At 41.4% G+C, this 141004-nt stretch overlaps 2 protein-coding genes, 2 long non-coding RNA genes, 1 other non-coding gene and 1 pseudogene across 13 annotated transcripts, besides 22 other annotated features; 2 read left to right on the top strand and 4 right to left on the bottom strand.

Moving 5' to 3' along the window:
- Nucleotides 11286-11575: an enhancer, noted in NCBI's record as "active region_18357". NCBI's record gives its function as "activates an Ori minimal core promoter by ATAC-STARR-seq in GM12878 lymphoblastoid cells {active_cell/tissue: GM12878}" and the evidence as "EXISTENCE:reporter gene assay evidence [ECO:0000049][PMID:35858748]".
- Nucleotides 29981-30573: an enhancer, noted in NCBI's record as "OCT4-NANOG hESC enhancer chr21:33126139-33126731 (GRCh37/hg19 assembly coordinates)". NCBI's record gives its function as "activates a minimal SCP1, AML or CMV promoter by ChIP-STARR-seq in naive H9 embryonic stem cells {active_cell/tissue: H9 hESC(naive)}" and the evidence as "EXISTENCE:reporter gene assay evidence [ECO:0000049][PMID:30033119]".
- Nucleotides 37198-37449: a silencer, noted in NCBI's record as "fragment chr21:33119263-33119514 (GRCh37/hg19 assembly coordinates)". NCBI's record gives its function as "represses an EF-1alpha promoter that drives an FKBP-Casp9 reporter gene in an ReSE screen in K562 erythroleukemia cells {active_cell/tissue: K562}" and the evidence as "EXISTENCE:reporter gene assay evidence [ECO:0000049][PMID:32094911]".
- Nucleotides 38611-52128, bottom strand: LOC124905008 (uncharacterized). Its single transcript, XR_007067842.1, has 2 exons — nt 51316-52128; nt 38611-38922 (listed from the first exon to the last, which is right to left on the bottom strand). It is a non-coding gene; the product is annotated as an uncharacterized LOC124905008 (long non-coding RNA).
- Nucleotides 49638-49813: a silencer, noted in NCBI's record as "fragment chr21:33106899-33107074 (GRCh37/hg19 assembly coordinates)". NCBI's record gives its function as "represses an EF-1alpha promoter that drives an FKBP-Casp9 reporter gene in an ReSE screen in K562 erythroleukemia cells {active_cell/tissue: K562}" and the evidence as "EXISTENCE:reporter gene assay evidence [ECO:0000049][PMID:32094911]".
- Nucleotides 51296-51935: an enhancer, noted in NCBI's record as "H3K27ac hESC enhancer chr21:33104777-33105416 (GRCh37/hg19 assembly coordinates)". NCBI's record gives its function as "activates a minimal SCP1, AML or CMV promoter by ChIP-STARR-seq in naive and primed H9 embryonic stem cells {active_cell/tissue: H9 hESC(naive and primed)}" and the evidence as "EXISTENCE:reporter gene assay evidence [ECO:0000049][PMID:30033119]".
- Nucleotides 51728-51787: an enhancer, noted in NCBI's record as "active region_18356". NCBI's record gives its function as "activates an Ori minimal core promoter by ATAC-STARR-seq in GM12878 lymphoblastoid cells {active_cell/tissue: GM12878}" and the evidence as "EXISTENCE:reporter gene assay evidence [ECO:0000049][PMID:35858748]".
- Nucleotides 51928-52567: a silencer, noted in NCBI's record as "silent region_13244". NCBI's record gives its function as "represses an Ori minimal core promoter by ATAC-STARR-seq in GM12878 lymphoblastoid cells {active_cell/tissue: GM12878}" and the evidence as "EXISTENCE:reporter gene assay evidence [ECO:0000049][PMID:35858748]".
- Nucleotides 51928-52577: a biological region, named in NCBI's record as "H3K27ac hESC enhancer GRCh37_chr21:33104135-33104776".
- Nucleotides 51936-52577: an enhancer, noted in NCBI's record as "H3K27ac hESC enhancer chr21:33104135-33104776 (GRCh37/hg19 assembly coordinates)". NCBI's record gives its function as "activates a minimal SCP1, AML or CMV promoter by ChIP-STARR-seq in naive and primed H9 embryonic stem cells {active_cell/tissue: H9 hESC(naive and primed)}" and the evidence as "EXISTENCE:reporter gene assay evidence [ECO:0000049][PMID:30033119]".
- SCAF4 (SR-related CTD associated factor 4) lies at nt 52281-113399 on the top strand. Of its 9 annotated transcripts, none has more exons than XM_006724036.4 (20): nt 52281-52736; nt 78042-78125; nt 78932-78976; nt 80473-80634; nt 82020-82155; nt 82481-82623; nt 83228-83404; nt 87649-87830; nt 88178-88286; nt 89419-89586; nt 90110-90183; nt 90915-91105; nt 91950-92050; nt 92469-92582; nt 93446-93602; nt 95935-96092; nt 98666-98831; nt 98915-99001; nt 99225-99350; nt 112045-113399. In XM_006724036.4, the coding sequence occupies exons 1-20, from the start codon at nt 52707-52709 to the stop codon at nt 112998-113000; spliced, it is 3366 nt and encodes a 1121-aa protein (XP_006724099.1). In that variant the 5' UTR covers nt 52281-52706; the 3' UTR covers nt 113001-113399. The 9 variants fall into 9 exon arrangements, with proteins under 9 accessions (XP_006724099.1, XP_006724098.1, NP_001138917.1 ...); XM_006724035.4 differs by having other exon boundaries at nt 99159-99350; NM_001145445.1 differs by having other exon boundaries at nt 90110-90195.
- Nucleotides 52578-53037: a silencer, noted in NCBI's record as "silent region_13243". NCBI's record gives its function as "represses an Ori minimal core promoter by ATAC-STARR-seq in GM12878 lymphoblastoid cells {active_cell/tissue: GM12878}" and the evidence as "EXISTENCE:reporter gene assay evidence [ECO:0000049][PMID:35858748]".
- Nucleotides 53219-53860: an enhancer, noted in NCBI's record as "OCT4-NANOG-H3K27ac hESC enhancer chr21:33102852-33103493 (GRCh37/hg19 assembly coordinates)". NCBI's record gives its function as "activates a minimal SCP1, AML or CMV promoter by ChIP-STARR-seq in primed H9 embryonic stem cells {active_cell/tissue: H9 hESC(primed)}" and the evidence as "EXISTENCE:reporter gene assay evidence [ECO:0000049][PMID:30033119]".
- Nucleotides 58120-58620: an enhancer, noted in NCBI's record as "H3K4me1 hESC enhancer chr21:33098092-33098592 (GRCh37/hg19 assembly coordinates)". NCBI's record gives its function as "activates a minimal SCP1, AML or CMV promoter by ChIP-STARR-seq in naive H9 embryonic stem cells {active_cell/tissue: H9 hESC(naive)}" and the evidence as "EXISTENCE:reporter gene assay evidence [ECO:0000049][PMID:30033119]".
- Nucleotides 58626-58755: an enhancer, noted in NCBI's record as "active region_18355". NCBI's record gives its function as "activates an Ori minimal core promoter by ATAC-STARR-seq in GM12878 lymphoblastoid cells {active_cell/tissue: GM12878}" and the evidence as "EXISTENCE:reporter gene assay evidence [ECO:0000049][PMID:35858748]".
- HMGN1P2 (high mobility group nucleosome binding domain 1 pseudogene 2) lies at nt 77218-77922 on the bottom strand (annotated as a pseudogene).
- Nucleotides 77842-78343: an enhancer, noted in NCBI's record as "H3K4me1 hESC enhancer chr21:33078369-33078870 (GRCh37/hg19 assembly coordinates)". NCBI's record gives its function as "activates a minimal SCP1, AML or CMV promoter by ChIP-STARR-seq in naive H9 embryonic stem cells {active_cell/tissue: H9 hESC(naive)}" and the evidence as "EXISTENCE:reporter gene assay evidence [ECO:0000049][PMID:30033119]".
- Nucleotides 111748-112306: an enhancer, noted in NCBI's record as "H3K27ac-H3K4me1 hESC enhancer chr21:33044406-33044964 (GRCh37/hg19 assembly coordinates)". NCBI's record gives its function as "activates a minimal SCP1, AML or CMV promoter by ChIP-STARR-seq in naive H9 embryonic stem cells {active_cell/tissue: H9 hESC(naive)}" and the evidence as "EXISTENCE:reporter gene assay evidence [ECO:0000049][PMID:30033119]".
- Nucleotides 115468-124706, bottom strand: SOD1 (superoxide dismutase 1). Its single transcript, NM_000454.5, has 5 exons — nt 124558-124706; nt 120513-120609; nt 117881-117950; nt 117024-117141; nt 115468-115928 (listed from the first exon to the last, which is right to left on the bottom strand). Exons 1-5 carry the CDS (start codon nt 124627-124629, stop codon nt 115821-115823), a joined length of 465 nt encoding a protein of 154 aa, NP_000445.1. The 5' UTR covers nt 124630-124706; the 3' UTR covers nt 115468-115820.
- LOC124900469 (small nucleolar RNA SNORA81) lies at nt 119917-120093 on the bottom strand. The gene has a single exon (XR_007067939.1). It is a non-coding gene; the product is annotated as a small nucleolar RNA SNORA81 (small nucleolar RNA).
- Nucleotides 122346-122854: an enhancer, noted in NCBI's record as "H3K4me1 hESC enhancer chr21:33033858-33034366 (GRCh37/hg19 assembly coordinates)". NCBI's record gives its function as "activates a minimal SCP1, AML or CMV promoter by ChIP-STARR-seq in primed H9 embryonic stem cells {active_cell/tissue: H9 hESC(primed)}" and the evidence as "EXISTENCE:reporter gene assay evidence [ECO:0000049][PMID:30033119]".
- Nucleotides 122855-123364: an enhancer, noted in NCBI's record as "H3K4me1 hESC enhancer chr21:33033348-33033857 (GRCh37/hg19 assembly coordinates)". NCBI's record gives its function as "activates a minimal SCP1, AML or CMV promoter by ChIP-STARR-seq in primed H9 embryonic stem cells {active_cell/tissue: H9 hESC(primed)}" and the evidence as "EXISTENCE:reporter gene assay evidence [ECO:0000049][PMID:30033119]".
- Nucleotides 123864-124063: an enhancer, noted in NCBI's record as "active region_18354". NCBI's record gives its function as "activates an Ori minimal core promoter by ATAC-STARR-seq in GM12878 lymphoblastoid cells {active_cell/tissue: GM12878}" and the evidence as "EXISTENCE:reporter gene assay evidence [ECO:0000049][PMID:35858748]".
- Nucleotides 124224-124503: a silencer, noted in NCBI's record as "silent region_13242". NCBI's record gives its function as "represses an Ori minimal core promoter by ATAC-STARR-seq in GM12878 lymphoblastoid cells {active_cell/tissue: GM12878}" and the evidence as "EXISTENCE:reporter gene assay evidence [ECO:0000049][PMID:35858748]".
- On the top strand, nt 124375-130812 carry SOD1-DT (SOD1 divergent transcript). The gene is given in 3 exon segments (NR_187558.1): nt 124375-125002; nt 126304-126465; nt 128972-130812. It is a non-coding gene; the product is annotated as an SOD1 divergent transcript (long non-coding RNA).
- Nucleotides 124774-125093: a silencer, noted in NCBI's record as "silent region_13241". NCBI's record gives its function as "represses an Ori minimal core promoter by ATAC-STARR-seq in GM12878 lymphoblastoid cells {active_cell/tissue: GM12878}" and the evidence as "EXISTENCE:reporter gene assay evidence [ECO:0000049][PMID:35858748]".
- Nucleotides 129457-130005: an enhancer, noted in NCBI's record as "H3K27ac-H3K4me1 hESC enhancer chr21:33026707-33027255 (GRCh37/hg19 assembly coordinates)". NCBI's record gives its function as "activates a minimal SCP1, AML or CMV promoter by ChIP-STARR-seq in naive H9 embryonic stem cells {active_cell/tissue: H9 hESC(naive)}" and the evidence as "EXISTENCE:reporter gene assay evidence [ECO:0000049][PMID:30033119]".
- Nucleotides 130006-130556: an enhancer, noted in NCBI's record as "H3K27ac-H3K4me1 hESC enhancer chr21:33026156-33026706 (GRCh37/hg19 assembly coordinates)". NCBI's record gives its function as "activates a minimal SCP1, AML or CMV promoter by ChIP-STARR-seq in naive H9 embryonic stem cells {active_cell/tissue: H9 hESC(naive)}" and the evidence as "EXISTENCE:reporter gene assay evidence [ECO:0000049][PMID:30033119]".
- Nucleotides 130813-141004: the final 10192 nt, after the last annotated feature.

The following is a 141004-nucleotide window of genomic DNA, read 5'->3' as shown; positions in this document are numbered from 1 at the left end:
GGTGGTGGTGGTGGTGATTAAATAGCTGCTAATGATGGTGATGGTGGTGGTGGTGGTGATGGTGATAATGGTGATGATGGTGATGATGGTGGTGGTGATGACGGTGGTGATGGTGGTGGCGGTGATGGTGGTGATGGTGATGGTGGTGATGGTGGTGGTGGTGGTGGTGATGATGATGGTGGTGGTGGCTGTGATTATGATGATGATGGTGATGGTGGTGGCGGTGATGGTGGTGATGGTGATGGTGGTGATGGTGGTGGTGGTGGTGGTGATGATGATGGTGGTGGTGGCTGTGATTATGATGATGATGGTGATGGTGGTGGCGGTGATGGTGGTGATGGTGATGGTGGTGGTGGTGGTGGTGATGATGGTGGTGGTGGCTGTGATTATGATGATGATGGTGATGGTGGTGGTGGTGGTGGTGATGGTGGTGGTGGCAGTGGCAGTAATAGCTAATATATATGTAGCATTTCTCTGTGCCGAGCTCTATTCTAAGTGCTTTACATACATTAATTTAATCCTGACAGCAATCTTATGAGTTTTACAATCCCCATTTACACGTAAGAAAATGAAGCACAGAGAGGTTATGTCACTTGCCCAAGGTAATACGGCTCATAAAGAGAGGCTCCCAATACCTTGCTCTAAAATATTTTGCTAATAGCTTTTTCCGAATTAGAGTTTCGTTAAAGTTCTCTTTCAAAGAAAAAGTATAACCTGGTGAGTTAAGACTATCAGTCATTCACACATGTGTATAAATGACCTTAATCAAACATTACTGCAAATACATAGGAGTTTTCATTGAAGATGGAAAGGGAGACATGGCACTGGAGGAGAAGCCTCTGAAGAAGGATAGTTTCGGGGGTGGGGGTGGAGGGGATTTTACAGTTGGAGGGGCTTACCAGAAGGCAGACACATCTGGGTCAGGAAGAGGATGTCTGAAGGTGAGCGGGTCCCAAACATGTGGGTTATTTGCCTTGCAGATTTTCCAAGAGACTGCCATTGGCATGTACAGACTTGGTTAATTTTTCCAAGACTACAGTGGATTCACTTTTTAAAAGGTGAATATAGCACTTCCCCAAGACCATGTATTAGTTAAAATAGTCATTTCAAATCATTATCATAATTGATTCAACTGCCTAGTAATTGCTGCTGCCTCCCCCAAATAAGCAAAACATGCATTTAGGAACAGGCTTAGAACATTCTATGTATTCACAAATTATGTTTTCACACAAGGAAGAGGGGAGTGATGGAGAGGGGAGAAAAAAAGGTTCAGGGGAAGTGGTCCTAGTGGGCTGCTGTTATTTCTCATGATTTCCTCTGCATTTGGTAGAGTAGATGCTCGATAAATATTTGATGATAACTGGAGGGAAGAGCACACAAAATAAGTCAGGGATATTCCTAAAGTAAGAAGTCTGATTCGACACTGGTGATGTTGATGGATAACTCATTTGTAGTCATATTTTGCGTGGATTTTTTCCCCAATATTCTTTTTTTTTTTTTTTTGAGACAGAGTTTCACTCTTGTTGTCCAGGCTAGAGTGCAATGACACAATCTCTGCTCACTGTAACCTCCGCCTCCCAGGTTCAAGTGATTCTCCTGCCTCAGCCTCCCGAGTAGCTGAGATTACAAGTACCCACTGCCATGCTGGCTAATTTTTTGTATTTTTGGTAGAGACAGGGTTTCACCATGTTGGCCAGGCTGGTCTCGAACTCCTGACCTCGGGTGATCTGCCTGCCTTGGCCTCCCAAAGTGCTGGGATTACAGACGTGAGCTACCGCACCTGGCCTTTTTCCCCAACATTCTAAAGTCACTGATTCTCTGAGTGGAGGGGGAACACTAACAGGTTGTGGCTATTTCTATTACAACCCATGTCATTGCTTATTTTTTAAAGCATTTTCTGTATTCATTTCTTGTATTCTGTAATCCCAAAGAGGTATGGTACACCAGCTCAATGATCTCATTAATGAAATTATGTCACTAGATGAAATATGAAAGTAAATGGTTTATTAAGGACATAATGTGGTTGGTGTGTAATACCAACTACTGGGAAATGTTTCATAGAGAGTCCAGGTAGGGTGAATGAAGAAAGAGAGAATGGGTCACTGCTTTAGACTGGTGGGTGAGGGAGAACCTATCTGAGGAGGTGATATTTAAGCCAAGAATGGGATGCATCAAAGAAATCAGCCACGAAAAGATGAGGAATCCATGCCTGCTGTGTCCACAGCATGGACAGAGGGGCTGGAGTGGGGTAGAGGACAGAGCATGGTGGGAGATGAGTCTGCAAATGTAGGAAGGGTCTTGACCAGGTGGGACCTTCTCAGCCAAGGAAAGGATGGTGGTTTTAATTTTAAGTGCAATGGAGAAGACTTGGGAGGGTTTTAAGCAAGGGAGTGGCATGATGTGATTTGTTTTGGAAGAACACCCTGCTGCGTTTGAGGAATGGATTGGAGGAGGAAGAGAGAACCATTAGTAGGCTCTTGGCAGGAGTCCAGATGAGCAACTGTGGGGCCTCGTGCTAGCTGGAAGCACAGAGGACGGAGAGGGAGGGCAGAGTTGAGATGTGCCTCAGAATGAGAGTGGGCAAGACCTACTCTGGATTCAGCAAAATGAGAAAAACAGCAGAATTAAAAATTTGATGTGTGTCCTGAGCAGCTGGGTGCCATTGACAGAGATGGGGAAGACTGGGGATGGACTAATTGATTTTTTTTTTCTTTTTGAAGTGGGGTAGGGAGTGGATCAAGAGTTCAGCTTCAGCTCCATTAATTTTGAGATGCCTATTAGGCATTAAGAAGGGATTCCAAGCAGAACATTATAGATGCAGCTCTGGAATTCTAGAGAGAGCCCAGGCCTGGAAACACAGAGCTGAGAGCCCCTTGCAAGCAGGCAACAAACAACAAGCATTTGTACCAGGTGTGGTGGCACGTGCCTGTGGTTCCAGCTACTTGGGAGGCTGAGGTGGGAAAATCACTCGAGCCCAAGAGTTTGAGGCTGCAGTTAAAAAAATAATAAAATAAATAAGCATTTGTGCAGCAGCTTACAGCTTACAGACACCTCTGTGTGCCTTAGCTCATTCATCTTACAGCAATCTTGTGAAATTATTACTTCTGTAGTTTTACTGATTAATAATAATATTTCCCATTTGCATCTCGGTTTAAAGTTGCTACAATACTTTCCCACAGGCTGTCTCATTTTGCTCTTTCTAACAACACTGGGAAATAGAAAGGTATGAGTGATGGTGGCCGTGAGCAGTCATTACACCTGTTGACACTCGTACCTGTAGAGGCACACAGATGAGAACATATGATTCACACACCTGTGCTGATGCTCTTTAAAAGCAGTCAGATTTTTTTGTGTACATAAGAGCCCTCTGCTGTTCAGAGTGGATTTATCTATTACTCGAGATTTTCCAGCTCAACAGTATGAAAGATTGAATCAGACTTCTCTTTAACTTTTGTAAAATGCTCTTGGGGTAGATATCTTACATAATGAGCAACAATTTTAAAAATAGTTTAACTTGTCATAATTAAAAATACCTCCAGCATGGTGGCTCATGCCTATAATCCCAACACTTCGGGAGGCCAGGGTAGAAGGATTACTTGAGCCCAGGAGTTCGAGACCAGCCAAGGCAACATAGCAAGACCCCCATCTCAACAAAAATAAAAAATTAGCAGGGCATGGTGGCACATACTGTAGTCCCGGCTACTCGGGAGGCTGAGGTGGGAGGATCAATTCAGCCCGGGCAGTCGAGGCTGCAGTGAGCTATGATCACAGCACTACACTTCAGCCTGGGTGACAGACCAAGTGAGACTCTGTCTCAAAAAAAAAAAAAAAAAAAAAAAACAGAAAAAAATACCACCTTCATATTAGAAAACTCAATATTTTATTTTTGAAGAAAACAACATTGAGAGAGAGAAACCAAGCGGTTTCATGTTTAAGACTTACTTTTTTCCACCACTAACTACCCAAATCTAGATATGGTCCTTGCATCAACATGGATGCCATTTCATGGCTAAAAGAAGGTGAGAAGCATCTAAACCTTTATAATGTCTGTTCATAGGAACACCACATAAAATCAGTAATTTAATACTTTTTAAAAAGTTTTGAGGCCAGGTGCAGTGGCTCATGCCTGGAATCCAAGCATTTTGGGAGGCTGAGAAGGGCAGATCACAAGGTCAGGAGATAAGACCATCCTGGTCAACATGGTGAAACCCCATCTCTACTAAAAATACAAAAAAAAATTAGCCAGGTGTGGTGGCGCACGCCTGTAGTCCCAGCTACTTGGGAGGCTGAGGCAGGAGAATTGCTTGAACCTGGGAGGTGGAGGCTGCAGTGAGCCGAGATCGTGCCACTGCACTCCAGCCTGGCAACGCAGTGAGACTCTGTCTCAAAAAAAAAAAAAAAAATTGAGAAGCCTTATCATATCTATTAGTGTGCTTTACTGTTCATGGATAGGGTGGCATTTGAATCAGTCCTTAAAAGATGGAGATGCATAAAGGGAAAGATGGGGTAGGTCGTTGATGATGTAGAGGTTGTGGAAGCAAATGGCCAAGGGTGTGCCAGGGGGAATGAAGACCTTGAAACCAAAAGAATCGTAGATTCTAGAGCTGGGACATAAAGCTGGAAGACCACCCAGCAAGACCGGCTAAGGGTCTTCAGTGCCAGCCAAGTTTGGCCTTCACTGGGCTGGCAGTAGGGACCCCAAAAGACTCATTAACTGGGCAACAATGATCAGATCTGAGCTTGAAAGAATGTTCCAGAAGGCAAAGGGAGAGCAGCTGATGCAACGAAGGGACAGGATAAAGAATAGTCATTTACGGACCTCTTACAACCATCCACAGACACAACAAGGGTAGGGTAGTCAACAGCTAGGGTAGTCAGCATGGAAAAGAAAAAATAATAACATTGCAAGTAGGAAGGGAAAAAAGGAAGATGGCTGAGAGAATGGAGGAGCCAGGGCATAAATTACTACAAAAAGCCTTGAAAAATAAGTTCCATTGTATCAACAACAAAACAACAACAGCGTCTCTCGTACTTATGAGGCCTACCTCTATATACACATCTGCTCACTCCTAGGGCTGGCGGGTTATTCCCCAGGCTCATAGCTGCCCCTAGTCCTGGGATCCATTCCAACCTTAGGCTGGTCATATTTCAGTATCACCTGGGAGCAAATTACCACCCCCTAAGGGGACATTTGAAAATGTCTTAGAGCACTATCCCAAAATGATTGATAAAATGACTTAGGGTGGCTACCAGCATTTGGTGGGTGGGAACCAGGGATACCAAACCTCCTGCAATATTCAGGAAATAGCCACACAATGCAGAATTGAACTATCTGTAACCCAGCAGACCCACCATTGGGGAACACTGCCACAATCCCCCCTGGATCCCAGTTTGATAAACGGGCTGCTGCTGTGTTCTCTGTGCCCGAGTTCGTGTCTCAGCCAAGGGCCTTATAGCAACATCCCTGTAGGTCTTGGGTGCTATCTTGGTTTACTCCCCTTTGTCTTAAGGACCAGAGTCCTTCTCCACAGGCTTCCCTGTGGCCTGCTGCCTGACTGCCCACCTGCTGGGTACTCGGTGCTCCCAGTGGCCATCCTCTTCACGCCCATCAGATACGCCAATCCCCGTATCATACTCCATGACTCATCTGCTGGCATTGACCACAGACTACCCTGCCCTATCCTTTAGCATTCTGGCCAGCCCCAAATACAGGCCCTTCCTTAGCATCCACCAGGGAACTGCCTCTGCCCAGACACTTTCGGTCTGCCCCACTCAGTAACAGTTAACTAAGCAAATTTCCTACTTAACAAGTTAACAATACAAATTTCCAAGCAACACAAATACTTTGAAAGTACAGACCAACATTTCTGCTAAAAGAACAAACCCTCCCATACTTAATGAGACATCCACAAACCAAGACAAGAAGAACACGGCTCCTCCAAAATTCTCCTTTCCAACTGTATTAGTCTGTTCTCACGCTGCTAATAAGGACATACCCGAGACTGGGTAATTTATAAAGGAAAGAGATTTAATGGACTCACAGTTCCACATGGCTGGGGAGGCCTCGCAATCATGGCAGAAGGCAGAGGGGAAGCAAAGGCACATCTTACGTGGCAGCAGGCAAGAAGGTGTGTGCAGGGGAATTGCCCTTTTATAAAACCATCAGATCTCATGAGACTTATTCACCATCATGAGAACAGCATGGGAAAGACCCACGCCCATGATTCAATTACCTCCCACCAGGTCCCTCCCATGACACGTAGGGATTGTTACAATTCAGGGTGAGATCTGGGTGGGAACACAGAGCCAAACCAGATCACCGACACTCCCCATGGATTTCCTTGGACTTAGGACTTTCAGAGTCTCATAGTGAGCTTGAGGAACACAGCTGACTCTGCACCGAATTATGTTCCCTGGTCACACAATGACTTCTGCTCACTCCTCAAAGTCTTCCTGAAAGTTGGGGCACTGTGGTAAGCAGACTAATGGCTCCAAAAATACGGATGCCCTAATCCTCAGAGCCTGTGAATATTTTCCCTTACACTGCAAATGGGATTTTGCAGACGTGATTAAGTGAAGGATGTTAAGATGGGGAGATTATCCCAGATTATCCAGGTGGCCCAAGCTAATCCCATGAGTTTTTAAAGAAAGATGGCAGCATCAGGAATTGACTGGTCATTGCTGGCTTTGAAACCAGAGAAACGGGCCAGGAGCCAAGGTCCCCAGGAGGCCTCCAGACACTGGAAAAAGCAAAGAAGCAGAGCCTCTCCTGGAACCTCCTGGAAGGAACACAGGCCAGCCGACCCTTTGATTTTAGCCCCTGGAGGCCTGTGTCAGACTTCTGGCCTCCAGAATTGTCAGATAATAAATTGGTATTGTTTTAAGCCACGACATTTGTGGTAATTTGTTACAGTGGCAATAGAAGATGAATACAAGGAATAAGAACAGAGGAATGAATTATATTTTTGCACTGAGCATAAATTTGGTAGACATAGGAAAATCTTAGAGGGTATAAAGAAATGAAGTTGAAGAAGTGTATTAGTCAGGGTTCTCAAGAGGGACAGAACTAATAGGTTAAATGTATATATAAAAGGGGAGTTTATTCAGGAGCATTGACTCACTTGATCACAAGATGAGGCCCCACAATAGGCTGCCTGCAAGCTAAAGAGCAAGAAAGCCAGTCCTAGTCCCAAAACTGAAGCACCTGGAGTCTGATGTTTGAGGGCAGGAAGCATCCAGCATGGGAGAAAGATGGAGGCCAGAAGACTCAGCAAGCCTAGTCTCCCCACATTCTTCTGCCTGCTTTTATTCCAGCCATGCTGGCAGCTGAGTAGATTGTGCCCACCCAGATTAAGAGTGGGTCTGCCTTTCCCAGTCCACTGACTCAAATGTTGATCTCCTTTGACAACACCCTCACAGACACACCCAGGAATAATACTTTCCATCCTTCAATCCAGTCAAGTTGACATTCAATATTAACCATCACGAGAAGGAAGATTTTTTCCCCTCACATTAGAAATCCAAGGAGGGGGGAGAGCAAATAGAGCACAATATTCAATATTTCACCAATCCAAAATCTTTTCCGCACATATACTGTGTGTGTGTGTGTGTGTGTGTGTGTGTGTGTGTGTGTGTGTGTGTATTCTGCATGCCTTTTTCTTTTGTTTTGTTTTTTTGTTTGTTTTCTGAAACAGGATCTCACTCTGTCACCCAAGCTGGAGTACAGTGGTGCAATCATAGCTTATTGCAGCCTCTAACTCCTAGGCTCAAGTGATTCTTAGAACATCTTAGAAGATCTAATCGCTGATGACCATTGTAATTTTCTGAGAGTGGGTTTTACTTTTCAATGTTTGCTCCATTTATCTGACTGTGGCACTCCCATTTTTTAAACGGAGGATCTTGTGGTTGTGATGTTTTGTGGCATATACTTGAGAAAGACCATTCTGATCAAAGAGAACCAGGCACGTGCGAGTATGGGTGGGAAAGGTGGGAATGTGCATGAAATAGTAAGAGGAAAGGCAAAGCCAGAGAGGAAGGGAAAGCTAGAGGGAAAAAAATCAGCAATATTCCTACTCTTCCATCAGGCCATATAGGTTCCAATACTCTCTCTGCCATGAACTAACCACGTTAACTCGGATTGGTGACTTCACCTCTCTGGGCCTCAGCTTCCTCATGTATAAAATGTGGATAATAATAATGCCTGTCTTGTAGAGTTGTTAGGACTGAATATGGCAATACGACATAGAGCACGTAAGACAGTTCCTGGCACAATGTAATACTAGCATTGGCTGATGTTACAAGGCCAGAGCTGCCAGACTGGGAAGGGTCTTCCAGTTAGACAGAGGTGCTATGGGAAAAGGCAAGTTTTCCTAGAGGTGGTTTATTTGTGTATTTTTTCATTACAAAATATGTCATGCAAAGTAAAGAATACTTATGTATGCAGGTGTTTGTGTGTAGTCAGATGCAAGATTTGCAGGATAATAATAAAATGAATCCTTAGGGACCTATTACCCAGCTTAGGCAACTGAACATCACCAAAGAAGTAAACCCTTGCAGTCCCCTCCCTGGTCTCTGTCCCTCCCATCCCCTCAAAGGAAACCACTCAGTCTGATTTAGACACTCATCATTCTCTTGTTTATTTTGATAGTTTAACTGCATTTGTCTGTTCCCCACAGACACTGTTTAGTTCACCTATTTCCAAACCTTATATAAATAGGATCTTACTGTGCATATTTTTCCATGACTTTCCTTCTTCATTCAACTTTGTGTTCTAGAGATTCACCCACAGTGAGGTGTTGGCTCTGGTTCATTCATCTCCATTGTTCTCTAGCACCACTAGAGAACATATCATCTCCATTGTTCTCTAGCACCACTAGAGAACATATCTCATACTTTTTCATCTGATTAACGAAACTTTGGATTGATTTCCATATTTCTGCTCTAATAAAAATGCTGCCAGGATGTTCTTATGTGTGTTGTCTGTTGAGAACGTGCAAGGGCTTCTGGATGGCAGGGCGCCTCCAGCTTTCCTAGGTTCTCTGAAATTGTTTTCTGAAATGATCTAATGGACTCACTGTCCCCCTAGTTGTGTACACATGTTCCCTTTATTCATATTTCTTACTCTGGAAACTTCCAAAGGACTGACCAGATAAAAGCTAGGTTTAGGGAAGATCCATTAGGTGAGGGGAGGGGGGGTTAGAGGGGAGAAGCCCCTTACCAGGTAAGATGGACAAGAGGCCAGAGGACATCAACAGGTGCATCCCTACAGAGACCCGAGGGCCTAGCAAGACACGGCCTCCTTTTTGGGCAGAATTCCTACAGTTTCTCTTTTGTGTATGAGTTGGTATCCACCAATAGAATCCACAATCTTTGGAATGCACCCAACAGGATGCATGGCTTGCAAAAAAGCAAAGAGTTACATACTTGAAAATTCTAATGTATTTCCCTGTGTCTGGTAAAAGGATCTGGCCCCAGGAAAAGTACTGTGCATCTTCAAATCTAACCCTCTTTGTCTGTAAATTGGACATCATTATCTGCCTCCACAGAACTGTTGTGTGGCTTGGCAGATCATTAATGGTAATGGGTCCTTGGTCCCTGTAAAACCAGATGTAAATGCTGAGTGCTGCTTATAGTAGGAACAGGTTACGCATATAGTAGGGTGGAAGCACAATCCAACAGGACTAGCCTAAATGTTACTTTTCAGAGACAACTTGAATCTCACTAAATTTTAAACAGGTTAGTTTCGTATCAACAGGACTTTTCCCAAGCCATCAGTTTCCTTTGCCTCCTACACAACCAAGCAGGACTGCCCCAGGGGAGGAAGGCAGAAATCATGGACAAGTTTCCTGAGAGGCCACATCCGCCTGTTCAGGCCTTGCCACCTCACTGCATGAAGGGACACGGCCTCATGTGCATCAGCTGTCATATCTTGGGTTTCTTGGTATTCAAGAAATGCTTTCTTTTCTTTTCTTTCATTTTATTTATTGATTAATTGATTGATACAGTGTCTCTCTCTGTCACCCAGGCTGGAGTGTAGTGGCGCAATCTCAGCTCACTGTAGCCACTACCTTCCAGGATGAAGCCATCCTCCCACCCCAGCCTCCCAAGTAGCTGGGACTACAGACCCATGACATCACTCCTGGCTAATTCATAGAGATGGGGTGTCCTATATTGCCCAAGCTGGTCTTGAACTCCTGGGCTCAAGCAATCTGCCTACTTCAGCCTCCCAAAATGTTGGGATTAAAGATGTGAGCCACCATGCCTGGTGTAAGAAATGGATCTACCAAGTTCAGGCTATTTTGTAATAATTTTCATTGTGTATGTGTGGTTTTTGGTTTTGCTTTTTGCTTTTTGGGTTTGTTTTTTTTTTTTTTTGAGTCAGAGTCTTGCTCTGTTGCCCAGGCTGGAGTCCAGTGACACAATCATAACTCACTGCAACCTCAAACTCCTGGGCTCAAGCAATTCTCCCACCTCAGCCTCCCAAGTAGCTAGGACTACAAGTGTGCACCACCATGCCCAGCTAATTTTTAAATTTTTTTGTAGAAGTTGAGGGGTGGGGGGTTGGGGGGGGGCTCTCACTGTGTTGCTCAGGCTCGTCTTGAACTTCTGGCCTCAAGCAATCCTCCTGCCTTAGCCTCCTGAAGCCCTGAGATAACAAGCATGAGCCACCACACCTGGCTAATTTTTAGTTGTTTAGACTGTCTTGTCCTCAAGGCAACAATCTATTGCAGCTGATTCACGAGGCTCACACCTTTGTAAGTTTTGTGATAATAACTGAGGGCCAGGTTGCAGCCTGAGGCTTCTTGGGTCTGGCTTCCTGTCCTTTCCACAGGTCCTAGGTGCCTCTCCCACCATGCACAAGGCCCTGATCCAGTCCTAGGACAGTTGGCTAAAGAGCCTGTCAGCTAATGCTCAGCCTTTTCCAGCTGTTTACCCCATTTTTCTCATGTGTTGACTAACACTTCCTGCCCCCAAAACCTGTCAGCTCCAAGATGTACTCCACAATCGTTCTGTCTCCCATCTGTCCATCTGGGGCCCAGGGGACACAGCAAGAGTCTCAAAAGGCCCATTTGCATCTCACCCACATCAGTAGAGCAAAAAGGGGGCATTGCTGTAATAAAGAAATAATTGAAGGTAGAAAGTGCTAAAGCAAAAGGGGAAAGGAAGATTATCCAAATGCAACTAAATATAGATTCTACTGTGGGTCATGTTGCTGAGGTGCAGACATTTACAGCAGGTGTTCAGTTTTGCTTAACGCAAGACTCTTTGCAATCATTTTTAAGTAGTACAGTGAAAGGGCCCTTAGGGAAAGAGCTCCCCTTGTTCTCACTTTGCAGATGTAGAGGCCTGAGAAGCAGGGAGGTGAAGTAGTTCACCCACGATCCCACAGCTGCTAAGTGCCAGGGCTAGGACTCCATCCCAGGGCTTGGGACAGTCAAACAGGGCCTCTTTCAACAAGCCCGTATTGTCTCTCAGCAAAGATCTATAAAAAGCTGGATGATAATAAAATAAGCTTATGCAACACTTTTGCCTAATGCAAATTAAGAAATTGATTTCAGGAACAGAAACTTGGGTAGGGTTTGCCCACATACAAACAACACTAAAGAGAAAGTTGACTACTTAAAATAGAAGACACTGTTCTCTCATGTGACTGAAAGGATTATTTCTATTCTGAAAAACTGAGAGGTTGCCTGTCATAAAGTCGTGTCCTCAAATTCAGAAACTTTAAAGTTTAATGCGGCCCAACGCATTGACTCACACCTGTAATTCCAACACTGGGAGTCCAAGGTGGGAGCTTGAGCCCAGAAGTTCGAGACCAGCCTAGGCAACATGGCAAGACACCGTCTCTACAAAAAAAATTTTTTTTAATTAGCTAGGCGTGGTGGCACATGCCTGTAGCCCAAGCTACTTGGGAGGCTAAGGCAGGAGGACCCCTTGAGCCCAAAAAGTCAAGGTTGCAGTAAGCCATGATCACACCACTGCAACCCAGCATGGGTGACAGAGTGAGACCCTGTCTCAAAAATTAAAGTTTAAAAATAAAGTTTTTTAAATAAAAAAAAAAAGTCTGGCCAGGAGCGGTGGCTCACACGTATAATCCTAGCACTTTGCGAGGCCGTGGTGGATGGATCACTTGAGCTTAGGAGTTCAAGACTAGCCTGAGTAACATGGCGAGACCCCATCTCTACAAAAAAATACAAAAAAAATTAGCCAGGCATGGTGGCACACACCTGTAGTCCCAGCTACTCAGGAGGCTGAGTTGGGAGGATCTGACCTCTTGAGTCCTGGAGGTCTAGGCTGCAGTGAGCCAAGATTGCACCACTGCAGTCCAGCCTGGGTGACAAAGTGAGACCCTGTATCAAAAAATATATATACATATATATATAAATGTTTAAAAGCCTAATGTAAGTGTCTCCAGTATACTGTAAGTAAAGTGACTTGTGTTTGTGAATTTAATCACTTGCAAAACACATAGTCATTCTCTCACTTGTCTTTACAATAACTCTGTGAGGAGCTGAGCATCAATCAGTGTCATCATTATCTCCATTCCACAAATAAGGAGATGGCGGCTCAGAGAAACTAAATGAATTCTCAATATCATGCAGCTGAACCTTGAACCTCAGGCTGCTGAATTCTTTTTATAAGGTATGGTAGAAGGGAATTCAAGCTCGAAGTCAGGAAGACGGATATGAGTCCTGACTTGGCCACTTACTTGGTCTCTGTCATTGAACAACTTATTTACCGCACAGAGCCTCAGCTGATGCATCTGTAAAATAGGGAGAATCACACCTGTGTGGTAGCTTTTATGAGTATTCAATGAAGCAATGTATGAAAAGCATCAAGGTCAGTGCCTGGCACAAACCAGGTTCTCAGACAAGTAATCCTTGCTATTGCTGATATATACAGCTTCTATTATACTATTTTGCAGCTTTTCCAGCTAGTCACGGCACAATACATGACTTAAAGACACAAAAGGGAGACTTCCTTTCCTCTGATCTCACTCCCTGATTCACTGGCCTGGCTTCTTATAAAGAAAGGTCTTGGCCTGGTTTAAGCAGAAATTCATTTACCAAAAGAATTAGTTGATGAAGGCCAGGCGCGGTGGTTCACGCCTGTAATCCCAGCACTTTGTGAGGCCGAGGCAGGCAGATCATGAGGTCAGGAGATCGAGACCATCCTGGCTAACATGGTGAAACCCCGTCTCTACTAAAAATACAAAAAATTAGCTGGGCGTGGTGGCGGGCGCCTGTAGTCCCAGCTACTTCGGAGGCTGAGGCAGGAGAATGGCGTGAACCTGGGAGGCGGAGCTTGCAGTGAGCCGACGTGCGCCACTATACTCCAGCCTAGGTGACAGAGCGAGACTCCGTCTCAAAAAAAAAAAAAAAAAAAGAATTAGTTGATGAGGTCACCAGTAAATGTAAAGCATTTCATTTATTCACACAATAAATGTTAATAAAGAGTGTACTATAACCCAAGCTTTAGGGAGACCATGTAGCACTTGGTAGGCACAGTCCCAGGCCTCAGGGAGCTGAAGTGATGGGGAAGGCAAACATCAAGCAAGTCACTGGCACCACCAACGTGATTCAGACACGTCTGATCACCCCCGATCACCTGGCATTTTCAGGGCTTAGAATCAGTAAACAAATAGAAACTCCTTAGTTCCCTGCTTTCTCCACTTCTCTGCAAATCATCACCAATTAAGTGCGCATTCAATAAAAGCAGAGAAAAACATTAAGTCCTTAGTGATTCCCATCACTGCTGCCCACATTTCATTGCTGAGAACTAATCACATGACCATAACTGGGCATGAAGAGGGTTGAGAAAATAGCCCTTGACTGGGCTGTCACTTTCCATGCTAGGAAAGGGAGGATGCATTTTTGGTAGCCAAATGGCATATACTTGGGAAAGACCATTGTGACTTTTCTGCCACAGCCAGAAAGAAGGCCAAACATATCAGCAATCCTAACACCTAATGAAAAGAACACAGGAAAGATGGAAAAGACATCGAAAAAGGCATGCTAGGCCGGGCGCAGTGGCTCACACCTATAATCCCAGAACTTTGGGAGGCTGAGGCAGGTGGATGACCTGAGGTCAAGGGTTCGAGACCAGCCTGACCAACACGGCGAAACCCCATCTCTATTAAAAATACAAAAATTATGTAATCTCAGCTACTCGGGAGGCTGAGGCAGGACAATCGCTTGAACCTGGGAGACGGAGGTTGCAATGAGCTGAGATCGCACCATTGCACTCCAGCCCAGGTGACAGTGTGAGACTCCGTCTCAAAAAAAAAAAAAAAAAAAACACAAAAATTAGGCCAGACACGGTAGCTCACGCCTGTAATCCCAGCACTTTGGAAGGCCGGGGCGGGCGGATCACCTGAGGTAGGGAGTTCGAGACCAGCTTGACCAACGTGGAGAAACCCTGTCACTACTAAAAATACAAAATTAGCTGGGTGTGGTGGTGCATGCCTGTAATCTCAGCTACTTGGGAGGCTGAGGTAGGAGAATCGCTTGAACCCAGGAGGCAGAGGTTGCAGTGAGCCAAGATCATGCCATTGCACTCCAGCCTGGGCAACAAGAGCAAAGCTCTGTTTCAAAAAATAAATAAATAAATACAAAAATACAAAAATCAGTCAGGCATGCTGGTGCAGGCCTGTGGTCGCAGCTACTCAGGAGGCTGAGGTGGAAGGACCACTTGGGCCTGGGAGGCAGGGAGGTTGCAGTTAACCAAGATTGTGCCACTGCACTCCAGCCTGGATGACAGACAGGCTGCACTCCAGCCTGGATGACACTGCACTCCAGCCTGGATGACAAAAAAAGAAAATAAAAGAAAAAGGCATGCCAGGTATATATTAATAGTAGTCATCTCACACAAAATAAAATTCAAAATGAAAAGCATTAAAAGAATATATCATAATTATAACATTATAATCCACAAAAATATGAATCATAAACATTTATGTACCTACAACCTTGGCCTCAAAATCTGTAAGTAAGACAAGCCCTGATAGAAATGCAAGGAATCACTGGTAAGTCCCCATCATGGGTGGCTTTAAATACATTTCTCAAAAACAGGCTGATCAACTACTACCCAAATGAATATGTCTTAAGAAGTCCTGGCTGACAAAACTAACATTTATAACTTCATAGGCATATGGAGAGAAACAAGTTTTTATCCAACAGACATTACACATTTTTTTCCAACTCTCATGAGACATTCTCTGAATGTATTAAACCACAAAGAAAATCACAACAAATCCCCAATAGTAAAACTGTGACAGCATACATTCATGAACTATAATGGAATAAAATTAGAAAATAATAAAAGATGGATAACAAACAAAAATCTATCCTCTTGGATATTTTAAAACATTCCACTAAATAAGTCTTAGGTTTGACAGGAAATAAGCACAGAAATTACAAGCCATTTAGAACTGAATCACAGTAAGAGCTGTCCATGGATATCAAGGCCCTTGGGACACGCTAAGACAGCACTCACAGGGAAAATACATAGCCTTATGTGCATGTGACAGAAAATAAGAAATGTTGAAAATAAATGAATCAACCAAGATTTCAACTCAAGAAGCTTGGCAGGGGATGGAGAGAGACAAAATAAACCTGAAGAAAGTTGAAGGAATGAATTAAGAAAGATAAGAGTAGAAATTAATAAAAATAGAAAATAAAGAGGTGATAGCATGTGGTGACTGGTTTTTCAGATGCTGGCAAGGTTGCAGAGAAAAGGAAACACTTATACACTGTTGGTGGGAGTGTAAATTAGTTCAACCATTGTGGAAAACAGTGTGGCGATTTCTCAAAGACCTAAAAGCAGAAATACCAATTGACCCAGCAATCCCATTACTGGGTATATGCCCAAAGGAATATAAATTGTTCTATTATAAAGACACATGCATGTGTATGTTCATTGCAGCACTATTCACAATAGCAAAGGCACGGTATCAACCTAAATGCCCATCAATGATACACTGGAAAAAGAAAATGTGGTACATATACACATGGAATACTATGCAGCCATAAAAAAAGAATGAGATCATATTTTTTGCAGGAACATGGATGGAGCTAGAGGCCAATATCCTTAGCAAACTAACACAGAAACAGAAAACCAAAACCGCATGTTTTCGTTTTTAAGTGAGAGCTAAATGATGAGAACACATGGACACATAGAGGGGAACAATACACACGGGGTCCTATCAGGGGCTGGAGATGAGGATCAGGAAAAATAACTAATAGGTACTAGGCTTAATACCTGGGTGATGAAATAATCTGTACAACAAACCCCCATGACACAAGTTTACCTATATAACAAACCTGCATATGTACCCCTGAACTTAAAATAAAAGTTAAAAAATAAAAATTAACTTGTTTTTTGAGAGAAGTAATAGAAAGGCAAAACTTTGGCTTATCTTTCAAGAAAAAATCACAAGTCAAAAACTAAGAATGTTTATCTTCATGGCAAGCATTTTGAAAAGTACTGGATGAAGAGACTAATATCCTAGAAAAATATTAATTACAAAGATTCATTCAAGGAAAATTAGGAATGTTAAATAGAATCATTACTATCAAGGAACTTAAAGAGATACTCAAAGATCTATCCCTAAAACAGACACTGAGTCCAGAGGGCTTTTCAGGTAGATTCTGACAAAGCTTTAAGGAAGAGATAATTCTATATAAACTGCCTCTGATCCTAGGAAAACATGGGAAGCTTACCTAACACATTTTCTCATTTTAGAGGTTCAGTATACCATTGATACCTGGCCAGGCATGGTGGCTCACATCTGTAATCCCAGCGCTTTAGGAGGCCGAAGCAGGAGGATCATTTGAGGCTAGGAGTTTGAGACCAGCCTGGGCAACAAAGCGAGGCCCTATCTCTACAAAAATTAAAAAACAAATAGCCAGGAATGTGTGTTGCATGCCTGTAGTCCTAGCTACTCAGGAGGCTGAGGTGGGAGGATGATTTGAGCTTAGGAATTCAAGGTTGCAGTGAGCTATGATTATGCCATCATGCCACTGCACTCCAGCCTTGCTGATAAGAGTGAGATTCTGTCTCTGAAAAGAAAGAAACACTGATATCTTTGTATTAGTCCATTCTCATCCTGCTATAAGGACATACCTGCAGGGCTGGGGAGGCCTCAGGAAACTTACAATCAAAATGGAAGGGGAAGCAAACACATCCTTCTTCATATGGTGGCAGGAAGAAGAAGTGCTGAGAAAAGGAGTGGGGAAAGCCCCTTATACAACCATCAGATCTCGTGAGAACTCACTGTCATGAGAAGAGCATGGAGGTAACCGCCCCCATGATGCAATTTTCCCACCGAGTCCCTCTCACCACATGTGAGAATTATGGGAACTACAGTTTAAGATGAGATATGAGTGGGGACACACAGCAAAATCATATAATTCCACCTCTGGCCCCTCCCAAATCTCATGTCCTCACATTTCAAAAACACAATCATTCCCTTCCAACAGTCCCCTAAAGTCTTAAGTCATTCCAGCATTAACTCAAAAGTCCAAGTCCAAAGTCTCATCTGAGACAAGGCCTAAGAGCCTGTAAAATCAAAAACAAGTTAGTTACTTCCTAGATACAATGGGGCTACAGGCATTGGGTAAATACACCCATTCCAAATGGGAGAAATTGGCCGAAACAAAGGAGGTACAGGCCCCATGCAAGTCCAAAGTCCAATAGGACAGTCATTAAACCTTAAAGTTCCAAAATGATATCCTTTGACTCCATGTCTCACATCCAGGTCATGCTGATGCAAGAGGTGGGTTCCTACACCCTTGGGCAGTCTGCTCTTGTGGCTTTTCAGGGTAAAATCCCCCTCCAGTCTGCTTTCACAGCTGGCGTTGAGTGCCTGCGCCTTTTCCAGGTGCACCATGCAAGCTGTTGGTGGATATACCATTCTGGTGCCTGGAGGTTGGTGGCCCTCTTCTCACAGCTACACTAGGCAGTGCCCCAGCGGAGACTCGGTGTGAGGCTCCAACCCCACATTTCCCTTCTGCACTCCCCAAGCAGAGGTTCTCCATGAGGGCCCTGGCTCTGCAGCAAACTTCTGCCTGGACATCCAGGCATTTCCATACATCCTCTGAAATCTAGGTGGAGGTTCCCAAACCTCAATTATTGACTTATGTGCACCCCCAGGCTCAATACCACATGGAAGCTGCCAAGGACCAGGGCTTGCACCCCCTGAAGCCATGTCCCGAGCTGTACCTTGGCCCCTTTTAGCCACGGCTGGAGTGGTTAGGACACAGGGCACCAAGTCACTTGGCTGCACACAGCACGGGGGCCCTGGACCTGGCCCACAAAACCATTTTTTCCTCTCAGGTCTCCGGGATGCCATGAAGGTCTCTGACATGCCCCGGAGACATGTTCCCCGTTGTCTTGGTGATTAACATTCAGCTCCTCCTTACTTATGCAAATTTCTGCAGCTGGCTTGAATCTCTCCCCAGAAAATGGGATTTTCTTTTCTATTGCATTGTCAGGTTGCAAATTTTTCAAACTTTTATGCTCTGCTTTCTCTTGAACACTTTGCCCCTTAGAAATTTCTTCTACCAGATACCCTAAATCATCTCTCTCAAGTTCAAAGTTCCACAAATCTCTAAGGCAGAAGCAAAATGCCACCAGTCTCTTTGCATAGGAAGAGTGACCTTTATTCCAGTTCCCAACAAGTTCTTCATATCCATTTGAGGCCACCTCAGCCTGGGCTTTATTGTCCATATCACTATCAGCTTTTTGGTCAAAGCCATTCAACAAGTCTCTAAGAAGTTCCAAACTTTCCCACATTTTCCTATCTTCTTCTGAGCCCTCCAAACTGTTCCAACCTCTGCCTGTTACCCACTTCCAAAGTTGCTTCCACGTTTTCAGGTATCTTTACAGCAGCACCCACTACCTGGTACCAACTTATTGTATTAGTCCATTCTCATGCTGCTATAAGGACATATCCAAGCCTGGGTAATTTATAAAGAAAACAAGTTTAATTGACTCACAGTTCCACAGGGCTGGGAAGGCCTCAGGAAACTTACAATTATGGCAGAAGGGGACACAAACATGTCCTTCTTCACATGGTAGCAGCAAGAAGTCCAGAATGAAGAGGGGAAAAGCTCCTTATAAAACTGTCAAATCTCATGAGAACTCACTCAATATCATGAGAACAGCATGGACGAAACTGCCCCACCAGGTCCCTCCCACCACACATGGGGATTATGGGAACTACAGTTCAAGATAAGATTTGGGTGGGGACACAACCAAACCATATCAACCTTATATCTATCTGTATCTATCAATCAGCACACACACACACACATACATACACACAATATATATGGTGTACATATGTGTGTATACAAATATATATATTTACATATCAGTAAAAACAAAGATACAAAATTTCATATCCAGCTGTGTATTAAAGGTACAAAGGATCATTCTGGGAATGTTAAGATGTTTCCATATTAACAGTCTATTAAAAATTTCAAGGTAGAGGCTGGGCATGGCGGCTCACACCTATAATCCCAGCACTTTGGAAGGCCAAAGCGGGTGGATCACTTGAGGTCATGAGTTCAAGACCAGCCTGGCCAACATGGTGAAACCCTGCCTCTGCTAATAATACAAAAATTAGCCAGGCCTGGTGGTGCACACCTATACTCTCAGCTACTGGGGAGGCTAAGGCAGGAGAATCGCTTGAACTTGGGAGATGGCGATTTCAGTGAGCTGAGATCGTGCTGCTGCACTCCAACCTGGGTGACAGAGCAAGACTCCGTCTCAAATATATATATATATGTAGAAAAACCATTGGTGGTATTAACAGATCTTTTAGAGGCATTTGCTAAAATACAACATCCATTCATGATAGCAACCCAGGAAAAGAAATGTCTTAAACCTAATCAAGCATGTTAGCAATCTAAGCAAGCATGATTTTACAAGTCAGATATTACAAATCCCTCCCATAAAAGTCAGGACTAAGACAAGATTTCTATTTGACATTCTATGGCGGGTACTCAATAATATATTAAGACCAAGAAAAGCTAATGCTATTCATTGACAAGTGTTTGGGTGAATGAAAACAGTCCTATATATCTATTTGCACTTTACAGTTTACAAAAGATTTCCATAAGCAGTATTCTCCTGTGACCTTCACGAGGACCAAGGGGGATGAGGATAATTATTATCATCCCAGCTTTAAGGATGAGGAAACTGAGGGCTGTAGGCTTTTTAGATTTTCCTAAAGCTGGTAAGCAGTGATGGAGAAATAGACCTAGGATTTCTTTTTTTTTTTTTTAATACTTTAAGTCCTAGGGTACATGTGCACAATGTGCAGGTTTGTTACATATGTATATATGTGCCATGTTGGTGTGCTGCACCCATCAACTCATCATTTACATTAGGTACTTCTCCTAATGCTGTCCCTCCCCACTCCCCCAACCCCACAACAGGCCCCGGTGTGTGATGCTCCCCTTCCTGTGTCCATGTGTTCTCATTGTTCAATTCCCACCTATGAGTGAGAACATGCGGTGTTTGGTTTTCTGTCTTTGCGATAGTTTGCTCAGAATGATGGTTTCCAGCTTCATCCATGTCCCTACAAAGGACATGAACTCATCCTTTTTTATGGCTGCAGACCTAGGATTTCTTCTTATTCCCTCTTTTCCAGGCATCAACACGTAACACATCTCGTTACTACCAGGGACTGACACTGCCCAGGCCACTTCTCCTCTGAACAAATTAAGTGTGAGCCCCAGGAGCTAACTGGGGTGAGGATAGGGGCGTACACACTGAATGGTGATTAAGAGAGTGGGGAAAAGAAGGAAGAGGGAGAGTACTGAAGATCAGTGCTCTTGCGGCTCTGGGCATATGTCCCTAGATGCTGTTTGAGAGACGAGACTGGCCAAACTCAAGCTGTACTAGCACGTGACAGGTACTCTTATAAGCACCTATATATGTTCAATTCATTCAATCCTCACAAGATGCTTATGAAGTTGGTACTGTTATTAATACCCCCATTTTACAGATGAGAAAGCTGAGATGTAGCCATGTTGAATAACTCATCCCAGTGAATAGTTAAGTAGTAGTGCCAGGATTCAAATCCAGGCGCCTTGGCTCCAGGGACTCTCCTCAGAGCCACTGCATTAGAGAGAGTTTAAGCAAATAACTTGGTTCTGGGGATGAGAGAGCAGAGGCCAACCTGCCATAGGTGCATGTTGGAGATAAAAATAATATCACTGCCAGCCTGGGCGACATGGCAAAACCCTGTTTCTACTAAAAATACAAAAAATTATCCAGGCGTGGTGGTGCACACCTGTAGTCCCATCTATTTGGGAGGCTGAGATGGGAGGGTCACTTGAGCCCAGGAAGTTGAGGCTGCAGTGAGCTGAGATCACACCATTGCACTCCAGCCTGGGTGACAAAGTGAGACCCTATCTCAAATAATAATAATCACTAAAAGAAGAAAGTGTCAATTTGCTCACTTACTTTTTTTTGACATTGCATGAGGCCAGGATGGGGGTAAAAGCATTAAAGGACGCACACACACACACACATACACACACACACACACAAATCTACTTAGAAACATCCATTTTTTATTATTTGTTGCGCTGTTTCCTAAAATTAGACATAACCCACAGAAACAGAGGAAGCAGTGTTCTCCTTGGCTTGTTTCTTTCTATCTGCAGACCTGTACACTCAATAAGGATCTTACCCAATAGAACCATAGAGGAAAATTAAAGAAAATTCTGATTGCCCTGTTAGAAGCCTTGTTGGGAGGCTGGGTGCTGTGGCTCACACCTGTCATCCCAGCACTTTGGGAGGCTGAGGCAGGTGGATCACCTGAGGTCAGGAGTTCTAGACCAGCTTGGCCAACATGGTGAAACCCCATCTCTACTAAAAATACAAAAAAAAATTAGCCAGGCATGGTGGTGCATGCCTGTAATCTCAGCTACTCAGGAGGCTGAAGCAGGAGAATTGCTTGAACCTGGGAGGTGGAGGTTGCAGTGAGCCGAGATCGCGCTACTACCCTCCAGCATGGGCGACAGAGCAAGACTCCATCTCAAATAAATAAATGAAATAAAATAAACCTAGATGGGAACCATACAGATAGCGCCAAACTACTTTTATCTGCAGCTATATTCATTTCTTACATCAGAGTTTTGTTTTTTTTAATCTCTTCTAGTCCTTCTAACCTGCTTCTAGACCCACTGCATTGTCCAGACAACGTCTGTTAACACTGGCTTAGTTCAGCTTTTCCCAAGCACCTACAGTTATGAGCATAGAGTTAGACAATCTCAACTGTGTCCTCATGTGGACCTGCTGGAGCTTCCCCAAACAAAATTACCTTACTTTGTACAACCTGTTCCTTCCTTCTGGAATATCTTTCCCAAGCCAGTGACATCTGATGCTTCCCTTAAGACCTAGTTTACCTCTTCCAGGAAGCCCTCCTAGATGATGCCATCATACTTGCTCCAGTAAAACCTGTAGAATCCACCCAGAACAGTAGCTCCCTTAGCATTTCCCACATTGCGATATTTTTTAAAATGTGTCGGACTCTAACCTGAAATTGCAAACCTCATGAGGGCAGGAACGCTGCACCATTCTGATCTGCATCCCACTGCCTTTGAATTAAGACACAAATTAATATTTCAAGTTTAACAATTTGTCATCAAAATTGAAGATGCTTTCAAGGCTGTTAAAAATCGTCTCTTTAAAAATAGAGTTTAAGGTTTTAAATTTCCATAAACATTAAATAGAAGCAACTTAGAAACCACTTATAATGTTTCTAATAGAGACATTATAAATAATATTTGTAAGGAATTAATCAAACAATGGTCCTTTGTCATCAGCAATATATTTGGATAATACCTTAGAAGTTTGGTTTAGTGGCCAGGCATGGAGGCTCATGCCTGTAATCCCAGCACTTTGGGAGGCCGAGGTGGGTGGATCACTTGAGGTCAGGAGTTCGAGACCAGCCTGGCCAACATGGTGAAACCCTGTCTCTACTAAAAACACAAAAATTAGCCAGGCGTGGTGGTGCACACCTGTAGTCCCAGCTCCTGGGGAGGCTGAGGCAGGAGAATCACTTGAACCTGGGAGGCGGAGGTTGCAGTAAGCCGAGATTCCACCACTGCACTCCAGCCTTGGTGACAGAGCGAGACTCATCTCAAAAGGAAAGAAAGAAAGAGAGAAAGAGAGAGAGAGAGAAAGGGAGAAAGGGAGGGAGAAAGAGAAAGAGGGAGAGAGGGAGGGAGAGAGGGAGGGAGAGATGGAGGGAGGGAGGAAGGGAGGAAGGAAGGAAGGGAGAGAGGAAGGAAGGAAGGAAAGAAGGAAGGAAGGAAGGGAGAGAAAATATGGAAGGAAAACTAAGAACGATCATCTTTGCAGGGTATTCTCTGACTTGGACTGTGATATTTGTTATTTATGAAAGAGACATTTAAATGCCCTTTCTGCAGTTGGAAGGTTTTCTTTATACACTATTCCCACCATGGGGAATGAAAACAAAAATGTTAAAATCACAAGGAATTGCACAACGTGAGCAGACTTTGCCTTTTTTCAAGAGCGGAGCATGAATAACAGAAGGATCCAGGATTCAGTCACTTAAATGAAGTCTTTTGGTCAGAAATTACCTTTTCGACACAAGCCTGCTGAATGCTGTTTATATATTTATACATGAATATATATCTATTGAGTGAAACCTTGTAAACTCTTTAGAGTTTTCTTGTATAGTGGCAAAGATGTATATTTCTGCCTCAAAAGGTGTAATGATGTACTGATTCATGCTAAACTTTTTATATAAGTTTAGTTGTAAACTTAGCCCTTCTATACAAAATCAATCAAGTGTATTTATTGAATGGTGTTTGCCTGGTTTATTTCAGAGGACCAGTGCTTTGTTTTTTGGTTTTTTACTTTTATTTTATTTATTTATTTGTTTGTTTGTTTGTTTTTGAGATGGAGTCTCTCTCTGTCACTCAAGCTGGAGTGCAGTGGCGCCATCTCGGCTCACTGCAGCCTCCGCCTCCTGGGTTCTAGCAATATTTCCTGCCTCAGCCTCCTGAGTAGCCGGGATTACAGGTGTGCACTACCATGCCTAGCTAATTTTTTCCATATTTTTAGTAGAGACAGGCTTTCACCATGTTGACCAGGTTGGTCATGAACTCCCGACCTCAAGTTATCCTGCCCGCCTCGGCCTCCCAAAGTGCTGGGATTACAGGTGTGAGCCACCTCGCCCGGCCTTAACTTTTATTTTAGGTTTGGGATACATGTGAAGGTTAGTTACATAAGTAAACACATGTCACAGGGATTTTTTTGTACCTATTATTTCATCACCCAGGTATTTTATTCTTATTATGCTATGTTATAACTGAACCCAAATAAATACAAGTAGGCTGTATAAGATTATAATAAAACATGTCTGAAGTAAAAAAAGAAAGAAAGAAAAAGAAAGAAGGAAAGGAAGGAAGGAGGAGAGGAGAGGAGCTTATAATCCCAGCTACTCGGGAGGCTGAGGCAGGAGAAGGAGAGGAGAGGAGAGAGGAGGGGAAGGGAGGGGAGGGAAGAGGAAGGGAGGGAAATTTGGTTTTAAAAGCCTATAAACTGGCCAGGCATGGTGGCTCACACCTGTAATCCCAACACTTTGGGAGGCCAAGGCGAGCGGATCACCTGAGGTCGGGAGTTCGAGACCAGCCTGACCAACATGGAGAAACCCCGCCTCTACTAAACATACAAAATTAGCCAGGCATGGTGGCGCATGCCTGTAGTCCCAGCTATTCGGGAGGCTGAGGCAGGAGAATCGCTTGAACCCAGGAGGCGGAGGTTGCGGTGAGCCAATATCGTGCCATTGCACTCCAGCCTGGGCAACAAGAGTGAAACTTTGTCTAAAAAAAAAAAAAATGCCTATAAGCTATCTCGATAAATCAGGATGCAGACAGGGACTGGGAACGTGACTGTCCTTTAGGTAGTAATATCTCTTTAACAAAGTGATTACTAGAGAAAAATATCCAAGGAAATATGTTTGAAAGAAAAATATTTTAATTTATACTTTGAGGCGGGAGGGAAAAAGGAGGGAGTTCTGAATGACTCTGATAAATGGACGGAGGAAGAATCAGGTATTAAATCTTTCCCAGGCTGGGATGGCAATAATGTCACTTCGCAAAAGAAGTCAATGAAAATGTCATACATAATAAGTATACAATCTGTCAATCTGAATAGTAACATACATTAAGGATTTATTAAGCAATATCATTGCATTATAAAATGATAGGAATTATGTCTAGAGGAGACAGATTCTTAGAGCAGTGAGAATTACAGGAGAATATTAGGATCATTTCAAGAAGCTTTAAAGACAAATTGCTCAAAGTGATCTGTATAGGCAGAGGCCCTGAGAAAAAGCAATTCCACTGCAAGAACTAGATGGGACAGAACTGAGGTAGCCACTGTGTCATAGATCACTTTAAAACATAAAACATCAGAACAGTAGAAATATACAATGATACAGTCCCATGCCAGGCATTTGATCTAGTCCTGTTTACGCAGCGGGGCTTGTCATGTGCTCTGAAATGTTTTCCCAGGGAAGAAATCATAATGGATTGGGTCTGGTCCATCCCAATTCTTCTCCTGGAATTTCTCATCAACTTAGGAGACAAATATCCAAGATTAAGGGGGGTGACTTGCAGTCATGACAATGTAGAAATCTGCCTGGTATAACCCAGGATCAAACTTAGAAGAAACTGCTCTCCTCTAGGAAGTATCTGTGAGGTGATGGGGGCTGGTGGGGGGACGACAGCACAAGACCTAGCGCTCCAAAACTGGCTTTGATCTGATCTCAGGGGGAAATAAATCACTCCTTTGATCGCAAGGGACAGTCTCTAATTGTAAGTCATGTTTGAGGAGGGAAATGAGCCTCTTTAAAAGAGGCAAATCCATAAGCTTCTTGGCAGGCATGGGGCTGGGCAAGAGCAATTTGCAATTGTTATAATAGTAACAGATTAATAATGATAATATTAATTGCCCCTTGTCTGTGATGTAGGTAAGGTAAGTGAATAGTTTTGCAGGGAATCATCTATATTTGTCCTTTGTTATTCAGTAGGAACAAGAAAGGAAATATTTATTGTCTTTGAATTTTTTTAAGTGTACAATTTCTTTTCTCTTGAAGACCTTAAAACTCCAAGTATTTCTCTAAAAAATATGTATCTTAGGGCTGAGTACGGTGGCTCACGTCCATAATCCCAGCACTCTGGGAGGCTGAGGCAGGCGGATCACTTGAGGTCAGGAGTTGGAGACCAGCCTGGCCCACATGGTGAAGCCCCGTCTCTACTAAAAATACAAAAATTAGCCAGGCATGATGGTGTACACCTGTAGTCCCAGCTACTCAGGAGGCTGAGGCAGGAGGATCACTTGAACCCGGGAGGCAGAGGTTGCAGTGAGCCAGGATTGTGCCACTGCACTCCAGCCTGGGTGACAGAGTGAGACTCTGTCTAAAATAAATATATATATTTGGGGCTTGGTGCGGTGACTCACACCTATAATCTCGGCACTTTGGGAGGCCAAGTTGGGCAGATCACAAGGTCAGGAGTTTGAGACCAGCCTGGCCAGTATGGTGAAACCCCGTCTCTACTAAAAATACAAAAAATTAGCTGGGCATGGTGGTGTGCGCCTGTAGTCCCAGCTACTTGAGAGGCTGAGGCAGGAGAATTCCTTGAACCCAGGAGGCGGAGGTTGCAGTGAGCCAAGATCGCACCACCGCACTCCAGCCTGGGCAACGAAAGCAAAACTCCATCTCAAAAAAAAAAAAAAAAAAGATATATATCTCTTAAACAGGGGTTGGCAAACTATTTGTGTTAAGAGCTAGATAATATTTTAGGCTTTGCAGGCCATACGTTCTTTGCTGTAACTACACAACTCTGCCAATCATAGCATATGAAAATATGTAAATGATGGCAGTGGCTGGGTTCCAATAAAACTTTATTTATGAAAGCAGATGGTGGGCTGGATTTGGCCATAATTCTGCCAACCCTGATCTAAATCCCTGTGTGAAAAGTAACAACACACTGTAATGTAAAACATTATTTCATGCATAGTAGGCAAAAACCAACTAGATCAAGATGACACAAGTATTTGAGGAGAAATACTTGAAGATGGGAATTAACCATGGTGATGATGTAGTAGCAGGGGAAGAAAAAAATATTTATATATTATTTAAAAACACTTTCGTGGTGCTTACTAAGTGCAAAGTTCTAGTCCAAACACTGCTCATTTAATTCTCAAATATTTATATATTATTTAAAAACACTTTCATAGTGCTTACTAAGTGCAAAGTTCTAGTCCAAACTCTTTGCTCATTTAATTCTCAAAAAACCCTATGCTATTATTATCCCCATTTTACAGATAAGAAAACCAAGGCATGAAGAGGCTAAGTAACTTGTCCAAGGTCACAAAGCTAGTAGTCAGGGAAAAACACAAATGTGAAATTAGACTCTCATAGAAATATTATCAGAAGACAGGATTAAAATTCTGCTTCTAACACGAACTAGCCATACAAATTGAGACACAAAGTTGTGATCATAACACTGCCCTCTTTCCCAACTACAGAGTTCCTGCATATCTCAAATGTGATTACGTATTTGAAAGTACTCTGTTACTTCTGCTCACTCTCATAAACTGTTAGTTATTAATACTCAGTTGTCTATCAAATATATGTGGAATACTAATTATGATGCCATGGGAGATGAAGATATACACCAATTGATTTGTTTTTTGTTGCTGTTGTTTTGTTTTTTGAGACATAGTTTTGCCCTGTTGCCGAGGCTGGAACGCAGTGGGGCAATCTCAGCTCACTGCAACTTCCACCTCCCAGCTCCAAGCAATTCTCCCACCTCACCCTCCTGAGTAGCTAGGATTACAGACACCCGCCATCATGCCCAGCTAATTTTTGTATTTTTAGTAGAGACAGGGGTTTCACCATGTTGGCCAGGCTGGTCTCAAACTCCTGACCTCAAGTGATCCACCCACCTCGGCCTCCCAAAGTGCTGGGATTACAAGCATGGGCCACTGTGCCCAGCCTTGTTATTTTTTTCAAATACTAAAATCAGCAACCAAAGCAGGAAACAAAGTATGTACATGAGAACTAAAATTCATTAATGATCAGTGTGACTATCTCATCCCTCCAGAACCCAGAATAATACCTGCCTCTTCTCTGCACTGGCCTTTATGATGATTTTTCACACATATGAACTAATCTGATACTAACAGAAATTGTTTTGCAGACTAGAAGCCTAAGATTGAGAAAAGCAGATTCACCTGCCTAAGGACATATCACAAACCAGCTCCCCTGACTTGCAATGCCTCAGAATAACGAAGCAGCTCAATGGGAGGGGAAGGGTGGAGAGAGACGAAAATAGGCTTATAATTTTACTTGTATAAGTATTTTCTAAACACTTAATGGTGCCTCATTTATTTGTATTATATGGAATTGAATGGTCCGTATGTTAAAAAATTTGGGGGCCGGAAGCAGTGGTTCATGCCTGTAATCCCAGCACTTTGGGATGCCAAGGTGGGCAGATTACCTGAGGTCAGGAGTTCGAGACCAGGCTGGTCAACATGGTGAAACCCCATCTCTACTAAAAATACAAAAATTTGCCGGGCGTGATGGCGGGCGCTTGTAATCCCAGCTACTCAGGAGGCTGAGGCAGGAGAATCTCTTGAACCCAGGAGGTGGGAGGTTGTAGTGAGCCAAGATCGAGCCACTGCACTCCAGCCTGGGTGACAGAGTAAGACTCTATCTCAAAAAAAGAAAAAGAAAAAGAAAAATTTGGGTAACTAAAACTTATTTCTTTTATTATACAAACTATACATTTTAATCGTTATTTCATTTAATCGATATTTATTTCCTTTCATATCAAAATTTACATTTGTTATATTGCCATTTTAGTCCAGATTCCAGCCACTCCCATCTGTCAGGACAGTAGTGATTATTATAAAGGAATACCAGTTCTGGAAGATGCCACTAGGAGCTGTAAACACAGACGATTTTATATGGAATCAAATTAGGATGCTTTCGATCACAAATACCAGAAAATCCAACTCAAACTGGCTTAAACAATGAGGAAATGTGTAGAAGTAAATCTAGTGAGTCTTGAAGGAAGGCTTCAGGGTTGGTTTAAACCAGAAGATCCAGTCTGGGTGGGGTGGCTCATGCCTGTAAATCCCCTCACTTTGGGAAGCCAAGGCAGGAGGATAGCTTAGGAGTTTGAGACCAACCTGGGCAGTAAAGCGAGAACTTACCTCTACAAAAAATTTAAAAATAAAAAAATTAGCAGAGTGTGATGGCATGCGCCATTACTCTCATTTCCTCCGGAGGCTGAGGCGGAAAGGACTGAGGCCAGAGGGTCGCTTGAGCCCAGGAGTTTGGGGCTGCAGTGAGCTACGATTGCTCCACTACACTCCAGCCTGGGCAGAGTGAGACCCTGTCTCTAAAAAAATAAAATAAAATAATACATAAATAAACCCCAGCAGATCCAGCTCAGTTCCTCTAGGATTCTCTTAGCTCTGCCCGCTGTCCTGCAGGAGCTCCATGTTGCTATCAAGATGCCTGCAGGGATCAAGTACAGAAGATACTATTGTCTTTCTCTGGCTCTCTGGAACATGAGAAACTTTTCCCCAGAATCTCCCAGAACATGTCATCTTGCATCTCATTAGACCAAAGTGTGTCAGATGCCTACTCCTGAGCTCCTGAACCAACCCCCGAGGTCAGAGGCATGCCATGTGCCTAACTAGCTTAGGTCTGATTTTCTGAATAAGTCACTGGCAAAGAGAATTGCATTATTCAACTTGGTTTGAATAAAACATGAACTACGTTTGAAGCTGAGATTAATCTTCTAAACCTTACAGTTGTTAAATGACAGAAGAAGGTGAGATGAATTGTGGAAAAGCATTTGTCATCATTTTTGGCTGAGCAACCTCTGAACCTTCTTCCTATGTTTACAATGAAAATCTGAATTTATTTCCCCAGATTATAAATTCTGCTGAAAGGCAGACTATTTCCGGCAGTTGAAACTGAAAATCCCTGTTTCACAACTCCCCAGGCTCTTCTGTTGCAAGGCTATGGATAAGTGACCTACACTTGGCTAACTAGAAACCACCACCATCCCCAAACCACCTCCAGATAGCAAATACAAATCAGTATTTATTTCCCCAGCCTATCCCCAAACCACCCCCTAGTGCACAAGGAAGTAGGGCCAGAATAGAATCCAACTGCTCTGCCTAGCAGGGGTCTTTCACCATGCTAATTGACCAAGGAATTTCTAGGACCAAGAGCATTAAGGAGCCCACTCAGACCTGATTAACAAGAGGCATGGATCGAGCCTCTGGGATAGACATTCTCAATTCAAGACCTGAATTGTATCACAGACCCAGAGGCTCTTGAATGAAAACAGACCAGGTATTCTTGATGAAGAATGTTACAATAAGATCACAGATACATACTCTAAATTAAGCCTTTGCAACCTGAGACCAGTGGGCCCCATGTGGCCCAGGTTGGCCTTGAATGCTGCCCAACACAAATTCTTAAACTTTCTTAAAACATTATGATATATATATATATATATATGTTTTTTTTTTTTTTTAGCTCATCAGCTATTGTTAGTGTTAAGTGTATTTTATGCATGGCCCAAGACAATTCTTCTTCTTCCAACGTGACCCAAGGAAGTCAAAAGATTGGACATCTCTGCTGTAAATCTTCATCCTCATCTGCCCCCAAAATCACTGCCACCATTAATCAAGGCAAATGTGTACTAGAGAAACAGAAAACCTAGATCTTTGAAGGATTATTGAAAACTGCATCCATTACTAATGCTAATTCCTATGGACCTGGAATACCACTGTTGCCCACCAGTCAGAGAAGGGATTTATGGTGAGTTAGGTAAGAAACTAAGTTTTAAGTTTGTCACTAGGCCCAAAGAGTCCCCAAATCTGTCTTTATTTCCCTGGCTCATAGGGGTATAAGTGGAACATATACATGTACCAATAGCAAATCCCCACATTGGCTCAAATGGCCAAGTGTAAACTCAAAGGGCTCTTCATGTACAAAATGGCACATCACAAGTGATACCATATCCCTCGGAGAATTTCAGAGATTAATAGACATGAAAGATCCAGAGGTGATGATTGCTATCACATTCCCTTTTAACTCTCTAGTTTGACTAGTGAAGAAAACCAGATGGGGCTTGGGGAATGACAGTGCATTATCATAAACTTAATCAGTTACATGTGCTGTTCCAGGTGGCTTCATTTGACCAAAACAGATATACAGAGACTCTGGCACTTGGTATGCATCCGTGGATTTGCCAAATATTTCTCTATTATGACACACACTAGAAGCAGAAGCAGGTTAGTTGTTCATTCATTTGTTCGTTCATTTGTTTGTTGTACCTGGCAAGGACAATAGTACATCTTTTCCTTACTTACCTCAGTATTGTTACCTCTCTGGTGCTGGGCTTAAGTTTGGTCTGTGGGAACCTGAACCATCTCAAGGGACATCAAGTTGATAGAATCTAGGGAGCTGAAGTAGCAGACACCAAGGATGCCTGGGTAAAAAAATTCACAACAATGGGTAGAAGAGAAATCTCCCAAAGCTACAGAAGATTTGGGACAGTGGATTTGGAGCAGAGGTGGGGGAAGGTGTTCAATGATCTGGGGGACTAGGGCTCTTTCTCCAAAATGAAAAGCAAGTTGCTGTGCCTGGTATGCCCTATCACTAGGACTCAGGTGCAATGTTTGTGGGCCTACACAGGATTTTAGACTTGTGCAATACATTTGAGTATGCCATCTGACTCAGTGGGTGACTCAATTGACTCTTAGCTTTGACAATGAGAAGTTCCAGAGCCGGTCCAGGCTGCACTGCGAGCAACTTGGCACTTGTGACCCAGCTGATTCAATGAGGTCTGAAGGGTCTCTGGCCAACTCGGATCCAATAAGGAGTCTGTGGCAGGCTCTGACGGGAGAAACAAAGTCAGCAACCCTGGGATTCTAGGGGAAGTCAAGACCTCTCAGCCAATAACAAACCTTTTGAGAACCAAGGCTTGGGTTGCTGTGCTTCCAGTCAGCATGACATAGCGATTGAGAACTCAGGCTGGTCCTGGGTTGCCTGGGTTCGAATCTCATCTCCACCACTTAATAATGAGGCTCTAGACCAAGGTTGTCCAATCTTTTGGTTCCCCTGGGCTACATGGGAAGAAGAATGTCTTGGGCCACACATAAAACACGCTAACACTAATGATAGCTAATGAGCTAAAACAGGAACAAAAAACAAACAAAAAACTCATAATGTTTTAAGAAAGTTTGCAAATTTGTGTTGGGCTGCATTCAAAGCTGTCCTGGGCCACATGCAGCCTACAGGCTGTGCGTTGGACAAGCTTCCTCTAGACCATAGCCTATCTTTCCTTTGCTTCGGTTCCTCTTCTGTGAAATTGGCTTAACAGTAAAGGCTGGTTGGGAGGTTTCATGTGTAATGCATGAAAAGGGCTTAGCATGATGTCCAGCATGTGCTTAATAATACAGGTTGAATATCTCTTGTGTGAAATACCTGGGACCAGAAATGTCTCAGATTTCAGATGTTTTCACTTTTTGGAATATTTGCACATACATACCTTGGGGTTGAAACTCAAGTCTAAACACAAAATTCATTTACGGTTTTTTGTTTGTTTCATTTACGGTTTTTTGTTTGTTTGTTTGCTTTTTTTTTTTTTTTTGAGACAGAGTCTCACTCTGTTGCAGTGCACTCTGGAGTGCAGTGGCGCAATCTCGGCTCACTACAACCTCCCCATCCTGGGTTCAAGCGATTCTTGTGCCTCAGCCTCTCAAGTAGCTGGGATTACAGGCATGTGCCACCACGCCTGGCGAATTTTTGCATTTTTAGTAGAGACGGAGTTTTGCCATGTTGGCCAGGCTGGTCTCAAACTCCTGACCTCAGGTGACCCACCCACCTCGGCCTCCTAAAGTGCTGGGATTATAGGCGTGAGCCACCACCCCTGGCCATTTATGTTTCATATACACCTTATGCACGCAGCCTGAAGGAAATTTTATACAATATTTTAAACAATTTTGTGCATGAAACAGAGTTTCGACTGTGTTTTGCCTGCCACCCCTTCACATGAGGTCAAATGAGAAATTTTGCACTTGTGATGTCACATCAGTTCTCAAAAACTAGTACATTTTGGAGCATTTCATATTTTGGATTTGGGGATTAGGGACACTCATTCTATATGTTATTGGATCCAGCATGTTGAACAAGCATGAGTCATGCCAGAAACCAAACCTTACTTCAGTGTGTTCCTATCATCCCCCTAAGCTCTCCCTAGTGGAGGTGGCCTTCTCATGAGCTGGGAAACTCTGGCAGGTCCCAAACCTTTTCCACTCATTCCTTGGAACAGATGAGTCATATTAGGTCACAAACAGTTTCAATTTAGTAGTTAGAATGTTAGAATGGGTTGGGTGTGGTGGTTCATGCCTATAATCCCATCACTTCAGGAGACTGAGGCTGGAGGATCTCTTGAGGCCAGGAGTTTGAGACCAAGCCTGGACAACACAGAAAGACCCTGTCTCTACAAAAAAAGAAAAAATTGGCCGGGCACGGTGGCTCATGCCTGTAATCCCGGCACTTTGGGAGGCTGAGGAGGGCAGATCACGAGGTCAGGAGTTCAAGACCAGCCTGACCAATATGGGGAAACCCATCTCTACTAAAAATACAAAAATTAGCCAGGCTTGGTGGCACGCGCCTGTAGTCCCAGCTCTCGGGAGGATGAGGCAGAAGAATCGCTTGAACCCGGGAAGCAGAGGTTGCAGTGAGCCAAGATCGCGCCACTGCACTCCAGACTGGGCGACAGAGTGAGACTTTGTCTCAAAAAAAAAAAAAAAAAACGAAAAGAAAAGAAAAGAAAAAATTAGCTGGGTGTGGTGGCGCATGCCTGCAGTCCTAGCTACTTGGGAGGCTGAGGAGGCAGCATCGCTTGAGCCCAGGAGATTGACGCTGTAGTGAGCTGCTAGTATCAGGCCACTGCACTACAGCCTGGGCAACAGAGTAAGACCCTGTCTCTCTCTCTCAAAAAAGAGAAGAATGTCAGAATCCCAAACATGACAGTGTTAAATCTCCCTCACTGTTTGGCTGGAAGACTGCAGCGGGGAAGGTAACACGGCCTTCTGGTCCTCCTCTTCCCTTACTCATGTGTCCCCCAAACTTGCCAGTTGTGGGTGCAGTCCCACCAGGTGCATCAGAAGCAGTGGGTAGGGAGAAGGAAGGGTCTAGCCCAGCTCCAACTTGGCGGCTGGCTTCATGCTGTCTCAGGGCAGGCAGATGGTTAGAGGAGGCTCTCTCTCACTTTGGTGAGCTCTTTAGAGATTTCTTTTTTCTTCTTCTTCTTCTTCTTTTTTTTTTTTTGAGACACAGTTTCATTCTGTTGCCCAGGCTGGAGTGCAATGGTGCAATCTTTGCTCACTGCAACCTCTGCCTCCCGCGTTTGAGTGATCCTCCTGCCTCAGCCTCCCAAGTAGCTGGGATTACAGGCACGTGCCACCACGCCTGGCTAATTCTGGTATTTTTGGTAGAGACCGGGTTTCACCATGTTGGTCAGGCTGGTCTCGAACTCCTGACCTCAGGTGATCCACCCGCCTCAGCCCCCCAAAGTGCTGGGATTACAGGCGTGAGCCACCGTGCCCAGCCTAGAGATTCTTTTCTGCAACCTTTTCTCCCCCACTTCCTTTGACTGCAAAGAATGCACCTATTCTGGGTGGTCTCTTGTGATGTCTTTAATCCCTGGGCAGGAGTTGATCCACTCCAGCCTCTATCTGCTGAGGTCTCCAGGTGGCTGCTCTCTCTCCCACTCAATCCTGAGTGTGGTCCTTGGGAAACACTCAGCGTCACCTCCTATCCCAGTGTCATAGCACGGGGTATGCCACCAAAGCAGGTCTTCACCCTTCTCTCCCCCTTGGGAGAGTCAGAGCCTAGCCCATGGCCGCCTTAGATACAGTCTAGGTACTCATCCTTTATGTTGCCCACCTAGCAGGGACATATCTTAAAACTCTCCTGGGGACCCCTGTGGTCTTCCTCATGAGGCATGAGGTTACAATCAGGGATGGCAAACTTTTTCTGGAAAGAGCCAGGCAGCAAATATTTTAGGCTTTATGGGCTTCAGCCTCTGTCACAAGCTTCCCACTGATACTTGAAAACAGCGAGAGGCCAGGCGTGGTGGCTCATGGCAGTAATGCCAGCACTTCAGGAGGACAAGGAGGGCGAATCACTTGGGACCAGCCTGGCCAACATGGCGAAACCCTGTCTCTACTAAAAATACAAAAATTAGCCAAGCATGGTGGCACATGGCTGTTATCCCAGCTATTCCAGAGGCTGAGGCACGAGAATCACCTGAGCCTGGAAGGTGGAGGTTGCAGTGAGCTGAGATCAAGCCACTGCACTCCAGTGTGGGTGACAGAGCGAGACCCTGTCTCAAAAAAAAAAAAAAAAAAAAAGGAAAGAAAAGAAAAAGAAAACAGCCAGAGACAATACTCAAACAAATTATCGTGGCAGTGTGCCAATTAAAATTTATTTGTGCAAATAGGCTATGACCAGATTTGGCTCACAGGACAAAAGCTTGCTGGCCTCTCACCCCAAATAGAGGGGGGTTAGAAGCCTGAAACGGTCAACTCCTTTCCCCCAAAACTCTCACTACCAATCTCCTTATCCCAAATTCTCTCTCTCTGCACCCTGATCATGTTTATTATCTCCAAGTAGGGAAGGATGAGGAATTGCTGAGAAACACTTTTTCAGACATTGCCCTTGAAAATCTCAATACATGGATTTGCCTATAGCTTTGGTAGCCAATGACAACTTGGCACCTCAGTTGGAAATGACGCAGGAAGAGTTTAAAATGTGCTGAGCTTGAGAAGGCTGCGGAGTCCAGATGTGGCATCCAGCTGAGAGCTGAAAGTTGTGCCTTGAAAGTCACAAGGATGAACTGGGCATAGCCCTTGTCCTCTGTTCTATCACACACCGCCTTGCCTTCTTAAACAGAGAATGTGGCGCATACTCTCCCATTCCTCATTCACTGGGGCCTGATGTGTATAGCAGCCTTGTTGTGACTTGCTGTAAAACCAGTGCCACCGGGGGTTATGGAGGTGCCTGGAACAAGTTCCTCCTAAACAAAATGGCCTGACAGTGTTGTCTTTGTGTGTTCTTTCGTCTGCTTCCTATAGATTGCTGTCTATAGATCGTGTGTGTTCTTGTGTATGTTCTTTGTGTGTTCTTGTGTCTGCTTCCTATAGATGGCTGTCTTCTTCACTGTCAACATGTCAGCTGTTACCTCTAGTTGCTGTCAGTTTCCCTATCTCTAGTAGCCTCCTTAACTATTTTTCTACTTTTCATATGCTGGGACTTTAAAACAAAAAGAAGAAGATTCAAGATGTTAGAATTGCACTAGATAACTATGCTAGGGAGTGAGTGCAGAGTGGCTGTCCCTCTAGCTGGTGGCATGAACGATCTTAATCCGTGGACAATGGGATATCTACTGTGGCTGCTATGGACTTATTCATTTATTCATGTACTCATCATTCATTGATTTAGTTTTTTTGCTTGAATGCAGGGGCTCAGCCAGGGTGCTGACATAATGCAAAAAACTACCTGTATTTAGGATGGGATCAGGATTATTTTAAACATTTTTCAAATTTATTTAGATATTCACATAAGTACACAATTGGACATAAATGCATAAACGTGATCGCCATATTTTTAGGCCACTTTTTCTTTTCAGTTTTGTTTGCTTCCCCTCCCACCTTCACCTGTATCCATGCCCCCTTTCCCACTGTGATGTGGCATGTGCTGACAACCAAGTATACATCCTTCCATACTTCCTGCGTGCTTACACAATCACACAGCCCACACTCACACTCACAGTGTCCTGTCTGTGTGGCCGTTAGTCTTTGTTCTCACTCATTAGCCATACCTTAGCTTCCTTCTTCCCTGTTCTCCCTTGCTAATAGAACTTACTTGTTCAGATAGAAGGCAAAGATCCCTTGTTCTAAAGGAAAGTTGCTCATATTCTAGCCCTAGCAGATGAATCCTGACTGGTGTTCATCCAATCCCTTTCTTCTTTCCATTGGTTTAGGAATGAGCACATGGCTCATTTCTGGTCAATAAGGAGGTAAGGAGACCTGTGGGGAGACATTTCTGGAATAGCCTCTTTTCTAATTTTTAAATTTTTATTATTTTAGTTTAGTTTAGTTTTTTTGAGACAGAGTCTCGCTCTGTTGCCCAGGCTGCAATGCAATGGCATGATCTTGGTGGAATAACCTCCTTTCTTTACGTAAGTAAGGAGCAGACGCAGCAGATACCACCCTCTCTCCTGATTCACACTTTGAAATAGATACGATGGGCCGGGCACGGTGGCTCACGCCTGTAATCCCAGCACTTTGGGAGGCCAAGGCGGGTGGACCACCTGAGGTTGGGAGTTTAAGACCAGCCTGACCAACATGGAGAAACCCTATCTCTACTAAAAAAAAAAAAAAAAAAAAAAATTAGCTGGGCATGGTGGCGCATGTCTGTAATCCCAGCTACTAGGGGGACTGAAGCAGGAGAATCACTTGAACCCAGGAGGTGGAGGTTGCGGTAAGCTGAGATCATGCCCTTGCACTCCAGCCTGGGCAACAAGAGCAAAACTCCATCTCAAAAAAAAAAAAAAAGAAATAGATGTGATGGCTGGAACCATAGCAATCATCTTGCAAGCACAAAATAACAAAGAAGAAGTCAAAAAGCCAACATGTTAAGAAAAGTCAAGCAGAATGAAAGAAAGAGTCTTAGTCCTCGGCTGCAGCATTGGAACCAATGCCAGAAACCACTACTCTAGACTTTTTATGTAATGAGAAAAATAAACCCCTTTTTAAGCTATTGATCAGGTTGTCATTACTTGCAGCCATAAGCATTCCTACTTGAGACAGAATTTTATGTTTTGAAGTGGTTTGCTATGAGAAATAGACTCTAAAATATTAATTGGCTGAGCAGAAGAGGTAGGATAGAAGGCAGTAAGATTAAATTATTCCAGGTCAGTAATTTGGTGATGGCAAAAGATTTAGGTAAAATGTGGCCAACTCTACATGCTGTGCTATTGGGAGGAATGGTATGAAATTTCAGAATGTTGATTTTTTTATTCATTGTTATAGCTCTGTATTAGTCTGTTTTCATACTGCTGATAAAGACATACCCGAGACTGGGCAATTTACAAGAGAAAGAGGTTTAATGGACTCACAGTTCTACGTAGCTAAGGAGGCCTCACAATCATGGCAGAAGGTGAAAGGCACATCTCACATGGCAGCAGACAAGAGAAGAGAGCTTGTGCAGGGAAACTCCCCTTTACAAAACTATCAAATCTTGTGAGACTTATTCACTATCACAAGAATAGCACGGGAAAGACCTGCCCCCAGGATCCAATTATCTCCCACCAGGTCCCTTCCACAGTACGTGGGAATTATAGGAGCTACAATTCAAGATGAGATTTGGGTGGGGACACAGCCAAACCTTATTGGGCTCTTGGCAAAAGACAGCCATGGTGAAGATTAATGATTTTCCTCCCATATCCATTCAGACTTTAGTACCTTTAATAATAGAAGTTTTCTGAGATTCAGCAAGATACATGGTCATCCGGTCCAAAAATACCTTTCCCAGCCTCCCCTGCACCTTGCATGGCCCTGTGACCAAGCTCTGACCAATGGGATATGAGTGAACATGAAGTATGTAACATCCTAAAATGGAAACTGCAGGCCTTCTACTTCCTCTTTCTCCATCCTGTGGCTAGAAAATCATGACAAATGGCAAAGTCACCCTGGAGTTCACATGTTGGGGATGGCAGAATCACCTCACCAGCTCTGGACTGCTCACTTCTTGAGCATTACCTGAGAGAGAAATAAACTTTTTAAAACACATATTTGTGTTAGGGGGTGGGGGGTCCCTTTGTTTCAGCAGCTTATCTTATACCCTAACTTACCAAGAGAGGAGAATTTTTTTTTTTTTTTGAGACAGAGTTTTGCTCTGTTGCCCAGGCTAAAGTGCAGTAGTGCGATCTCGGCTCACTGCAAGCTCCGCCTCCCGGGTTCATGCCATTCTCCTGCCTCAGCCTCCCGAGTAGCTGGGACTACAGGCACCCGCCACCACGCCCGGCTAATTTTTTGTATTTTTAGTAGAGACGGGGTTTCACCATGTTAGCCAGCATGGTCTCGATCTCCTGACGTTGTGATCCACCCGCCTCGGCCTCCCAAAGCGCTGGGATTATAGGTGTGAGCCACCGCACCCGGCCAAGAGGAGATCTTAACTTAGAGACACCTGGTTTGAGAGGTGAGTGGGGGGAAAATCAGTTTTACTAAATGTGAAGTTCTTCTCCAATCCAATTTAACAGAGAGTCCCATAATTTTAAGCCTGGCAGGGTTAATAAAGGCAATTTTTCCTCTACTTCAGTTGAAGCTAATACAAGGGGACGCAGGAAAGTGACTGTCTAAGCAGGGGAGTTTGGGCACTTAGACACCAAAGAGGTGACTAAGGGCAGTGTTCCCCATGTAACTCTTTTCTATCAAATTATCTCATGCAATAGCCACTGAACCTATGGGAGAGGGGACGGGACAGGGCACAATGATCAGCAGCTTGGAGCCAAGAGTTCTTAGGCTTAAAGGCCATTTCTCCACAAAGCCCTTGGATGTGGTTACTTACACATGAAATTATTCAGAAGCAAACAGACTATAAACATACTGTCCTGAAGGAAATGCGTTGAAAACACAAAACCACAAAACCACAAACCCAGCGGGACCAGCCTAGGACTCCTCAGCCCCTAAGACGGTACTTCTTAACCTTGGCTTCACATTGGAATCACCTGAGGAGCTTTAAAAATTACTGCCACTTGGGTCCTTGTGACAAGATAACCTCAAAGAAGAGCAAAGTTGGAAGACTTCCTAATTTCAAAACTTACTATAAAGTTACAGCAATCAAGACAGTGTGGTACTGGTGATGAAAGGAACAGAATAATGAGGTCAGAAATAGGCCCACACATATGTAGCCACTTAATTTTAGACAGAAGTTCCAATGCAGTTCAATGGAGGGAAGAAAGCTTTTCAATAAAGGATGATGAAATAACTTTTTAAAAAATGAACCTTTATTCCTGTCTCACGCACATACAAAAAAATTTACTTGAGATAGGCCATGGACCTAAAATCTGTGCACTAAAACTGTAAAGCTTTTAAAAGAAACACAGAGGATATCCTCATGATCTTAGGACAGGCAAAGAATTCTTAGAACACAAAAAGGCTCTAAGTATGGAACTTCTGTCTCTCATCATGAGGTAGTAACGGTACAGAATTACCATTTCACCATAAAAAAGAAACAAACCAGAAAACTGGAAAATATACAGGAAATAACAATTTTCAGACATTGGACAAAAGGCAATTATTTACAAATATAAGAATTATCTCACAGATTTCTCATGAGAAACTATGCAAGCCAGAAAACAATGGAATGACACATTTTCAAGTGCTAGGTAAGGGGCAAACCCTGTAAATGTAGAATTCTATACCCACAGAAAATCCCTTTCAGAATTTCAGGTAAAATATAGACTTTTTCAGATCAACAAGAACAGAGAGGTTTCACTGACAGCAGATGTGCACTAAAACAAAAATTTTTTTTTTTTTTGAGACGGAGTCTTGCTCTGTTGCCCAGGCTGGAGTGCAGTGGCGTGATCTCGGCTCACTGCAACCTCCCCCTCCTGGGTTCAAGCAATTCTCCTGCCTCAGCCTCTTGAGTAGCTGGGATTACAGGTGTGAGCCACCTCACCCAGCCAAATTTTTATATTTTTAGTAGAGACAGGGTTTTGGCATGTTGACCAGGGTGGTCTTGAACTACTGACCTCTAGTGATCCACCCACCTCGGCCTCCCAAAGTGCTGGGATTATAGACGCAAGCGCTGTGCCTGGCCTAAAACAAATATGAAAGAAACTTCCCTATGAAAAAGAAAATTGACAACAGATGGAAACTTGGATCTATACACAGGAATGAAGAGTACTGAAAATGTTAAATATGTGGGAAAATACAAAAAGTATTTTCTTGTTTTCAAAATAATGACTAAAGAAAAAACAATATTAATGTATTGTAGGCTTATAAAATATACATGTAGAAATAAAATATAAAACAACAATAAGCACAGGATTGGAGAGGAAATAGAGGCATATAATAAGAATCACACATTATATGTCGAGTAGCATAAGTTTATTTGAAAGTGGACTGTAATAACTTAAAGATGCATATTGTAGGCCAGGTGCGGTGGCTCACGCCTGTAATCCCAGCACTTTGGGAGGCCGAGGCAGGTGGATCAGAATGTCAGGAGATCGAGACCATCCTGGCTAACATGGTGAAACCCCGTCTCTACTAAAATTACAAAAAATTAGCCAGGCATGGTGGCAGGCACCTGTAGTCCCAGCTACTCAGGAGGCTGAGGCAGGAGAATGGCATGAACCTGGGAGGCGGAGCTTGCACTCAGCTGAGATAGCGCCACTGCACTCCAGCCTGGGCCACAGAGCAACACTCCGTCTCAAAAAAAAAAAAAAAAAAAAAGATGCATATTGTAAACCTTAGATCAACCACTAAAGAAAAAGAGGTGCACATAGTAAGTTAACTAGTAGAGTTCAAATAAAATACTAATAAAATACTCAACTATGCCAAAAAAAGCCAAATGAAGAGAAAAATAGTAGAGCAGACAGGACAAACCGAAAACAGACAGCAAAATGGTAGAATGAAACTCAACCCTATTGACAACTACATTAAATGTGAATGGTCTAAACAATTCAGTTAAGTCAGACATGTCAGAATGGACTGAAATGCAAGGCCCAACTATATGCTGTCCACAAAAAAATCCACTTTAAAAATAAAGACACAGATAGATTAAAGGCAAAAGGATGGAAAAAAAATATACCAAGCAAGTATTAACCACAAGAAAGCCAAAGTGGCTTTTCAATATCAGGTAAAAGAGAATTCAGGGCAAGGAATGTTACCAGAAAAAAGAGAAAATTTTCCAATTGATAAGGAGTCTATTCATCAAGGAGAAATAATAATGCTAAATTTTTACGTACCTAGTAACAAAGCTTCAATATACATGAGTCAGCCAGACGCAGTGGCTCACACCTGTAATCCCAACACTTTGGAAGGCTGAGGTGGGCAGACCACTTGAGGTCAGGAGTTTGAGACCACCCTGGTCAACATGGTGAAATCCTGTCTCTACCAAAAATACAAAAATTAGCGGGGCATGGTGGCACATGCCTGTAATCCCAGCTACTCAGGAGGCTGAGGCAGGAGAATCGATTGAACCCGGGAGGCGGAGGCTGCAGTGAGGCAAGATCACACCAATGCACTCCAGCCTGGGCAACAAAGGGAGACTCCATCTCAAAAACCAACCAAACAAAGAAAAAAATACACAAAGCTATTGAAAGGAGAAATAAATACATGCACAATCACATCAGGAGACATCAAATCTCCTCTCTAATTGACATAATAAGCAGGTAGAAAAAGAATAGAAATCTAGAAGACTTAAATAATACCATCAACCAACTTGATCCAAGAGACGTTAACAGAACCTAACAAGAGCGGAATATATATTATTATCCTACCTAACAAGAGCGGAATATATATTATTATCCTACCTAACAAGAGCGGAATATATATTATTATCCTACCTAACAAGAGCGGAATATATATTATTTTAAAGTGCACATGGAGCAATCATCTAGGTAGACCATGAATTGAGCCACAAAACAAGTCACAATAATTAAAAAAAAACTGAAATCATATGAAGTATGATATGTGACTATAATGGAATTCGATTAGTATAATCAATCACAGAAAGATAACAGAAATTCCCAACTATTTGGAATTTAAACAATACTTTCATAAATAAGAACTTAGGGAAAAGAAAAACTCCCAAGGGAAATTACAAAATATTTTGAACTAAATATTTAAGAAATACAACACTCCAAAATTTGAGAAGTAAATTTAAAGTTTTAAATGCTTACAATACAAAAAAAAAAAAAAAAAAAAAGGCTCGGCTGGGCGTGTTGGCTCACGCCTGAGGTCAAGAGTTCGAGACCAGTCTGGCCAACATGATGAAACCCCATCTCTACTAAACATAAAAAAAAATTAGCCGGGCATGGTGGTATGTGCCTGTAATCCCAGCTACTCAGGAAGCTGCAACAGGAGAATTGCTTGAACTAGGGAGGTGGAGGTTGCAGTGAGCCGAGATGGTGCCACTGCACTCCAGCCTGGGTGGCAGAGCGAGACTCCATCTCAAAAAAAAAAAAAAAGGCTAAAATCAATGATCTAGGCCTCCACTTTAAGAAACCGGAAAAGAGGCCGGACACAGTGGCTCACCCCTGTAATCCAAGCACTTAGGGAGGCCGAGGTGGGCAGATCACAAGGTCAGGAGTTCAAGACTAGCCTGGCCAAAATGGTGAAACCCCGTCTCTACTAAAAATACAAAAATTAGCCAGGCATGGTGGCGCACACCTGTAGTCCCAGCTACTCAGGAGGTTGAGGCAGGAAAATTGCTTGAACCCGGGAGGCAGAGGTTGTGGTGAGCCAAGATCACCCCACTGCACTCCAGCCTGGGCGACAGAGTGAGACATTGTCTCAAAAAAAAAAAAAAAAAAAAAACTTGAAAAGAGCAAATTAAATATAAAGGAAGCAGAAGAAAGGAAATAAGAGTGAAAATCAATGAACTAGAAAGTCCACAAACAATAGAGCTAATCAATGAAACCAAAAACTGTTTCTTTGGTTTTTGGAACAACAAAATAGATGAATCTCTAACCTCACTCAACAAGAAAAGAAAAAAAAGAAGATAGAAATTATCAATATCAGAAATGAAAGAGGAAATATCACTACAGACATTAAAAGGGTAATAACAGAATATCATGGAAAAACTTTATGCAATAAATTGACAACCTTTAAATGGACAATTTTCTGAAAAAAATACAAATGATCAAAACTCCCTCGAGAAACAGAAGACCTGAAGAACACTATATCAATTTTAAAAATTGATTAATATAAAACCCTCTCATAAGCAAAACTTTAGGCCCAAGTGGCTTCATTGGTGAATTCTAACAAATCTTAAGAAAGAAATAATATCAATTCCACACAGGCTATTTTAGAAAATAGAGAAGGAGGTCGGGTGTGGTGGTTCACACCTGTAATCCCAGCACTTTGGGAGGCCGAGGCAGGTGGATCACCTGAGGTCAGGAGTTCGAGACCAGCCTGGCCAACATGGTGAAACCCCATCTCTAGTAAAAATACAAAAATTAGCTGGGCATGGTGGCAGCTGCCTGTAATCCCAGCTACTTGAGAGGCTGAGGCAGGAGAATCGCTTGAACCCAGGAGGTTGCAGTGAGCCAAGATCGCACCACTGCCCTCCAGCCGGGTGACAAGAGCAAAACGCTATCTAAAAAAAAAAAAAAAAAAAATAGATAACAGGGAAGGAGAGAAGCACTTATCAAATAATTTGATGAGAGCAAGCTACCCCGACACCAAAACCATTACAAGAAAAGGAAAACAGAGACCACCAATACCACTCATGAATATAGAAGGAAATATTTTGACAGACAGAATCTTTGCAAATTGAACCCGGCAACATATAAAAAAAGTAATATCCCATAACCAAGTGGATTTTATTATAGGAATGCCAGGTTGGTTTCACATTCAAAAACCAATCACAGTAATTCATTAATATAATAGAATAGACAAAATCACATAATCATCCCAATGAATATAGCCATGGTATCTGACAACATTAACACCCATTTGTGATTTTTGTTGTTGTTGTTGTTGTTTTGTTTTTTGAGACGGAGTCTCACCCTGTTGCCCAGGCTGGAGTGCAATGGCGTGATCTCGGCTCCCTGCAACCTCTGCCTCCCAGGTTCAAGCAATTCTCCTGCCCCAGCCTCCCAAGTAGCTGGGATTACAGGTGCACAGGCGAGCGCCACCATGACCAGCTAATTTTTTGTATCTTTAATAGAGACGGGGGTTCACCACGTTGGCCAGGCTGGTCTCAAACTCCTGACCTCGTGATCCGCCCACCTCGGCCTCCCAGAGTGCTGGGATTACAGGCGTGAGCCACCACGCCTAGCCAGCATACTTCCTATTTTGTCTTGTTTTCAGTTGTGTGGGGTGTTTTTTTTTTTTTGAAATTAACAAGTTGATTTAAAAATTTATATAGAAATGCAAAGATTACAGCATAGTGAAAACAATTTTTAAAAGAACTATGTTGGAGACTTTAACTGATTTACTTGAATTACTAGAGAAATTAAGACAGTGGGCTATGTATATGCAAGAAAAGTATATAGATATATATAAAGGAACAGAGTACACATACGTGGAACTAGATCCACACATATGTGGTCAACTGATTTTCAACAAAGGAGGCAAAGTAATTCAATGGGGGAAATGATCTTTTTTTCCAACAAATAGTGCTGGAACAACTAGATATCCTAATGTAAAAAAATGAAGCTTGATATTTATCTTATCTCATACACATATATTAAATCAAAATGGATCACAGACTTAAACAAAAGTGCTAAGCTATAAAGAGTCAAGAAGAAAATAGAGGAGAACATTTCCATATCCTGGGGATAAGCAAAAATTTTTCAATATGACAGAAAAGCACAAACCATAAAAGAAAAAAGTATAAATTATATCCATCAAAATTAAAAACATCTGCTTTTCAAAAGAAAATGAAAAGGAAAGCCACAGACTGTGAGGAAATGTTTACAACACACATATCTGACAAAGGACTCATATCATTCAATAGCTTCCTATTGAAGCTTCCAAATGATCCGTTTTTTTAAAGGGCAAACGATTTGAACACTTTACTAAAGAAAGTATACATGGCCGGGTGCGGTGGCTCACGCCTGTAATCCCAGCACTTTGGGAGGCCGAGGTGGGGGGATCACAAGGTCAGGAGTTCAAGACCAGCCTGGCCAACATGGTGAAACTCTGTCTCTACTAAAAATACAAAAATAAGGTGGGCATGGTGGCATGTGCCTGTAATCCCAGCTATTCGGGAGGCTGAGGCAGGAGAATCACTGGAATCTGGGAGGCGGAGGTTGCAGTGAGCCGAGATCCAGCCACTGCACTCCAGCCTGGGTGACAGAGCAAGACCCCATCTCAAAAAAAAAAGGAAAAGAAAGTATACATATGGCCAATATACACATGGAAAATACTCAACATCAGGGCAAGGTGCCAGACTCTGGAGGAATAGTTCCTCGAGGAAGGAACTTATCTGTGTTTGGGCTTATCACAGTATTCCACACACCTAGCACAGTGCCTGTCCACAAGAGATGTACACATTTATTTTCTGAATGAATGAAACAGCAAATGTTGGACTGGCGTGGCCTAGTCCTAAAAGGTGACATTTCACTTCAGATGAGACTGGTTTTTAATACTTTCCATTTTGGAAAGAGAATCTTGGATTCCTAATCCTAAGTAAGATAGGAAGTGATGAAGAGAAATTGTTTTCCTTTATTAGTTACTCATATGCTCACTGTTGCAATCATAGCTAAGATGACATCCAGAACATTTTAGGTTTGCTGCATACTTACTTGTATGTTTACTTTTTTAAGGAGCTTACTCTTTCTGACAATAAAACTGGCCTGGTGTGGTGGCTCATGCCTGTAATCCCAGTACATTGAGAGGCCAAGGAGGGCGGATCACCTGAGGTCAGGAGTTCGAGACCAGCCTGACCAACATGGCAAAACCGCATCTCTACTAAAAATACAAAAAAAAAAAAAAAAAACCAGCCAGGCACGATGGCGGATGCCTATAATCTCAGCTGCTCAGGAGGCTGAGGCAGGAGAATCGCTTGAAACCAGGAGGTGGAGGTTGCAGTGAGCCGAGATCACCCCACTGCACTCCAGCCTGGGCAACAGAGTGAGACTCCTTCTCAAAAAAAAAAAAAAAAGTGATACATGCCTTCTGTGAGGAGTATGAAAAATGCTGAAAAATTAAAAAGAAAATGAAAATTCCCTAAAATCCCATTGCCCAACTGCCGTTGAGCTCTTCCTTCTTGGAGTTCCTGCTTTCCACACATTTCATTCCATTGTTTTGGCCCCAACAACATAAAGGGCATGAAGACAGAAGATGCACAAAAGGAGTCAGGTGGGTCCCTTGGGGATGGAGGGATCCCCATGTGGAATTCCCCAGTGGGCAGTTGAAATGCAGTTCTAAACCAGGAGAGAGTTCAGTCACATCCCTAAGTGGGGAGGAAGAAGAATCACAGAGGTGTCAGGGAAAGCTTCAGAGAGAGGAGGAGGCAAGATAATGAAAAGGTAAGCCACAGACTGGGAGGAAGTATTTACGATACACATATCTGACAAATGACTTGAATCCAGGAGGCTGGCCAGAGAAGGAAAGCAGACCAAGGAGAAAGAAGTCTCATATAATACAGCCAGTTTATACTCTCTCCAGAAAGTATATGGCATAAAGCATTAGAAAGAACTCATTTTCAAGGCTGGGTGCAGTGGCTCATATTCCCACCCATATTCCCAACACTTTGGGAGGCCGAGGCAGGAGGATTGCTTAAGAACAGGAGTTGAAGACCAGCCTGGACAACATAGGAAGACCCTGTCCACAAACAAATTTAAAATTAGGCCAGGTTTGGTGGCTCATGCCTGTAATCCTAGAACTCTGCGAGGCTGAGATGGAAGAATTGCCTGAGCCCAGGAGTTCAAGACCAGCCTGGGCAACACAGGGAGATTAGCTGGGCATGGAGGCTTGTACCTGTAGTCTCAGCTATTTGGGAGGCTGATGTGGAAGGATCGTATGAGCCCAGGAGGTCGAGGCTGCAGTGAGCCATGATCACACCAGTGCATTCCAGCCTGGGCGACAGAGCAAGACCCTGTCTCAAAAACAAACAAACAAACAAACAAAAAACAGAAAGAACCCATATTCTCTTAAATTCTTATCTATAAATGTTTTATTGGACTCTTCAGGCGTGAGATGCTTTCTCTCCATATTCTCTATACCTGTGGATTGTGGCCAGCATTCTTTTCAAGAAAATGAGCTGGCTTTTGAAGAACACAGAATTAACCAGAACATTGCTTCCTGAATGTCATCTTTTCCTTCCTCCGCAAACAGATTTCATCTACTCTTTTTAAAAACATAAGTTTGTTTAGAATGGCTTTTCAGAACTATTTTCACACCCACATTATGAACAAACGAATCTGTTTCAATCAATGTTCTTTGAAAGAAGGCAAGTTTGCAGATGTATTAAATGTCTTGCTGATTTTTATCCGTCACGCTTATTTCTGAACCTCTGGCCATCTTTTCAATAGGCTACATTCCTACTGCTTCAAAGTCTGCTCACAAAGGACAACCCTCATAAGTTTTTGTCATTTACCCAAAATTTCCTATTGGAAGGTTCGACTCGTCTGCCTGGAGAGATAAAGATGGAAGTCCAGCAGTAGCTGTGCAAATGGCCACCAGATGTTCCAGAACAGATACAGGTGCTGCTGTCTTCAGAACAGGAAAATGCTAGAAAATGCTGCCAAGGCACCCAAAGTCTAGCTGATACCAACTACTTGCTAAAAGACCTCTCAAACACTGTCAACATAAAAACCAAATAATCCTATCCAGGAAAGAACCTCCAAAATCCGTTAACTATCTCAAGCACATGGATCTTAGAAGCCAAATCTTGTTTCTTGTGCATTCAAATCTCAGTAGGATGGTACACAGAAAATACCCCCTTTGGACTATCACTTCCTCATTCAACAACCATTATAGGCCCCAATAGCTGTAAAGCACCGAGTCCCAAGGCAACCTGTCCAAAGCTCAACTCACTACTCTCCTCCCAAGTCCCCCTTTCCAACCCCAGCTTAAGACTTCATCCTTCCTTAGCCAGATCTATTTCCCTGACTCACAAGAGGAAAGCAGACTGTATGAATTGGGGAAGGGGGATCTCATTTGGCTTTGTGGACCCATTTTTAAGTTCTGCCACTCTTCACAGAAACAGGTAGAGATACAGCGGGGGCACATCATGTCAGAATAATGCAGACTTTTTTTTTTTTTTTTTTTTTTTTTTTTTTTTTTTTTTTTTCAGATAACAGCAATACAAGGTAAGAGGTGCTATGGTGGAGTCATAGAAGCATATGGTGGAAGATGCCAAGACTGGCTGAAAGGAGAGTGGGGAAGCTTTTCCGCACAGTGCCTGGCACAAAGTACATGCTCAATACATGATTAATGAATGAAAAGGCAGTGACATCTCAATATCAACTAGATGTTAAATGGGCCTGCCTATATAGAGGAGCAGAGAGGGGTTTTCTATGAGAGCAAAGGCCCAGCCATGTCAATTCCCAGATGTGTCCAGGGAATGACAAAACCTGGGTTGTGCCCTGGCAACAGGCTGGAAACATGGTGTGGGGATCTTGGACAGAATTTGGTAGACAGTAGATCTCCAGAAATGCCAAATGCCAAATGCCAAAGGGTAGGAAACAGAGATCTACTCACATCTGTACTTTTTTTTTTTTTTTTGAGATGGAGTCTTGCTCTCTTGCCCAGGCTAAAGTGCAGTGGCATGATGTCGGCTCACTGCAACCTCTGCCTCCCGGGTTCAAGCGATTCTCCTGCCTCAGCCTCCAGAGTAGCTGGGATTACAGGCACGTGCCACCACACCTGGTTAATTTTTTATATTTTTGGTAGAGACCAGGTTTCACCATTTTGGCGAGGCTGGTCTCGAACTCCTGACCTCAAGTGATCTGCCTGCCTCAGCCTCCAAAAATTCTGGGATTACAGGCATGAGCCACCGCGCGAGCCTCATGTCTGTACTTTCTAATGCAATGTTAGTGGTCTTGCGGATGACAGCTGTTACAGAAACAAGATGGATTTGGAAAATATAATGGTAGTTCAGTTGGAAGATTAAAAAGTAGTGATAGGAAGTGGTAATGAAGTAGAAGATGAGTGGACCCGAAAATAAAATTTGAAAACTACTTTCTTTGTTCCTTTAACAAGTAATTAAGAGTACATTACTCTGGGGGAGGGATAGCATTTGGAGATATACGTAATGCTAAATGACGAGTTAATGGGTGCAGCACACCAACATGGCACATGTATACATATGTAACAAACCTGCACATTGTGCACATGTACCCTAAAACTTAAAGTATAATAATAATAAAATAAAATAATTTTAAAAAAGAGTACATTACTCTCATCTCAAAACAAAACAACACACAAGCAAACACTCTCACTTCCTCCTGCAGGTTTTTTCTGTTGTCTTCACAACTTGCCTTCACAGCCAAGTTTCTATAAACTTTCTCCTGCCTGCCTTCCCCTCTTTGATACACATCAGTCTAGCTTTTGCCCTCACCACGCCAGCCTACACGCAGGACAAGCTCCCTGCATGTAGCACCCGTCAGGCACTTTCCAATTCTTATCTTGCTGGACTTCTACTCCAAGCACCAGACAGAGCTGATCACTTCAGAGCTCTCTCTTCACCTCTTCTTGCCTCCAACTTATCCCTTACATACCCGTGTTCCTGGGCTTTTTCCCCCTATCTATTTCAGCTCCTTCCACCACTAGCTGTGCACTAATGACTCCCAGATTTCTATCATCTCAGCCATCGCTCCTGACTCTGCAAGTGTTTACCCAACTGCCTCCTAGACATCCTCACTTACTTGTCCCAGGCGCAGCTCAAACTCCACAGGCACCAAAGGGAAATGATCCAGCTGTGTGACCTTGGGCACATTAATTAACTCACTCCCTGAATTATAAAATGAGGGCATTACTAATGGACACCTCACCCAGAAGCCTGTTACGGAGAGTACAGAATAGCATGTCAGCAGACGTTGGCACATGGTAAGCGACAAGTGTTAACCATCATTCTGTCTTCCCTCAAACCCACGCCTTCTTCCCCATAAATCCCCTACGTTGACTCATAAACCCACCACCCAGGTCATTCATCAAGTCAGGCTGTGGGCATCCTCCTTGACACCCCCTTTATTAACCTCACAGTTACTCTGCCTCAGCCCTTCCACTCCACTTCCTAAACATCTGTTCTTCCTTCTCTATCGCCACCACCTTCAGCCCTCATTTTCCCAGGGGGCTGGGGTCATTCTTTCCCTGTCTCCTCTTACTACTTTGCACCATCCTTCTGAGAGAACACTGCATCCATCACTCCACCTTCCCCTTTCAAGGGCTCCCCTCTGCCTTATGGGGGCAAAATCCAAACTCTGGAAGAGCAAAGCCTCTTTATGGTCTCACTCTCCTCTCTCAGTCCACCTTGCTCCTCAGCTCCAGCTGGTCCTCCTTCGGGGGAGGTGATGGTGGCAGTCCTCATCAGGCTCTGCAGGCCTCTCCTCCCTCCAGATGTAGCCTGGACTTCCTGTCGGAGGCGCATCTTTCTCGTTTCCCAGGGCCTGTGCCCTAACACTAAGCATGCTTTGGTAAGTATCTGCTCAGTTGTCTGTCCTCTCCACTAAACTGTGCTGTTTTCAGGCAAAACAATTATCGTTTATTTCCATGTCTCCAACACTAGGCAGACAGTAGGTACTCAAGGAAAGTGATCAACATAAAGAGTTTTGGCCAAAAATGAAACAACTTGGTTTGAGGAATCAGCGTGAAAGTTAGTGAATCCACTCCTCTCGTGGCACAAGGCTGCACAGGGGTTCCTTAAGGCCTGCGTGGATATCCAGTGCCTGAACGTCTTTCTCGGTGTTTTCGCTCGCGCAGAATTAACCTGCACAACTACAGCGGACACACAGCTGCACTGGCATTGGCAGAAGCTTTTTTTCTTTTCCCCAGCAGAGCGCACGAGGGCCTGCAAAGGCACGCCCAGAGAGCCGAGGTTAAATCCTGCGCCCTTTGTTCGCGGCAGCCGAGAGCCAGCGGCTCAGTGCCCGCCGCCCCCGCCGGGTGCAGGGCCGGTTAGGGCCGAGCGTTTCGCAGAGACGCACCCCGGGAGCACCGCGTCGAGCGGAGCGCGCGTGCGCCAGGGCTTGCTCTGGGTCACCCTCGCAGCCCTGGGATCCCGCGCTCTGCAAGGCCGTCTCCCCGGCCCGCGGCCGCGGCCGCCGCCGCCGCCGGCGGGAAAGCGCCCAGCGTCCCGGCGTCACGCGCCAGCAGCCCTGCACGCGGGGCGGTGCAGGGCGGCGCAGGGCGGGACGAGGCGGGGAGGGGGCGGGGCCAGCGCGACGGGGCGGGGCGAACGCCGGGCACAGGAAGCGCCGGGAGGCCTGAGCCGTCCCAGGGTGCCCCGCGCGGCGTGGACTCGGGCCGCTGCCGCCATCCCGCTGGAGAGAGGGAGAGAGAGGCCCGCCCGCTCGCCGGCCGGGCCAGTGTGAGCCAGTGCGTGAGGGCGCGGGGGGCCGTGTCAGCGAGACGCAGAGCGCAGCCGCCACCACCAAACGGACATGTTGAAGACCAGCGCTGCCGCCGCCTCCTTTTCCTCATCCTGCGAACGGGACTGAGAGGGGGCCCGCCACCTCTCCGCCTCTGCCTCGGCCGCCCGCCTCGCCGCTTCGGGCGCAGCCTCTTCCTGCCCGGGCCTCGGACTCCGCCGCTCGTCGCCTCCCCCCGGCCACCAGGCCCGGCTGGTTTCCCAGCCCCGCTCCGCCGCGGCGCGAGGTCTATGTGACCGGCGGGCCCGGAGCAGCCGCCGCCGCAGCGCGAACATGGACGCCGTCAACGCCTTCAACCAGGAGGTAAGGGGTGTTTGGGGCAGGGGGGTGCCGGGCCTGCTGCGGGAGCCGGGGCTCGTTTCTCCCGCCGCCGGAGGTTTAAAGCTTTGGTCCGGGTGGGGACGCTTCCTGCCCCGGTTCCGGGGCGGCGGGGCCTGCGCGGAGCGGGGCCTGTGGCCCGGGAGAGGTCGCGGCGACCACGGGAACTGACCCCGCACCCCTCCCCCCACTGCCCACCCCCGGACCGCGACCTCGGGCTTCTCCCCTCGCCCCCTTGCGGCCTCCCATAGCCCAAGTCTGTGCCTGTTCCTCTAACTTGGCCCTTTTTCGGGTCTGGGCGCCCTCGCTCTCTGCTCCGCGAGCCCCGTTGTCGGGTTCGCAGTGCCGGGAGCCCGCAAAGGGCTAAGAAAGAAGCGCGGGCGGGCGTGTGGGGTTGGGGGCGGGGGAGCGGGAGCATCTGCCGGTCGTGGGGCTGGCGGAGAGGTGGCTTCAGCTCTCCTGTTGCTCAGGCCGCGGCGCGTCGACGGCTGGACTCTGATCCCGGGTCTGGGAGGAGTTGAAGAGGGTGTTCATCCCCCTTCTCCGGGATTCACGCACTTGGGAAATAGGGCTAATAAACGGAGAGGGGGTGGCTCGTTATAATTTAAAGTCGTGAACATAACCCTCTTATAGGCTCTATGGCCCCAACGTGACGCCTAAAAAGTTGAATGGGAGAGAAGAGTATTCGCTCCGCCTTAGTCCGCTAGAAAGCTGGCGTTGTCCTCCAGTTCCCTACCCTCGCACCCCCTCCCGAGGTAGTTAATCCTCGGCTCCCTTCTACGAGGACATTTACATGTGAAAACCTCTCCAAACTGGGAACAAAGCTGCCTGCGGCCTTAAAGTTCTCTAGTTGTTTCTCTGATCATTCCAGGTGTTGCTTTTGGAGTGTAGAGTCCATACATCCTATTTGTCAGAATCGATTTGGGAGGAGGAGACTTGACCATTGATGATTTAAAATGCAGTTACAGAATGGGAACTATTGTCATGGGTTGAGTTGTATTGTCTTCCCTTTCCAAATACCAAAGATAAAGCAACATTGAAAAATCAAATGTTGTAGTTCGAGATGTGTGGATGTGGCGTTAAAAACGTGCTGCATCTCACAGATTTTGTAGGTTTACTTGTAACAATTATGGTGCAATAACTTTCCTTTAGATTTGCAGTGCCATAATATATGGGACTTTCCAATTACACTGCAGTTGAGACAATTTATTGCCATATAAATTATCCTAAAAGTGATTTTCTTCAATTGATGGGTACATAAAATGCCCTAACTGCAGAAGTTGCAACTGGTATTGGACAGTGTCTTGTAAAAGTTCAGTTGTGATGATTTTCAAAACAATAAAAATAATATGTCCTAGTTTTTGATCGCCAGAGAATTTGTGATAATGCTCCAAACATTTCAGGGTTGGAAGCTGATTGTTTTCTGAAGGTAGAATTCACTGGCATGTTGGCTCCTGGCTCCATGAGGGCAGGAAGTTTCAGTTCTTTTCCCCGCTTCTCTACCAATCAAAACAGGTGCCTCGCAAATAATTGTTGAATGAGAATTTAAACAAATGGCACAACAATAGTTAAAATATTTCAAGTACATTTTTCTCCCAACAATGAATGTGTATTTTAAAAATTTATTTCAGAATCGGAAGAATGAATGTTTTTGATGAAAGAAGAGGATTTTTAGTTTATTCTTAAGATCAGAAGTATTCTGATTCAGGCATTATGGAAGTTGACATCAAGCACATTGTTAAGCAAAGTATTTTCTATTAATCCTGAAAAGGCACAATCAGTAATTTTTACTTTGAAAAACCAAAGTTAGGAATGGTATTGATTCCTTGAAAAAGGGAAGTGATATTTGACCTTTTAAATGTGCAAAATGAGCATTTTCTTATCATTGTTCATTTTCCAGTTCATTTCAGTTCTATTCCTAGTCTTTATGAACTGCAAAGAATGCCAGCTCTCTTCTGCTAAATTAAAACTCCTCTAGAGAAATTAATCTGAGTTTAAAATTCATCTTACTGTGCCTACTTGATTTGTAGTGCTTCTCAACTATTTCTCCCCATTCATGAAATGTTCTTGATTCGTTCCCCATATAATCTTGAATCTCTGAGATCTGATCTTCACTTAAACTTTTGAGTGCCTGCTCACCTGCACAGCCATGTCCTGAATACTGTAGAGCTACCAAGGATTTCAGTCACCTAAAAGTCTAATCCAATAGAGGACATAAGACTTAGACAAATAATTTTAATAGGAGGTAGAACAGCTTCCTTTGGGATCCTTCCATTGCAGTGTGGCATAGCCATTGGAGATAAGTGAAGGCTTGGGAAGAGGAGCAGGTATCAGTTTTAGGATTTCAGAAGATGTAGGAAGCAGTGATCGAAGGGCAGTAGTGCTGAAAAGTGAGTATTTTGATTCTGAAGGCTACTGGAAAGTAAGGATGGTAAAGTAGTTTGGGCCTGACAAGTTTCATGTTTGCCTAATGTGTTTGAATTTCAGTTTTAGGCTGTGGGTAAACATTGAAGGTTTTAAGCAGTGGGATAATGTAATCAAAACTGTTTCGTTCGTAGTGTTATGTGTTGTAGGAGGCAGAGACTTGGTAGGAAAGATAAGTAAAACCTGAACTTGGCAAGTGTATAGTGGGAATGGAGAATAGGAAAAGGATGTGGGCCAAAGGAATCCATGGACCTTGGCATCTGATAGGTTTATAAGCACCTTTTGTCCCCACATCCTAAGGGCTGAGAGAGTGGTGATACCCTTATCACAAGTCATCAAAAGCCTACTTAGTAGAGAAGAAAATGTGTTTGATTTTTGAACAGGTTAATTGTGGAACAATCATGTGGAAATTTTTGGCAAGTAGTTGGGCTTATAGGACTTAAACTTGGAAGCAACTAAGAGATAGAGGGAGACATCCAGGAGTTCAGATGGGAAAGATGGGGGAAAATTGAAAGGGGGAGAAAAAGGAATTAATATAAGACCAATGGCATGTCAGGCATTAGATATGTACACATATCTAATTTAATATGTATTCCCACAACCCTGCATAGACGTCCAATTACAGATGAGGAAACTGATTTTCCAAGAAATTATAATAAATAGTAACTCCCCTAAGGGCATATTGCTAGTTAATGGCAGAACTAGGATTTGAATTGGGATCTCTCCAATTTAATTGTGTCCGAAGATAATATTTTGTATAGTATGAGGGGACTTGGCCACTGAAATGTTTGAGGATAACAGGATTTGAGGTTTAGGGTTGAATGGTGATGGGAGATAAGGAAATAAGAGGTAGCTAGTGTAAAGTAGTCTTTAGAGGTTTGGTTTTGAGGGATTAGAGGGAAATGTTGCTTAAGGATGAGGGAAGGAAGGGCAGTTAACAATGTACTAGGCACTGGTGATAGGCAGTACGTTTGTTTGTATTATATGTATATATATAAGTCTTTAGCTTTAGTTAGTAGTGTTGAATCCCTAGTCTTTTAGATGGGAGTAGAGGCTTTAGCATTTTCAAGGAAGGGGGTGTAGAATAGCATAGTTTACCAGCAAGAGGGGATGGCTAACTTGAAGCAAAATTATGGATAAGAGAAATGGGACAAATCAGAAGCAGTAGTAAAAGACGTCCATCTCTGATACAGAAGGAAAGGAAGATAAGAGAGGTTATTAAAGATACCCATTTAACAGAATATTTGGAGAATTTTTATGGCAAGACATGTATTAAGTGTTGTGAAAGATTGAAAAGGGTAGTGAAAAAGTATCAGTTATCAATTATGGCTAATACTTAATGGTGTCTGTTGTATAGTTTATATACTTCTGAATGTGAAGAATTTGCTAAAGTTTGTGGAATAGAATAAAGAGTATGGAATTTTTTTTTTTTTTAAGGTGGAGACCCGCTCTGTCACCACGCTGGAGTGCAGTGGCGCAATCTCAGCTCACTGCAGCCTCCGCCTCCTGGGTTCAAGCGATTCTCCTGCCTCTCCTCCCGAGTAGCTGGGACTACAGGAGCACACCACCACTCCCAGCTAATTTTTGTATTTTTAGTAGAGACGGGGTTTCACCATGTTGGCCAGGATGGACTTGATCTCTTGACCTCGTGATCCACCCTCCTGGCCTCCCAAAGTGCTGGGATTACACGTGTGAGCCACTGCGCCCAGCCAGATTGTGTTTTTTAACCCATTGATTGTATTTTTAGTCTTTAACCCATCTTGCCTAAATCCTGAAGAATTGTATCTTGCCCCTCCCACTTTTTTTGCATCATCTGCAGTTTTAAGACATTTGAAGTACAAAAATAGTCCAGGCACGGTGGCTTACGCCTGTAATTCCAGTACTTTGGGAGCCCAAGGCGGGTGAATCATGAGGTCAGGAGTTACAGACCAGCCTGGCTAACATGGTGAAACCCTGTCTCTACTAAAAATACAAAAAATTAGCTGGGCCTGGTGGTAGGCGCCTGTAATCCCAGCTACTTGGGAGGCTGAAGTAGGAGAATTGTTTGAACCCTGGAGGCAGAGGTTGCAGTGAACCGAGATTGGGCCACTGCACTCCAGCTTGGGCAACAGTGTGAGAGTCCATCTTAAAAAAAAGAAAAAAAAGTACAAAAATAGTGCAGAGAAAATAAAACAGTTAAGAATATACAGTTGTTACTATTTTGTGTTTTTAATTTACAAATAAAATATAAAGTCTTCCTTTCATCCTCACTCCAACCCCAACCCTCCTCCCACTTGCAGGAGAGGCAATCAAATAATTTAGTATTAATCTCTGTGGTCCATAAACAATATATAATATTCTCTGATACTGGAGTGTAGTGGCACCAGCACGGCTTACTGCAGCTTTGACCTGCTTTTTTTGTTTGCTCAAATATTAATACTGTCTATTAAGATTAGTTAATATTTTGCTGACAGGCTGCAATGAACTTTTCAAACATGTCTCCTGGTGCGCATGTGTAGGAATTTCTGTAGGACAGCTGTTCTCAAACTTTTTGGTTTTAGACCCATTTATTTGTTTTTTGAGACAGGGTCTGGCTCTGTGGCCCAGACTAGAGGGCAGTGGCACAAACTCCACCCATTGCAACCTCCGCCTCCTGGGCTCAAGCCATCCTCCTGTCTCAGCCTCCCAAGTAGCTGGGACCACAAACCTCTGCCACCATGCCTGGCTAATTTTTCAATTTTTTTCGGTAGACACGGGGTTTGGCTCTGTTGCCCATGCTGGTCTCAAGCCTCTGAGCTCAAGTGATTAGCCCACCTTAGCCCCCTGAAAGTACTGGGATTGCAGGCATGAGCCACCATGCCTGGCTAGATCCTTTTAAATTCTTAAAGGTTAAGGGCCACCGCCAGGCGTGGTGGCTCACACCTGTAATCCCAGCACTTTGGGAGGCCGAGGCGGGCAGATGACAAAGTCAAGAGATCGAGACCATTCTGGCTAACACGGTGAAACCCCGTCTCTACTAAAAATACAAAAAATTAGCTGGGTGTGGTGGCGGGCGCCTGTAATCCCAGCTACTTGGGAGGCTGAGGCAGGAGAATGGTGTGAACCCGGGAGGCGGAGCTTGCAGTGAGCCGAGATCGCGCCACTGCACTCCAGCCTGGGCGACAGAGCGAGACTCTATCTCAAAAAAAAAAAAAAGTTAAGGGCCACAGAGAGCTTTTGTATCTATCTATTGGTTATTATATTTATTGATATTTACCATATTAGAAATTTAAACTGAGAAATGCAAGTGTTTATTAATTTACTAAAAATAACAATAAACTTATTACAATATGTTAATATAAATAACATTTTTAATGAAAAGTAACGTTTCTAAAACAAAAAAATTAATAAAGAGTGACATCATTTTGCATTTTTGCACGTCATTTAAACTTTGGTTTAATAAAACCTGGATCCTCATTCCACTTTTTCATTCAGTCTGTTGCAGTAACACACATCAGGTAGCCTCTGGAATATACTGCTACATACTTCTGAGAAAACGAACAAAAAGGCAAGAACTATCTTAGTATTCATATGAAAACAGTTCTGACCTCAAACCACGGAAAGGGACTCAAAGACCTCTCAGAGGTCCTTGGATTACTCTTTGAGAACTGCAGTGCTGAGGTGGTATGCATATAATGCTACTTTGCAGTACAGAAAAAAAATGCGAGTACTTGTATATTCATGGTTATCTTTAAAATTGGACATAAATTAGGCTTTATGAATACTTAATGTACGAATTGACATTGGTACACTTATCCAGTTGGGCTGTCAATCATGTTATTCTGAAGGAAGAGTTGAGTTTTACATCTTAGTGGGAGCTTGGTACTCCCTTCTCTTACTGTAAATTGTTCTGTATGACTATTGTTGATTACTAGGGATGATTGTCTTCTAGAATTTAGTTCATCTGATGGGGATGCCTTATTAAGTATTTTTTTTTTAACCTGTAGTGTTAATGTTTGGGGTTTGATCATTTCTGAGACGTTTATCTAAAGACATGTAGACAGAGGGTTCAAAGTTCTTTACTGTATGGAAAAGATGTAGAGGACCAGGTCGATTATTGGCAGTAAAATTGGAGATTTCCCTTGCAAAAGTTGACCATGTTGTGCTGTTATCCCAGGAGTTTTTGAATGTTGAAAGTTGGTTATACAGTGTTTTCTTTCTCTACTTTCTTGACCCAGGGAATTCTTAGTTTCTGACAAGGGTATTGGTCTGGCTTTATAGTGATTGCGATAAAGTGATTCTTCAGAGCTTTCTGTAGCGGGGTTTATCACTGATGTTCTTGTTGTAAGTATTTCCCTCCCTAGTCTATCATTTTGTCTAGTATTCTGTTTCAGAAAAAATTACATGAACACATGAGGAATTGATTCAGAGAGCAATTAGAATAATGGAAAAGTTGGTTTCTAAACCTTGTGAAACAGAATTCAGGTTAAAACTGTACCTACTAGAGAGATGACACAATTGGTAGTTTTTTTTTGTTTGTTTTCTTTACCACATACGAAGCCACTGTAAAAATTGTAGGTTGTTCTGTGTCATGGGGCACGAACAAATATAATTTACTTCAGAATTGGAAGTAACTTTTTTGTACATATCTGCGCACACTCAAATCTCATTTGAAATACACCTTGATAACATAGTAGGGAAAAAATGTTACATCAGTAATGAACCTTTAGTGTTATTCATAACATTTGTTGAGACAATATGCCAAATCCTTTTTTAGCACACTTCAGAGCAACAGCATACAACTTTCATGATAAGCTGAAAACTACACTGTGTTGTCAGGTATATAGCAGAATAAGCAGCTTACCTATTAACAGTTCAAAATTTTGGTAACATTGGTATATTAATTAGTATTATGTTTCTGTCAAACCACAGAAAATATAGAGGTGGGTAATAGTTAAATTTGCGTTAGAAGAGGCCTTACCAGGATCTGTTGAGAGCTTAGGAGAGACATGTCTACATTTCTGTGTTAATATTAAGTGTAATTAATACTGTGCTGCTGTGATTTTGAGAACTACAAGAGATTTTACAAACAATATTATAATTTATTATACCCTGATCACCTTCATTCTGTTCAATATTTGCATCGTTTATTGATTACATTTCATTGCTGAGTAGTTTGAGCTTTTTATTGGTGCTTTTTAAGACATAGATAAGTAAGTATACAGAAACCCTATATTCCAGTAAAGTGCACTGTACCAGATTAGTAGTAAATTCAGGAAGAAAACCAGTGTAACTCAGCAGTGGAGTTAAGAATTAGAAGCCCGGGTTTTTACTAGGGGGTAGAGGAGAACAGCAGGGCTCAGTGAAAGGTGGATGGCCATCCAAATACCTCTTGAAAGTTATAATTTATGTTTGGGTAATTGATGATTCTTGGTGTAAATCCATGTGGGTCAATAATCCCAGTTGGAAGAGACCGGAGAGCAGTGGTATAGCTGGCATATTTGACATCCAGAGCAGATTTTTTTAAAACACACCCTTTTTGTATAGCAAAATTATTTTCAGAAATAATCATGAAATGAGTAATGGAAATGGCCAGAAAGAAAACTTGAACTGTATGTGCGCGCGCGCGCGCGCGCACACACACACACACACACATCATATAAATCATACCAGACTTTTAAATTGCATTAATATATGTTTTTTGAAATAGTGGAAAAACTTATCTGCATACTGATATGTCACAATAATGAATACAAATGTTACAGGATTTTTTGTTTTGTTTTTTGTTTTGTTTGTTTTGTTTTGTTTTTTTTGAGACGGAGTGTTGCTCTGTCACCCAGGCTGGAGTGCAGTGGCATGATCTTGGCACATAGCAACCTCCGTTTCCTGGGTTCAAGCAATTCTCCTGCCTCAGCCCTGCCTAGTAGCTGAGATTACAGGTGCACGCCACCGGGCCCGGCCAATTTTTGTATTTTAAGTAGGGACGGCGTTTCACCATGTTGGCCAGGCTGGCCACTATCTTTAAAAGTCTTAGGCAGGTTTGTCAATGACTATTAAAATTGATCTTCACATATTTGTGTTCGGTAGACAGTTACAACCAGATTTATTCATCTGTTTTCACCTACAGTTAAGAGCACTTTTAATTAATTTTAATTACAAAATGTTGTACATACAGCAACACATACACAAATAGGAAGTTTTAAACATCATACTGTGTTTGGCAGCGATTTATAAGCATACTTCACAATAAATTCTAGAAATCACAATACTATCCATGTATTTTTTTCAGCATTGAGTGTAATGACTTTTTTTTTAGATGGAGTCTTGCTCTGTCACCCAGGCTGGAGTACAGTGGCGCAATCGCAGCTCACTGCAACCTCCGCCTCCTGGGTTCAAGCGGTTTCCTTGCCTCAGCCTCCTGACTAGCTGGGATTACAGGCACGTGCCACCACACCCGGCTAATTTTTGTATTTTTAGTAGAGACGGGGTTTCTCAATGTTGGCCAGGCTGGTCCTGAACTTGGACCTCGTGATCCACCTGCCTCAGCCTCCCAAAGTGCTGGGATTACAGGCGTGAGCCACCACACCCGACCTTGAGTGTAATGACTTTGAAATGCCTCAGTCAAAATTTTACTGAAATGGTTATCACCTAAAAATTCAATGTAAATGTCTATTATATTTGATAACCACTTTTGATATTCACGTACAAGGAAGTACAGCTTCCTTGTACTTTGTTGCTTAGTGATGGCATCTCTATAATTTTTGTTCACAGGTCTTCACTTTTAAAGTTTTATTTATCTCTATATTTGTTTGAGGCCGATTCTGGTTGTTTGTAAATATTTATGCCAGAAAAAATTTATCTCAGAAAAATTGGACACAGCTATAATTTTGAATATACTATTTAAACAGAGGAATGTATATAGGTACAATAGGATTGGAGTCATGCTGAGCCTGAGGAGAGCTGAAGCTATCCTGAACCTTTTTGTACTTACTCTCCAAATGAACAGGTATATCAAATCTGCATGTGTTGGGAACTGACTGTATAACTGGGGGATTTCCTAATAAACTTCCAATTAAGATGGATTGCTTATTAAAGGGTATGTAATAAAAATGTGCAGATTTGACATTTTTATGTTGTTAAAACTCAGCAGTAACCACAGCAACCCCTTAAAACTTAAAGAGTATTGCCAAAATATTTTGGGGGCGATATATTTTATCCCTGGGTTTTTTAGAATTGCCTGTGCTCAGGCCAGGCGTGGTGGCTCACGCCTGTAATCCCAGCACTTTGGGAGGTCAAAGTGGGTGGATCATCTGAGGTCAGAAGTTTGAGACCAGCCTGGCCAACATTGAGAAACCCTGTCTGTACTAAAAAGACAAAATTAGCTGGGTGTGGTGGCTCATGCCTGTAATCCCAGCTACTCAGGAGGCAGGAGAATCACTTGAACCTGGGAGGTGGAGGTTGCGAGGAGCCGAGATTGTGCCTGTGCACTCCAGCCCGGGCAACAGAGCGAGATTCCATCTCAAAAAAAAAAAAAAAAAAAGAATTGCTCTTGCTTGATGTTAATAAAAGAACAAAATCAAAGTCTTGCTGTTTTATTTAGTCTTGATAGTTCACCCACTTACTGCCTGCACCTGGGTGGACTGCTCCTCTTGCCTCACTCTAGGTATGCAGTTGCATTAAAGAGCAATAGTTGACCAATCCACTAGTCTGTAAAGTCTCCCTCTGCAATATGCCCAGTATATCTTAATGCATTCTGTCATGAGTGTTCCTCTATATTTCCTCCTTTTGACTTTCAGTTAAAGTAGAATTATAATACCCTGCTTAAAGGAAACCTGTAATACCGAAAATTACTGTGATATCCGTTTTAAAGCCTTTAAGAAATATATAATAGTCTTTAAACTTTAATGGCCATACATGACTTAGTTTACATTGATTAAAAGATGCTGAATGTTAAATCACTTTAGATAGGGCAGCCAAGTTTAGGGATCAGTTGAAATAAGTCCAAATCTTTATGAAGGTCTTTTACCACTATCTATTTTAACAAATATAGGGATATATTTTATAAAGCAAACCCGTAGAGACAGAAAGTAGATTATTGGCTGGCAGACAGCAAAAGGAGGAATGGAGAGTGACTGGTAATGGGGATGGGATTTGTTTTGGGGGTGATGAAAATACTCTATAAAGTGTTGATGGGTGCACAACTCTTGAATATATCAAAAACCATTGAATTGTCCATTTTAAATGGATGGATTTTTATGGTATGTGATTTATATCACAAAGCTGTTGTAAAATACACAGAAATGTCAGGTTATATCATAACCATTTTGTTGTTTACTTGCCTTATCTGATTTTCTGTCAAGATGAAAACTATCTAGCGGCCTCTGCATGGCTCTGTAAATTATTTTGTTGATCCCGAATCCTAAGTTTGTTCAAAGGATAGGTTTAGTTTTGACGTACTATTTTAAGGAGTAATCCAGTGGGAACAGTTTAAGGGAAGGACAAGAAAAGAATCCTGCATTTGCCCATTAAATAACCAGGTGCTGGCTAATGAGTTAGGTGTTGTGTACATGTCTTTGCATTCTTTCCATTTTAAAGGTAAGGAAACTAGAGAAGTTTGGCGAATGGTCTGAGGTCACACAGTGTAAAAGTAACAGTTCTGAGATTTGACACAGTCCTTTGAAGAGCCCATCTGAGTCTAGTCCACAGCCCCACATGGCTGCTGTGAAGTTTTTGAGCAGTGAGTCCTTATCTAATGGACCATTTATGTGGGGAGAAGACTCAGTGAACAGCTTTTATACGTCTGAAGCATGGTAGCAAGTGATAACTATCAAAATAATGTGTACTTTTGGAAGGACTTGTCACAGTTTAAGAATAACAAGGTTTGGTTAAGTTTTTGAGCCATCCACAGTAATGCAGTAAATGTAATCAGCATTTAAAACTAAAGATGTCTATTCTTTTTACCAGTTTATACTCCATTAAAAATTTTAACTCATTAAGGATTTTATAAATGCTAGCATTAATATTGTTTTCTAATTAAATGATTTTATGTCCTGGAATCAATTTTTATTTCTTGTATTGATGTCTAGGAAGAAGTGTTTAATTCACAAAAATGTTTTAATAGCCAACTGTGAGGGGAGGGAGACCAGAAGTTCATTAGTGAGGCACAGTAAATGTGATGCTGAGGTATGGCACCTGTACTGCTAAAGGAGAGCACTGGCATGGATAAAACATTTGGCATTTCCTAAAATCACCTCCTGGCCTGTCTTTCAAGCAAGTGAAAAGGAAGAAGTTGTGGATTGATTTGGGAAGTACATTTGGAAAATGACCTAATGTGATAAGCTGGAACCAATAGGGTTAAAAACCCTGGTGAGGTATACAGCCTTGATTCTAAAAGTGGAAAGTTTGAGTGAAGGCTAGACCCTTGGAAATTGTAGGGGAGGTAGTGTAAAATGAAGAATACATGGCCAGGCGCGGTGGCTCACGCCTGTAATCCCAGCACTTTGGGAGGCCAAGGCAGGCAGATCACCTGAGGTCAGGAGTTCGAGACCAGCCTGACCAACATGGAGAAACCCTGTCTCTACTAAAAATACAAAATTAGCCGGGCATGGTGGCACATGCCTGTAATCCCAGCTACTCGGGAGGCTGAGGCAGGAGACTCGCTTAGACCCAGGAGGCGGAGGTTGTGGTGCGCTGAGATCACACCATTGCATTCCAGCCTGGGCAACAAGCGTGAAGCTCCATCTCAAAAAAACAAAAAAAAAGAAGAATAATAATACATTAGGACATGCTTTATAGAGTAAGTTTTCAGAAATTAACTATTAATACTTAGAAAATTAGTTCTGCCCGGAGTAAATGGTAATAGAATAAGGGCTCGATGGTACAATTAAAGAGTGAAAAATAATGCAGATGAAGTTTAAACCATTGTGTATTATATTCTGTTGTGTTTTTTTTGTTTTTTGTTTTTTGTTTTTTTTTGGGACAGAGTTTCGTTCTTGTTGCCCAGGCTAGAGTGCGATGGCGTGATCTTGGCTGACCGCAATCTCCACCTCTAGGGTTCAAGTGATTCTCCTGGCTCAGCCTCTTGAGTAGCTGGGATTACAGGCATGTGCCACCACGCCCGGCTAATTTTGTATGTTTAGTAGAGATGGGGTTTCTCCATGTTGATCAGGCTGGTCTCAAACTCCTGACCTCAGGCGATCTGTCTACCTCGGCCTCCCGAAGTGCTGGGATTACGGGCATGAGCCACCGTGCCCCACCTATATTCTGTTTTCTTAATGTTCTTACTGCACATAGAAATATAAGTAGTTAACCTAAAAATGGTGTTATATTTATTATTAAATGTAATTTAGCAATTCCATGTGTTTATTTGGTAAAACATTTCTTTAAATTCCGGAACTAGAAGAAAAGTCAACAAGATTGTGGAGGAGAATATGGTATAGTAAAGAAATTTAGGAAGAAGTAAGTATGAAAATTTTGAATTTGAATATTATGTGCGGTTTTGTTGCTTATGAAAGTACCTGGTTTGGAATCTCTTGAAATCTGAAGAGTAAATTTTGTACAGAAGTAGATGGAACTGTTTTGTAATGTTTACATTCAAACAAGACTCTGCTCAGTCGGAGCAGGAAAATGGTAGAGCATCTTTCCCCTATTTGTTTTAAAAAGCTTTTCGGGGTGGGATGAGGTGGCTCACGCCTGTAATCCCAGTACTTTGGGAGGCTGAGACTGGCAAATCCCTTGAGACCAGGAGTTCGAAACCATCCTGGCTAACATGGCAAAATCCCATCTGTACCAAAAAGAAAAAGCTTTGTAAATTTTCTCTACCTTAGGAGTATTTCATATTGACAATGCCAGATTTATCTTGTTTTCATACCTTCCTCTAAGCAAGTGGAAAAGTGGTTAAATGTTTAGGTTTCAAAAGGTTTGAGTCTGTGACAAGCAAGTGGAATTTATATGGAAGTAAGCTGTATATCAATAATTAAAGGGACACTTTCTTTAATGAAGAGATGTTGAAAAAAATATAGGCCTGGCACAGTGCCTCACGCCTGTAATCCCAGCACTTTGGGAGGCCAAGGTGGGCAGAGCAACTGAGGTCAGGAGTTCAAGACCAGCCTGACTAACATGGAGAAACCCCATCTCTACTAAAAATACAAAAAAATTAGCCAGGTGTGGTGGCACATGCCTGTAATCCCAGCTACTTGGGAGGCTGAGGCAGGAGAATCACTTGAACCTGGGAGGCGGAGGTTGTGGTGAGCCGAGATCGCGCCATTGCACTCCAGCCTGGGCAATGAGAGTGAAACTCCATCTCAAAAAAATATATATGTGTGTGTGTGTGTGTGTGTGTGTGTGTGTGTGTGTGTGTGTATATATGTGTATATATGTGTATATATGTGTATATGTGTGTGTGTGTGTGTGTGTGTGTGTGTATATATATATATATATGGCAGCAGTTTCCCAAAAATTTTTTTTTTTTTGCACAGTGTATGTTGTTCATTTTATCCACAGGGCTTCAGTTATTGTAAGGATTTGTGGGGGGAGGGGTGTTTTTAATTTAATTTTTTAATTTAAAAATTTACTAATTTTGAAAGGCTTTATTAAAGATTTGCAAGTTACTGATTTAAACATAGTAACTGAGCTTCAAAGACAAGATTTACTCTGTGGACAAGTTATGTGATAATGGTGATTCTGTATAACCATATTTCTTTATCACTTAGTTATATTTATAATCAAAAGTTGAACAAAGATGTATCTCAGACAGATACAAATTAAAGTTCATTTTTAAATCCATGAATTTAATTGTTTTCATTTAAAAATTAATGCAAGTTAGATAAATTTGAATTAGTAGATAAAACAATCCCATCAAACACCATTAGCATTTTAGAGTATTTCCTTTGTCTTTTTTTCTCCTCCACTTGTGTTTGGAATTTTTTATGTAGTTACCAGATCTTTTTAATAGCATGAAATTCTCTGTCATTTTCTCAATAATTATTGTGGAAAATTTGAGAATATCTAATAATTGCCTTAGATAAATTTCTAGAAGTAGAATTACTGGTTCAAAAGGTATGGACATTTTTTAGTTCTTGTTTTATAGTTTTAAATTTCTCTTCGGAATTAAAACTCGTCCATTAGATCTCACCAGCCCAGTACTCTTTTTGCTTTATGCTAGTCCACATGCATGTCCGTTGGATAATGTAAGAATTTTATCTCCTTGTATTAATTTGTACTTTGATTATTGATTGGTATGGTTGAACACTTTTTCCTGTGTTTGTTAATTAGATATTGGGATTTTGTTTGTTAAATGAATTGCTTCTGTACATTTTTCAGTTTCATTGTACCTCTTACTGTGTGTATGTACCATTGATTAACTCATACACAGTATTCTGCTTTCAGGTAAAGTGACATAGTGGTACTTGTTTAACATGTGATTGGCTTTCTTTCCTCGCCCCATTATATTACCTGATATTAAAAAAGTATTAACCCAGACACACATTTAGTAAATTATATATTGAAGGCATAAGATGAAATACCAGGTTAAGAAAAGGACTGTACATGATCCCTTACCTAGTTGTTCTAGCAGTAGTGTTTTATGGAGTTGTCTTCAGGTTTAAATTAGATGGATAAAGCATCTTTACAGGAAAGATGATTTTAAAACTTGTTTAAAATTATCTTTTGTTAAGAAATTTAGCGTGTGCTTTGTTATACAGTGTCTATGTGTTGCTAATAAACATAAAAGTTGTGTTGGATTTAACTATTTGGTTTAAGACAGTGTCTTTGATATATTAAGTTGAGTATGAAAGAGGAGGAAAGACTGTAGAACTAAATGCTTTGATATTTGCATCTAACAGGAAGGAGATTTGAATACTAGCCTGTCATTGTGAGTATATATGTATTTCTTTTAGGAAACATTTCTATTTTTTCTTTAAATTCAACTTCACATAGTAATAGGAGCTTAAGGGAAAATTGCTTTGTCATCTTGGAGGTCATACTACCAAAGGAAGGAATACTGGAAATAATCAGTGTAATCCGTTACAAAGTAAATTTAGGAAAATACATTTTTTAAAGTTTAGGTTTCGAAAAGAAAGGGATAAATATCCCATTGAGAAAGATTCAGAAAGAAATATTGCTTGAGAGATTTAAGTTTTAAAAAGATGGCTTAGATTAGTATATAGTCTTCTAATTCTTATTGCCTCGGCAACTTTATTTCAAAAAGTAGGAAAAAGCATACTTTAGAAATTGTAGACTCTGGGCCAGTTTACTTTTGTCTGCCAGTTTTTATTAATTTTAGAAATTGCTAGTCACTAAGAGCCAGAACAGATTCACTAACAATTTATAACAGACTACCATTTGTAAAGTATGTTATGTCTAGTGAAAACTATATACCAAATATTTCAGAAAGGTATTGTATATGATTGCATTATGAATGAATTAGAAAAATATGGGCAGGATGACAGTATTGCTAAGTGGATTTTAGCTGACTGGTTATAAATACCCAAGGAATATCAGTTAAGGTCATCTTTCAAATAGGTCCTATTTTAATTTTTAGAAAACATTGACTTGGAGGAAAGCATACCAAATGAGTTCATGAAATTTACAAGCTGATTGGAATAGCTGGAGCTACATCAAATAGCAGAAAATCACTTCTAGACTTGCTAAATAGGTTGAAAGGTCTGTTAGAAACCAACACAAAGTCAATGTGAAGATCTAGTTTTGATGGGAATTCTGGTGAAAGCAGCCTGAAGATTTCAGATGATTACAAATTGGAGTTAATGAATTAAGCCCTATTTTTTTTAGGTAATAAATAATGCCCCCTTCTCCAAAGATGTTCATAATCTAATTCTAAAACCTGTAAATATATTACCTTGCAAGGCAAAAGAGACTGGGGATGTGAATAAGGTTAAGAATGTTGAGACGGGTTAATTATCCTGGATTATCTGGGTGGGCCCGGTGTAATCATAAGGGTCCTTATACTAGAGAGGTAGGAGTCAAAGAAGGAAATAAAACAACAGAAGAGATAGAAGGAGAAGATGCTATACTGCTGGCTTTGAAGATGGAAGAAGAGGCCATGAGCCAAAAGAATGTAGGCACCCTGTAGAAGCAAGATTAGACAAGAAATAGATTCTTCCCTAGAGCCTTTACAAGGAATGTCGCCTTGCTGATGCTAGTGAGATTCTGACCTCAAAAGTGTAATTTGTGTTGCTTTAAGCCAGTAAATTTGTGGTAATTTCTTACTACAGAAATAGGAAACTAATACAAAAGCCAATTCACAGTGCAGGACTACGTCCGGACCCTGTCCATTTGAGGATACCATACTTAAAGGGAATTAACCAGGATCATCTGGAAACCTTATCATTTGGCTAATAGTTAAAGAACAGAGAGGAAATACTAGTTATCTTCACATTGTTTTGCTCCATTTACTCAGCACTTATGTGTTAGGTACTGGGCTAAGAGATTTACATACATTATCCTATTTAATCCTAACAATGTGGTGAGGTGAGCCCATTAATTCCTGTTTTTCAGATTTTAAAAATCCTTGGAGTTTAGAAAGGTTGACTAAACTTGTTAAGGTTTATGCCACTGGTAAATAGCAGAGTACCCATGTTACTTTGACTAATCCCTAAACATTGTGAATTCTGCAGGTATCACAGGCCAGATACCCTCGTTCTTCTTTATCTTCACTTGAAACTCTTTACTGGTATGAGGGATCAGGATGAATCATTCTTCATAATTTTTAGAGGATTTTGTGTCTCAGGCTTCTATATGTCATGCAGCAGGGCAGTGGTCATATTTAGACGTTTTCATAGTCATTCTGCTAGTGACAAAGCAAAGAGCCAAGCTCATATCTACTGCTGACAAGTAGCATTCTTTTCCACTATGCTTATCCCTTCTAAAGAAGTCTTGTATTTGGAGGGGCTGTTGTTATTTTTATGCAGGAGGATTTCATGGTTTTCTCTGGCTGCTTTGACACTTTTTATTCATTCACAGATAACATTAATTGTGAATACAGGCTATAATGTTGGGGGAGCTCTGCACCTAACGGTGTTTATTGAATACTTGTCCTCTGCGGGGTGACATAGTACGAGTCATTCCATATACAAAAACTCATTTAGTTCTAACTGAAACTGATACCTATCAAGCAGATATCAGTATATCCTTTTTACAAATGAGGACATTATGGCTTAGAGAAATTAATTTGCCCAGAGTCATCTGCATGGCCAGACCCAGATTCAAAACCAAATCTTTCTCACTCTCTATAGAAGACCACAATTTCTGGTTTTTCTCACTAGTAGATTTTGTTGGAATTATATTAAATTTTGTGGCTTTTAGACTTGATATATAAAGCTAATAGCTTTTTTCCTGAGGTTTGTTGACTGAAATTGGATGTTGGTCATAAGTAACTGAATTATCTTTGAATCTGTTGTCTACTCTGTGTATAATACTTATGTGTATCTAAACTTGATTGAAAAACATGAAGTTTTTTTCTGACATGGCAGTGCTTCTTCCCTGCCCCCCCCACCCCACCCCCGCTCCGGTTTGCCCATGAGAAATTTATTAATGGTTTGAAGGAACCTACACATTATTGAAAGGTGACTAGCAGTTATTTTGGGCCTTATTTTCCTCATTTCTAAAAACAAAATAATTTTTCCCTGGGCTGTTGTCCTTCATATTTTTGACCACAGTACACACAGTAGGAATTATGTAATTCATTCCTGGATCTCAACCCACAGTTTGAAAAACACTGCTCTGGATTAACTCCAGGATTCTCTCTTTTTCTCAAAAGAATTACGTGTAGTACTCATTAATATCTATTGTGTATTTACTCTGTGCTAGGTGTTGCTCTAAGTGCTTTTGTATGTATTGTTTGTATTTAATTCTTAGACTTAACTAAATAAGGAGGGACTACTGTTATCCCCATTTTACAGATGGAGGAATTCTCATAGGTAGCAAGTGGTAGAGCCAAGATTTCTCGGGCAGTTATTATTGAGCCTGTGCACTTACCGTTATTCTAACAAATTATTGTGGAAAATCAATCAAAATCTTAGATCACCACAACATTATATACTTCTCTTGAGAGATTCCTCAAACAATATTGGTGACCATGACAATTAACTCTTTTATTTAAGATTAATAAATTGCAACTTTGCTTTAGACACAAGTAAGGACTCAGTAATAAATCATTTACAACTAACAAGTTCATTTTGTTTTAGAGTGAGAAAAATATACCATGCATAAATGGAAAATAAAACAGATATAGCAATGAGCAGTATAATTGATTTTTAATTAAGAGAAACAAAAGTCGGGGATTGGTGTATGTGAGAGGGGGTAGGAGTTAGAGACCAAGACATTTATTAAGCACTGATTATTTTAGATGCTTTCATTTCATGCTATTAACAGTTTTATAAAGAAGGCCATCAGTGTTTATTTTAAAAATGGGAGAATCAGGCCAGGCACAGTGGCTCACGCCTGTAATCCCAGCACTTTGGGAGGCCGAGGTGGGTGGATCAACTGAGGTCAGGAGTTTGAGACCAGCCTGACCAACATGGTGAAACCCCCGTCTCTACTAAAAATACAAACATTAGCCAGGCATGGTGGCAGGCGCCTGTAATCCCAGCTACTCGGGAGGCTGAGGCAGGAGAGTCACTTAAACCGGGGAGGCGGAGGTTGCAGTGAGCCGAGATCGCGCCATTGCACTCCAGCCTGGGGGACAATAGCAAGGCTTTGTCTCAAAAAAAAAAAAAAAAAAGGGAGAATCAGGCCAGACATGGTGGCTCTCGCCTGTAATGCCAGCGCTTTGGGAGGCTGAGGTGGGCAGATCACACAAGGCCAGGATTTAAAGACCATCCTGGGCAACATGGCAAAACCCCATCTCTACTAAAAATGCAAAAATTTGCTGGGTGTGGTGGTGCACGTCTGTAATCCCAGCTACTCAGGAGGCTGAGGCATGAGAATCGCTTGAAACCGGGAGGCAGAGGTTGCAGTGAGCCAAGATCCCACCACTGCACTCCAGCATGGGAGACAAAGTGAGACTGTCTCAAAAAAAAAAAAAAAGCAACAAACAAATGGGAGAATCAAACTCAGCAGAACTGGCAACAGTAGAGGGCCCATGTCTTACCTGGAAATATTTGGATGAGTCAATATTCAGAAATAAGAATTTCTGAATGTATAACATGCTGGCTATTTAAAGCTTTCCCTCATGCCCTAAGGTAAAATTGAGTTCTAAAACATAAAAACAGTGTATTGACCTTTAGTCTTGAGAAATTGAAATTTGATCAGTATTTTGATCATCTAAATAAATCATGCTGACACTTTCTTCCTAAGTCACCACATTCAGTATTGTAGGGTCATTTAAAGCATCAAAAAATTGACCCTATTTTAGTAATTTATATCGCCTCTAACTTGTTGCTTGGGTAGGCACATCACTTTATACCTCTGTGCCACTTAATTTTTTTCTTTAAAAAATTCTTGGGTTCAACTCCTCATAACAATTATATATTAGTATATTACTTTCTAGTTTGGGTCCACATTGCAATTTTTCCCCACTTAACATAGCTGTACAGTCCTTTTTATCTTTACTATCTGTACACTATTCTTCTGGGCTAATATATTTGAAATAATTTTGTTATTGTTAGGTACTAGTTAAAAGAATTAGAGTTTTGGGAAATGGTTGATTACAGATTGAATTTTACCACTTAATTAACTTTATAACTGAGCAGATTGTTGAGCCTCAGTGCTATCATCTGTAAAATGGAATGATAACATCTGCCTCACCATAAAGGTTGTTACTATTTCTGTCCAAATGGACAGTGTCAATGTACATGCTTACCAGGAAAGTATATCAATTCATATCCTCTATGTCAAAGTATCAGCGTAATTTCTGGATTTCTGTATCTGTTCAGTGAAGGCATTGCTGTAGGTATCAGGGAACTTTTTTGTCTTGCAAAAGGTAGAGACCGTTTGGTGAATTTGTGCATTAAATAAGTCAATAAAATATTAACAGCATTCATTGACTGTTAAAAGGTGATTTTGCAAACCTCCAATTTTGAAAAATCTGTATTTCCCTGTAGTGTTTTTCTTCGTAAATTATATCAAATGCAAATGCACAGCTTGAAATTTTAAGAAAAATGTTGGTAAAGGAGAATAAAAGTCATCCCAAAAGAAACTTCTCTGGTGGGGTGGCACATGCCTATAGTTCCAGCTGCTGGGGAAGCTGAGATGGGAGGATCACTTGAACTCAGGAGTTTAAAAAAAGAAAGAAAGTGATGTGATGGAAACTTTATAATGCTAACAAATAAGATATAAGTAAGGGTGGTCATTTATAAAAAAGCTTTGAAACATGGTCCTGTCTCCTTTTTATATACGAAACACTCAGCTTGCCACTTACTAAGCTCTCAGATATTTGTTGAATTAATGAAAAATGAGCCAAAAATGCATTTCTGTTTCCTTGCCTGCCACTCATTCCTTAACCAGTTGGAATTTGGAATCACTTTCAAAAACTGATGTCACTTGCATTCACCTAATTGCCAAACTAAATAAACAAGATTTGTTTTGCATCCTGATTAACCTCTTGTAGCATTTGGCTATGCCAGATGTCTCTAATTTCTGGGATTCTACTTTGTCCTGGTGCTCATTTTTGCAGGTTTTTTCTCTGCTACATTGAAATTTTTGGTATGTATGTTGTTCTTCTGTTTTGTGGTTTTTTTGTTTGTTTGTTTTTTGTTTTTGGAGACGGAGTCTCGGTCTGTATCCCAGGCTGGAGTGTAGTGGCACCATCTCGGCTCACTGCAACCTTCGCCTCCTGAGTTCAAGAGATTCTCATGCCTCAGCCTCCCAAGTAGCTGGGACTACAGGCACATGCCACCACACCCAGTTAATTTTTGTATTTTTAGTAGAGACAGGGTTTCACCATGTTGGCCAGGCCGGTCTCGAACTCCTGACCTCAGGTGATCTGCCCGCCTTGGCCTCCCAAAGTGCTGGGATTACAGGTGTGAGCCACCGCACCAGCCTGGTGTATGTGTTCTTGGTGGCCTTCTTACTCCAGGCTCCTTCTAATCCATCCTCATAGTTCTATAACCTTTCCATTTCTAGCCTGGATCTCTTACACATTCAAGATCCATATTTCTTTCTCTGCCTAGATATTTAGTAGGCATCCCAAATTAAATTCAGTATGTTTCATTGTTATCCCTGAATCCAGACAATATACAGGCAGGCACAGATGCCTTCCTGGATTTTTTTTTTCCCCCTATATTCCTTTTCATAGTTAATGGTCTCTGCACAAATTTAGTCTGTATGCAGCATTGTATCAGGTATGGGTATGGGTATGTTGTTAGGGAGTGTGAACTTTAGAATCAACAAATATTAGTTCAGATCATGGCCTAGGCATCATCTAAAACAGATATGACCCTTTTTTTTTTTTTTTAAGTATCATCTCAAAACAGGTGTAACAGATCTGCCTTAGTTAACATGATTAAGTAAAAAATACAACATATCACTTAAACTCATTGCTGCCTGGTAAAGCACTCAAATGTTGGTTACCTCTTCTCTTCCCAAATAATATTTTTATGGAATGTAGTAATACTCTGCAGCTGTCTCAGATTATGGTACCTGACTGTTCTCTTGCTGGTCTTTTGTCTGAATGATGGTTATACTGTTAGGTGGTATAGTCTTTACTTTTAATTTTTTAAATAGAGACTATAGAGTGTTTCCTTAAAAGCTACACTAGTCTGTCTTGTATGTTCATTTGGCTGTTAATTTAGTGAGTTGCTTACTGCTGAAATGATAAAGAAGTGCTTTTTGGGGGCATTAGATGAATATTAGCTCTGGCTTAGGTTTCCTTAAAATTTACTCTAAGCTTTTAATGACCAGAGAAGTAGTTCTTACTGTTGCTCATTTCTTTCTTTCTTTCTTTCTTTTTTTTTTTTTTGACAGTTTCAGTACCAGTAAGTATTTATTCGTTGTATTTTCCCAGGGGAAGGAGAAGGGAAGGGAAAAGAGTCAGTTTGTATGTTACAAAATCATTAGAAAATGGGAAAGGAAGTACCTGGTTCAGCAAAATCAACCATCAAAATAGACGCTCCCCCCCACCCCCACAGTGATGGGGATACCAGTGCCCAGTGGGCCTCAGTCTCTACATTTCAGGAAATGAGGAGAAGGGATCAGGAAAAGAACAGACAGGTGAAGGCTTTCTTACCTAGCTTCTCCATAAATTAGAGATTTCACACAAAGCTTTGATTTTTAGCAGTAAACAGGGCGTCACATTTGTTCATCTCCTATGAAATAATCTTGTGGCTACTTTGACATAAGTTTCTTGTACCTGCATGAAAGTTCCAGACTGCCTTGGATATACATTTAGATTCCCTTTCTTGGCTCCTGGCCATCCTCACCCTCTTGACTTTCTACGTGGAAAGGCCCCTTATTGCTTCTACTTTATTATTAAAGATTTAATCTATCCAAAATATAGCAGTGTCTTAAGTGTTTGGCATGAATCACATCAAGAAGTGGTCTTGACTCAGGAGGTTGAGAACAAGGAAGGGAGGGTTTCTAGTTTCTTCAGGATTTTTGCATAAATCATTGAAGAGTTGTGGAGACAACCCAAGAATTAAATGTGTGTGGGTGTGTTCATTAAGACCTATGGGTTTTTGTTTTTGTTTTTGCATCCCCTTTCACTGTGTTAAGGTATAGAAAATAGAACAATAATAAGCAACTGTCTTAATAGATTTTATAACAGAATATACCTTTTATAAATGTATGCTACATATTTATAAATCATACAGTGTTGATATTTTTAGAATTTGTGTTTAAGTTGAAATATGTTAAATTGTTTCTTACTGGTTTGTATAATTTTAAGGATTTGTTATTTCTTTTTCTTTTCTTTTCTTTTCTTTTTTTTTTTTAAAGACAGAGTCTCGCTCTGTCGCCTGGCCTGGCGTGCAGTGGCGCGATCTTGGCTTACTGCAACCTCTGTCCGCCTCCTGGGTTCAAGCGATTCTCCTGCCTCAGCCTCCCAAGTAGCTGGGACTACAGGTGCCCGCCACCATTTTGTATTTATAGTAGAGATGAGGTTTCGCCACGTTGGCCAGGCTGGTCTCGAACTCCTGACCTCAGGTGAACCGCCCACCTAGGCCTCCCAAAGTGCTGGGATTACAGGCATGAGCCACCGCGCCTGGCCTTACTGTTTCTTTTCTAATTGCCTTTCAGTTAGTGAGCGTTTTATTCTCAAAGATAATTTTTTTATTACATTGGTAAATGAAGTAATACAATGAAGAATTGCAGCCGTATTTAGAGAATCCTTTTATTAAAATGAAATCCTGTGTTAATATCTTAGTGTTTTCTCTGTTTTCTGTATCTTATGGAAAAATTATATTTTCTGCTTAAGTAGTTATCTGGTTTTTTATTGATTATATTTGGCATTCCATGCCTTTTCTAAAATTGTTACTGATGTCTGTAGTTTTGAAAAGATGTGAAAATTGTCTAAATTTTTAGGATACACTGCTAGGTGGGGCTGTTTACTCTGAGAAAACACTCATATTTTAGTCTAGCCTCTTAGCTAGTGGTCTAGTAAAGGTTCATACCCTAGGGCTCCATATTTGGAATATTGACATAAATTGAAAGAATGGAAATGTGATTCATATGAGTTTCATAATGTTGGGATCTCTGAAACTTACTTCACAATATCTTTTGGAAGTCCCAGGTAAGTGTATGCTTATGGTTAAACCAAACAAAAACAATAATTTAAGAAGGTAGATATGTTTCTTAATGTCAGGATTTTATCTTTATAACCCTCTATGGACTCTATGTTTTGGTTGGATTTAACCCTTTGGGGGAAGTATGTGGTTAAGTCTCATGGAAGCACCTGATGGCTGTAGATTTACTGTTGTGAGATTTGTTAAATTTGGTTTTCCCCTTTTGTTTGTGTTTTTTGGAAACAAAGTCTTGCTCTGTTGCCCAGGCTGGAGTGCAGTGATGCAGTCTTGGCTCACTGCAACCTCCACCTCCTGGGTTCAAGCAGTTCTCATGCCTCAGCCTCCTGAGTAGCTGGGATTACAGGTGTGCGCCACCATGGCTGGCTAATATTTGTATATTTAGTAGAGACATTATAGGATATAAAAAGTAACCCCCCCATCTATGGAATGTTAAGCTGACACCCAAGACAGTCAAAGCCTCCCATAATACAACATCCCACACTCTGTTCTGGTTGTACCAAAAAATAAAGTAAACAACCAGTGAATGATTTTACCTCTTAAAAAAAAGCATTTATACATAAAAAATGGGATGAACTGGGATTCCCTCCTTAAAAATGTTTCTAGACCTACTAAAATCTTGCATTTACAAAATAGTTGATAAAAATACTCCTCTGGATTGAAGAGAGGGGAGACAGAGACCACTGATAAGACATGGTATGTACTGAGTAGACTTGGCTTCTTTCTCTGGCTTCATCAGAGGCTGGACTCTCATTGGTTTTAGTTTCTCCGTTTTCTGCAGGTAAATCTTTAGTTTCTTGGTTAGTCACTTGAGTCTGTTTTCTCTTTGCTCCCCCTCCCTTTCCCTTTTGTTTGCACATCTTTGTCTAAGGATTTATACTTCTGCTGCCTTTTTTCAGCCTCATTTCCACTTTTGCAGGAGCAGGTTTAGCTGACAGCCATGCCGATTGCCTCTTGGGCTCTTCCTTCATTTCACTACCCCTTCGCCACCCCTTTGGCAGAGCTAACCTTCTTCTTGGGTATCACGGCAGTGGGGAGGGTGTGTGCTGGGTGCCTGGCCACCAAAGCTCTTCCTGCTGCCCTAGCTGCTAAGACCCCCCTCACCACCCCGGCCCCGTTTGTATTTTCCAAGTGGTGATGTAGATATGTAGGAAAGGTGCTTATTTACTAGCCAAATAGTTAAACTTTACTTTTTGTTTGTTTTTTGTCTTTTAAGCTCTTTTCGCTTATGGATATGAAACCTCCCATCTCTAGAGCCAAGATGATTCTCATCACTAAAGCTGCTATTAAAGCTATTAAGGTAATGATAAAATAAAGCAATTTGAGAAATCTTTTTGAAATTTTGAAAATATTTATTACTTTTAAACATGAGAAGTCAACTTGTGAATTAGTTCAGGCCTAAATCAAAGAGCCCTAACCAGCCTTTGCTGAAGGTACATGATAAGCGTGCATTTGCATTGTAACATATTGTTTCAAAGCAGTGTGGTTTTTTGGTGGGGGTAGGGGGATAGAGTCTCACTGCGCCACCCAGGCTGGAATGCAGTGGTGCGATCTCAGCTCACTGCAACCTCACCCTCCCGGGTTCAAGTGATTCTCATGCCTGAGCCACCTGAGTAGCTGAGATTACAGGTGTGCGCCACCACGCCCAGCCTCAAAGCAGTTTTTTAAATTTTCATTTATTCCTTATCATAAACCAACTATTTAGTTTCATTTTTATTTAAAGAGAAAAAATTCAAGCTCCATGAAGTTAAATGTCTTACCCAAAATCACACTTTAAAATGTGACTTATTTTAGAAACTACATTGTTTAGCTCTAATCCATTGGTTTTGTCCCATAAGGTTGCCAAATATTCTGCTTCATGAAGGTTTATTGATTTAAAATTTAAGAAAAGGGATCTTCTGTTTGGGGAATTTTTGTAGTTTTCTGTTTTTAGTTTATTTTTCTCTGAGTTTTTTAATATTAAATTTTTTATTATGTATTTCTCATGGTTCATTCAGTATTGATAATATTTAGATTGTATAGATTTCAGAGTTTTAAGAATTTTCTAATTATAGGAAATGTAGAAATAAGTAAACTGAACAGTAATTTTCTCTTAATTCTTTTCAGCTTTATAAGCATGTAGTTCAAATAGTAGAAAAGTTCATCAAAAAGGTAACTATCTCTCATTATAACCTCATTTTAGTTACAATATGATTTGTAATTTACTTTGTAAATTTTAATCTCAATGCTTGTTTCTAAACCACTTCATAAAAATTTAGTCACTAGAGGTTCTTTTTAATCACTAGAAGTTTATAAAAACACATTTTTAGCAGTACCATTAATTGGTACTTAACTTACTGTGAACTTAGCACTCAACTCACAGCAGTTTCTTATATGTTGGTTATGACCCTTCCCTAAACCTGAAGTGCTTACTCTACCCCCTTGCCCTGACTGCTGTTGACATTTAGGTGTTTAACTCACCTTTGAGTATTTCAAATGAAATTACTTTGTCAAATTTTCCCAATTTTTCCCTTTTCCCATCAGAATAAAATTATTTTCAGTTCAGCTGTCTGTTGTTTTATAACTGTGTGATTGGCACACATCTGTCTCAGTAGAAAATAGAAAACAGAGACTGAGACATCTTTGTCTTAACCCCTGACCTGGAGCTGTGACATGTAGTACCTACTAATCAGTGTTTATAAAAATGTCTCTAATCCATGGCCCTTGTATACTGGCTTAGGTATAAAAGTTAAAGTTCCAACAGGCAAAAAAGATGGTTAGTAAACGCTTTGCATAGTAGTACATCAAAGTACAAATAAATAAAATGGAAAAAATTACCTATAGGCACTGTCAACAAATTAACTGCAATATTTATTAATACATTTGGATTTATTTTTTATGTACATGTACATTTATAAAAGTAAAAATGGACATAATACTGGTTGTTAGGCTGCTTTTCCCACTGAGTTTATCGTAAACAGTTGCAAAATACTCCTCTGCGGTTGTTACAGTGATGCACACAGCCATTTTCTGAGTTGTTAGACCTAATTTTTTTTTTTTTTGCATAAATTCCTAGATGTAGAATTGGTGGATTAAATAAGACTTTGCTTTTATTGCTAAATTGTCTTCTATAAAGGGTTATACCTGTTTCCACTACCACCAGAAATATATATAGGTGTCTGTTTCTCTGCTTTTCTCTGCTGTTGTCAGTTCGGTTAGCCAAAAACTACTTCTTGTTTTTAATTTTTATTTGGTACTGTAATAGAATTAAAATTGATATGTTAAAAAATGTTTTGTTAATTTTGAAAGATAAAAATTACCTTTTTGAGCAGGGTGAATTGTAGAGACTATCATAATAAGTGAATTTATATGGAACTGGCTTAAGGATTGGTAAAGTAATGTCGATTTTGGGACATTGGGTGTAGGGAAGTAGAGAAATCAAAGAAGAGTAAAATCTTGGGGGTCAGTAGTATCAAGAGAATGGTAGTTCCATTATAGACATGGGAAATTTGACAAGTTAGCCATTTAGAGAGCTGAAACATTCAAGTAGTTTTTAAACAAAAGCAATCATTGGATGGATATATAAAAGTTTCATAAATGTGAAAATAATGGGTGTCAGATTGTGACTTTGCTTTTTCTGTACTGATCTTACATCTTTATCCTTGCAGTGTAAACCAGAATACAAGGTTCCGGGATTATATGTAATTGACTCAATTGTGCGACAGTCTCGTCATCAGTTTGGAACTGATAAAGATGTTTTTGGGCCAAGATTCTCTAAAAACATAACTGCCACATTCCAATATTTATATCTTTGTCCATCTGAAGATAAGGTATAATTAATTTTTAAACTAAAACTTGTATTCTTTAAAAAATATTATTTTAAATGTATGTTAGATATTTGGAGCCTACTATATTACCAGATAAGATTTTCATGTAGCGATGTCTGTGAGCTTGAAACAAAACAGTTTTTTTCTTCAGTGGTCATTTCGTGTTTATTTTCTTATGAGTTCTTCAGGATTATCAGTCATACTGTTGAAATATGACAGGAACAAAATTTATAGAATCAAAGAGTTTAATAGTGGTTGCCAGGGACTAGGGGTAAGGGAAACATTAGGAGCTGCTAATCAATAGGTATGACATTTCAGTTAAGCAAGATGAATAGGTTGTAGAGATCTGCTGAACAACCTTGTACCTATAGTTAACAATTCTGTATTGTACACTTAAAAATTGGCTAAGTGAGTAGATCTCATGTTAAGTGTTCTTATCACAGTAAAGTAAAATTTTTAAAAAATAATATGAAAGGCGCATCATCTTTAAAGAAGATATCGTTGGAAAGATGTGCTTGTGTAGTTGAGTAAGGAAGAAATTGTGCAGTAGGAAAAGACAGCGATCATCTGATTGTGGTTATTCCAGAAAGAAAGAGCCAATAATAGATGTTCTTCCCCAACATATAGAGATACTAAAGTTTAAGTGGTATTCATTAGCAATCAGACTACAGTATTTAATTCCTTATATATACAGTTGGCTTTACAACATACTATATAAAAGTAGAAAAACATTACAGATATAGTAGCTGACTATAAGTAGATAGGAGGAATTATACTAGTAAACATACTCAGAATAATGAAGAACGGAGACATTTACAATAAACAGCATATAAATTTCAGTGTCATAGGTGCTGTTTTTATATTCTTGGAAGAATGCTCTTGTGGGAAAAATACACCCAAAACCAAGATGATTCCTTGAGTAAAGATAAAAGTTGTGCCCATGAATAACATATATTCTCTGGATCTTCATATTTGCTTGGCCACATAATTTAAGTTTTGACTACAGGCCAGTTGCTTAAATATTTTAGCTGTTATAATTACTCTGAAGAAATTCTCCTTCATTTACTTCAAGATAGCTTTTTTTTGGGGGGTCAGTGATAGTTTATTTGTAACCATAAGTAAAATAAAATGAAAATGTCAAATAATAAATTTCTTTTTATTGTCTGGGTCTATAGTCCATCTCTGTTCCTTACTCTAGATGATACCACTGAAGAAAGACTAATTAGTTTAACCAGGTTGTAATTCTGATTTTTTTTTTTCCTTGTTTATGAAACACACATAGTATGGAAATATTAGCCTAGGGAGTTTTCCTCTCTTTTTTTTGTAAGAGTATAATCGGTTATTTATGCAAATATTTATTGTATATTTGTGTTTCTCATGCGTAACAGAGTAAAATAGTTCGTGTGCTGAACCTTTGGCAAAAAAATGGAGTGTTCAAAATTGAAATTATTCAACCTCTTTTGGACATGGCAGCGGGAACCAGTAATGCAGCCCCAGTAGCAGAAAATGTTACCAATAATGAAGGTATGGTCAGATGTATCTGTGAGCTCACACAATGGTATGATTTTTTGCACATGAAACAGTCAGAGTTTATGTGTATTGAAGGAATTTTTCTATAAGAAGGAAACTTGAGTTTACATCTTGGAAGGTATGATTTTCTTTCCATAATTCCTATTTATAATAAAGGTCTGCTCTTCTGGTAGTTGTTACAGTATAAACTCTAGTGCCACAATCTCTATATTTTATACTTTGTTAAATTGGATAAAATGTTATTTTAGCAAAGAAGCTTAATTAGGAAAACTTGTAGGTTAACTTTTTTTTTAGGCCTTAATGCCCTTTTCTTTTTTAGGCTCACCTCCACCTCCAGTAAAAGTTTCTTCTGAACCTCCCACACAAGCCACTCCAAACTCCGTCCCAGCTGTACCACAGTTGCCCAGCTCTGATGCTTTTGCTGCTGTGGCTCAGCTGTTTCAGACAACTCAAGGCCAACAGGTAAACTGTCTACTCAAAAGTGAAATTGTTTGCAGGACTAGGTACTGTTGTCACTTCTTGTTTTCTATTCTTCATTAATAAGCACATTGAAAGGAGAAAATACGTCTGCTTTTCAACTAGAAAAGCCTTCACAAGAGAAGTAATGTAGGAGGAACAGGGAAAATGTAGAAGTGATAAACAAGGGAACAACACACTTAGAAATGACAGTACCTCTTTGAAGAGGACTTTAGAACTACTAAGTGGCTCATGTTGCTCACAATTCTAGCATTTCTGATGGATTTCAAAATTATTTTTAACGGAGAGAATTTTTCCATTTTTCTAGAAAACTTATGCTTACTTTGTTCACAATTCAGTGTATTTTCTCTTTTTTTGACCATCATATCATTGACATTGTCAGCATACATTTTTAACCTTAAGAAATGCACATTATATCTCTGTATATTCATTCACAACAAATTTAACCATTCATAAAAGGATTTTTTCCCCAATTTGTTCTGTGCCTATGCTACTTTGAATCACCTTTAAGACATTTTTTTATTAAATTAACTTTTGATAGTATGATTATACTTTGTTCTGTGATTTATTGGTTTTCCCATTCTTTAAGCTTCAGCAGATCCTTCAGACTTTTCAACAGCCTCCAAAACCACAGTCTCCTGCCCTTGACAATGCTGTGATGGCTCAGGTTCAGGCTATCACAGCTCAGTTAAAGACAACTCCTACACAACCATCTGAACAAAAAGCTGCTTTCCCCCCACCTGAACAGAAAACTGCATTTGACAAGGTATATTTCTCTCACATAACCCACCCCACCATTTATATCACTCAACTTGAGTTATGGAAATTATCACTTCTGTATCCCTTCTGTGGATTGTTCATTATGTCGTTTTGTAATTTGAGAGATTTTCCCCCTCAACAAGAAAACATCGATTATTTTCCCTGGTTTTAAATGTGATATGTGCTCAGTGCAAAAATTTCCAGGGTTTGAAGCTGAATTTACTAGTGTAAAATTAAAAAAGTGAAAAAAAAAAAAAAAAGAAAAAGTTAGGGAGTAAAGGAAACAGAAAATTCTTCATTAACCCCAATACTTGGGGATTACTGTGTAACATTTTGCCTTACATCTTTTCAGAATTAATTTCCTACAGATACATGCTTTTCTTTAATTGAGTATAATACATACCCACTTGTTTTGGTGTTAATACTCTTGTATCTTTTTTGTTGTTGTTAAGGTTAATAGTGGATTTAGATCTACATTTTTACTGAATGCATGTAATACATAGTATTCCACTACATGGGCACATTACAGTTCAGCCATTCCACTACTAATAGACATTCAAATTGCTTTCAGTTTTTTGCTGTTAAAAAAACCTGACAGCCAAGTGTGGTGGCTCACACCTGTAGTCCCAACACTTTGGGAGGTCGAGAACGGAGGATCCCATGAGCCCAGGAGTTTGAGACCAGCCTGGGCAACATAGTGAGACTCCGTCTGTGTTTATTTATTTTTAATATATATGTGTGTGTATTAATAATATATAGGTATTATTTTTAATATATAAAAATATATAAAATTATATATTATTTGTGTGTGTGTGTGTGAGTGTGTGTGTATTTTAACCTTAGTTACCATATATATAATATGAGGGTTTGGGAACCAGCTGGGTATGGTGGTGTGCACCTGTAGCCCTAGCTACCCAGGATGCTGAGGTGGGTGGGTTGCTTGGCCCCAGGAATTCAAAGCTGCAGTAAGCCATGATTGTGCCACTAGCCTGGGCAACAGAATGAGATCCTGTCTCTAAAAAACAAGCAACAACAAAAAAGAGGATTTGAGTTAGGTCAGTGTCTCAGCTGCTCTATCGGGCCTATAGGTTTCTTAGGCATGTTTAAGAAGCTGCCACTAAGGATATGGATATGCTGAACAGCTTAGAGCTTCTCATTGAAATTTAACCCTAACAGCTCCACTCTTGTCTGTTTTATTTGGTTTATGGCTTTATAAAACATCATTTGACTTTTCAGTTTTCACTGCAAAAAAACTCAAAAGTTTGAAAATCAGAACTGATGCCTTTGGTTTCATCATCTTTAAAATATCTGATTCTTTCCAACATCCTAACTATAAAAACAGAAGGACTTTATTGCCAATAGTCTAAATTAAAAATCCACCTAGTAAATACCAGTTTTCATTATATCTTAGTGATTTATGAGTGATGACTGATTAAACAAAAGTTGGATACATTTTTTTGAGTAAAAAGGAAATATATACTTGCAGAAAAAAAAAAAAACAAATAATACAGAAAGTTATAAAATAAGGAAAGAATTCCACACTGCAGTTTGAACAGATTTGTTCGTGTATATTCTTGCACTCTTGTTTGCATGCACATACGAACATAAACTCACATATTTGGTTTTCCTAGTTTTTTGTTTTATGTTGTGATTAGGAAAACTCCTCATTTGTATTAGAAAAGATTTCTATATTCTAGTAAGGTTTTTTTTATGATTGTCTGTTCAGTCCCTCTGGAATCTGTTTTAGAATATGGTTGAAGATAGTTAAACCATTATGTTTTTGAAAATAGCCAGTTCTCCCTCACTACTTTTTTATACACTAAATTCCTGTATGTTTCTGTGTCTTATCTCTGGACACTGTTCTATCCCACTAATATATTTGTTTATTTCTGCATCATAATAATTCTTGTGACAGACTGTCTTTCATTTCCTGGTATCCCGTCTCTCCCCCTCCCACTTCACTCTTTTTCAAACTCCCCCTCATACTTTTTCAAACTTTGTTCATTTATCATGAAGTGTATTAGTCAAGAGTTCCAGGGAAACAGAACCAGTAATTGAATCTACATCTGCATCTGTCTATCTAGATTCTTGAATGAAAGATAGATTTATCTTAAGAAACTGGCTCACGCAGTTGTAGGGACTAGCAAATTTGAAATTTGCAGGGCAGGTCAGCAGGCTGGAAATTCAGGAGTTAACATTGTAGGCCTGAGTCTGAATTTGCAGGATAGCAGACTAAAAACTCAGGCCAGGGTTTCTCTGTTGCACTGCTGAGGATAATTCCCTCTATCTCAGTTCTTATTCTTAATGCCTTCAACTGATTGATTGAGGCCCACTCATTATTGAGAGTAATCTGCTTTACTCAGAGTCTACTGATTTATTGTTACTTTCATCTAAAAAACACCTTCTCATCTAAAAAAACACCTTCACAGCAACACCTAGATTAGTGTTTGACTGTACAGCTGGGTACTACATAACCTAGGCAGGTTGACACAAAATTAACAGTCACAGCATACTTTTCCAGATGAACTGGAAAACTCTGTACATTTCTATGTCAGTGTATAGAATTCCTTTGAATTTATAGGTAAATTTAGGAAAAGCCATGATGGTGAGCATGTTTCTCTTATTAATGTGAATTCTAATTCCTCTAGTATTTAACCTTAAGTGGACTGGCCCATAAGTTTAGAAAAAGGAATTCTGTGCTTTTCTTTTGACTAAAAAGGTCTGTTTCAAGCTTCTCACTGGAAATAATTTGTCTGTTTCAGCTACTTTATAGATCTTCAGTTTCCTAAAAAGCAACTAAAATTTCTTTTTGGGTAGACCCCATTTTAATTTTTTAATTGCTTTAAGTATTTTAAAGCAGTATTCTTCAAACTTTAAAGAACATATTAATATGTAATAAACTGTGAAGATCATAGGTTTTGTTTTTTATAGGCGACTTTGACCAGATTTTAATTTTGGCTCCAATTACTTACAGACTGTCCTGTTGTTGAATTAATGTTTACTGTTCAGTAGTGTAAAATAAAGATGGTAGTAAAAATATTTTATTGTTGCCATGAGGGTTAAATAAAAATATGTAAAACAGCAAGGTACCTGGGCTGTGATGGTTCCTGTTCAGAAAATACTAACTTGCTCATTTGTAAGAACTTTACTCACTTGGCCTAGAACTACAAAGAAACATAAGTTAGCTCTATCCCAAAACACACTTTACACTTAGTTTAGTCCTATATACTGTGTTGTCTAAGGACAGAACTTTTCATTTGATTTAGAAATGTGTTGTTCAATAAAGCAAAACCAGAATCTCTAGGCAGAACTATTATAGAATGACAAGGTTCAGGAATTTAAGGTTGAAGTCTATAAGCAGAATGAGCACGGCTTGAAAGGAAAGATTGCTTATTGAAAGCCAGAGACTGAGGGCTTTGAAGTCAAAAGGACTAGTGTCCGCATCCTGATTCTACCATTCACTGACTGTGCAATCTTAATCATGTTTCTTAATCACCTGAGCCTTTGTTTCCTTGTCTGTAAAAAAGAAGAAACTATCTACATTGCAGTGTTCTTGTGATGAAGTCTATATGATCTGATACACATTAGTAGGTATTTAAGCATTATCTTTTTTCTGAATAAATCTTACTTAAAATTGTTCTTCTAGATATGTGATCTCATTAAGTCTCTTGAATTTTTTTTTACATGAAAGTTTCTGGTAAGCTGTGAAGTTATGAGAAAGAAGCAAGCGAACCTCTTAGGAACTGCTAGTGACTTTTTTGTGTCCTTGCCATTTTTTTTCTTTTTTTATATTAGTATATTCTTGAGGAAGCAGTATATGGACACTTTTCTATATGCATTATGGTGATTGAATAAGACAGTCTTTTTGTACATTTTATGCTGACTGAAAATGTATACCCATTTTCATGTGCACAAAGTTCCAGACATTTTTAGGCTAGGGAAATGAGTATTTTAGAAAAACATGTATGCTGCTAAATTACTTGTGAAATACACCAATAGAAAATAGAAAGCACTGTACTTACAATTGAGGAAGGAAAACAGAATGAAAACACTGTGTGTTTTCCAAACTGGCATCTGTGTAAAAATTGTTTATATCTACAAACCAAGGTCCTGAGGGGCATAAGGGAAAATAAGATTGTGCTTGACAATGTGGGTTTCTAGATGGTGGTAAACATCCCTTGTTTTCATAAAGTTTTTTGTGCAGTGAATCAGTCTAAATTTTAAAATGAAATATTGACATAATTATTCCAGAAGTTGCTTGATAGATTTGACTATGATGATGAGCCAGAAGCTGTGGAAGAATCAAAGAAAGAGGATACCACTGCCGTCACCACGACAGCACCTGCTGCCGCAGTACCCCCTGCACCCACCGCCACCGTGCCTGCTGCTGCTGCACCCGCTGCTGCCTCTCCTCCTCCTCCACAGGCACCATTGTTAGTTTTTTTTTTTATTCCTCAGCAGATAGAAAATTGGTAATAGTTGTAAGGCATAACCTAAGTAACATTTAGCAATGACAACAATGTTCTATGAAGTTGTTTTGTAAAATTTGTGGTATTAGTTTTCTCTTGAATGAGGAAGGGATCCTCTTAAGATTTAAAACCAAAAAATGGCTTTTATGTTGGGAATAATACTGAGTTTATAAATTAAATTTAATATATAGGTAAATATATGGTTCAGTAAAATGTTAATGACTCATGAACAACACTCTGTTTCTGTAATTTAAGTGTGGCTGAGAAGCTTGTGCTTTTGAATGGGTAAAAGATTATCCACCTTTTTTTAGTGGCTTTCCTGGAGATGGCATGCAGCAGCCAGCATACACACAGCATCAAAATATGGATCAGTTTCAGCCACGAATGATGGGAATACAACAGGATCCAATGCACCATCAGGTACAAGCATTTTTCTTGCAGTTCAAAGAAAGATCTATTCATTATAGAGCGTATGGTTTGCATTCCACAGAGCACTCTGCAGCTATGTAATTGGCTAAGTCGTACTATATCTCTGATAAAAGCTGTTGAACACGTAACTATTTTGAGTTGCTTTTTTCTGTAATTAAAACAAGGATGCCAAAATCACATGCTCATATTTTAATAATAGGCATTTTTTTAGTTAAAATAATGTAGAGATTACAGTTCTATTTGAAGAAACCGACCTGTTTAGTTATACAGCTTTTTCCCTTGGAAGGGCCTTCCTTCTGTATTTTGTGTGGTTAGATACTTTAGAGGGCTCTGAGCTCTGAACATTCAGGAATATAGTTTGAAATCCGCAATAAAAGGAGCATACATAGCACACTGGAGAGTTGCAGGAAGTTAGTAGAGATAAATTTGTTCCAGTAAATTCTCTCATTGAGTGTTTCTTAAACTTGATTCTGTATCTAAATTATGGGGATGGGGTGGGAAGCATTTTTGTTATTTCAAGTGTTTAACAATTACTGAAAGTTCATAAATAATTTAGAAAGAATACTTAAAGCATTATATTTATAGTTTTATTTGTGTTTAAACTGACATGCAGAAATATGTTAGATTGTAGTTTACTTTCATTATTATTATGATACTTTATTTGAAACTCTAAAAGTTGGGTATGTTAGTTGAAATTCCCCCTTGGTTATTTTTTTTTAAAGTAAACCTAGAAGTCATTGCTTCTAGATAGCCAGTTTTCCTCCCAAAAGGCTTAATTGTCTTTAAAGCTGAAAAGAGACCATTTGCAATGGAGTACTTCTGACTTGAAGTTCAGTTTATCACATTGCTTCCTTATGTAAATGAAGGTATTTCTTTAAATATTTAAAACTAAACCTGTGTGTTCATAATTTTAAAAAGAGTTACAGGATTTTTAACCTATATACTTGGTATGTAACAATTCTTGCGTGGAAATTGTACATATGGAAATTGTTAAACAATGTTGAATGTCGTTGTAACTTTTCCTTGATCAAACTTTATTGAGGATATTTTAGTTTTATATAACTAAAGGTTTTCCAAATTATTTTGATAGCTATTACTCATACACTTTCTTTAAAAATGAAAGGTTCCACTTCCTCCTAATGGACAAATGCCAGGATTTGGACTTCTTCCTACACCTCCATTTCCTCCCATGGCTCAGCCTGTGATTCCTCCAACTCCACCAGTGCAGCAGCCTTTCCAAGCTTCTTTTCAGGCACAAAATGAACCACTTACACAGAAGCCGCATCAGCAGGTAAAACTTTATTCTCAGATAGTTTTATCTTTTTTTGTTGCCTTGACTTATATGCAGATTTCTCCTTATTTGCTTGCTGTCTTCATTTTTGAATATGAAGAAAGACCTGGGTACATATTAAACCCTCTCAGTGCTCCAGGTTTTTCATCTGGAAAGTGGACATGCTAATACTGCCAACTTCCATAGGATTCTGTGAGGTTTGATATAGAGTGTTGAAGGCTTAACTAGTGCCTACTTCACTGCATTAGATAATGGTTTATTAAAATGGTATGTAATTTAAGCAAAGTAACTTTACCAGAAGTAGAGAAATATTTCTTTTAATCTTTTAAACAATATAAAAGTGGTTTTTGTTTTTGTTTTTTTTTCCCAGTGATGGCCAGTTGTTACTAGTAATTTGGTCCCAGGCAACCAAAAGAGAATTGCTTCAGGGAAGGAGATTTTTAATATAGCTTTTGTTAGATTTTGTCCTCTTGCTTTTATACTTTTTAAATTTCTCATTTTATCATGGTTTTTGTTTTTTAAGGAAATGGAAGTAGAACAACCTTGTATTCAAGAGGTTAAGCGACATATGTCTGATAACAGAAAGTCAAGATCTAGGTCAGCATCCAGGTAATTTATAGAAAATGTTTTTTCCAACCCTGTATATCTTAGGGGACATAGAAATTAAAATTAGATTGGGTTATTTTCAGATATTCAGAATGTTAGTAAAATAACAGTTGGTATGTTTGTATTTGTATATGTGTGTAGAAGGGGGCAGGTGAAGTATTGATGTAAAAAAAAAAACTACATCATTCATCTTACTTTTTTTCCCTATATTTAAGTTGCTCAGATGTAACGGAATTTTGAAGATATAATTCTATACATAGGTAATCAGTATGTGATATTAGAAGAACTATATTTTCAAAGTTCCATTACAGCTTTATCAGCCAGCAAAAGTGGAAAGATCACAGTAATGCTGTAATCAGAGAATGTTTTTAATTGCTGCAGAAAAGACTTTACTAAGAAGATAGGTAACAGTAGTAGCAGTGTATCTCAACTGTGAAAATTAGCTACTTAAATTACAAGGATGTAATTTTATATAGTACCAGACGGCACTGAAGATGACAGATACTTATATAAGCTGTCAACATTGTGTATTTTATTTAAATAATGTGCATGATTTCTAATTTGGGACATACTAAATCTGTAAAATGAATTCTCAGGTATTGCATTCTTACATACCCAAACATTAAATTACCTAGTTTTTGTTCTGTTTTAATTAGTATGTGCTTATATTTTCTGGTTTTTGTCTATATGCTATGCATTCTCCCTTCTCTTGAAAACATTAGGTCACCAAAAAGGAGGCGATCTAGATCTGGTTCTAGATCTCGAAGGTCTCGGCATCGACGTTCTCGATCTCGGTCCAGGGATAGACGCCGACATTCTCCCCGATCTCGATCTCAAGAAAGACGGGATCGAGAAAAAGAGAGAGAACGTCGACAAAAAGGCCTCCCTCAAGTGAAACCGGAAACTGCAAGTGGTAACTCAACCTTTATATTCAAACCTCATGTACTATTTTTTCATGTCTTGGGTTTAAAGTGTTTTATAACTGTTAGCAAAACTATAAAAGAAATGTTACCACTGTGTTGATTTTTATTTGAAATATTGCTTTCTTGTGCCTTGTTTATTCATTGATGTATACCCTTAGATTTGCTTTCGTACCTTAAACCAGCTATAAAGCAGCAGTAAGGAGTGAACCAAAAATTTACAGAATGTATTCACTTGCATTATTTTCTGAATCTCATCAGATGTCTTCAGAATACATTTAGTAAGGTGTGCTAGACATATATTTGATATAAATCAGTAACTATTAAGATGACTAAGATTTTAATTTATAATATGACTAGGGCATATGTAAGATTTCTGATTCCATAAGGCTTATCACCTAGGACACAACATAAAAGAAAAACCATCAACACTTAAGAGTGGAGAAAGGACAGTTACATGCAAGTGAACAAAGCACTGAGCTGGTTGGTAATCAAGAGACTTGAGCTCCAATCCTAGTTCTGCTGTTCATTGGCAGGGTGAGGTGGGCAAGTTATTGCTTCCCTGGCTTCAGTTTTTATAGATGTAATCTTTAGATCCATCTACAAAAAAACCAGTTTTTTCCAACTTTTATGTATATCTTTCACTATCCCAGTTCTCTTTCTGGAAGTACTAATGCAGTTTTCTAGAATTTTTAAAATGTATGTGAGATTTACTATTTAAACTTGTGGTGTTGTAATATAGTTCATGAATATTTTGTGTAATGATTTTTTAATGTAAGCTACAGTGCTGCTCATTATCAAATGTGAATCTCTTTATGATTGTAATTTTATTTTAAGTTTGCAGTACTACCCTCTGGGTGGGGCAGCTGGACAAAAGAACTACTCAGCAGGATGTTGCCAGTCTCTTGGAAGAGTTTGGTCCAATTGAATCAATTAATGTGAGTGTTTATTCAGTTTTTTAAGTACGATGGACAGGTGTGATTAATGTCATTTTATGAAATGGAGGACCTGAGACCAAAGTTACAATTTGCCCAGGTTTATAGATGTGACTAGAATTTAGGTGTTCAGAGTCCACGTTTAGAATTATCTGTATTTAACATTTCTTAGAATTCTTTGTATTTAACATTTCTTGGATAACCAAGTTTAATTTCAAACATTTCTAGGTAAGTCTTTATATAACAAAGCTTGGAGGACTCAGTTGAGACCAAACTTGAATTGCCAACTTAGAAATGAATTTAACCTTACATTATATAGCATGGGGTGAGGGATGGGATTGTTGGAACTGCTTACTTGGTGTTGTATCTTGTTGCTTTTCAATTTTGTTATCTTTTATAATATTAAAATGTTTTGGAGCAGATGATTCCTCCCAGGGGTTGTGCCTATATTGTTATGGTTCATAGGCAAGATGCCTATCGTGCCCTGCAGAAACTGAGCCGAGGAAACTATAAAGTGAACCAGAAATCCATAAAGGTACAGTCTTACATGTTATAATTAATTTTTTTTTTAAATAGGCAGAAGGGGAAAAATATGTGGCATATAAAAACTAATTTGGGTCTTCGAAATGACTTTCAACACTGAGGCATTTCATGTGCATCTTTTTTTTTTTTTTTTTTTAAAGAATATTTCCTAAAAGAACTCCAGTGTTTCAGCATAAAATTGTAAATGTTACGTGCATGGTAGAATTTGTTTTGTTTTGTTTTTCCTAAATGTAGATGGGTTCATCATGGTAAATTAGTGCTTTAAATATAATGTCTTTTAGCAATATGTTTTGTCCTGTTCAAAAAATTTGGATACTGTATTTTTAAAGTTTGCCATCTTAGAATTAACTGAAAAATATTCACCAAAGGTGGAGAAAAACATATAGGTATATGGGTATTTTTCCCCTAAGGAGCTAAAGTCAGTGTTTCTTCAGTGTCTTAACACCCCATTCTACCGCTGGATTGCACTGCAAAAAGATTTTGTCTGATGTTAAGTAATTACAAGGCACCCCTAGACTTGGAAAAGTAGTCCCCAGTATACTACTAGGCTATTCAGGGAACTTCAGCCTTTCCCTGTTAAACTTTTTCCTTTTCTCTAAGTTTTATGTTGGCTGGGTTGGGTGAGAGTTGGTAAGGAGAAGATGCCAGTGAAATTTCCATCCTAGGACAAAGTGAGAATTAAAGGGTAACCAGTTCTGTAGTGAGAATAAGGCTTTGAATGAGATCCAAGCCTAGCTGGTCCAGATTGCTCCCTTGGTGCCCGAGTCGGAATGGATAGAATGATAGAGAATAATACCCTCAAGACTTACGACCTTGCTTTGTTTTCTTTTTATATTTTCACTAATGGTGAAATAGATTGCCTGGGCCTTAAACAAAGGAATAAAGGCAGATTATAAGCAGTATTGGGATGTAGAACTTGGTGTTACTTATATTCCATGGGACAAAGTCAAGCCTGAGGAACTGGAGAGTTTTTGTGAAGGAGGAATGTTGGACAGTGACACACTTAACCCAGGTAAAGCAGTATTTAATTTCTCTTACAGTTCACTTATTTGCTTGGTAGTACATATGACAAATCGAATGTCCTGTTCCTTGCATTAGGACGTGATTTTTGAGATTTTTTAGGATCCCTCCTGTGTCAGTATCTCCATTATAAACTGAGGGTTAAATAGTGAATGAGACAAAAGAGATGCAAACACAAGTGAAATACTTAACTGATTATGGGATCTATGAATTACAGAATTAAGTAGAACTTTTCCTGTGAAACTTAATAAATCATATAGGTCTTAACTGAGCATCTTTGGTATTATGTTTTTTTTTATTTATTTTTTGAGGTGGAGTCTCTGTAGCCCAGGCTGGAGTGTAGTGATGCAATCTTGGGTCACTGCAACCTCTGCCTCCCAGGTTCAAGCCACTCTCCTCCTTCAGTCTCCCGAGTAGCTGGGACTACAGGCGCGTGCCACCTTGCCCGGCTAATTTTTGCATTTTCAATAGACACGGGGTTTCACCATGTTGGCCAGGCTGGTCTCGAACTCCTGACCTCAAATGATCCGCCCACCTCGACCTCCCATAGAGTTGGCATTACAGGCGTGAGCCACTGCACCTGGCCTGGTATTGGGTTTTAATCCAGTGCTTCATGATAATTACCTTGGAAAGTTTTAGATGTCCAGAGAAGCAATCTAAAGTAAACGTGTAAGACAATGAATTGCAGTTATTTGTGGGCATAAATATTTAAAATGCCAGATTGACAGTGAGATTGCAGGGGGGAAAATCACAGAATGCATGGGCATGACCTGGAGATTGCTAGACAGAGGAACAGGAGGAGCATAGGATGGCATGGCAGTATAGAATGTTTTTTGTTGTTTTTGTTTCGTTTTGAGATGGAGTCTTGCTCTGTCACTAAGGCTGGAGTGCAGTGGCATGATCTTGGCTCACTGCAACCTGTGCCTCCCGGGTTCCAGTGATTCTCCTGCCTCAGCCTCCCAAGTAGCTGGGACTACAGGCGCGTGCCACCGTGCCATGCTAATTTTTTTGGTATTTTTTTTAGTAGAGAAGGGGTTTCACCATGTTAGGCTGGCCTCGAACTCCTGACCTCAGGTGATCTGCCTACTGCCTCAGCCTCCCAAAGTGCTGGGATTACAGGCGTGAGCCACCATGCTCACCCTCACCGCCCTCAGAAAGAACATTTAAAGGAAGCTTCAAGGCCAGGCACGGTGGCTCATGCCTGTAATCCGAGCACTTTGGGATGCTGAGGCAGGCAGGTCACTTGAGGTCAGGAGTTTGAGACCAGCCTGGCCAACATGGTAAAACCCCATCTTTACTAAAAATACAAAAAAAAAAAAAAAAATTAGCTGGATGTGGTGGCGGGTGTCTGTAATCCCAGCTACTTGGAACGCTGAGGCTGGAGAATCACTGGAACTCAGAAGATAGAGGTTGCAGTGAGTTGAGATTGCGCCACTGCACTCCATCCTGGGAGACAGAGCAAGACTCTGTCTCAAAAAATTAAAATAAAATAAAGGAAGCTTCAAGCAGGAGTGACGGTTTCAGAGCCAAAAAGAGATGAAACAATGCTGTACTATTCCCACATCCCACTCCCTCCCTGGATGTACAAAGCCTTCATCTAAGGATAGAGCTAGATTTGTGTTAAGGCAATCAGGTATTGAGGGCCTACTATGTGCTGGACATCTGGGAGGCGCTAGACAGTGGTAAAAAGAAGAAGATGGTGTAATCTTGGGGCTCATGGTCCAGTGGAGAATGTATTGAAAAGCTCAAGAATATAGGAGAATCTGATGGAGCCAGAGCCTCAGAGGACGGAGCAGAAAGACAGTTTTGTTTTCACTTGACTAGAAGATATGTGGAAATAGGTGGGAAGTTTAAGTTATTCTTTAATATTAGTGAAATGTGTTCAGGAAATATTGGGTGTTTCATTATCCTTTATTTCTAATACTTTAAATAATACATTCTTGTGGTTAAGAACATGGACTCTAGAACCAAATGTGTCTGAGTTGAATCCGTCCCTGCCATTTACCAAGAATGTGATCTTGGGCAAGCTGTCTTTGCTTTTCTCATTTGTGAAATGGGAATAATAGTAGTATCTACTTGTAAATGGTTGTGAGAACTAAATAAGCTAGTATAAATAGAGTGCTTGTGACAGTGCCTGGCACACAGTATGCATTCTTTTACATGTTTCTATTGTTGTTAATTTAAATAATTACTATTTCTAAAATTAGCATGGGAATTTCTTTAATAACTGGGCTAGGTTTTTATAATCAACATTTTTCATTTCTAGATTTAAAGTTACAAACTGAAAATGGTAAACTCTTGTTAAATTTCTTTCACGCTCACAGATTGGAAAGGAATTCCTAAGAAGCCTGAAAATGAAGTTGCTCAAAATGGAGGTGCTGAAACCTCACACACAGAACCAGTATCACCCATACCTAAACCATTACCTGTGCCTGTCCCTCCTATTCCTGTTCCTGCACCTATAACAGTGCCACCTCCACAGGTGAGAATATTGGGACATGACTTAAACTTTAAGTGCCTGAAAGGTCCCTTTCTAAATCTTACTGTAGATATATGTCTGGATTCATAGTAAAAAACATGAGTACATATATGTGCATATTACATTTTTCATGTTTTATCAGATTTAAATTTTATATTCTTCACTTTTTTTTTTTTTTTTTTTTTTTTTTTTTTTGAGACAGAGTCTCTCTTTGTTGCCCAAGCTGGAATGTGGTGGTGATGTTGGCTCACTGCAACTTCCACCTCCCAGATTCAAGCCGACCCTCTTGCCTCAGCCACCTGAATAGCTGGGATTACAGGATTACAGGCATTTGCCACCACACCTGGCTAATTTTTGTATTTTTAGTAGAGACGGGGCTTCACCATGCTGGCCAGGCTCGTATCAAACTCCTGGCCTCAAGTGATCTGCCTGCCTTGGCCTCCCAAAGTGCTGGGATTACAGGTGTGAGCCACCGTGCCTGGCCCATAAATGTTTATACAACCAAAATAAATGTATATTGTCTTACATCTATCCATCCAGATTATTCAGTATCAAGTTTCATAGGCTCTGCCTACTTTTTTTCTGAGTCTTCATTCTTCAGGGACTTTGTGTCCTGAAGAAACTTGGATATGTACCCAATAAGCTGCTGCTTTGAGGGACAGGGATTTTCTTAATTTTCACCTTGGATGCTATCCTTATGAAATTTTTAAATGGATTGAAAACTTCATAATAAATGCCATTTAACATGAAGATGTGTTCTTATTATAAAATATTTGCTGTCTAGTCAGCCAACCTGTTACTTGAAAAGCAATACTAGATTCTGGTAGAACTGGGTTTAATTCTCAACTCTGTTGTTTATATTCAGCAGTATGGTATTTGGCATGTAACTTCACTTATAAGCTTCAGTTTCCTATTTGTAAATGTGCAAATTCCCTTTCCTGGCTTTGGCATTCCTCATGTGTTAGAGTTGTTTTGAGGGTTAAATGAGATAATATATGTTAAGTACTCAGTATGTTTTTTGTCACGTCATAAGGGCCGAAAAATGAAAAACCCTTTGAAAATTATAAGAACTTGACCCATAGTTCTATGTGTGATCTACTGGATTTTTCTTGTCTTCCTTCCTCAGTTTCTCACATTAAATCTGAATCAGATAAATCTGAGCTATCATGAAAGTGAATTGTGTCTTCATTTTCTCAATGTGAGGGGAAAACTGTATGCTTTGGTACATTCTTGGCTGTGATTTAAATGGACTCCCCTAGTTGGCAAACTCTTCAGCTGACCTTCTGGATATGCCCCTCCAGTGCAGGTTCTAAGCAAAATTCAATGTGTGTCAGCACTCATTTACAGAAAGCTGCCTGATCTGTTCAGATAGTGGTCTCCAACCTTTCCGGCACCAGGGACCAGTTTCTTGGAAGGCAATTTTTCCATGGACTGGAGTGGAAGATGGTTTCAGGATAAAGCTGCTCCACCTCAGATCATCAGGCATTAGTTAGATTCTCATAAGAACTGCACAAGCTAGATCCCTGACATGTGCATTTCACGACAGGGTTCATGCTCCTATGACAATCTAATGCTGCCGCTGATCTGACAGAAGGCAGAGCTCAGGAGGTGGTGCTTGCTTGCCCACTGCTGTGTGGCCCGTTTCCTAACAGGCCATAGACTGGTAATGGTCCGTGGCTGGGGGGGTTGTTAAAATTTATCTTAAAAAAAAAAATAGCTAACGTTTGTTGGGTATTTAAGTGCCAGGCACCAGCACTTAGTATGTATTAACTCATTTAATCTGCATAATTATGTGTGGTTGGCACTTTGCCGTTTTAGAGAATTTAAATAGCTTGCTCAAGGTCACACAGCTAACTAAAGCGGGTGGGAGAAGCAGACAGTTTGGCTCCAGGACCTGTGATCTTAGCCATTGTGTAAATTGCCAAGTAGCCTGTCTTAAAGCTGTGTTGCTGAAAGGACCATGGAACATTTTAAAATGTATTACATGATGTCAGAACACCAATAAACACTGGTGAAATATAGTGTGAAATTGCTGTCATAAAGTGAAGAGCGCAACTTTGATTTCTTTCTTTCTTTCCTTTTTTTTTTTTTTCTTTTTTTTTTTTTGAAGACCAAGTCTTGCTCTGTCGCCCAGGCTGGAGTGCAGTGGTGCAATCTCGGCTCACTGCAACCTCCACCTCCCGAGTTCAAGCAATTCTCCTGCCTCAGCCTCCGGAGTAGCTGGGATTACAGGTGCTTGCCACCACACCCAGCTAATTTTTGTATTTTTAGTACAGACAGGGTTTCGCCATGTTGACCAGGCTGGTCTTGAACTCCTGACCTTAGGTGATCCGCCTGCCTCGGCCTCCCAAAATGCTGGGATTACAGGTGTGAGCCACCACACCCGGCCCACAGCTTTGATTTCTATCAGTTGGTATGAATAGAAGTTAACTACCACCTGTTATTTAATAAATTGGTCTAATAAGCACAAATTAAGAAACATCTATTTTTTCAACAGTTTGCTCTTTTATCTGTGCTTACTGTGTGGATGGGAGGGTGTCTAGATAGGTGGTTTATTCTTTTATCTTTCTTTCTAGGTCCCACCACATCAACCGGGTCCACCTGTAGTTGGTGCTCTCCAGCCGCCTGCTTTCACGCCTCCTCTGGGAATACCGCCTCCAGGCTTTGGTCCTGGTGTTCCTCCTCCCCCTCCTCCTCCACCATTTTTGCGCCCAGGATTCAACCCAATGCATTTACCACCAGGTACACTAAATTGTCTGTGAACATACTTTAGAGCCTGCGATGGAGTGATACAGCATAAGTTGACATTATTTTTCTTATTCTAGGTTTTCTGCCTCCTGGACCCCCACCTCCTATAACTCCACCAGTATCCATTCCTCCTCCTCACACTCCACCAATAAGCATCCCAAACTGTAAGCATGTTTTTTTCTTTGTGTTTGCTTATCCTCTTGGAGCTGGGTGTAGGAGGGAGAGTGAAGCGGTAATAGGATCTATAGTATGGCATAAGAATGTTGACCGGGAGATAATTAATTATTCAGCTTCACATGTTGATATAATTATATTCCTTAGCTACTATCGCTGGTATAAATGAAGACACTACAAAAGACTTATCTATTGGAAATCCCATTCCAACAGTGGTGTCTGGGGCTAGAGGAAACGCCGAGTCTGGTGACAGCGTGAAAATGTATGGCTCTGCCGTGCCACCTGCTGCACCCACGAATCTGCCCACCCCTCCTGTAACCCAGCCTGTTTCACTTCTTGGTAAGTTATTTTTTTTTATCATTAGTTTTCCTTGCCCCACCCCCCCCCCACCCCCCCACCCATCCCCAAGTTAGATTTTTTTAAAAAAACAATGTTAATTTTGGTAAAATTATTTCCAAGACTGGCTTTTTTGGTTGTTTTGTTTGTTTGTTTGTTTTTGAGGAAGATCTTCCTCTTAAAGTCAAATATGTGTACTTGATCTTTACCAAGAGAGAATCTCAAAGACAAAATCATGTTTGTCTGTCTTGAATAAAAGTTTGGATCTTCACATCCTTATTTGGTATAGAAAAATGATTAAAAGTAATCTCTGTGCAAAGGAATTGGTACAGAGTTCGTAATTCACTTAACCTTAGTCTCTTCCCAGCTTTTAGGAGATACTTCTTTAACGGCATAGGTTTTTCTCTGTCTGGACCAATTATTATCTATCTGAAACCCCTGGACTTGGGTAGCGTTCTTTGTGGGCTAGCAAAGAAATCATCTTTGATACATTCCAATAAAATGGCTTTGTTTTCTAAGTAACAGTTGCGCAGCCTGAGGTACCACTTTCCCACTCACTCTCAGTTTACTTGGCTGGAGTTTATCTGTTGTACTTTTTACCCACAACTTCAATACTGTGATCAAGGGCGATGTGACTTAGATCTTTTACATCTTTAAGCAGGCTTACTCTTGCCTGCTTAAGTTATGAATAAATACATCACATGCTTGTTACAGTAGACCATCTTTTAAATTAACAAATTGTTGTATTTGAAGTGGTATTGCCAAATATAATTAACACTTGAATCCCCTAACTGGAAGTTAATATCTTGAGAGTATTACAGTGTTCTAGTCCTGTGAGCCCATAGTATTTTTCAAAGGTATATGCATATGCCTGTTTGCTTTCATAATCTGAGTTGTTTTAGGAAAGAACCTATTGATTACCTCTGAGATGTAGGACTGTGAGACATTGGTTTGTAATGGAGGACTTTTACTTTTCACCTATGCTATTCAGTACTGTTGGAATTTTTTATTTTTTGCATGTACTATATTTATAATAAAAAAACAATTTGTTTTTAAATGGTATACTGTATTCTGCCCTCCCCTAGACTAAGCTTAGGCTGATAATAGCCTTGAGTTTATTTCCCTTAGTACACAGATTGGGTAATGGTAAAAGAGGATTTGGGATTAAAATTTATCACAAGTGATACAGGAGTGTAGTTACCATAATGATGGAAAATGATTTGTTTAATGAGGAAGTTGCTTAAGAGGTCTACCTTCCAATGGAAGTCATATCATAGAAGGAACATTGGACTAGGAACCAGGGAACATCTTTGCATCTTTTTTGTTATGCTTTTTTTTTTTTCATATTAACATGATTGCACAAGAATCACAGAATCTGGATAGCAACCCCTTCTTCACATCCCACATACACACCCTTGATTATGAATCCTAATCTAAGGTCCATGGATGTTAGACTACCTGAAACTATTTGTAAAATTGCTGCATTTGTGTTTTTTACTGGGTTTAATAAATTTATTGAATGAGTGAAAAGATCTCATGAACTCCAGGAGTTTAATAACCACTGCTTTCAAGCAACTGTGAAGCGTAGTAAGTAGCCTGCCTGTGATTTAACATTTAGGTCTTGAAGACCCTGCCTGTTATTTCTTATCACTACTGAACATACAATTTAACCTCTGCATCCAACATGTGCAACCAAACACAGATGAGAAGTCGGTGAGCTTGGAAAAACATAGTAAGCTAGGCATGGCTAGAAAAGTAATTAAATTCTGAATCAGTCGTAGCGTTTATCATCACCTGACATACTGTTTGCATGTCCATCTTCCTCCCACTAGATGGACCCATGAGAGGGGAACATTTGTTACATGAGCGGGTGGTTTTCAATGCAGGACTGTTCATATTTTACTTCTGATGATTATCTTCGTTCTAAAACAGAATTTTAAAATTGAAGGCTATTCTAAATCCAGAAGGGTTTAGAATTTGACATAAGAAAAGTGAAAACAATTTTGTTAAAATAAGCACTTTGAACTAAAATGCAATATGTTAGTTCAGTCATGAGAAAGAAAGCCTTCCATGTGCCTTCAGTCAGCAGTCTTGAAAAGAATATCACAGGAATTTTGACCTTATAGAGGAATGAGTTTTAAATGTGTATGCAAGTTAAGAAGGGTTCATCTAAGACTAACCAGTTTTATCATTTTGATAAAGGAATGTGGTGACCACACTGCAGTATTGCAGTACTAAAGGATCAGTAATTAGGTTGGGATAACAAGTGATGGAATCCCAGAACTAAGATGCTTTGGTATTTCCTCTTGGTGCTCTAATGTTTTCTTTTAAGATAATAAAAGGAATTGTTATGCTCACCAGAAAACTATAAGTCTAGAAGTTGATGCTAAACTTCAGTTTTCTCATCTCTAAAGGGGGAGAAAAATGACAAACACAATGGTGTCACGATGATTTAATGGGCTAACATCTATAAAACACTTGCTTTGGGGCCTGCTGTAGGGCAGGCACTTAGTGAGTGGTGGGTGCTTATATTACAGGTAAGAAATGTCATAGATGTTATTTATAAGACCTAGAGAAGAATATCTTTTGCAATTCTAAAATTACATTACTTCATCTGTGATTCGTTTTAAACTGTTATATTGGCAGACAGAGGAAGCAAACTTTTTTTTTTTTTTGAGATGTGTCTCACTCTGTCGCCAGGTTGGAGTGCAGTGGCGCAATCTCATCTCACTGCAGCCTCCGCCTCCCAAGTTCAAGCGATTCTCGTGCCTCAGCCTTCCAAGTAGCTGGGACTACAGGCGCGTGCCACCACGCCCAGCTGATTTTTCTATTTTTAGTAGAGACAGGGTTTCACCATGTTGGCCAGGATGGTCTTGATCTCTTGACCTCGTGAGCCACCGCACCTGGCCTACTTTTTAGGAAAAAATTTATCTTGACATAGTTGCCTCAGATATTTTCGAGATAGATTAGATCATAAATTTACACATATTAAAGTTCCATCAGTTGGCTTAATGAGAAAATGTGTCAGTTTAGTGATAAATAGCACACCTACTAGATATCTGTAGTTTTTCCAGTGAGCGAGACTTAACTGAGTTCTTGGATCTTAATTTGTGAAATGTGGCAATATTTTTAAAGTACTAGGCACCAAACAGTTGTTCAGTGGGTCTCCAAAAATTCTGTAGTGAAGCCTGATTATACTGGAAAGAGGCAGTGGGTGCCTTAAGGATGGTTTGGTTGTATCATCAGACTTAAGTGCGGGTGTTAGTTTGGGAGTAATTAGTTGAGTTGTACTACTGAATTTGGAGGGAATAAAACCAACTTTTAGAGATTTTGATTCTTTTAGTAATACTGATAATCTGAAAATATAAAATTACTTGATGCGCAATAATTATTACTTGATTTTAAAGAAATCTCACACACCCAAATAGCTACAGTGGTGGTAGTTTCATAAAAGCTAAAGGTAACATTCTACAGTTGTTGGTCACTTAGGAGAGAAGGAATATTACAAATGATAGCAATTCAGTTCATTCTCTTTACTGTATAAGTGTTTGTGTTTTACTTTTCAAAAACTTTTGTATAACATGTATCTCTAATATGTACAACCTATTTTTATTAAAAAGTTCATTGTAAATGTAAAGTTTGGGTTACTTTGGTGTTCCAAACAATAAAAAAGAATACACAAAAAAATGTTTGTTTGTGTTACCTATCTGTACTGTGTTACCAGTATATCCAAAATATCTTTTCAAGCAAAAACTGTTCTAGGTCGAACTCATTCCTTTTATGGAAAATTAAAGCCTCTTGACAAGTATGTTTATTCATTAATTATCAATATGAAGAGATTACCACCAGTTTTTGTCACACTACTGTAGCTGATGGTAAAATTTATAAATAAGAGTTGAGTATTTGTAAGATCACTTCCTACTTGTAATTTTTGTTACCAAAGGTTTTAAAGCAAGAGTAACAAGTTGGTGGCCTGTGGCTAAATTACTAGGCAGTGGTGTGCTGCGCTGCAGTCCTGGCATGGCTTCAGTAGACATTTGAGTTGATGATTCCAGATTTGGACACCTCAGGAAATTGTGGGGACAGAATTGGTTTGTGAATTATATTTAAACAAGCGCAAATGTTTTTATGCTATCGTTATGATCCCTGAAACTGCCTAAAAGATGAATAACTTTGCCAGCAATATCAATAGGAATTTGATTTTGATGATTTCACTTAAGTTTGGATTTCTTTGCCCAGTTTCTGTCTAGAATTTTAGATTTTTTAGTAGCTCATTTTTAGCAACACTTACTAGAATATTAAAGCACCAGTCTACTAGTAATGCACTAGTTAGCCACTGACATTAAAAGGAAGCCTGAAGAAAATTCTAGAAAGTAGAGTTTTCAAAGTACTAACATAATACGTAATTTTTTAAAAAACAATTTTTGTGTTTTAATTTTGTTTGAATTTTGATGTTTGGTTACATTAAATTATAAGCTAGAGTGATATATCAGGTATTTAATTTGGTACCCAAAAAGCCTGTTTACTTATCCTATAAAAGTGTTCTTCTTTGAAAGCTTTAAAATATTTGAATTGGTACTCTAATTATTGTATTAATGTTATTCCACTAGTGTTATATAGTAGAAATGGTTCTTAAATACGAATTACAGTACCTTCAACTTAGTATATAACCTTGTTCATTGGATACAGTGGATAATGCAAAATAGTGATTAATCTAGAACAAATACTTGGCGTGGATATGAATTTACACATGAACACACCATAGTTTCTCCCAAGGCAAAGCACTTCAAATGAAACATGGAGAAAGTCTTGCAGAAAACCTTGAAATGTTTTAACACATTGTCTCCATTTCTCCTGGGCTGTCACTTGTTAGGCTGCTCCAGAGTGCAAGTCTGAAGAATGGCTTAAATGTAAATCTCTCTGAGGGACATCTTGAGGAAGGTGGGAGGGGCAGTAACTCTGGGCTCTAGATTGATTTTGGTAGACAAAGTTAATTGCTGTAAAGAATTTCAGGTAAGATTTTTTTCCGGCTAATATTGAAAATAAAATTGCCTACAGATAATCTCATTCAGTGATAGAAAGTTAACTTTAGATTTCAAGTTTATTGACTCTAATAGTGAAATTTTAACTCATAGCTATTGCACTTTGTCAATTATAGTAACATACTTAAGTAATTATTATTATGCTAACTGAAATTCCAAAAAGCAAATCTGTAGGAAGTTGACCATGCAGAGCCTACTGTACATTATTTTGAAAAAACCAAGCATTTAAAAAAGGTAATCATTCTCCAATTTCACTTATAATTCTGTTTTTCATGTATTAGATGTTATCAAAATATACCCTTATGCCAAAAATAGATGAGTCACATCTCAGTATATCTGCATTATATATTATTGAAAACTCAAATTTCTCTTAAGAATCTCTTGCTAACATTCTAAGCATCATTTTTAAAATATAATCTTAATGTATAATACAATCTGAAAGATGCTTTTTCTCATTCTTTGAAAATTGGCTCCTTATTCTTCCATTTTCCGCAGCTCTCAGAACATAGTGCCTTCTATAAGAATAACCCAGGAGTGTTTTCAGAATAAATAGGCCTAAATGTTATTGGTGAATCTATGCAAAGGAAATAACATGTTGGTTGTACTGTTATTTCAGTTTTCTGCAGGTCTGAAATGGAAAAAGGATAATACTTGCTGATTAAAAAAAAAACCTAGGGATATATGCTTAGGGATCTTCAGGTATTGATGAAAGAGATGAGTGGTTGATACATCTTTTTCTTCATGTGGGAAAAGTTCATGTTTAGTTCATGCAAAGTGCCACAGTGACACTCATTCTGTAGAGATCAAATCAAAACGGTGGAACTGCAACAAAGAACAGAAAAGGAGGTTGAAAGAAAACATCCTTTCTCAAAGTTCAAGTCCTCCTAGGTTTATGCTGGGAAGATTCTTACCACCCTGGGAAAAGACCTGGAGCTTGTAGCCTCTATTCTTAATTCCCTGAGAGGTATCTTCTCCTTGATGAGTTTGGTCATCACCTCTGCAAACACCATTCACTCATATGTTCAATAAATATCTAATCAATAACCATTGTGTGCCAGGCACCCTTCTAGGTATACTAGAAATACCAGAATGAACAAAACAAAACCTGTCTTTCTGGAGTTTATATTTTCGCAGACCTGGGCTAATAATTTAACATGGAGAGTAAAACAGGACAGTTAGGCAGTATAAGGGTGTAACACGGATATGTACAATTTTAAATACGATTGCTAGGGAAGGCATCTGAACCAGTAATGAAGAGAATATCCCCATGTAAATACAGAGGAAAGGAATGTAGAGTGAGGACCAAAGGAAAGGGGGCCTGAATTGAGATGGGGCATGGATTGTTGAAGGACCACAGCAGGAAGGGAGAGCAAAGGGAAGAAAGTGGCAGGAGATGAGCTTAGAGAAGGTTGTTGAGCACTAGGCTTTGAGTGCAGTGGGAAATGGTGTAGAGTCTTTTATCCATGCCATGATCTGATGTGCAGTTTTTAAAGTATTACTGTGGCTGTTAGAGAAACAGACTCTAGAAGTTGGTAAGAGTGGAAAGGAGACCGGTTCTGATGCTGTTGCAGCAGATGAGATGGGAGCTAGCCCACGTTGGGCTGGTGCAATGGAGGTGATAAGTGGTTAGAGTCTGAAGATATTTTGAAGATAGAGCCTTCAGAATTGCCATATTACTTAAATACGGAATGCGAAAAAGAGTCAAGAATGACTCGTTTTTTATGTGAGCAACTGGTAGATGTAATTGCCATTCCTGTGATGCGCAAATCTGTAGGAGTGGGTTTGAGGGGAGCCTATCAAATTAAAATGTTGGATATTCTAACTTTGATACCCAGGTACAGATGTCAAGTAAACTACTGGTAACATCTAATAGAGCTGCAAATTCTGGCATCTTCAGCAGATAAAGATAATATTTAAAGCCGCAGGAGCCTGTGAGATTACCTAAGGAGAAAATGTAAATAGAGAAGTGGTGAGAGGTCTGAGGACAAAATTCTTCAGCATTTGGCAGCTAAGAATATGATGCTGTGAGACTAAGGTAGACATAGTTCCACGTGCCAGAAACTCTTAAGCAGTTTGTGTATATTAATCATTTAACCCTTGCAGCCCTCAGGGTTATCTTCATTTTATAGATGGGGAGACTGAAGCACTTGGAGATGAAATAACCTTCCAAGGGTCACATAGCTACAAGTAGCCGTGTTAGAATTCAAGGTAGCCCCACTCCAACAGGAGCCTGTGCTTTTGACCACTATCTATACTGTACTCTCCAGCAAAGGATGCTGAGAAGGTACAGCCCGTGGGCTAGGATAAAAATGTAGAGGGAGATAATCTGAAAGCCAAGTAGAGTTTCTAGGCAGGAAAGAGGGGGAGAGAGGTGAACTATCAGATGACACTGATGGATCAAGAAAGAGCGCTGCGACTTGGCAGCTGGATTTAGCAAAATGAAGGCTCCTGGTGACTGTGAGAAAAGTGCTTTCATTGGATTGATGAGTTCAAAAGCCCAGTTACATAGGGTTGTGAGAGACTGGGAGATGAAGGATACAATTAGGATTTTGAACATCTCAGGAGATTTGCTATAGAGGAGAAAAACAAGATGGGGTGATACCTGAAAGGAGATGCAGGGTGAGGGAGTTTTTAATTTTTGTTCTTGTTTCTGAAAGATGGGCAAAAACTACAGCATACTTATGATTGGGAAGCCCAGTAGAGGGGAGAATGTTGGTGCAAGCAAGAAGGGCTATGTGCTCGGTTGTTATGTAGGTGAGAGGGGACAGATCCAGGGTACAAATAACAGGTGTAACCATTGGAGCACGGACAGTCACAGACAGTAGGAGTAATGTGGATTCAGGTGCAGGTAAATTGGTAGATTTGGTGGCATGTGGGTGGATGAAAAAGTCTTTTTCTAAAGACCTTTTTAAAAAAATGATAAGCCAACTAGGGTAACTAAAATATGGTATATTCATATCACGGAATATTAGTAATAAAAAATGAAGGACTTAAACATGCAACATGGATGAACCTTGAGAAGATACGCCAAGCAAAAGTCAGTCACACAGGACCACATATTTTATGATTCCATTTATACAGAATGTTAATAGGTAAACCCACAGAGACAGAAAACATTATGTGGTTGCTTGGGGCTGGGACAGATGAGGGGAAAGCTGGGGAAATAGAGATGGCCCACGGATGCAGGATTTCCTTTTAGGGTAATAAAAATGTTCTAAAGTTGATTGTGATAGTTGCCCAATTCTGTGAATATACTAAAACCATTGAATAGTACATTTATGTGGGTAAATTACAGGATGTGTGAATTTTACCTTACTGAAATTACCAAACAAAACAACTAAGAGTAGACAGGATGAAGGAGGACCTTGAACATGTGTCCTCATCCAGGACATGAGAATGTGGATTGACTAGGAAAATGTTAGATTACTGGCCAGAATGAAGGGTCCACTTGGGTTGTAATTACAGAAATTTGAAATGAGAGCAGTCAGCATACTCCATGTCCAGGTGGAGATTAGGCAGAAGAGTTGCATTTAAAACCAATGTTGGGGATTTTCCAGGCAGATATGGTGAGGGAGAGCCATGGACTCCAGAGCAGGTAAGGATTAAGATAAAAACATGAAGGGCCTTGTGAGGCATGAGCCTGGTGGGATTGAAGATTGTTTGGGGAAAGGAGATCTGGAGAGAATAACCTGGAAAGAGGAGAAGCAGGTAAAGAGTGGGGTACTTGAAATTGGGAATTTGGAAGTAATGACTTTATTAGTGATCAAACATCTAGAGCTCCTAGAGATGGTGGCTCTGGTAGAATGGAAGATAGGGTTGTTGACCAAAACAGGTAGAGGAACTGAGTCGTTCCTCTTTTTCTGTAAAGATCTCACTGAAATTTTGCATCCTCTGCAAAATCCTCTGCAACTGATGCAGTTGGTCACTCCCACAATATTTAAATCAGACCTTTTACATTTTATGTTTTATATCTGTCTCCCTGACTGCGTACACTCTGTGGTCCTTGACAGAAAGCCACCCTATTCATTATATGCCTTTTGTATCCCTTATGCACATTCTCCGGAGATTTCAAGGTCCACGTTGGACTCCAACTATGAAATCAACCTTCCTTTCTCCCACCTCCCCCGTAGCCCTTTAATGTACTTGTTCTTTATTTCACACCATTTCAGGCATCTTTGCTGTAGATGGCAATGGTGTCTCCCCACCCCCTTTTGTAATTGTAAATCAACTGTTTTTTGGATCGTCATAGGAAATATTTACAGATTCTTGGTTATTTTTAGTTAAACTCCAGTGTGTTTTCCATACTTCCCAAATTTGAATTCAGGCACTTAGAGCCATCACTGTTTTGGTCTGCCCTAATGCCTCGCTGTATTAAAAATTTGTTTCCCAGGTCTGAGCCCTTTTTTGTTTCACCTATATTCCGGGGGAGTTAACACCATCACTCTTCTGATCTTGCGTTGACAGCTGCATCCGCTCAGTTAAGGCAGAGAGCTGTGTTCCTACATCGCTTACACCCTGTCCTTCCTGTCCACTAAATGTCTTCAGTGTGTCCTCCATCTCTAGCACCTCTCACTTCAGTCTCTTGTCACTATCACTGTCACTGCTGGATTCTCCGAATAAGTGCCTAACTACTCTCGAGGGGCCTTCCCCTCTTAGCTATCCTATACACTACTTGCCAGAAGGATCTATCAAAAACAATCATAGAATCATTTATCCCTGCTAAAAATTACTTGGTTTTCTGCACCACTAGAGGTCAAAGTCCAGGTTCCTCCTTATGGCATATAGGGCCTGTGAATTGCCCTGACTTATCTCTTTAGCTTCATAAACCTCATCTGTATTTTCTCCTTTCTTCTTAGTTTTCATCAAGTCATTTTATTGTGGTTCTCTGAACCACACACACCACTGCTTTACCTTGCTATATGCCTTTTCAAAAGCTGCTAGTAATGTCTTGATAGTAACGTCCTTCCTTAACTCACTGGCCTTGTGCATTTTCCTTTGAGATCCAATTCAGACACCCCCGATGACTGCCACTCAGATTCACACACCAGCTTTATGAGTCCCACCTCTATACCACCATGCTAGCTTGTGCCATCTCCTACAGCAATTGAAATTTGTCTATTTCTACCAAACTGTCCCTTTTGAAGGAAAGGACTATTAAATGAGTTAATAGAAAATTCAGATATTTAATACATAATATGAATGAATTGGGTTTTTTAAAAATTTATAACTTTAGAAAACTCATCAGTGATATCACACGTCATATTTCCAAATGAAATGAACAATTGCTTTGAATGCCCTTTTCACCTGGGTAACTCACAATATACTGATGGTTTATGCCTAATGCCAGCTTTCCTAATAAGGACTTCCTAGCTAGCATGCTTGCCAGTCTTCTGCCACCTAATGTGTTTTTAATATAACTGGTTATAAAAGCATTACATGTTCACTGCAAAAGGGAATAAAAGGAACTACAGATAAAATTTTTTTTGTGGTCTGAAGGCCATCTGGGGCTATGGGCATATTCTATCAGGAATCTATAAATTTAGTTGGCTCTCAAAGGGTTAAAAGGAAACCCAGCTGGCCACATCTTTTTAGCTTTATTTACGAAGAAGGGAAAGGATTTGAGTGTATAATGTTTTAAGCAAATCCCACACACAAATATCCACATGTATCAAACAAGTAGGCAATTCTTTATAAAAATTGTGCTTTTATATAAGGTTTATATGATTATTGTAAATTTTAACCCTGTTAATTTATACCCTCAAATGAATGCTGTAAAGTACTTAAGAGATGTGGTCCTTCAGTCTGGGGTTTGTATTTTATCATCAGGGCCCATTTTCTCTCTTCTGTACAAAGTTGAGGTGGCTTTGCATCCTTTGGCCACTGTCAGATACTTGAGGAAGCCAAGTCAATGGGGCATCAGGAGTAGGACCTTCCCATTGCCCTTCAGGAATCACTTTCCTTTTGAAGACTCATCTCAACTAAATTCTCTTGTTATAATAAGATGCTTTGAAACTGTTTCCCCCGTTTTTCTGGTGTTATATTATAATTTGGCTTGGCCACTTGAACCTATAGATAGGCACCAGAATGTTCTATGCTGACCTCCGTTAACAGTAAACATTGGTCATTTTAGTCCTGGAAAACAAATCTTTACTGATAAAAGGTAATGGGAAAGTAAAGTTCAGTTTGTTTCAGGTGTTTCTATATAATGATCCCTCTATTAAAAGAGACTGTGCCTGGGCATATACATTTTATGTTTTGGATTAAAGTCCACAGGTGTTGGAACTACACTATTTCTTTACAAAGTGAAAGCAAGGACATGTGCTTCTGTTGCCCCAGTGTATGGTATATACTCGGTAAATATTTCCCAAATGATGTGAAGAGTGTTTTATTTCTATCTGAGATACAGTGTAGCTGGTGTCCTGTACTTGTTCATTGGGATTTTCCCAAAGTGTCTGAAGAGCCTGTGAAGGGACAGAGCCATCACCTCATCCATTTCACAATTTCTGGCGCTTTTGCTGTGGTAATCAGCATTTCCCAATTGGTCATTTTTCTGTCAGTGTCACCCAAGTATTTTTCTTACCATTGCTAACTGATCATAACCCATAACTTGCTCAAAGACCTTTCTGCAGCACATGGGTAAATAGCATGTTCTTAACAGTACCTGGAACATTTTCCATTATCAGAATAACTCCTTTCAATCATAGTATTATAGTATTTGTCTTATTTATATTTGCAAAAGGATAAATTGAGAGATTCCAATGCTTTTCTGTACCTAAGTGGTGAACCCCAAGCAGAAAATGACAGGTTGTTGAACTTGCGTGACTCTTATATCAGTATGAGCAAACCCTCATGTAGATAGGAAAATAAAACCAAGAAGTCATTGTTATTTCAGCAGCACCAACCTTACCAGACTTGCCACCTTTGGAAGAATGAATAGAAATAATGAATAGAAGGTGAACAGCTGAACATTGAGCATTATTCAGGTCGTGATGGCCTCGCAAGTTAAATATCATGCTGTGCCTTGAAAAAGGAACTGTAACAGTAAACTTCACATTTGTGTATGGATCTTTGTTTTGTAGACATTAGTGTTTATTTGATGCACATTGCATAGTAACTGCATGAGGCATTTTAATAATATGGACTAAGTGTAGCATGGAGTCAAAGAGATCTTCCTCTTTCCTGGGTTTTCTAGGTCAGTGACCTCATTTTTTTCTAGTAATAAGACGGGGTGTAAATTTTCTAAGTGTGCACCTGCAGTATGCTTAGTTAGCTTGAATAGTTACTGATAGTGAATGTATTTATCTCATTAGGACTTAGCACACTGTGTTTCTCAAATGTATTTGGAGTGGGAAGACAGCTTCTAATGAAAGCTACAGGAGATTTTGACATACTCTTTGAAAATTGGTATTACCATTACTATTTTATTTCCCAGTTTATTCTGGCCTCTACCTGTATTAGATACTTTAAAAATGTCTTTGCAATTGCTTGCCTTAGGTTGTTACTAGGCCTCACACTGGGTTTGTGACAGAGTGGCAAACTATGAAATTTGAAGATTGTGGGTTGAATTTTATTTTGCTTTAAGCGCCACAGAACACAGCTGAAACTGGAGTGCCATCTTCGGTGGTGTTTACATTTTTATTTTTGTCGTCTTTTAGGCACTCAAGGAGTTGCCCCTGGTCCTGTAATTGGACTTCAGGCACCATCTACTGGTCTTCTTGGCGCCCGGCCCGGTCTCATCCCACTCCAGCGCCCTCCAGGAATGCCCCCACCTCACTTACAGCGGTTCCCTTTGATGCCGCCCCGTCCCATGCCACCGCACATGATGCACAGAGGCCCACCGCCAGGACCAGGGGGCTTTGCGATGCCTCCACCTCATGGAATGAAAGGTCCCTTCCCACCGCATGGCCCCTTTGTTAGGCCTGGTGGAATGCCAGGGCTCGGGGGCCCAGGGCCAGGCCCAGGGGGTCCTGAAGACAGAGACGGAAGGCAACAGCCGCCGCAGCAGCCACAGCAGCAGCCACAGCCGCAGGCGCCCCAGCAACCACAGCAGCAGCAGCAGCAGCAGCCACCACCATCACAACAGCCTCCACCAACACAGCAGCAGCCACAGCAGTTTAGAAATGATAACAGGCAGCAGTTCAATTCAGGTAGAGACCAAGAAAGGTTTGGAAGAAGATCTTTTGGAAATAGGGTGGAAAATGACCGGGAACGGTATGGGAACCGTAATGATGATAGAGATAATAGTAACCGTGACAGGAGAGAGTGGGGAAGGAGGAGCCCTGACCGGGACAGGCACAGAGACTTGGAAGAGAGAAATAGACGCTCTAGTGGGCATCGAGACAGAGAGAGAGATTCTAGAGATAGAGAGTCTCGTAGAGAGAAGGAAGAAGCCCGAGGAAAGGAAAAGCCTGAGGTGACAGACAGGGCAGGTGGTAACAAAACCGTTGAACCTCCCATTAGCCAAGTGGGAAATGTAGACACTGCTTCAGAACTTGAGAAGGGGGTGTCTGAGGCTGCAGTCCTAAAGCCTTCTGAAGAGTTACCTGCTGAGGCTACCTCATCCGTTGAACCCGAAAAGGATTCTGGCTCAGCAGCAGAGGCTCCTCGTTAGAGACTGGAATTTGTGAAAATGTGACAGTGACACTTCCTGGAGTGTAGAGCTTGAGGTGTACAGATGCTGTATTATATCCGCTCCCGCTGTACTGCAGCCCCGCGCCAGCTGGTGGGGAACTGTAAGCAATTTGATTGCTTCCCTTCTATTTAAAAATAGCCACAAAATAACAAAAAATACTGAAAATATGAATAAATATTACCCTTTTTGCTGTAACTTTTTAAAAGTTTTGACTTTAAAAAGTTTACAAATCGTAATTAGAAGTGCTCTCTATTTTTTTTTTTTTTTTTAATTTAAGACAAGGTAACGGTGAAAGCTCCTCAAAACAATAGGGATGTTTTTAATAAACTCTATTTTCGTAACAAACTTTAATGTGTGCTATTCTTCCTACACTGCATTAAGGTGGAAAAGGATTGTTCACCGTCAAAGTTTGAGCTGTTAATACTGTATTGGAGTCTAAATTAGACTTATTTGATGAAAATAGACATTTTATGTAGTTATTCTCACTTTCATATGTAATACTTTTGATTTTTAGTGCTCAGTCATAAGGTAAAGGTTAGTTGTTTTAATGTCAATTGAAAAGCTGTGTTTGCAATTCAATCGAGGTTTTCTTTTTTTTTCCATTGGCTTTGTGGTATATGTTGCCCTAATTTGTAAGGAGATTTTGCTGGGTGAAAAGTTGGATCCCAGTGTTACACGTTGTACTATAAATTATCGGACTGCCTGGGTATTACGTTAGAAGGTTGCGTGTGTGTGTGTGTGTGTCTGTGGTTTTTTTTTTTTCCAACCATCCCATTGAATTTTTCAAAAGGGTAAAAGAATCAAGGTTAACATTTGCAACCTAAGAGCTTTTTGTTGTGTTTGAGGACTTCAGTGCAGCCTACTACTGTTTCCTTATATAAGCCTTGCCTGTTGCCTTTCTTCACCAGCGTTTTAATTCCCCTGCGGGGCAGAGGTAAACGAACTTTTCCCCCACATATACGTTCTTTCTTTTGCTTAAAGTTGGTGGGTTAAATAGGAAAAATCGTTGTAGGTTATCCAAGAATTATCACATGAAAACATCTAAAGCCAAGTCAAGCCTTCATCTGAAATTGCAGGAAATCCAGTGCCAAGACCTGATGTCACACTATCCAAGTATTTATGGCCTTGAAGTTGTTTTGAATTACTTTTTCAAACTCCTGGTTTCAGTATGCTGAGCAGTTAACTTTGTCTTTGCCTTCATCCTCAGGCGAAGCTGCTTTATTACTCTGGTTTTTAAATAATACTCAGCAGCAAGACCTTTGGTTTGATGGGGAGAATATATCTAGGGCAATGTCCTTATATTCCTGCCTTTAGAAAATGAGAGAAAATTGTTTTATATTTATCTGTAAATTTAAATTATAAAACTTGTCCTTAATTTTACACTGGCCCACTGAGAAGTTTTAAAGTCCTAACAAATGGCTTCTGGAAGAAAACGTGATTACCCAACATCCAGACTTGAAGGACTTACAGCCTGTATTTCCAATTTAAAGTATTGGGACCATCCTATATGCACATGTAAAAACTGGTAGTGTAATTATATTTGAAGTTTCAAAAGGCATAAGTGAGTCTCTAATTGAGTTATTCCACATAGGCAACAAACTACATTAGGGAAATGTGTTAAATACTGCTTTTTAAAAATTCTCTACTGAGATTTAAAGAATGGTTGTTTTAACCACTTACTGTGAACATACTGTTGTTTACCATAATTTTAAAACTTTGGAAACACTACAGATTTGTCTTCCAATTTAGCTTTTCCTCTCCTAAATGATCTCTCCTACATTTGATAAAGTACATATTTATGAACAAACAGCATTTCACTTATTTCTGGTTTATCAGAAATAATATTCTACAATTTCCAATTGAATAATTTAGTCAAACCTGAGTTAGGTTAACATTGAAAAGCATTCTCTCAGGTACATAAATACATTAAGAGAAAGTGACTCATTTCACTAATTCGGTGTGTAAATTATTTCTCAACAGCCAGAACCCACAGTCAAACATTTCCTTGGTTCCATCTTCTAATGCTACAGATTGCTTTAAAGGGCTAATCTGTAAGTAGGTTGTGCCAGCGTCTACCCTTGAATGTAGAATTTGTGCCATTCTGGCAGGTAGATAATCTTACTAGCTAGCTGAGGCTGTAACTTGCCTTTCAAAGCTCACTAAAAAGTTATCAAATGGCTCTCTTACATCATAATGTCTTTTTAAAATGAGGAGGTACTTTATGAATCAAAATGCTAAAATGACTAAGCAGGAACATTTCCCTAAAGCTTTCAAAGGACAGCCTATTTGTCTAAGCAGAGTTGTGTTAGTTTTAGCTAAAAGACCTGCTGTTTTAAAGTATGCATTTTGATGGTCTCAAAACACTTTCAAAATAAAATGCTATCACTGTTAGTATTACTAAATCTGTTCCACTGAAGCTGTTTATATAAATAAGTATCAGAGCTAATTTAGTTTGAATTTGGATTCTTTTAATAGCCTCATAATAAGTGCCATACAGGGTTTTTATTCACAGGCTTGAATGACAAAGAAATTCTGACAAGTTTAATACCCATCTGTGATTTAAGTCTGGCAAAATACAGGTCATTGAAACAGACATTTTAACTGAGTTTTATAAAACTATACAAATCTTCCAAGTGATCATAAATCAGTTTCTCACTACAGGTACTTTAAAGCAACTCTGAAAAAGTCACACAATTACACTTTTAAGATTACAGTGTTTAATGTTTATCAGGATACATTTCTACAGCTAGCAGGATAACAGATGAGTTAAGGGGCCTCAGACTACATCCAAGGGAATGTTTATTGGGCGATCCCAATTACACCACAAGCCAAACGACTTCCAGCGTTTCCTGTCTTTGTACTTTCTTCATTTCCACCTTTGCCCAAGTCATCTGCTTTTTCATGGACCTGTAAAAAATTTTAAGAAGATAACTTTGGGCTGTCAAGTAATCACTACCTCCTCCCAACAATACCCAAAAGATGTTTAAGAACCTCATAATATTAGAAAAATAACATTAATCCTAGTAGAGAGATATACTAATATTTAGTAGTTTAAAAGTAGAAACTACTACTCAAAGCTTTTTCTTGGTGTTGCAAAGACATTACCTTTAAACATTAGGTAAGTGTTGCTGTCTAAATGAAATACTAAAACCCAAATAACTATGTTGTAGACCACCACACGCTACCCTTAATCCTCCATGGTAAGTTACAGTAACCTTAGTTCCGCAGTCACTCTTACTTTGGCAGTTTTTTTAATTGCTTTGGAAAAAAAGGAAAGTGAAAGTGAATAAAACTCAAAATTTCATGCCAAATGAATGACGGGCCTATAAGTAAGGTATAATCCTAAAAAATCTTAATACTTTAAGCAACAGTATTTTGAATTTTGTTCAACAAACCTTTATAAATGATTTTTCTGCTTTACAACTATGGCTCAAGAAAAACCATAAAAATAAAGGGTTAACTGAATGGAAGTGACTACTGAATGTTAATGCCCTCAAGGGGAGGTAAAAGAGAGCCTGTCTACTTGGTGTTTTGCAAGAACCAGATGCAGTTCCCCAGGATAACTTGGGACAACAGCTTCCCACAAGTTAAACAAGTCATGATAACCTGCAGTCCTGAATGAACATGAATGAACATGAATACTTAAGTCCATCCCAGGTTTTAAACTTAACAAAATGTTCTGTTTAACAAGTGAGAAACCCAATCCTGGCAAGAAAATCTGGCCATTTTAAAACTAAAGACTACTTCTGTTTTCCAAACTCAGATCTAATATGGTCAAATGTAACCTGCTTTTTACTGCATCTTAGCAGAACAGTGTTCTTAACTGACCTAGATAAAATAATTCATTTTCACCGTAATTGTCCAATAAAATTGCTTTTCCTAATTTGAACTGCAAGTACAGTTTATCTGGATCTTTAGAAACCGCGACTAACAATCAAAGTGAAAAGATACATGACTGTATGTTAGAAGAAGTTTTATGCATATCCTTTTATGAAAACTTACCACCAGTGTGCGGCCAATGATGCAATGGTCTCCTGAGAGTGAGATCACAGAATCTTCAATAGACACATCGGCCACACCATCTTTGTCAGCAGTCACATTGCCCAAGTCTCCAACATGCCTAATAATGAAAAAGCATCAGATGGATTAGGGCTGATGCCACTAAACATCAAGGTAGTTCATGAGCTAAATTAAAACTTGACTGAGTAGACACAAATTTGCAAACAAGTAGCTAGGCATTCTAAATACAGCTCTTCAAACAAGGCTTCACGTCTACACACTAATGCTCTGGGAAGAAAGATGGGGCTGCACCTGATTTCAGAAGTACCAAAGGGTAAACTCTCAGTTACTGAGTTATGCCTGTTAATTACTGGCATAGCTAACAAAGCTATGTCCCAAGGCCTCTGATATAAAAATCTTGTCCTTAAATTTAATATTTTTCTGAAAGGCTTTCAGAAAACATACACATATAAATGGAGTCTCGACTAGTTTTCAGTATCAATTTTTTTTTTTATCTACAGAAGCTTCCTATGTTTCACAATGATGATTGATTTTGCTAGTGGTTGACAGTACTGTTCATGACATTTCCTGTATTAGTTCCCCTTTGGCACTTGTATTAGTTCTATATTCAATAAATGCTACAAAACCAAATCGTTTTAAGTGTCCCCATTTGTCAATTCCTTTAAGCCCAGGAAGTAAAAGCATTCCAGCATTTGGGAGCAGGGGTTTAGATGAGTCAGCAAGTTCAAAAGCAAAGGTGGGGGAAACACGGAATTATCTTAGCACATATTTACAAGTAGTATACCATATGAACTCCAGAAAGCTATCGCCATTATTACAAGAGTTAAGCATCTTGTTACCTCTCTTCATCCTTTGGCCCACCGTGTTTTCTGGATAGAGGATTAAAGTGAGGACCTGCACTGGTACAGCCTATTTATAAGAAGAAGAAAAAAAAGCTAAATTATGAATTAAAGTTCCCAAATACATTCTAAAAAGAAACACTGCTAAAACTTCCCATGGAGAAAGTGCTGACCTGCATCACGACTTCTGGGATAAGCAACACCTTGGTACAGCCACAGTGAGAAGGGAACAGAAACAAGTCTATGGCCAGGCATGGTGGCTAACACCTGGAACCCCAGCACTTTGGGAAGCTGAGGTGGCTGGATCATCTGAGGTCAGGAGTTTGAGACCAGCCTGGCCAGCATAGCAAAACCCTGTCTCTACTGAAAAAATACAAAAATTAGCTAGGCGTGGTGGTGCGCACCTATAGTCCCAGCTACTTAGTAGGCTGAGGCAGGAGAATCGCTTGAACCTGGGAGGCAGAGGTTGCAGTGAGCTGAGATCGCACCACTGCACTCCAGCCTGGGCAACAGAGCAAGACTCCATCTCAAAAAAAAAAAAAAAAAAACCCCACCAAGTTCTAACTACTGTCTGACACTTGTAAAGTTAACACCCTTCTCTGGGCTTTGGCTTCTTCACTGTAAAAATAAGGGACCAGACTGATCTTCAACAGTTTTTCTATTATTAAAATCCCATGGTTATGATCCAAATTCTTAAGAACGTAGTATACTTTACAAAAAACTCATCTCCCCAGCAACATATGCCAAGCAGTTCTATCTGTGCCCTTTACTTGGTGCAGGCAGAATATTCAACAGCATCTTATGTGCAAGGGCCAAGGCTGCTGCCTTACACAACTCGAGGGGGCGGCATTCCAACTGTATCCTGTGTAGAAGGTGCTGCTGTGCACCAGGGGATGACATTCACAGAGCACAACCTCGACAGCACAGGAGGCCCTTTCATAACACGGCTGTCTTCAGCCACGCTCTCACCCGCAGGAGTCCCACACAGGGAGAAAGGCAGGCAAGTTACAGGAAGCAGCAGAGCAATCACCTCCCAGACCAGAGGCGGTAAAGCCAAAAAGCAACTCGGGGGAATTTCAGCAATTACAGAAATGGATCAAATCTGATCATTACAAATCACTATTTGAAACTAAATTAGCAAGATGAATAAAGTTAATTTAAGAAGAAATCTATAAACAAAAAAATCAGATTATTACTCAAATATGGCAAAAGATCACTAAATGCAACTTAACTCATAAACTTCTGTTAACTTGCTTCCAATCCCAAATTAAGAAAATAAAATTTGGCAGTTTCTCTGAACCTACTCTGGTTCAGGGGTTGCCTGATTTTTTAAAAATACTTTAAAAAAATTTTTTTTAAGCATATTCCAAAGTACCAATAATCCTCTGCATTCCATCTTCAGTTTGTATCATACTTTGGTCCCACTAAGAAGCCTGTGTTTGGGGTGTAGAGCTACTCTTACATGGCATTATGCAAATAAATGCAGCCCCTTTGCTCGAGGCACCCACCCTCAACCCCCAGCTCAAACACCTGGGATCATTACAAAAGTTAAGAGCCCAAGTTTTTATTTCCTATTTGCCTTCTTTAAAAAACACCCTCTTCTGGCTGGGTGCGGTGGCTCATGCCTGTAATCCCAGCACTTTGGGAGGCTGAGACAGGCGGATCACGAGGTCAGGAGAGAGACCATCTTGGCTAACACAGTGAAACCCCGTCTCTACTAAAAATACAAAAAATTAGCCAGGCGGGGTGGCGGGCACCTGTAGTCCCAGCTACTCAGGGGGCTGAGGCAGGAGAATGGCATGAACCCGGGAGGCGGAGCTTGCAGTGAGCCGAGATCGCGCCACTGCACTCCAGCCTGGGCCACAGAGTAAGACTCCGTCTCAAAAAACAAACAAACAAAAAAACACCCTCTTCTACAATGATGCTGTAAGACAAAACATCAACTCTTTCCCTTTCTTTTCCACACCTAGGTATCAAAGCCCAGTTTTGTGGCTAATCTTAAGGTTGATCTTCTTCTCTTTTTTTGGTTTCTAAAGACACACTACACCAAATCTTAAGACAAAGGGCACTGGACCTTCAGAAGCAGGTCCACCCCAGTCTTCACAATCTAGTGCAGTTACTTTTCTTGTGTGTACTCTGCTGGCATTATTACAAAAATCAGGATATGGTCCCAGTTCCTGCAATTTTAGCACAGTGCTTATATACAATAAAGTTGACCTCTTTTTTAAAAGAAAAGTTGAGGGTTTTCCCAGGCACAGTGGCTCACACATGTAATCCCAGCACTTTGGGAGGTCGAGGAGGATAGACCACTTGAGCCCAGCAGTTCAAGACCAGCCTGGGCAACATGATGAAACCCCACCTCTAGAAAAAAATACAAAAATTAGCCAGGCGTGGTGGTGTGTACCTGTAGTCCCAGCTACGGGCCAAGGCATGAGGATCAATGGAGCCTGGGAGGTCAAGGCTAAGGTCAGCCATGATCGCACAGCGCCACTGCACTCCAGCCTGAGCGACAGAGCAAGACCCTTTCTCAAAAACAAAAACAAGTTGAGGGGTTTTAACGTTTAGGGGCTACTCTACTGTTTATCTAACTAGGGTGAACAAGTATGGGTCACCAGCACAGCACAACACCCACCTGCTGTATTATCTCCAAACTCATGAACATGGAATCCATGCAGGCCTTCAGTCAGTCCTTTAATGCTTCCCCACACCTTCACTGGTCCATTACTTTCCTTTAAGAAAAGTGCAAAGTTGGAGAGAGTTTCTGAACAAAGAAAACAGCTGATTTACCTTTACCCCTCACAGTGAAGTAAAAAGCAGCCAGACTTGGGAGTGGAAAAATCTGTGTCCAAATCCCAGGCTGACCACTTTCTAGCCAGTGAACCTCCAGCAAGCTGCTTAACTGCTCTAGGCCTGTGTCCTCAAAAGGGAGATGGTAATCTTGTTCCCACACTCAATGCACAAGCACCCTGTGGCCAGGCTTCATGATTAAATAACATAAAAAGCACCTAATAGAGTGGCAAGCAAAGTGAGTACCTACACATCAGTGTTAGATACTTCATAGGCTTTGACTATTACAGTAAATAGGTAATGTAAGTACCTATTTATGTAGTAAATACTTTTGAATAGGTTATATTTGTACATGTTGAATATACATGTACATGTAAACGTTTTTTATTTTGAGACAAGAGTCTCGCTCTGTCGCCCAGGCTGGAGTGCAGTGGCATGATCTCAGCTCACTGCAAGCTCCGCCTCCCGGGTTCACGCCATTCTCCTGCCTCAGCCTTTTTAACCCAAAAGGTGTATGTCTCATCCTACACTCTGGAGCCCCTTGCTTTTTCTCCACGCACACCCTTTTCCATATGGCATACTCACTTGACTTTAAAAAAAAAAAAAGAAAAAGTCGCCCTGGAAATGTCCAACAGGCTACCCTGGGACCCCTGCTCTCCACTCCCCACTCAGTGAGTGTTTTTAAGTGTCCATCATAAGTTTTTTTCTTTTTTTTTTTGAGACGAGTCTCGCTCTGTCGCCCAGGCTGGAGTGCAGTGACATGATCTCGGCTCACTGCAAGCTCCGCCTCCCAGGTTCATGCCATTCTCCTGCCTCAGCCTCCTGAGTAGCTGGGACTACAGGCGCCCACCACCACACCCGGCTAATTTTTTTGCATTTTTAGTAGAGACGGGGTTTCACCGTGTTAGCCAGGATGGTCTCCATCTGCTGACCTCGTGATCCACCCGTCTCGGCCTCCCAAAGTGCTGGGATTACAGGCGTAAGCCACCACGCCCGGCTATCACAGGTATTTTTAATTAGCAGTCAGAAAATATTATATTCCACTGCCCCCAGGAGAGGACTGATTCTAGTCTAACCAGACGTACTACTGCTTTCTGAAATCTTTTCAAGCACTGAAACCTAGGTAACCTTTCCACTCTACCAAAATGAAAGCAAGCAGTATAGCCATTCAGGTAATGGTGACAGGTAATGGTGCTCCGTGGCTACATACAGAAATCAAGGAAGTTACAACTAGATCTCAGGACTAAAATAAACACAACATCCACACCACACCGTCATACAACATGTCAGTGTCTCTTGTTTTTAGCTTGGTTTGTTTTCAAATACGGCCAACAGTTAAGGGGCATTAACCCTTAAGATGTGACTTTCCACTGGAAAATATCATTGCTCAAATGAAGTATCCTGGCAATTGCTGCCTTTTTAAATTCTTTTCTTTTTGACAATAGATACTGTGACTCTTCTACAACCTTTAATTTTGGAAAAACTCAAATGTGAAAGTTGTCCCTCAAACACTCTGTTATCAAGAGCACAGGGCCAAAAACAGCAGGTTCTTTGAAACCTCCATTTAACCGGTAATACATTCAGGACATCTAAGTAGCTGTGCTCGGGTACAACCCTGCAGGGACCAGGCTATGAACTTAAGTGAATAACACAGGCCTGGGAAGCGAAAAAATATATGAACTGCTACAGCAGTACTGTCCTGGGCTAATGAAGGCTCAGTATGAAGAGATCTCCAAAAATTCTTCAAGAGAAGCTAGGAAAACTGGATTAATACGTGAAAAATTCTGATCTGTAAAAACTAGCAAAGAGTCCAAGATTTTAAACACGGAATAGGCCAAGCCAAGTAGCTGATAGCCAATGTATTATCTCTGCATATCTGGAAAGCTGGAATGCTCCACTATCCAAGGCTCATTCTCAGGTACAACGGGCACCAAACAAAACGAAGTCAGGCGCTTAAAAGAAGGAACTATGCAAGCTGCTCAGGGAAGGTGGAAAACCTGGGTTCATGCATGGATTCTCAATGGCCAGGGAGAAGGGATTCCTCAGAGGCGTCTTAAGAATAGCACTGGTGGCCGGGCGGGGTGGCTCACGCCTGTAATCCCAGCACTTTGGGAGGCCGAGGCGGGTGGATCACGACGTCAACAGATCGAGACCATCCTGGCCAACATGGTGAAACGCCGTCTCTACTAAAATATAAAAAATTAGCCAGGCGTGGCGGCGCGCGCCTGTAGTCCCAGCTACCCGGGAGGCTGAGGCAGGAGAATTGCTTGAACCTGGGAGGCGGAGGTTGCAGTGAGCTGAGATCGCGCCACTGCACTCCAGCCTGGGCGACAGAGCGAGACTTGGTCTGAAAAACAAAACACTAGTACTGGTGAATTATGTGGGGAGAAGTAAAGAGGGACAAAAAGAAGTCTGACAAATGAAACAGCAAAATGGAGTCAAATGCCAAAGAACCTTTTCCAGAAAATCTGGAGACCTATTAAAGAAAAAGGCTAAACTCATTATCTCCCTCACATATATTTCAGACATTTACACAGACTAACTGTTCCTGTCCTCTCACGTTTCTGTAAACCCCTTTAAAGACTGAATCTCATTCGTATAGTAAATATTCCCTCATGATTTTTAAGCCGAGTGCAAGAGAAAATTTTCCACCAGTTGGTAACTTCACTAAGGTTCTGGGGACAGTGTTATCACAAGCACCTTCCTTGCAACACGTTTTGTAATTTTACTGATAAAAGTTCTGAAAATATTTCTGTATATTTTACAAGAGTCGTTCAGAAGTTTGTCTCTGACCATCTTAGCAACCTGCCTACTGGCAGAGCAATTTTAAAGCCACTTTACGAAAATGTGGCTTAAGAAATGCTCCGACAACAGTTATTAAGTGCCAATTCGGTGTAATGGAAACTCCAGGTCTTCTAATTTCCAAATACGAAACTCCACCCACTGTCCTCAAACGACAGTTCTCAATCGTAGGTGCACATCAAAATCACTTTTGGAAACTTTCAAAAAACAGCAATACTCACCCTGCACTAGGACAGGTTTTGATGTAATTGGTCGGAGGTTGGGCTCTGGTGTATTTTTAGTAAGATCTTCAAATAAGCTAACTGTGCACCCAAAGTTAAGATCACTGCCCTCAAAAATCCCCAAAAGGGTCAGTTAAACCTCTGGCTCCCGGAGCTTAGGAGGAGGAAAAGGACCTCTGTTCAAGGCTACCTTCTCTGCCCTTGCAGCCCAATCATGACCTAGAACAGAGGCCAGCAAACTTCCCTGCAAAGTGTCACACAAACGGTCTCTGTTGCGTATTTTTGTTTTCCAAAGCCTTTTAAAAATATAAAAACCATTCCTAGCCTTAGAGCTGTACAAAAGCGAAGACTCCCTGACCTAGAGCGCTGAAGCCGGAAAGCGGAGAGGGATGCGAAGACACCAGGCGGGCCCAGGCGCAGTCGCCATCCCCGGGCTGGGCCTGGCACTGCGCCACTCGGTGTCCGCGGGACCCTCAGGAACGAGAACACGGCCAAGCAAGGGACGAGCACAGCCGCTCCAGGCACCACGACAGACCCGCGGCGGCGGCCCAAGGACCACAGAGGGCAGCACGCCCGCCCCCGCCCCTCCCCGGCCCGCGGCAATCCCTCCCCGCGCTCCCGCCACGCGCAGGCCCAGCCCCGCGGCGGCCTCGGTCCCACGCCCCGCGCCCGGGCCCGCCCGGTGACTCAGCACTTGGGCACCGCACCGCTGGGGGCGAAGGCACCGACCGGGCGGCACGGGCCGGGACCGGGCGCTGGACCAGGGCGGCCCCGAGGCCTGGCGGGCGACCCGCTCCTAGCAAAGGTGCGCGGGGGGACGAGCGGGTGGGAGCGGCCTCGCAAACAAGCCTCCGTCCCAGCCCTTGCCTTCTGCTCGAAATTGATGATGCCCTGCACTGGGCCGTCGCCCTTCAGCACGCACACGGCCTTCGTCGCCATAACTCGCTAGGCCACGCCGAGGTCCTGGTTCCGAGGACTGCAACGGAAACCCCAGACGCTGCAGGAGACTACGACGCAAACCAGCACCCCGTCTCCGCGACTACTTTATAGGCCAGACCTCCGCGCCTCGCCCACTCTGGCCCCAAACCAATCGCCTCGCACGCGCTCAGCCCGCCCCCTGCGGCAGCCTCGGGTCGCGAGTGGCCGGGAATGACTGGGGGCGGGGCCAAGGGGCCGCGTGCGCCGGAGACTCCCCCCGCCCCGCAGCCGGGAAACGTCCAGAACCCCGAAATGTGGAGAAAACAACCTTCTTTTCACGGGGGCGTGGCCCGCCGGTTGCAGTACGCGAAATTGGCAAAATGATGTAAACAGGGTACGCTTTGAAAATCTGAAGTCACTTTGTCTAGAAATGTCATTAGTTATGACTGAGTTTGGCCACAGCGTCTCATTTGTTACTCAGCAATTGGGACGCCCCAAGATGGATGCTTTTGTAGTTTTCATTTTTTTGTCTTGTTTTTTAGTTTTCTGAGGGTATAGAAAGTCGCTACACCTCAATCCCGGGACTTACCTTTTCTTCCCCTGCAATTTTCTTAGTCCTTAGTATAGAGTTTCTTATTTGGTTGGCAGAATTCGGTATTCTTTTTATATTTTTCCTGTTTGGCAAGGCCACAACCCTACAGATAACCAAACGGCAACTAGTTGGCTTCTAGGCATCACCTGCGTTTTTGTCTGGCCTAAAGGCCACAACACTCAAGGAGGGTAGAATGGTGAAATAATTTATGATGCCTCCATACAACAGGAATGATAAATATGACTTACCTTTCAAGGGAAATATTTCAAAAACATATTGTGAAATGAGAAAATAGTGCAAACTACTTTTGTCCGGGGCGAGGGGGTTGTTTGTTTGATTTTTGAGACAGGGTCTCGCTCTGTCACCCAGGCTGGAGTGCAGTGGCGCCATCATAGCTCACTGCAGCCTCCACCTCCTGGGTTCAAGCCATCCTCCTGCCTCAGCCTCCCAAGTACCTGGGACCACAGGCATGTGCCACCACACCTGGCTGATTTTTGTATTTTGGGTACAGATGGGGTTTTACCATGTTGCCCAGGCTGGTTTCAAACTCCTGAGCTCAAGCCAGCCATCTACCCACCTCGGCCTCCCAAAGTGCTGGGATTACAGACATGAGCCACCACGTCCAGCCTAGTACTTAATATTGAGTATGGCAAAATACTGAGACTTAATTGAAGTCCAGTGTGAAACAACAATAGAAGCTATTCCAGCCTCGTTTGGAGTACACTACTATCGATTTATTTACTTATTTATTATTTACGCTATTTAGACCCTCAGACTCTAATGCATCCTCTATCAGAGAAATACAATTCACATTTTTTTATCATCCTCTAGGAAGTATACATATTTGCAGTTTTGCCTGTTGTATTTGGTAGTAGTCTCCAGATAATTCGTATATTCTAAACGGTTGCATAAACAGTGCAAATGCTGGCCAAAGGGCCTTTGCCCAAGGCTAAAGTTTCTTTGGGTTCCAGGAAGTTCGGCAGATTTCAGTTCATTGTAAACTTGCCAAGGGATCCGCCCACAGACACGAGAGAGCTGCTTTGGGACAGTGAATTACTCTTCTTTTGAGACGGTCTAATGATGCCTGGGTGGTGCCTTCGTAGGATGGTCGTCACACCTGAACAAGGGGGTCCCTGGCCCCAGGCCCCATGCTTTACTGGGCCCTGTTCTGTCCCTCTTCTGGCATCATCTCCCATGGAGAAAAGAATGTGTTGAAGCCAAGAAGATGCTCCCCCCGCAAGAATATCATCTCTGCTAGAACAGGGGTAAGGAATTTAACTCTGTGATATTTAAGAGTATTTATATCTTCCTAATGCAGGGCATCGAATGTGGGCACTATGGACATTTTGGGCCAGACAGTTCTTTGCTGTGGAGGCTGTCCTGTACACTGTAGGATGTTCAGTAGAATCCCTAGCCCCTACTCACTAGATGCCAGTAATACCCTGTCCCTCCCTGCCAGGCTGGGATAACCAAAAATAATTCCAGACGTTGCCAAATCACTCCCAGTTAAGAATCACTGTTTTTATTTATTTATGTATTTATTTTGATATGGAGTCTCACTCTGTCACCAGGCTGGAGTGCAGTGGTGCAATCTCAGCTCACTGCAACCTCCGCCTGCTGGGTTCAAGTGATTCTCCTGCCTCAGCCTCCCGAGTAGCTGGGACTACAGGCGTGCACACCATGCCTGGCTAAGTTTTTGTATTTTTAGTAGAGATGGGGTTTCACCATGTTGGCCAGGCTGGTCTCGAACTCCTGACCTCAAGTGATCTGCCAGCCTCGGCCTCCCAAAGTGCTGGGATTACAGGTGTGAGCCACCACACCCGGCCAAGAACCACTGTTTAGAACACCACTTGAGTACCCGGATCCTGGAATTTCCTGCCCAAAGAGCCCTGAGCCTGTGTATAGGATCCTGAACAGGCCACACAGGGACTGTCCCTTGTTGAGTACACTGCTAGCCTTGAACGTAGGCCCTGCCCAGTGCCACAAGGAGCAGGGGTGGGGAAAGGAGGAAAGGCCAGGGGCGGGCAGGCAGCCAGCTCTCCACTGCTACCCTTCTACGTAGAACTGAAAGAAGTCCAAGAATTCCACATTTCAACCTGCCTTCCAGGTCTTTATGAAGGTATATTTGTTAAGACAGGATGATAGAGCCTTGGTTGTTTGGAACCCTGGAACGTGGGTTGAATCTGGCACATGTAATTAGCCGGGCATGGTGGTACACCCCTGTAGTCCAAGCTACTTGGGAGGCTGAGGTAGGAGGATCGCGTGGGCCCAGGAGGTTGAGGCTGCAGTGAGTTGTGATCGCACCATTGCACTCCAGCCTGGGCAACAGAATGAAATCCTGTCTCAACAATAATCATCATCATCATCGTGGAGTATCTAACTTAAATAAAATAAAATAGGGAAATCAGATGAGAGGGACCTTTGCACTTGAACCCCAGGGTTTAAAGAAGCAGAACAGGCAAACCCTGTCAGAAAGAAGAAAAGAGAGTGAGAGAGAAAGAGAAAGAAAGAGAAAGAGAGAAAGAAAAAGAAAGAGAAAGAAGAAGGAAGGAGGGAGGGAGGGAAGAAAGGGAGGAGGGAAGGAGGGAAGGAATTAGAGAAAGAGGAGAATGTGGCACATGTAGACAGTTCAACTTTGTCAGGAATGGTGAGGAGGAATAGATGCCTTAAATCAGATGGCGGCACGTGCAGATGACTAAACCGCTTGTAATGTGTCATTTCAGCCTTCCTGAGAGTGAAAATTCATGTTTGGGGACCTCTGTGGTTAAAAGGTGGGCAAAAAGGTAGACCAGAAATTTTTTTTTTTTTAGATGGAGTGTTGCTCTGTCGCCCGGGCTGGAGTGCGGTGGTGCAGTCTTGACTCACTACAGCCTCACCCCGCTGGGCTTAGGCAATTCTCCAACCTCAGCCTCCCAAGTAGCTGGGACTGCAGTTTCAATAATTCTCTCTAGACCTCAGCTGCAAATCAAAGGCACTGGGCCTAGATGCAGTGTTTATCAACCCTGGCTGCACAATAGAATCACCTGGGCAGTTGAAAACTAAAACAAAAAATACTGTGCTTAGGCCCAATTATATTAAAACCTTAAAATTGTATATCTTTATACTGTAAATACACATTTCATTGCTGTAAGAGTCATAAGAAACCCTCAATGGTTATCGATGGAAGTAGGCTGCTTATCTGTGTACTTTTCATCACGAGAAAAATAAACCTTTATTTGGTTAAATAGCGTAACCACATTTGTTACATGCAGTCAAAAGCAATTTCTAACTGACAGAGAGGAGAAGCCACCAGAGGGGTGTCCACAGGGAGTCAGAATGGTCTCTGGAATAGCTCAGTGGGTGGACTGAGAGCAGATGGGGTGAGACTCAAGGCAGAGAGGCCATTTGGGAGACAGGATAAGAGCCCACCTAAGGCCATCACTGGAAGAAAGCTGGGAGATCACGGAAATGCAACCACAAGTCCAGCCACCCATTAGAGGTGCATGGTGAGAGAGGGAAGGTAAGGGCAGCCCCCAGGTTTCTAGCCCCCTTGGTGCTGTTTACCAAGGAAAGCAGGTTCAAGGACAAAGGGCTTAATTCAGGACAGGGTGCATCTGAAGTGCCTGAAGAACCTATAAGTGCCAGGCTGGAATCATCCTCTTGGATATGGGTCTAAGCCTCAGGATCATTCTTAAGTCTGGACTCCATCTCAGAATTAACACACAGCCTATTCAACGTTCTTGTTTTATTTTGTTCTGTTTTTTTGACACAAGATCTCACTCTGTCACTCAGGCTGGAGTGTAACGGCATGATCTCGGCTCACTGCACCCTCGACTTCCTGGATTCAGGTGATCCCCTCACCTCAGCCTCCCTAGTAGCTGGTGTGTCCGGAATTGGTGGGTTCTTGGTCTCACTGACTTCAAGAATGAAGCCGTGGACCCTCGCGGTGAGTGTTACAGTTCTTAAAGGTGGCGTGTCCGGAGTTTGTTCCTTCTGATGTTCAGATGTGTTCGGAGTTTCTTCCTTCTGGTGGGTTTGTGGTCTCGCTGGCTCAGGAGTGAAGCTGCAGACCTTCGCGGTGAGTGTTACAGCTCTTAAGGCAGCGCGTCTCAAGTTGTTCATTCCTCCCGGGGGGTTCGTGGTCTCATTGGCTTCAGCAGTGAAGCTGCAGACCTTCGTGGTGAGTGTTACAGCTCATAAAGGCAGTGTGGACCCAAAGAGTGAGCAGCAGCAAGATTTATTGCAAAGAAAGACAAAGCTTCCACAGTATGGAAGGGGACCCAAGCAGCTTGCCACTGCTGGCTCAGGCAGCCTGCTTTTATTCTTTTATCTGGCCCCACCCACATCCTGCTGATTGGTAGAGCCGAGTGGTCTGTTTTGACAGGGCGCTGATTGGTGTGTTTACAATCCCTGAGCTAGACACAAAGGTTCTCCACCTCCCCACCAGAGTAGCTAGATACAGAGTGTCGATTCGTGCATTCACAAACCCTGAGCTAGACACAGGGTGCCGATTGGTGCATTTACAATCCCTTAGCTAGACATAAAGGTTCTGCAGGTCCCCACTAAACTCAGGAGCCCAGCTGGCGTCACCCAGTGGATCCCGCACCTGGGCTGCAGGTGGAGCTGCCTGCCACTCCCATGCCGTGCACCCGCACTCCTCAGCCCTTGGGTCGTCGATGGGACTGGGCGCCGTAGAGCAGGGGGCGGTGCTTGTCGGGGAGGCTCCGGCAGCACAGCAGCCCACAGAGAGGGGGAGGCTCAGGCATGGCGGGCTGCAGGTCCCGAGCCATGCCCCGCAGGGAGGCAGCTAAGGCCGGTGAGAAATCGAGCCCAGTGCCGGTGGGCGGCACTGCTCTGAGTACAGGGCCTCCACAGCCGCTGGCCCTGGTGCTAAGCCCCTCATTGCATGGGGCCGGCAGGGCCTGCCGGCTGCTCCGAGTGCGGGCCCGCCAAGCCCACGCACACCTGGAGCTCCAGCTGGCCCGGAAGTGCCCGCACAGCCCCTGTTCCCGCTCATGCCTCTCCCTCCACACCTCCTTGCAAGCTGAGGGAGCCAGCTCCGGCCTTGGCCAGCCCAGAAAGGGGCTCCCACAGTGCAGCGGTGGGCTGAAGGGCTCCTCAAGTGCTGCCAAAGTGGGAGCCCAGGCAGAGGAGGTGCCGAGAGCGAGTGAGGCCTCTGAGGACTGCCAGCATGCTGTCACCTCTCACTGGGACTACAGGTGAGCACCCACACACCCGGCTAATTTTTTTTTTATTTTTTGGTAGAGATGGGGTCTCCCTATGTTGCCCAAGCTCATTTAGAACTCCTGGGCTCAAGCAATCCACCTGCCTCAGCCTCCCCAAGTGCTAGGATTATAGGCATGAGCTACCGCCCCCAGCCTCAAAGTTGTTTTTTAAAAATGTAATTATCTATTCCCTTTAAGGCACATAATTTTCTTAATGAACCTCTACCCTACTAGGTGGGTAGGAGTTGGGTGAGACTTAAACTTGAAATGATAATGCCTAAAGTTTGTGCGGTTTAAACCCCAGGGGTCCCCATCACCTGGGCCATATTGGCTTCAAATTGGCTATATTTGAAGAATTGTCTTGGGCCACACATAAAATACGTTAACACTAATGATAGCTGGTGAGCTAAAAAAAAAAAAAAAAAAAAAAAAATCGCAAAGGCAATCTCACATTTTAAGAAAGTTTATGAATTTGCATTGGGCTGCACCCAAAGCCTTCCTGGGCCACAGGCACCATAGGCTGCGGGTTGGACAAGCTTGGTTTATAGGCCTCATATGTGGTGGGGCTGCTGTTTTAAAAGTCTCATCAGTGCAGATTTTACTTATTGCATGAAGATTGGTATTTAAGTTGAGATGAAGGGTAGTATATTTTGTTTGAGATCATTACACTTGTGAAGAGTTAATTGAGTTGCATGTTTTTCACGTATTATTTAGTCATACCTTTATCATGACAGGATGATTCTGCTTCACAACTTCTTTCTGTTTTTAAGGAAAGGGGCTGGGCATGGTGGTTCAACCCTATAATCCCAGCACTTTTGGAGGCGGAGACGGGCAGATCACTTCAGCCCAGGAGTTTGAGACCAGCCTGGGCAACATGGTGAAACCCCGACTCTACAAAAAATACAAAAACTAGCTGGGCATGGTGGCACACACCTATAGTCTCAGCTACCCAGGAGACTGAGGTGGCAGAATTGCTTGAACTCAGGTGGCAGAGGTTGCAGTGAGCAGAGATCGCACCTCTGCACTCCAGCCTGGGCAACAGAGTGAGACCCTGCCTAAAAAAAAAAAAAAAAAAAAAGAGGCATTGGTTTATTGTTATTGTTCTTTTAAAAAAAATTGCTGCTCCACAACCTGGGAGGTTTGGTTTGTTTTTTTTTTTTAACAGTTTTATTAAGATACAATTTACATACCATACAATTCACCCTTTGTAAGCATGCACTTTAATGATTTTTAAAGTAAATTTATGTAGTTGACAGCTACCAGCACAATGCAGTTTTAAAACATTTCCATCAGCCCAATTTACCTCATGGTAGTTTTTGCTTAATCCCTTCTCCCACCCCAAGCTGCAGGCAACCACTGACCTGCTTTCTGTCAATAAATTTGCCCTTTCTGGACATTTCATGTAAATAGTATCATACAATACACTGTCTTTTGCATCTGGCCTATTGTACTTAGCATGATGTTTTAGAGCTCAGTTCACGTTATAGCACTTATCTGTAATTTGTGCCTTTCTATATGTGAATACTATTCTGTTACATGGATAGACTGTATCTGAGATCGTTTTTCCGCTCATAAGCTGAGGGACATTTGGATGTATTATGGGTTGAATTGTGCCCCATCCCCAAATACATATGTTAAAGTTTTATTTTTTTGGACGGAGTCTCGCTCTGTCACCCAGGCTGGAGTGCAGTGGCGCGATCTCGGCTCACTGCAAGCTCTGCCTCCCAGGTTCATGCCATTCTCCTGCCTCAGCCTCCCAAGTAGCTGGGATGCCCGCCACCACGCCCGGCTAATTTTTTGTATTTTTAATAGAGACTGGGTTTCACCATGTTAGCCAGGATGGTCTCGATCTCCTGACCTTGTGATCCGCCTGCCTCGGCCTTCCAAACTGCTGGGATTACAGGCATGAGCCACCACGCCCAGCCCTGAAGTTTTAACCCCCAATAACTTGGAAGGTGACCATGTTTGGAAATGGGGTTTTGCAGATGTAATTAGTTAAGATAAGGTCATACTGGAGTAGGATGAACCCCTAAGTCCAGCATGACTGGTGTCCTTACAAAAGAGGAAATTTGGACATAAGCACACAGGGAGAACACCCCCATGTGAATATAAAGGCAGAGATAGGTGTGGTGCTTCTACAAGCCAAAGAACACCAGATATTGTCAGCAAACCCCAAAAAGCTAGGGGAGAGGCATGGAGCAGATTCTTCACAGCCTCAGAAGGAACCAGCCTTGCTGATACCTTCATCTCTCCTAGCCTCTGGAACTATGAGACAATGTCTGTTATATAAGCCACTCAGTTTGTGGTAGTTGTTTTTCTGGTTTGTTTGTTTTTCTGAGACAGAGTCTCTCTCTGTCAGCCAGGCTGGAGTGCAATGGCACGATCTCGGCTCACTGCAACCTCCACCTCCCGAGTTCAAGCAATTCTCCTGCCTTAGCCTCCCAAGTAGCTGGGATTACAGGTACCTGCCACTACACCCGGCTCATTTTTTGTGTTTTCAGTAGAGACAGGGTTTTGCCATCATGGCCAGGCTGGTCTCAATCTCCTGACCTCAGGTGATCCACCTCCTCGGCTTCCCAAAGTGCTGAGATTACAGGTATGAGCCACCGCATCCAGCCGTGTGCATGGTAGTTTGTTACAACAGCCTTAGACAGGCATACAGGAGTATTTCCAGTTCTTGAATATTATGAATAATGCTGCTGTAAACACTGGCATTCATGCCTCTGAACACATATGGTTTTATTTCTCTTTGGTTTTTTAACTTTTGTTTAACTTTTTTAAAAAACTGCCAATTAGCTTTTCCAAGTGTCTACATCACTTTACATTTCCATCAGCAACGTATGATGGTTCCATTTTCTCCCCATCCTCACCAACACTTGGTATTGTTTTTCTTTTTTGATTACAGCCATTCTAATGAACGTATAGTAGTATTTCATTGTAACCGTAATTTGCATTTTTCTAATGACTAATGATGTTGAGCACCTTATCATAATGCTGATTAGCAATTTGTATATCTTCTTTAATGAAATGTCCACTTCAGTCTTTTTTCATCTTTATGGCCTTATAACACTGTCTGGGACCCCCAGGGCAGTGTTGAATAGAAGTAGCAAGAACTGACATTTTGCATTGTTCCTGACATTTCAGGGAAATGTTCAGTCTTTTACTGTTAAGTATGATGTTAACTGTGGGTGTTTCATAGATGCACTTTATCCAGGTTGAGGAAGTTCCCATCTATTCCTAGTTTGTTGAGAGTTTTTAACATGAAAGAGTGTTAGATTTTGTTAGAAGGTATTTCTGCATCTATTATTGAGAGGATCATGTAGTTTTTGTCCTTTGTTCTATCAGTATAGTATATTACACTGGTCAAGTTTCAGACGTTAACCAACCTTGAATTCCTATAATAAATCCCACTTGTTCAGAGTATATAATCCTTTATATATGTTGCAGAATTTGGTGTATTAATATTTTGTTAAGGGATATTATTCTGTAATTTTATTTTCTGGTAATAAAAATGTCTTTATTAACTGTTCTCACTGAATGAGTTGAGACTCATTGGACATATATCAATTAGGTCACATAGGTTAATAATGTTTTCTAACTCTTTAATATCCTTGCTGATTTATTGTCTAATTTTTTCATCAATTAGAATAGAATATTGATATCCTCAACTATTGTTGTTGAACTGTCCATATCTTCTTATATCTCTTTTAATTCTGCCAGTTTTGTTTCATGTTTTTGAGGCTTTATTAGCGATGTACATATTTATGACTTGTACATTCCTGACATATTGACTCTTTTATCATTACTAAATGTTCCTCGTTGTCTCCAGTAATATTTCTTGACTTAAAGTTTATGTTAGCTGATAGCCACATAACTAATGACTGCAACTCTCTTATGGTTACTTTTTTTTTTTTTTTTTTGAGACACGGTCTCACTCTGTCTCTGTCACCCAGGCTGTAGTGCAGTGGCCCAATTACGGCTCACTGCAGCCTTGATCTCTGAGGCTCAAGGATCTTCGCACCTCAGTCTCTGAGTAGCTGGGACTACAGGCACGTACCAACAGGCCCTAATTTTTGTATTTTTTGTAGAGATGGGGTTTTGCTGTATTGCCCAGGTTGATCTTAAACTCCTGAGCTCAAGCAGTCCTCCCACCTTGGCCTCCCAAAGTGCTAGGATTTTAGATGCATGTGCTGCCATGTCCAGCCTACTATTTTCATAGCATATCTTTTTCCATGTTTTTACTTTCCACCTATTTGTGTCTTTGAACCTAAGGTGTAACTCTTGCAGACTGCCTATAGTTAGATTTTGCCTTTTTTATCCAATCCAAATATCTTGTTTTTTATTGGAATGTTTAGACCATTCACATTTAATGTAATTAATAAGTTTGGATTTACATTTACCATTTGCTATTTGTTTTCTTTTGTTGTTGCTTAATTTACTTTTCTTTTTTTTTTTTATTTTTTATTATTTTAGAAGCAGGGTCTCATTCTATAGCCCAGGCTAAAGTGCAGTGACGTGATCACAGCTCACTGCAGCCTCGAACTCCTGGGCTCAAGAGATCTTCCCATCTTAGCCTCCCAAGTAGCTAGGACTACAGGCAAACACCACTACACCCCACTAATTTTTCTTTGTATAATTTTATAGAGATGGGGTCTCATTATGTTGCCCAGTCTGGTCTTGAATTCCTGAGCTCAAGCAATCTTCTCACCTCAGCCTCCCAAAATACTAGCATTGCAGGCATGAGCCACCATACCCAACCTGCTATTTGTTTTCCATATGTCTCCTATTTTTGTTTCTCTGCCCCTCTTTCACTGATTTCTGTGTTACATATTTTTTAGTACAGCATTTAAATTCTTTTTTTAACTATTTAAAAATTTTCTTAGTCATTGCAGTATGGATTACAATATGTATTTTTTAATAAGAGCCATCTCAAAGTAATTTTTTCAGCTTTATTGAGGTATAATTGACAAAACTATATATTTAAGGGGTACAACTTGATATTTTGATAACAATATGCATCTTATCTAAATATAGTTCAGATTATTACTAATTTAATTCAGATAAAACATAGAAATTTTGCTTTAATAAAGCTCAATTCTCTTCCCTCTTTTTTGTATTATCATATGTATTACATTTATACATGCTATAAACCCAACAATACAATGTTATAATTATTGCTTTACACAATATTATGCCTTTTTTAAAAGGTAACAGAAGAAATGAGAAAAATATATTTATGGAGTCTTTTCTATCAGCCCACATATTTAACAATTCCAATGGTTTTCTTTTTTTCTTTTCTTTTTTTTTTTTTTTGGTGACGGAGTCTCGCTCTGTCGCCCAGGCTGGAGTGCAGTGGCGTGATCTTGGCTCACTGCAACCTCTGCCTCCTGGATTCAAGCAATTCTCCTGCCCCAGCTTCCCGAGTAGCTGGGACTACAGGCATGCACCACCACGCCTAGCTAATTTTTGTATTTTTAGAGAGATGGGATTTCACCATGTTGGCCAGGATAGTCTCGATCTCTTGACCTCATGATCCACCGACCTCGGCCTCCCAAAGTGCTGGGATTACAGGTGTGAGCCACCACGCCCGGCCTATTTTTGTCCTGTGCATTAAAGTTGCTCTCTGATGTTGCTTTCTTTCACTCTAAAGGACTTCCTATGGCGTTTCTTGAAAGGCAAAACTGTTGTCACTTCCACTGACAGTGCCATAGGTGTGGGCATCACCTGCTACAGCAAATCCAGTAAGCCCCCTCCAACCTGGCAGCACCACTGCAGGTCCTCATGCCTGGTCCTGCCCTGGCAGAACCTCCACACCCACTCGGCTAGAGGAGATGGGAGCAGTCCTAGGAAAGAACGCTTCAGACATCCACTGTTCTTACCCAACGTTCAGCATGTTATCAAGCTTAAACACTTCTCAGATTGTTGTATGAGTTTTATTGATTTCCAGAGCACCAAAATAGTTGTTCTTGTCAATTTTGTTCAGACTTATAGTTGCTTTCTGGGGAGAGGATTTGCTGACTTTTCACATGGCTGTAGCTGGAAATACGCTTCCACCCCCAGTGTTTCTGATTCATTAGACCCGGGGTGCAACTGGAGAATTTGCATAGCCCAAAAAAGAAGTGTGTTACAGTTCCTCCCCCACTCTCTCTCTTGCTCCTGCTTTCACCATGTGAAATGCCTGCTCCCACATTGCCTTCTGCCATGAATAAAAGCTCCCTGAGGCCCCCCCCATGAAGCTGAGTGATGTTGGTGCCATGCTTGTACAGCCTGCAGAACCGGGAGCCAATTAAACTTCTTTTCTTTATAAATTTCCCAGTCTCAGGTATTTCTTTTTTTTTTTTTTTTTTTGAGATGGAGTCTCACTCTGTCGCCCAGGCTGGAGTGCAGTGGTGCTATCTCGGCTCACTGCAAGCTCCACCTCCAGGATTCAAACCCATTCTCCTGCCTTAGCCTCCCGAGTAGCTGAGACTACTGGCTCCCGCCACCACGCCCAGCTAATTTTTTGTATTTTTAGTAGAGACAGGGTTTCACCGTGTTAGCCAGGATGGTCTCAATCTCCTGACCTCGTGATCCACCCACCTCAGCCTCCCAAAGTGCTGGGATTAGAAGTGTGAGCCACTGTGCCCGGCCTTTTTTTTTTTTTTTTTTTTTTTTTTTTTGAGATGGAGTTTCACTCTTGTTGCCCAGGCTGGAGTGCAATGGTGCGATCTTGGCTCACTGCAGCCTCCACCTCCCGGATTCAAGGGATTTTCCTGCCTCAGCCTCCCAGGTAGTTGGGACTACAGGGACGTGCCACCAGGCCCAGCTAATTTTTTTGTTTCTTCACTAGAGACGGGGTTTTGCCATGTTGGCCAGGCTGGTCTCAAACGCCTGACCTCAGGTGATCCACCCACCTCGGCCTCCCAAAGTGCTAGGATTACAGGCATGAGCCACTGTGCCCAGCTGGAAACTCCCATTTTTAAAACCACCAGATCTCATGAGACTTATTCAGGATCACAAGAACAACATGGGAAAGACCCGCCCCCACACCTCCCACCAGGTTTCTCCCATGATACGTGGGAATTGTGGGAGTCGCAATTCAAGGTGAGATTTGGGTGGGGACACAGCCAAACCATATCAGCCTCTGTCTTGTTCCTCCTCTTCTGGTCTGGTTTCTTGTTCCTGTCCATCATTCACAGAGCCACGTGAAGTTTTACCACTGCCACTGCCATCATGAGGACACCCAATTCCATGCCAAGGGTGCTACCTCCAGATACCCCCTATTTCTCTGGTACTGGAGCAGGGCTGGGTTTCATGCTGAGGTAGAGAGTTATAGCCTTCCCCCAAATCCCTGCCACAGTTCCCTGGGCCCCAAGTTGGGTACAGTATTTCAAAGGTCATGCCAGTAGGATTTGCCAATGGTTAAGACGTTGAATGCAAGAGGACAAGAGTCCAGGATAACTCCAAGGTGTTGGTTCAATAGAAGGAGTTGTTGTTAATTAATATGGCCAAGGAGGCTGCCAGTGGAGCAGATGTGAGGAAGAAGACCAGTAGTTTCATTTTGGACACAGTTAAGTTCATGATGTCTCTTAGCTATCTGAGATAAGAAAGGTAATGATGGATGGACCTCCCCTTTTAACTTACACACAGTTACCGTAGTCAAAGAGCAGAACCGAAATGTCAGGATGATTTTCCAGTTCGCTGGCACTATTCATTGCCTCCCCACCAGCCCTCTTCCCTTTCTTCCACTCTGATAGACCTGATTTTGTTCTAGTGTCTATCCTTCCTTATGTGGCCAGCGGAAATTTCAGTTGTCTAAACCAGCCATGGTCATTCATTCTGCTTATCAATGATGAGTTTAGGGGTGAGCTGAAGACCCCCACCCAATTCTGGTATTGACCCAGAGGGAAACTCAGTTGGAAACTTCTGGGATATGTTCTTTTCCTTTTAAAAAAGATATACAGGCCGGGTGCGGTGGCTCATGCCTGTACTCCCAGCACTTTGGAAGGCCGAGGCAGACGAATCACGAGGTCAGGAGTTCGAGACCAGCCTGGCCAACATGGTGAAACCCCGTCTCTATTAAAAATACAAAAAATTAGCTGAGGGTGGTAGCAGGCACCTGTAATCCCAGCTACTCAGGGGGCTAAGGCAGGAGAATTGCTTGAACTGCAGTGAGCCAAGATCATGCCACTGCACTCCAGCCCGGGCAACAGTGTGAGACTCTGTCTCAAAAAAAAAAAAAGCCAGGCATGGTGGCACACCCCTGTAATCCCAGCTACTCGGGAGGCTGAGGTGGAAGAATTGCTTGAACCTGGGAGGTGGAGGCTGCAGTGAGCCAAGATCGTGCCACTGCACTCCAGCCTGGGTGACAGAGTGAGACCCTGTCTCAAAAAACAAACAACAAAAAAAATGATATATAAGGTCGGGCATGGTGGCTCATGCCTGTAATCCCAGCACTTTGGAAGTCCGAGGCAGGCGGATCACCTGAGGCCAGGAGTTCGAGACCAGCCTGGCCAACATGGCAGAACCGTGTCTCCATTAAAACATACAAAAGTTAGCTGGGCATGGTGGCGGGCACCTGTAGTCCCAGCTACTCGGGAAGCTGAGGCAGGAAGAACACTTGAACCCGGGAGACAGAGGTTGCAGTGAGCCGAGATCCCATCACTGCACTCCAGCCTGGGTGACAGAGCAAGGCTCCGTCTCAAAAAACAAACAAACAAAAAAGATACACAAAAAGAAAACTTGATCTCGCTGCTTCTCCTGGACATCTAGAGCAATCATCTTGCAGACGTAATGAGAGTTAGACTGCATAAAACAAGCCAAAAGTGGTAGAGCTAACAGACATCATCTTCCAGTCCATGTATTTGTTAACACGAAGCCACACTTTCTCTGGATTTCTTCTTCTGCGAGATAATACACCTCAGCATTGGTGAAGCCATTTTGAGATGGAGTTTCTTCACTTGTGGGGGAGGGGGCCGAGGGGAAGGATTATCCCGAACATTTAACTAGATAAACTGAAGAGGAAACCACTGAAAGTTCCGGGCAGTAGATTAGGATACCCAACCTATTACTGGCAAGACCAGGACAGTGCCAGCAGCAGGACAATGTGCAGTGCAAGGGACTGACTTGGTGTATGACTTGAGTTAGAAGCTGCTTATTTTGGCACAGGTCTCTCCTTTTTCTTTGCCAGAAAGGGCAGGAATTGCAACTGCACCTGTGGTCCTTATCACTAATGACTTCCTCTATGTTCTTCCTTCACGCACAAGACTTTTCCTGGGTACTGAGAGTCAAAGTCCATGAATTGCTTTCTCCTTATTGCATTTTGTACTTACAAGCCCTTGTTATCAGGCCAGACAGATATTGTTATCCCTATTTATAAACTGGATATTTTATTTTATTTTATTTTTGAGACGGAGTCTCACTCTGTCGCCCAGGCTGGAGTACAGTGGCGTGATCTCGGCTGACTGCAAGCTCCGCCTCCCGGGTTCACACCATTCTCTTGCCTCAGCCTCCCGAGTAGCTGGGACTACTCGGGAGTGCTCACCACCACGCCCGGCTAATTTTTTGTATTTTTTAGTAGAGACAGGGTTTCACTGTGTTAGCCAGGATGGTTTCGATCTCCTGACCTCATGATCCACCCGCCTCGGCCCTCCAAAGTGCTGGTATTACAGGCGTGAGCCACCACGCCCGGCCTAAACTGGATATTTTAATTAAGGACTCAGGGAGGGAAGTGATCACAACCTAGAAATGGGAAAAACCCAGACTTGAACCGAGGTTTTCTGAGTTCAAGGCCAGCACTCTCATCCCCACATGGCATTCATTTTAGAATTTAAAAATGGCATCTAATCATTGTTCTTACTTGATTATTCTAATTTTGCATATTAAGTACAGTATGAGTAAACTATCATTAAGACTCTCATGCATCTTGATTCAACAGAATGTATGCTAAGTACCCAGGCCTTCTAGGGTATGCTTGCTTATCTTATTTTCTCTTTTTTTTTTTTTTTTTTTTTTTTTGGAGAAAGGGTCTTGCTGTGTTGCCCAGGCTGGAGTGCAGTGGCACAATTACAGCTCACTGCAGCCTCCCTCTCCCAGGCTCAAGAGATCCTCCCACCTTAGCCTCTGGAGTAGCTGGGACTACAGGTATGTGCCACCACGTCTGAAAAAAAGTACTTTTGTACTTTTTTGTAGAGATGGGGTTTCACCATGTTGCCCAGGCTGGTTTTCTTATATTCATAAAAATAAAAACTCTTCTTCCTATGCTACTTGATCGGGACTCTCTTCCTCTTCCAGTTTTCTTACAACATGTGCTTTGAGTTAATCTTTTAGTGCTATATAGAACAAGGCTCAGAATCACATTTACTTTATTTTATTTATTCATTTATTTATTTTCAAGACGGAGTTTCGCTCTTGTTGCCCAGGCTGGAGTACAATGGTGCCATCTTGGCTCACTGCAACCTCCACCTCCCAAGTTGAAGCAATTCTCTTGCCTCAGCATCCTGAATAGCTGGGACTACAGGCACACGCCACCACATCAGGCTAATTTTTGTATTTTTAGTAGAGATGGGGTTTCACCATGTTGGCCAGGCTGGTCTTGAACTCCTGACCTTAGGTGATCCGC

Source organism: Homo sapiens, chromosome 21 (genome assembly GCF_000001405.40).
Source record: "Homo sapiens chromosome 21, GRCh38.p14 Primary Assembly".
Taxonomy (NCBI): Eukaryota; Metazoa; Chordata; class Mammalia; order Primates; family Hominidae; genus Homo; species Homo sapiens.
The sequence above is the reverse complement of the archived record's forward strand: the minus strand, read 5'-3'. Positions and strand labels throughout refer to the sequence as shown.

Coding starts and splice junctions, on each gene's coding strand:
- SOD1 (NM_000454.5), bottom strand. CDS start 124,629: ATGGCGACGAAGGCCGTGTGCGTGCTGAAGGGCGACGGCCCAGTGCAG. Junction 120,610..124,557: donor TCATCAATTTCGAGCAGAAG/GCAAGGGCTGGG, acceptor CTTTTCTTAAAG/GAAAGTAATGGACCAGTGAA. Junction 115,929..117,023: donor TCATTGGCCGCACACTGGTG/GTAAGTTTTCAT, acceptor AATTTTTTACAG/GTCCATGAAAAAGCAGATGA.
- SCAF4 (NM_020706.2), top strand. CDS start 52,707: ATGGACGCCGTCAACGCCTTCAACCAGGAG. Junction 52,737..78,041: donor TCAACGCCTTCAACCAGGAG/GTAAGGGGTGTT, acceptor TTGTCTTTTAAG/CTCTTTTCGCTTATGGATAT. Junction 89,587..90,109: donor CACAGAAGCCGCATCAGCAG/GTAAAACTTTAT, acceptor TTGTTTTTTAAG/GAAATGGAAGTAGAACAACC.